At 37.4% G+C, this 144,179-nt stretch overlaps 1 protein-coding gene across 2 annotated transcripts; it reads left to right on the forward strand.

Moving 5' to 3' along the window:
• The first annotated feature begins 42,328 nt into the window (after positions 1 to 42,328).
• Positions 42,329 to 106,902, forward strand: zfat (zinc finger and AT hook domain containing). 2 transcript variants are annotated; one of them, XM_066715850.1, is made up of 16 exons: positions 42,329 to 42,462; positions 52,868 to 53,035; positions 54,319 to 54,576; positions 55,077 to 55,256; positions 55,731 to 55,884; positions 56,774 to 58,257; positions 60,407 to 60,639; positions 73,390 to 73,477; positions 77,870 to 78,019; positions 78,979 to 79,152; positions 82,387 to 82,475; positions 89,857 to 89,995; positions 102,500 to 102,618; positions 103,321 to 103,444; positions 103,986 to 104,113; positions 105,476 to 106,902. In XM_066715850.1, the coding sequence occupies exons 1-16, from the start codon at positions 42,393 to 42,395 to the stop codon at positions 105,695 to 105,697; spliced, it is 3,780 nt and encodes a 1,259-aa protein (XP_066571947.1). In that variant the 5' UTR covers positions 42,329 to 42,392; the 3' UTR covers positions 105,698 to 106,902. The 2 variants fall into 2 exon arrangements, with proteins under 2 accessions (XP_066571947.1, XP_066571948.1); XM_066715851.1 differs by lacking the exon at positions 42,329 to 42,462 and adding an exon at positions 51,633 to 51,802.
• The last annotated feature ends 37,277 nt before the right edge of the window (positions 106,903 to 144,179 follow it).

The following is a 144,179-nucleotide window of genomic DNA, read 5'->3' on the forward strand; positions in this document are numbered from 1 at the left end:
AAAATAGCTGTGGCGGAAATAGGATTGTGTGGCGGAAATAGGATTCTGTGGAGGCAAAGTCATATTCCAAGACGCTCGCCTAGTTTCCCATTTCTGCCATTTTGACACGTCACTCTCTGTGTTTGTGGACAATCTCTGCTATGTTTAGGGTCACCATGGCTCCAGATTATGCGCACACCCGAGCGCTACAGTACAGACACACACTGCACTTATCTGACATCCTTGTCGTGGCGACCTGCGTCACAGCCTCCACATTTCCACATCTCACAGAAACACAGTGATCCATCCAGAGAAAATGTCAACACACGGTCGTGGACATTTACAGGTCATTTCTGTGAAGTGCAGATGTCCGCAGTCATGCACTGCTCCGCACTGCTCCACCAATGGGATCAGTGGATTTCTGCAGATCTGTGCAAAACTGCGGAAATCTGCGCAACAATACCACGACCACAAACTGCTGCTGCTGTCCGTGTTCGTGTGTCGGACAAGCACACAAAGCGGAGAGAAAAGAGGATGAGTGTGAAGACATGGCCGTGAGAGCTGCACTGTGAGAGCTGCAGCTGAGCGACACACAGGCTCTATCCATCCCACAGTGTGAGCAGCGCATCATAGGGTCGATATTTAGCGCAGACCTGGTCAATTACAGATACTAATTGGTATTTGAAAATATTATTTTCCGTGTATTAGAGTATTTTAAATAACCTGCGCCAAAACAACCATTGGTATTTGAAGTATTTTAATAAATACGTATGGAAAAACTAATAATAATAATAATAATAATAATAATAATAATAATAATAATAAACACTTATTTAAGATTATTATTAAGCTAATAGCCCATTACCAGGATACAGCTCTGCAATTAATTACATCAGTAACTAGGGCTACCATATGGCTCCAGATAATTGTATAGGGACGCTTTGAGACAGAACAGGATTTCCAAATTCCACCTAAACTGCAAAGTATATTTACCTATAACTTGCATTAGCTAAACCTTTGCTTAGATTAATCCTGTGGTGGAATTGCTACAGAACACAGGGATGTTGCTTTGATCGTATTTACATACTGGCTAATTAAATATTAACAAAATAGAAAGTAAATAGCAACCGGTTGCATTTAATTCTTAGTATAATACAATGAATTGCTGTTGATGGTAATAGCACAATTATTCCTTTTAATTAAATGGTTAATTTACACATTAATGTAGTTCAATTTAGTCCCAATCCTGTTCGGTCTCACATCCTCTGATTTTTGGAGCCATGGTGACCCTAAACATAGCAGAGATTGTCCACAAACACAGAGAGTGACATGTCAAAATGGCAGAAATGGGAAACTAGGCGAGCGTCTTGGAATATGACTTTGCCTCCACAGAATCCTATTTCCGCAACAGAATCCTATTTCCACCACACAATCCTAAAACGTCCTGTTAACGAGTTTGTTTAGCTTTTGCACTTCTCGGCTTCCGTATTAATCAAATGGTATATTAATATTACATGGGCTACACCATCTTGAGCTTCCTTGTTCTACATTTAACCACCATTGTAATGAGAAAAAGAGAGAACTCCCCTCCCCTCCAACTATACATCTATTTTAACTATAATGTAGATCACATACAAATGTCCAAAAATAAATCTGTGGCTACCCTGTGAAAGGGCGCTATACGAAATACATTAATTGATTCATTGATACAAACAAATGGTCTCTTTAATAAGAACTTAACAGTAAAGGGACACTTTAATAGTCAATCAACAACATTGTCATCTACCATTTCACAATCTCATCTACTGTCAATTTTCTGTATTTGCAAGAGGCCTAAAATCAGCAAAACTTAAAAAGCAACGACTAAATAATACAATCCTCTCTTACACCCCCTTATTAGTAAGTCTTCCCCAAATAAATTCATATTTCCTAACTGGTGTAATTACAATAAATAAAATCCTCAAGTTCAAAATTTCAATGGCATGCAGAGTTCGCTGTCTGTATTGCTCACTCTCTTGCTCTATCTCACTATATCCAGCTCTCCTTACATGTATATATACACTCACCTAAAGGATTATTAGGAACACCATACTAATACTGTGTTTGACCCCCTTTCGCCTTCAGAACTGCCTTAATTCTACGTGGCATTGATTCAACAAGGTGCTGAAAGCATTCTTTAGAAATGTTGGCCCATATTGATAGGATAGCATCTTGCAGTTGATGGAGATCTGTGGGATGCACATCCAGGGCACGAAGCTCCCGTTCCACCACATCCCAAAGATGCTCTATTGGGTTGAGATCTGGTGACTGTGGGGGCCAGTTTAGTACAGTGAACTCATTGTCATGTTCAAGAAACCAATTTGAAATGATTCAACCTTTGTGACATGGTGCATTATCCTGCTGGAAGTAGCCATCAGAGGATGGGTACATGGTGGTCATAAAGGGATGGACATGGTCAGAAACAATGCTCAGGTAGGCCGTGGCATTTAAACGATGCCCAATTGGCACTAAGGGGCCTAAAGTGTGCCAAGAAAACATCCCCCACACCATTACACCACCACCAGCAGCCTGCACAGTGGTAACAAGGCATGATGGATCCATGTTCTCATTCTGTTTACGCCAAATTCTGACTCTACCATCTGAATGTCTCAACAGAAATCGAGACTCATCAGACCAGGCAACATTTTTCCAGTTTTCAACTGTCCAATTTTGGTGAGCTTGTGCAAATTGTAGCCTCTTTTTCCTATTTGTAGTGGAGATGAGTGGTACCCGGAGGGGTCTTCTGCTGTTGTAGCCCATCCGCCTCAAGGTTGTACGTGTTGTGGCTTCACAAATGCTTTGCTGCATACCTCGGTTGTAACGAGTGGTTATTTCAGTCAAAGTTGCTCTTCTATCAGCTTGAATCAGTCGGCCCATTCTCCTCTGACCTCTAGCATCAACAAGGCATTTTCGCCCACAGGACTGCCGCATACTGGATGTTTTTCCCTTTTCACACCATTCTTTGTAAACCCTAGAAATGGTTGTGCGTGAAAATCCCAGTAACTGAGCAGATTGTGAAATACTCAGACCGGCCCGTCTGGCACCAACAACCATGCCACGCTCAAAATTGCTTAAATCACCTTTCTTTCCCATTCAGACATTCAGTTTGGAGTTCAGGAGATTGTCTTGACCAGGACCACACCCCTAAATGCATTGAAGCAACTGCCATGTGATTGGTTGGTTAGATAATTGCATTAATGAGAAATTGAACAGGTGTTCCTAATAATCCTTTAGGTGAGTGTATATATATATATATATATATATATACAATATTATTTTGTTTTCTTTTGATTTCACAAAAAGTTTACATACAAATGTAAGTGTTATGTGTAATAATAATTGTCAAATAAATTTTTGTACATTCTTTAAGTAAATTGAAGAGGAACAAAATATTCAAACTTTACATGTTGTATTTGCTCCCTGTAGAACATATTTCAAGGCCAGCTTAATTGTAATCTATTTACATTTAACTGAGTCTTAATGTTAATCATAAATCATAAAATAATCAGTGAAAGAAACTGAGAGACTGTTGTAACATTTTTTTTTTTACTTTTATTTTATCTAACTGTGTTAGGATAACTCGTGACACAAACCAGTTCTTCCAATATTAAACAATATGCTTTCTACTGCAGACATATTGAGCACCTGTGAAATCTGAAATTAAACATACTTGGTGACTAGAGTACACTTCCATATCCAGCCTTATCCCTTGTGTATATTTGCTTAGCATACAGCTCTGGAAAAAATTAAGAGACCACTTAATATTGATTTCTGAACTTGGAGTGGTCTCTTAATTTTTCCCAGAGCTGTATTTCCCTCCAACACTTTGAGTAACTTTGTAACACAACTGTGTCACATGAATCTGTATTCATTGATACAAACATGAAATGCTGTTTATTTTAGAAAGTATTGGAAGCTAAATGTATTTTTACAGAATAACGTGATAAAGGTTTCTAGCTGAGAATTAGTGTTCCAATATGCCCACAACCCTAAGGGTTAAATACATTATTTTAATCAAACCATAGAAGATGGTGGCCAGAGTAGGTTCCACAAACCCTATGATTAAACCATACTGAAGTATTTCCTGAATTCAATAAACGTCATAGTGACATCCTACTTTCATTGATGCTGATAGGTACAAAATTAAGCAAATTTGTTTAATTACAAGCTATAGAATAAGTTCAAAATGTGCACTAAAAAAACGATAAAAAAAGAAACAAGGTAGAAGAACATGCAAGAACGTGTGTAACTATCAGTGTGTTTTATGTACTCTACCGTAATTGTATTTGAATCATTATTTATCCAGAATATTTTTCTCAGGATTGACAAAATATCCATATGAAAGAACAACATTGATTTTAAAAAGCTATTTTCATTACATGAGATGGACTTCCAACAATGGTGGGTCATTGTAAAGATTTCAAAAGCTGTTTAAAACGTATGAGGCTGGACAGTAGGCTATACTGAATCATTAATCATCTCCTGCCTCATTGTGCTGGACTATGAGCAAATTTCTGTGGAAGGTGTCATGAAACATTAGAAGGGAGTGGAATCAATACAAGCACTTTATCAATGTTAATTTCTGAGATTAATGGCAAAAAGAAACAATATAATGACTGGTTGCAAAATAATGATGTTCACAAGTTTAATAATTAGTATATTAATAATACTTTATCTTTTAACTGTTATCTAGACTATAAAGTACCCACACTTTATTACCATTGCATAGTTAATGCAATTATGGGAGCATTGTTGGAATCTAGCCTTGTAGGCCTTTTGATGTTACCAAAATGTTACACATTTTATTTATCATCCTAATATTTAAAAAAATCTCTGACTCCACAAATGTTTAAATGCTCTCTACATGCTGTTTGGTAAATATACAGTGCATACTTTTACAGCAAGATAAATAAAATGTGCAAAAGCTCTCCAATGCTGATTCAACAGAAGACAAAACACAGACACATCTCCTTTCTCAATCATCAGTTTATCTTCCTGTAGGAATTCATATTTCATTACAGTAGTTTCAATCAATAAACAATTAAATAGATTGGGGTAAACTGAATTTGTCAATATCTTAAATTGTTCCAACAAACCATGAAATATATTGGAGAAACGGCCCACAATTACAATAATGTATTCAATACCTCTCATAAAGCAAATAGCCCTCCGATACATTCTTCCTAAAATATGAAATGTAATTTTTTCATTTTTACTTTCTTTACTGATAATATTATATAAACCATTGCTGTGAAATGAAGTGGTTAACCACCTATTAAATACAATATATTTCTGTTGGTGTGGTGGAGGCAATGGTACGGAGGTTTATTTATTTTCCGCATTTAAGAAATCAACCAGTGAATCACATTCTGGGGACTTTGTTTTCATGATGTATTCTGTCAATAGTTTTGTCTTTGTCATTCATGAGTTCTGGTCTGCCTTGAGTTTGAAAAATAGGACTTGTAATATGGGTGCAAGCTGCATAAATTACTCTACAGGAACACTTCCACTTCGATCCCTGCAGCCACATCAGACTGTCTCTTTGAGAGCTTTCCCTCGACTCATTGGCTTAATTATTGTCCTGGGTACTGCTCTACTTTCCCATTCACAGCAGTCTAATTTAAACATTCCCAATTTACACATTCTGTTCTCACATGACCCTGTTAGACCTAAGACCCTTCCTGCAAGACTTGACTTGTGCAATTTATCATTCTTCCACTGTAAATATGTCACGTTGATGTTCAGGGTTTTATTCATACAGCATGTCCCCTTCTCTCTTTAAAGTTTTGTAATGAGCTGTTGGAAATATAAATATATATATTCTATATAAACCAAAATAATTAACTTCATTATCGATCGATTTCAGGAAACTTGGCTGTCAATAAGAATCATCAAATATCGAAAAATTCATTTACTCAAGTAGAGACACTACAGGTAAGTTCAATTCCTGTAAACTTTCACTGCTGAAAACTGAAAGCATTATCAAATGTGTAATGGAAATAATAACTTAAAAGGGGTTGTTGTATAAGCTAACTGGTGGAATATTTATCTATCATGAGATTATTATTTACTCATTTGGCAGACACCTTTATCCAAGACAACTCACATCCCAGTCTAAGCAATCAAAATAATGGAAATTGCACACAACGCTATTAGAGGGTATTTAACATGCTGTATAAGCAATAAAATAAGAAAACACAAATCATTTCTACTATTCTTTTAAATACCAGGGAGCAGTTTTCTGTACCAGATATTATCTTTATTTGATATAATAAATGCATTGCCTGATATTTCAGTGTCACATCTAGCCTGATAGAACCAGTTACCGCAGATATTAATAGTGGAAATATGTCCTTCAGAAAATAATAAAAAGATAAATGTGCTATTATAGCAGGTGAAGGCACTATAATTGGTTAGATTGAAAATAACAGTTTTATTAAGTAACCATTGATTAGCATGTGTCTTTTGTTGAGTTTAAGTAAGATATATGAGCTGTGCTATGGCATACGCACCTGTGGGGATGTAATTGACTGTGGTCCTGCTAAAAAGCCAAGGGAAAGTGGGAATATCGCTGTCTCTTTTAAAGAAAATAGAGATCATTTCCATTCCTGAACAGATGGGCCTGTTCCTGTTATAGTTTAAATCTAATGGAACTATATGAGGTAGAAATGATGAATGATTTTATATTAATGTCTTTGCAAGGGAATTCTCAGTTGTGTTTGTAAATGTATATTTGTGTAACTAATACATGTAAAATGTGAAACTAATGCACCTTTGAATGCAGGCACTGCTTTTGTTTTTTTCCTCACGAAACTTCCAATCCAGTTTTATATATTTTATTTTCGAAAGATTATGATTTCAAAATTACCTGCTAAAGATAATTATAATATAACTCACATCTTGATGAGTTTCTTTTTGTGCAATCTCATTGTTTTAAGGAATACAATCAGGGATTATTATGTGACAGATATTGTTGTGGCATAACCATTGAGGGAGAAAAGAGAATTATTAGCACAGGAATGAAAAAAAAACAAAAAACGTCAGTGAATGGACACATTCTCTGAGTTGTGCAGCTGTTGTGGAACAAGGTGAAGTGTATAGGGCATTCATGCTCCATCCATCCTCCATCAATAATATACTCCATAATAGACTTTAGCACTGGAACCAGCTGACAGGAAGAACCAATGATCAACCCAGACCTGGAAAACATATAATGATAAAGTGATAGATTCAGAAGGAAACTCTGAGATATCACTTCTGCATAGCAATAGTTATGGCTGCTAACACTGCAGGGTGTCATGTTAGAAACCGGATTGTAGTCTTCAGAAAACAGAATTGGCAGTATCACATGGAAGAGTCCCTAAAATACAAAGTCAGGAATCAGTGTCACTGGCCTGCAAGACATGGCATGCTGCAAGGGTTACTCAATACTTTGTGCTTCAATCTAGAATCAACATCATGCTTTTTATTATTGGATCTTAACCTAATTTAACTTCTTATGTTGGCGTGAGTTGAATATCAGTGTCAACCACCACCAAATAACATTGTTTATGTAGCAGCCACTATTCAGATTGAAAAGAGGAAAATTTATTTGGTCTGTGTCTTTACCAGGCTGTGCCAAGCCAGTTCCCAGCTTGTGTTTGAACTAATGGTGACCAGATCAAGGCCTGGGCCGAAGCAAAACTTTGACCGAATCATCAATGACAACACAAGTACAATCCCAACACAGAACAATTGTAATCATCAACTATACTGTAATCATCAACCTGTCATCAAGTAAAGGATATAATTTTGAATTTGGTCTAGGGTCAGCTATGGATTACAAACATAGGGGATCCGACAGCCCCGGGGGTAACTGGGGGGGCCAAAGAGACTTATAGTGGGGCCATAAAATGTGTACTACAATTCTAAAATAAATAAATAAATAAATAAATACATTCATAAAGCAAATTACATTAAAATGTCTCTTTTGATTACACTCATAGACCCTTCAATGTTTTCATAGGTTCAATGCAATGTATAGTGATATTGGACCTATTAGCTAACCCACAAAATTACGGTGCAGAAAAGCATTTTTTTTTGTCATAGTACGTGGGGTCTGGCACTCCCAGGATGCTGGGATCAAATCCTGGCTTTGTCACCGCAGATCAGCACCATATCATTACAGCATATACCTTATAATGTATACATTATATTTTAATGTTTGAATGACCATGTAAATATCCTTGGATAAAGGATTCAGCTACATTTAATAATGATCACAATAATAATGTGATGCATAGCCACATGTCTAGAAATCGAATAATTCTGAGGTCTAGGATGTTGTGATAGATCGGGACATCTGGAACAGTTGCCTATTAGATATTTATAATATAAATGCACGCATGAACTGTATGCAATTGCAGCTGCATGAAAACATTTACAATATTTTGTACAGAAACCTACTAATACAAATCAAAGTAGACCACAGCTATGTGGGTGAGTGTAGGCTTGAACCTTTTCTTGTTTCAATTGTGTTATTTGTAAAATAAAATATTTTGTTTCTCTAGCAAAAAAGCCCCATGTCTTACAAATGTTAAAATGCTTACAGATCATGCTTTCTATTTAAAATTGTATTGTTGAATTTGTCCTGACCAATTAGTATTGTCAAAAATATAACCTGGTTTCACCAGTGGTGAACTTGTCCTCAGTCAAAACTTTATCCTGTCTATTGTTTATGCAGAAATTTCTGCCCAAATATAATAGCATATAACCACTGATGGCATTTTTACATTTAATGAGGGTAGCTGTGGGAGGATAGTGTAGATAGCTAAGCAGAAAATCCTAGAGAATCACAATGTGTTTGTCTCTTTATATTATTACATTGACTTCTCAGCCTTTTCCACCTTTTCCATTGATAGAAAAGACAGCTGCGTGCCTCTGTGCCTCACAGAATGAAAACTGGAGAAAGAGTAAAGAAAAATTATGTGTCACATTTGTATTTGAAGTCAACATCCTGAGCAGGTGATCAACACACAATTTTTAATCAACAGGCTTATTACTGATTTAAATTTGATACCTCACAGACACTATTATCAGTCTTCTATGTTCCCTATAGAAAGAGAGAGAGAGAAGAGAGAGAATGTGACAGCAGACATGGAGGCTTTTCAGCTTTCTGAATCATTTTAATTGAACTACCATGAATATAAGAAAGCCACTCCTTTGGGAAATTTAACAGGGCAGAAGATATACATGCAGTGCAAAAATAATGTGATTAGGAAAGATGTTCTGTGCAGCTTGTAACTTCCTGAGCAAGATTGAAATCACAATCAAAAAGATGGGGGTCTGAATCCCTCAGCAAGAAGTGAATGAAACAGATTAAATACTATTGAAACATATTGTTCCTATTGGAATACAGTATTGTGTCTGTGGAAGTAGACTCAACTTCATCATCAAATACATAATAATGTATCTATCAATATGTATTACTTCCCTTTAGTTTGACACTCCAACTCATGTCTCCATGATGTATTGTGGCTTGTCCATATGAATGTAGCCTTGTGCGCCCCCTGCACTGTAAGTACAGTTTATCTTTTATTTTCCTTTCGTTGGGTGTAACAGATTCAGATCAGTGCAGGGGATAAAGTCTGTGCAACATTTTGACAAACAACGGGGGAAATTAAACCAAAACGATAGGTAGCAAGTGCAACCCCAGTTATCAGAAAAAATGTATACTACCCAAAGGTGGTGGGCCATTGTCTTTGCCATGGGAACTCTGCGAACACAATTGTCTAATATTAAAGCTGCCTCTATAGGCTGTCGTGAACATCAGGCAGACCCTCCCCTCCCTGCCGGCTTTTCTACTGACATTCCTGACATCCACGCATGACCTTGCAGCCTTTGAGTTGTATTCTCTTTTTCAGATAACTGGGGTTGCATTCAAAACCTATCCTTATGTTTCAGGTCAAGAATACTACCCAAAGGGGATGGGGTACACTATACCAAAGCCTTTGCCAGGGAGGCAGGCAGGAGACACATAAGGAAGCCAGCCATGAGTCCAAAGCCTGGTAAGGGCAGGCCTTAAAATACAGGTAGATAATTACAAAAAATCCTGAATTCTAATTGCCGTTTTTAAAATCCGGGCGATAAAACACAAATAAAATCCCTAACCTAACTACAACCAAAAACAAGAAAAGAAAATTATTATTTAGCCTAACATCTTAAGCCTAAACTTTCCTAAATCTATATTAAATACCCCTATAAACTATTAAGAAATGAGAGGCCGCTGAATTATTCTTACCCATCATGGTGTTGAATCGGCCAGACCTGAAACAACATTTGTGAGAGGTACACCTGTATCACTGAATAATTTGTTCATTTGCTCATACAGTGTTTCTGCTGTGTCTCCCTCCTGAGCAAAATTTCCACTTTGAGCCGAACAAACTCTAGGCGAAACACCAGAATCATGTGTGGATGGATTTCAGATTATCATCAAAGAAGCACCGACAATACAGAGCATTTTCGTACTTCCCACATCTGTCGATTCATCAATGAGAATATGGAATTTCTTGCATTTAAATATTTCTGAAAGTTCTCCAAAATATCAGTTGCTGATGTGTTTTGTAATTGCGGTTGTTTGTGCAGCCAAGACTGATCTTTTGAGCTAAATTTGAGTTCTTGAAAATGTCTATCAGTACATCTGTCAAATGATCAGCAGTTTGCTTGGCTGTGTTATGTTCTGCTAGAAATCCAACAAGTCCTTGCTCAGATCATCATTTCACTTGTTGCACTATGTAATAGATTTCAAGTCAAGCATTTATATTTCTCCTGGTGTTTGGTGTTGGGCAGGATTTTTCAACATAATGTGTTCCATTTTACAGCAGCGCCACTTTGCTTTTCCTACACTGTCACTAACAAAAGAGCATCAGCCTCCCATTCTTTCTGATAGGCCTTCAGGGGATGTGTAGTTTTAATGGTAGTTTCTTCTTCTCAGAAGGATGTTCCACTGATTTTGTGGGGGTAATTAAGATTTACTAATGGGGTCAATTGTTCATTCCAAATATACACAAAAAGCTTCTGGACATTTAAATAATAGTATTAATCAGCATAATAAGAATAGTAATTCAGTAATACAAAATAGCCATTTCAACTACGGTCCATTAAACTCATACAATTTGCAAAGAATACAATATGTGTATGTGTCTGTACACACACACATTCAATATATATATATATATATATATATATATATATATATATATATATATATATATATATACAGTGAGGGAAAAAAGTATTTGATTTTGTACGTTTGCCCACTGATAGAGAAATGATCAGTCTATAATTTTAATGGTAGGTGTATTTTAACAGTGAGAGACAGAATAACAACAACAAAATCCAGAAAAATGCATTTCAAAAAAGTTATACATTGATTTGCATGTTAATGAGGGAAATAAGTATTTGATCCCCTATCAATCTGCAAGACTTCTGGCTCCCAGGTGTCTTTTATACAGGTAACGAGCTGAGATTAGGAGCACTCTCTTAAAGGGAGTGCTCCTAATCTCAGCTCGTTACCTATATAAAAGACACCTGTCCACAGGAGCAATCAATCAATCAGATTCCAAACTCTCCACCATGACCAAGACCAAAGAGCTGTCCAAGGATGTCAGGGACAAAATTGTAGACCTACACAAGGCTGGAATGGGCTACAAGACCATCGCCAAGCAGCTTGGTGAGAAGGTGACAACAGTTGGTGCGATTATTCGCAAATGGAAGAAACACAAAATAACTGTCAGTCTCCCTCGGTCTGGGGCTCCATGCAAGATCTCACCTCGTGGAGTTTCAATGATCATGAGAACGGTGAGGAATCAGCCCAGAACTACACGGGAGGATCTTGTTAATGATCTCAAGGCAGCTGGGACCATAGTCACCAAGAAAACAATTGGTAACACACTACGCCGTGAAGGACTGAAATCCTGCATCGCGCGCAAGGTCCCCCTGCTCAAGAAAGCACATGTACAGGCCCGTCTGAAGTTTGCCAACATCTGAATGATTCAGAGGAGAACTGGGTGAAAGTGTTGTGGTCAGATGAGACCAAAATCGAGCTCTTTGGCATCAACTCAATTCGCCGTGTTTGGAGGAGGAGGAATGACCCCAAGAACACCAGCCCCACCATCAAACATGGAGGTGGAAACATTATGCTTTGGGGGTGTTTTTCTGCTAAGGGGACAGGACAACTGCACCACATCAAAGGGACGATGGACGGGGCCATGTACCGTCAAATCTCGGGTGAGAACCTCCTTCCCTCAGCCAGGGCATTGAAAATGTGTCATGGATGGGTATTCCAGCATGACAATGACCCAAAACACACAGCCAAGGCAACAAAGGAGTGACTCAAGAAGAAGCACATTAAGGTCCTGGAGTGGCCTAGCCAGTCTCCAGACCTTAATCCCATAGAAAATCTGTGGAGGGAGCTGAAGGTTCGAGTTGCCAAACGTCAGCCTCGAAACTTTAATGACTTGGAGAGGATCTGCAAAGAGGAGTGGGACAAAATCCCTCCTGAGATGTGTGCAAACCTCGTGGCCAACTACAAGAAACATCTGACCTCTGTGATTGCCAACAAGGGTTTTGCCACCAAGTACTAAGTCGAAGGGGTCAAATACTTATTTCCCTCATTAACATGCAAATCAATTTATAACTTGTTTGAAATGCGTTTTTCTGGATTTTTTTGTTGTTATTCTGTCTCTCACTGTTAAAATACACCTACCATTAAAATTATAGACTGATCAGTTCTTTGTCAGTGGGCAAACGTACAAAATCAGCAGGGGATCAAATACTTTTTTCCCTCACTGTATATATATAAAAATATATACAACGATCAGCCATAACATTATGACCACCTGCCTAATATTGTGTAGGTCCCAAAACAGCCCTGACCCGTCAAGGCATGGACTCAAAGGTGTGCTGTGGTATCCGGCACCAAGACATTAGCAGCAGATCCTTGAAGTCCTGTAAGTTGCGAGGTGGGGCCTCCATGGATTGGACTTGTTTGTCCAGCACATCCCACAGATGCTTGATTGGATTGAGATCTGGTGAATTTGAAGGCCAAGTCAACACCTTGAACTCGTGATTCATCAGACCAGGCCACCTTCTTCCATTGCTCCATGGTCCAGTTCTGATGCTCATGTGCCCATTGTAGGCACTTGCGGCAGTGGACAGGGGTCAGCATGGGTGCCCTGACTGGTCTGCGGCTACGCAGCCCCATACGCAACAAACTGCGATGCACTGTGTGTCCTGACACCTTTCTATCAGAACCAGCATTCACTTTTTCAGCAATTTGAGCTACAGTAGCTTGTCTGTTGGATCGGACCACACGGGCCAGCCTTCGCTCCACACATGCATCAATGAGCCTTGGCCGCCCATGACCCTGTTGCTGGTTCACCGCTTTTCCTTCCTTGGACCACTTTTGATAGGTACTGACCACTGCAGACCGGGAACACCCCACAAGAGCTGCAGTTTTGGAGATGCTCTGACCCAGTCATCTAGCCATCACAATTTGGCCCTTGTCAAAGTCGCTCAGATTCTTACGCTTGCCCATTTTTCCTGCTTCTAACACATCAACTTTGAGGAGAAAATGTTCACTTGCTGCCTAATATATCCCACCCACTGACAGGTGCCATGATAACGAGATTATCAGTGTCATTCACTTCACCTATCAGTGGTCATAATGTTATGGCTGATCAGTGTATATACACACATTCTATATATATATATATATATATATATATATATACACACACACATATACACATAGAGTATTATTTGCAAATTGTATGAGTATATATATATATATATATATATATATAAACATAAAACATGCAAACCCATAAGGACTTGGTTAAGTGGACTCATTTGTACACATCAGCAGTGTTAATAGAGCGAAAATAAAACTTCCCAAGAGAAATGCATTATGCTGAAACAGAAAAAACTACACTTCCAGTTGTGCCTTTGGACTGACCATAGCCAAGCTCAAATTAAAATTCACTTTTGCAGTATAAACTCCATGGAACTTTAAAGCTTGATCATTTATACACACAGGATATTTCATAGTATTATTTTCTCAGCACATATTTCATCAGCATTCCTCAGATTTTTGACATTCTTATTTGTTTTCTTTACATATCCAGGCCTTTCACATTTTGAAAAGTTGAAAGGAAAGGAAATGTATTGAAAGAGGAAGAGAATTTGACATTTGCAGGAGATATACCTAAGTTCTAATTTTACATGTTTTCACTTACAAAAGATGTAATTACCAAAGCCCTGGTGCCTCACTTATTAAAATCTGACAACAAATACTGTATTGTCCAAGTAGGGATCAGTCTCTCTTGACATTATACAGCCGCATATTCAATAATCCTCTGCCCTTAGACATGCGGTACTAAATCTCTTGTAAAAGCCAGGGATCAATAACACAGAATAATGACCTGGTGTATTCAGCTGTCCCCATAGAAGAAATGTGATGGCTGCCTTGACAAAAGATAATGATGACCCTCATGATACAAAAAGCTGAAAAAACAGGACAGTGGTAACATTACAGACTGACTAAAACAACACTCTCCTTGTTCTTCTCCATATTGAGCCTACTGTGCAGAGTGTTAGGTTTGGAAGCAGCATAATATGACATCCAATTCTCACTTACAGGATGGGTAATCACAATTTGTGGGTTTTCTTTCCAAATTAATGTGCCAGCAGTCACACTGAGTCTCAGAGAGTGAATTCCAGCATTCTGACAGACAGAAGTATGTAAAGAAAGGAACAACAGTATTATTTCAAATTGCCCACGCTTTGCCATTCTCTGAAAAAGTTAACTTGGGACAAGTAATTGAAATTAATATTATGCAGCAGCCTATCAGTATTAAGGTTGATAAATGTTCTGTAATTGATACCAATTATCTTTCACTTGGAGCAAGGGTAATTTATTACATCCCTGCTCGCCAGTTAATGATTTTTAAAATCGTTGTTAAAACAACCTGCCCTGAAAGAAAATAAGTAAATTGTCTGAAACTGCTTGTTACATTACCGTTTATGGGTTGGTCCCAAAAGCATTTCTTTACAGTGTGCTCAAAACAAACACCCACCTGGAACTGTTACACTTGGCACACTTTATTTAAAGCAATTCTGATGAGGTGAACAGGAAGGCAATTTATGTGTAATTGATTGTATACATTTCCCAATTACATTCCTCACGGTTTTCCCTTTTCCCTTCTGTTATTTGGCTTTGAGGATTTATTATCGTCTCACTTGTGGAGTTGTTTTCTTGTGCTCGTTTTGGCATTAGTCCTTTTTCTTTCATAAATCCTGTTACGAGTGCCTACTAGTATAGACTGGAATTTATCCCTGTTATGCTTAAATTTAGGACATAAACTGGTACATTCTTATAAACAGATGCATCAAATAGTAGTCATTGCATATTGGATGTATGTAGATACTGATTGCTTGTGTTCTGGCAGCTGGAAATTAATATTAAGTAAGGAGGGGCTATAGATCATTGTAAGATATGCTGTATGATCATTGCTTTTTCTCATTTGTTTTCTTTTTGTACATGTAAAAACGTGTTTATATGTTTGGTATGCATGAACAATTTCTTCACTGTGAAATACAGAAATAAACAGGAGCTAGCTATGCTTTCCCCCTCTGGGATTACACATGCACATTTATTCTCATTTGTCCTGTGAATGGCTACAATAAGCGGGGGATGGTGCTGTTATTTTTTCCTCAATAGTCTGGGTCAGTCATATTTCTCCAGACAATGTAGTAAAACTGCAACGTGAACAAAAACGAATTACGTGAGTGTATTAAACCTACTCTGAAATAGCTGAATTTCAATATTATAACAATATAACAGCTGAAATAAGCAAGAGGTTGACTGTTGAGTCTACCTATGTGAAACGTCATTTTTGGTAGAAGTAGAAATAAGATGGGGACAGCAGCTTGTTGATGTCAAATGTATTTAGACTGATAGGCACCACATTCTATCTTTCCAGACATGGCCGTGCCTTTGGAGCAAATGATGCTAGTAGTAGCTTAGTAACTCATGGCAGTTACATTAAGCTTGCATGGTTCATGTGACACTGTTGGGGGTTTTACCCACAATGTCAAGGCTCTGTAGGCAGGGGGGGGTGTAACAAATAAAACAAACAAGAGACACAGCTAATTGTAATCCAAATCCATAGTGGAAGGTCATAGGCAAATGTCCAGTACTGTATTCTTTATCTTTTGTTCTTCTCCCCCATGCACTCACTCACGGCCTCAAACTAGCAATGCAACACAATTACTAGACACACTGTCTGAGGGGTTACAGAGCTTTTGTTTCATCTGAACTTGCTGTGAATGTTACCTGAAGCAACAAGTTGTTACAGATGGTTCTGACTGCACTCTAAACATCAATGGAATGTTATTTTTTCGCAGTGAACCCAAACACAAGACATTGTGTTGAAACCAGCGAGGGCAAGGTTGGCTATATATCTTGGCAGTATTCTCTATAGGGAAGGAAACATAAATCTAGATGAGAGCAACTAAGAACTCGAATAAATCAATTTTCTTTTTTGAAAAAACAAACAAACATGCAACTACAAATGTATACATAAGTTCATTGAGCCATAGATAGTAAAGCAGTGGCAATTATAACCCCCCTTGGTTGGAGCTTTAATAATAGCTCCCCCTGCTCTCATTGTGGGGAGACCACATCCCAACCAAGAACCTGCAAGTTGGACCATTTACCTCACCTGTGGGACATTTTTTTTAATTGTGGACAGAGAAAGGTTTACTTTTTCCTTGGGTTTATTTTTTACTTGTGGCTTTCCTTACTTTTGGGATGTTTATTAGTCTCTGCATTCTGTTAATTTGTGTTATTTGTTTCCCTAGAGAATGCATGCAAGACATTGAGACCAGCTCTAAAACTGGGACCTTAATTGGCATTTCCTTCAGGCAATGTTGAAGGCAAAGGAGCCCTTCCACACATCTTTATGATGTGGGTATAGCATTAATGGACAGGTTTCCTCCATCCAGGTGGTAACTACAAATGTGATATTCTATTCATAAAGTAGCTTGTCTATGTGGAATTGGTGAATTTTTTATTCTCTCTAGGAAAGTGTGCTTCTTTCAAATAACCCCACCCATGAAGCTTTAGGTTTTGTGTAATTATTCTTTGCCACACCCCTTGGCAGGTCAATATATGATAAGTTACAGTTATTTAAAATGTTTTCTGTTTATTAGGATGTGATTTTAATGCATCGTGAATTCCATGAGTACCCAACCTCATTGGAGACAAAAATAACAATTAGCTATATTAGTGTACTAGGAACACATCCTTAAAGGGAACAAAGTCTGCATCTCCCCCTGCTAGGATCATGAATAATAATTAAAAAGGACCAATTTATTAAAAGTAACACACTGAATTTCAAGGAACAGCAATAAAACACTATTATGTTGACTTTGCTTGACCTGCTGAGTTCTAATTTCTGGTGTTTATTTTGAGGTATGTCTTAACAGAGAGTGAATTATACAGTATTAAATAATATATTACCTAGTTTGTACAAAAACAAATTGAAAATAAGTAAACATGTTTTTTTTTTTTTTAATTGGGCAGTTTTAATTTATAAAGTTGATAAAAAAAAACAATAATTATATCATGTGACACATTTAGACATTTTGACTTTTGGAATGTTTGACAGCTTTAACAGGTGACATTGGTTATGTTAATAATAGAGTGTGAGATAGCAGGGGTGTGTCATGACAGCCATGCAATTATTTCAAATAAATAAAATATTTATCTAAAATGAGTATAGTAATTATATGAAAATAAGACGTTTTCACATAATTACTATAATTATGTTTAATTAAAGTAAATAAAAAGTAACCCTTACATTCTGTGCACTTGTGTATTATCTATAGGTGAAATATAAAGATGATTTAATAAGATAGAATGACCCCATACTTTACACAATTGAAACCTTAACCTGTTCAATGATTTATCTATTTGCATTGTGATTAATCTATTTGCGTTGTGATTTATGTGCTTAACTAACTGACACTGACATTCTGTAACCAGAGAAGGGCTTTATGTGGCTTGTCTCATATTTTGCACATAGGTGGGCAGAGAGAGGGAAATACTAGCAATTGCAGCACTTGGACAGTCCCAGTAATGTTGAGGAAAGACAAGACATTTAAAGCCCTTCTCTCCCATTCTGTTCCTCTAGAATAAAGTCACCTGATCAGCAAATTAACAAATTGTTACATTAACAAATATAAATTACAGGATAATAATTCATCCTGTAATAAATTGATATTTATATTAATGTAATGCAGTAATATGTTTCTATATGACCGTATTCAATAGTGTCTACTTTTCTTCAACAAAAAAAGTGTGTGAAATAAGGCAGTATACCAACATTTTAACAATTTACACAAAGCCTACAAGTTTCATGAAACTAACCCAGCAGCCATCGTTTTGCATAGAGCTGCAAATATTGAAACAAACTCACAATGAATTTCAATCAAATGAGAAATGGAAGAATTGTTATTAGACAGTCCTGTGAAAAGGTGTGTGATAACCATGAGCATTTGCAAACACCAATTTCTGTATGTAATCTTGGAGAACAAGTATTGGTATTTTAATGTCATGACAAACTGGATGAACCTCTGAATCACAGCATGTTCTCTGCAATTCTCATATTTGAAATCGTGTACTGAATTTCCTGCTTGTTTATAAGTTCATTCTAATTGTGTTTTCATTTCTATTTTCTTTTTTTTCCTTATTTTCTTTTTTCCATTTTAGTTGGATAGGATCTTGCTCTAAATGGATTGGTCAATGAATTTGGAACACAACTTTCTATTATACTCTGCAATAAAATGAATGTCTGGTTTCAATCTGGAGGTCACTTTGTGTAGAAAATGTTTCTAACTGACTGGTTTTGTAGTTACAGCATTGTATTAATACATAATTACACAGTTCTTATAACCTACTATGTAAATACACTGTAACTGTAAGACTTATTGTAAAGTGTTACCATTTTTTAATTTTAAATGATCATTTCCATCAATAGATGGAATGCCCAAGTCATATATAATTATTGATAAGGAGAGATTTCATCCATGAGTAATTTATACTTGCACCATAATGATTACTAGATTGTACTTTCTATGTAACATGTAACTTTTCTGCCACTTTTGCTGTACCCTATTGCAGAATGACAGTAAAGTACTTTGAGATGAAAGTCTATGAAAAGACATTCTATAAAATTGAAATTGATTGACCCTAAGCTTCAAAGTCAAACTTAAATGTTGGATAGATAGAATCAAATACAATTATTGACATCCACTTGAATCAATATTTTTGAATTGCCAGGAAGCCTCATTAATGCATTGTGATATGATTTTGTTCATGTTTCATACTGTATTATTTCATTTCTTCTTTTTTTTTTTTTTCAAATACCTGAGATGAGGTCAGAGTCCTCGAAGACATTTATGTCACATCCTTAATTGGTCTACTTTGAGATATAAGTCCAGGTCAAGGGTATTGAAGGTAGACAACTGAAAATAGATGCAGCTGCTGCTTTGTTCATTTCATGTTTAAGTATACAACACCAGCCTTTGTTAGTTCGATGCATTAGTGCTAGCAATATGACACTACCACCTTTTTTTATTTATCCACCTCGGTGAAATTTAAGGATGAGGGTGTTAAAACAAGCGCTTTATACACAATATAGCTAGTACAACTCTTGATCAAATTACACTGCGGTGTGCATTAGGGGTCCTTTGGGAGAGAAGCAGATCAGCTTCTCAGAGAACTCCATGGCAAATGATACCTCCATCACCAATACCACTTGGCCTTGCCGGGTAAAGGTGAATTGGCTAAAGGTGCTGAGTGAAGGCAAGTACGGTAATTATAATCCTAAATTTAATTAATTAATCTAGCTTCACAGTTCATAGCCTGGCATTGACATTGTATTTTAGTTTTCTTTGTTTTAAAGTCTTATCTGATTGTAAATGACACTACAATGGTATGTAAAATACTATATAAAGGTTAGTCATTCTAATACACACTTAGGGCTAGAACAAATCAAAACTTTGTCATACAATCGCTTTGGTAATCTCAAATCATGAAATTGTAACCCTATAATGTTTAGATTTTTATATAGTAGAAAGTGCCTTCTAACAATCAATTAAACCATGATAGGGTACAGATTTGTACTTTGGTCTAGCCCTTAGTTTGATTTAGTCACATCCATTAAATGGATAAACAGAAACTGATAAACTGCTAAGCCAAATTAATCGATTAAACAAAACCATTAAAGCAGCAACAACAAAATAACTAAACAGATTTGTATTATTATTTGTATTATTAATAATTTCTTAGTAGATGCCCTTACCCAGGTTGACAGTTTTCACAAGGAACGCCTTCAAAGCAGACATGGGTCCAAGTCATTGTCTTGCAAGTCAGTGTGAAGTCTCAAGTCGAACTCAAACTTCGAATCTCGATTCAAGTCTCTAGTGATGATGGAAATGACTTGAGTCAATTCCCAAGTTACAGGGCTTACATCAAGTCAAGTCAGGTCCTTAATTGAGGCTTCCAAGTCTTCAAGTCTTACTAATACATTTTAAATACTGTATATCATTTTTATTTAATTTATTTGTATATGTTTATTGCTTCAAATTTAGCATAATTATTTAAGTGATTTTATAGGACATAACCCTTTGGAACGCTTGTACAGTGAGGGAAAAAAGTATTTGATCCCCTGCTGATTTTGTACATTTCCCCACTGACAAAGAAATGATCAGTCTATAATTTTAATGGTAGGTGTATTTTAACAGTGAGAGACAGAATAACAACAAAAAAATCCAGAAAAATGCATTTCAAAAAGTTATAAATTGATTTGCATGTTAATGAGGGAAATAAGTATTTGACCCCTTCGACTTAGTACTTGGTGGCAAAACCCTTGTTGGCAATCAAAGAGGTGAGACGTTTCTTGTAGTTGGCCACCAGGTTTGCACACATCTCAGGAGGGATTTTGTCCAACTCCTCTTTGCAGATCCTCTCCAAGTCATTAAGGTTTCGAGGCTGACGTTTGGCAACTCGAACCTTCAGCTCCCTCCACAGATTTTCTATGGGATTAAGGTCTGGAGACAGGCTAGGCCACTCCAGGACCTTAATGTGCTTCTTCTTGAGCCACTCCTTTGTTGCCTTGGCTGTGTGTTTTGGGTCATTGTCATGCTGGAATACCCATCCACGACCCATTTTCAATGCCCTGGCTGAGGGAAGGAGGTTCTCACCCAAGATATGACGGTACATGGCCCTGTCCATCGTCCCTTTGATGCGGTGCAGTTGTCCTGTCCCCTTAGTAGAAAAACACCCCCAAAGCATAAGGTTTCCACCTCCATGTTTGATGTGGGGATGGTGTTCTTGGGGTCATAGGCAACATTCCTCCTCCTCCAAACATGGCGAGTTGAGTTGATGCCAAAGAGCTCGATTTTGGTCTCATCTGACCACAACACTTTCACCCAGTTCTCCTCTGAATCATTCAGATGTTCATTGGCAAACTTCAGACGGGCCTGTACATGTGCTTTCTTGCGCTGCAGGATTTCAGTCCTTCACGGCGTAGTGTGTTACCAATTGTTTTCTTGGTGACTATGCTCCCAGCTGCCTTGAGATCATAAACAAGATCCTCCCGTGTAGTTCTGGGCTGATTCCTCACCGTTCTCATGATCATTGAAACTCCACGAGGTGAGATCTTGCATGGAGCCCCAGACCGAGGGAGACTGACAGTTATTTTGTGTTTCTTCCATTTGTGAATAATCGCACCAACTGTTGTCACCTTCTCACCAAGCTGCTTGGCGATGGTCTTGTAGCCCATTCCAGCCTTGTGTAGGTCTACAATCTTGTCCCTGACATCCTTGGACAGCTCTTTGGTCTTGGCCATGGTGGAGAGTTTGGAATCTGATTGATTGATTGCTTCTGTGGACAGGTGTCTTTTATACAGGTAACGAGCTGAGATTAGGAGCACTCCCTTTACGAGAGTGCTCCTAATCTCAGCTCGTTACCTGTATAAAAGACACCTGGGAGCCACAAATCTTGCTGATTGATAGGGGATCAAATACTTATTTCCCTCATTAACATGCAAATCAATTTATAACTTTTTTGAAATGCGTTTTTCTGGATTTTTTTGCTGTTATTCTGTCTCTCACAGTTAAAATACACCTACCATTAAAATTATAGACTGATCATTTCTTTGTCAGTGGGCAAACGTACAAAATCAGCAGGGGATCAAATACTTTTTTCCCTCACTGTACATACCGTTTTTTTCGAATGCTCCCTGGGGCCAAATGGGTATTGACCTTTGCTTTATTTTGCTTAGTAAATCTGTGCAAAGGTATCTATGTGTCTCTCTCCTACTACAGCTCCTGAAACTGCGCTACTGTATCGATTTGCTCAAACAAAATACAGACAAGATAAACATTTGTTGATTACAATTTAATTACTAGAAAGATATATTGATACAATTTTGCCATGTTTTTATCCATGTGTCTCTCTGGGTTTTAAAGTGACTACTCAGAAGATCTGCAATATGTTCAACATCATGAGAACTGAGAAGCAGTTTTATTTTGTTTTGTTAGTATTCAATGAGCAGCTTATTGTTGAGTTTGGAGGGAGGAGCTTATTCTATCTCTATCTAGTAATGTAACTTAAATTTTTATTTTGTCTGTAATTTGTATACAGTGATCAATACAGAAGCTCAGTTTCAATTAGTTTTTTGAGGGATTCACGGAGCATCATAGCAAATATACAAGCAAATATGAGAGCATCACGAAGTGTAACTCAGCACTTGCAAAAAGCAACATATAAAATCTATCCTCGTTTAAATGGTAGCTTTCCTCAGTTACCTTTCCTTTCCTCATGCATTATAGCTGGAATGTGCCATTGTTGAAGGATGTTTTGCAATGATTAGTGTTTAAATTGGTACAAAATCAGATGACGGCAGATACTAATGCAAAAGTACCTATTAGATTCTACACTTATATATGCGTGTAGATACGCTGTACACTGAATTTCGGCAATATTAATAATATGCAGAGAAAAGTTATGCAACAACGTTTAGAACTCACACTGGCTTGTTTCTGTTTGTGAGATTTTAAATGAAGAATGAATTTTGAAGTTGTTGGTGCACCTGTGATTTTTGTTCCACGAGTTTCGCAGACAGCAACTGTTTTTCGATGTTACAGTCAAATCTTTAAAATTAAAGGCAATTACTTTTGGAACTGGTCCAGACATGATTAGCTTGCTAGTTGGGATGTTGTGTATAGCTAACTTAGCACACAGTAGATGGCACATGAGTTGTCTGACATCACAGAATGGTGCGATTTGTCCACCCTTCACGTTTGATGCTTGCCTAACAAATCACTGCACCACAACAAGTCACAGAAAGCAACTAGGCAGAAACTTGACTTGAGTCTCAAGTATTATAATATTTGCCAAGTCAAGTCTTAAGTCTTCACAATTGTGACTCTCAGCTTCAAAGCATTACAAAGTGCAGTAAATACTATCAGTACAAAATTCAATAATCATACATCCTAGCACAATGAGCCAAGTGCAAATGTAATGGAGTATGTGCTAAAGGGTGGGGTAGGCATAAGAGAAGTTACAGTTAAATGGCACTGTCTACATCTTTTCTATTAGGAAAAAATACTATAATCAGTTTGGGAAATAAACAAAATGTAACTGTAAAAACATAAATCTACCAAAAAGACTGTAAAAAGACTACTCAAAAACTAATCATACAATCATGACCATTTAAAATCAATAGGGTATAATAAAATACACATACAATAGAAAAAGCATTGGATATAGATAATCAGCAGAGAACCAAAGAGCACACAGAGAATTCACTCATGGTCAGAGCAGAGCAAGGATGGCCAATATGTGAATTCTTGACTGGCAACAGTAGCATAGAAACTTAATGAAGCCTGGAATCTGAAATGTCTATAAGATGTGACAGCCCTAGGCAAACTAAAACATCTGAGGAAGAAAACAGAAATGTGCTCTATACAACAATGGACCAGAAAAAATAAGAGGACTGAGTGAATGTTGATTTTCACATAATCACATAATTGGAAACAAAGTAGACCCACTATGTAAGGAAACTGCAAGATTTTTTTAGAAATATAAAATATGAATACTTTGTTCAAACCCCACAGAGTGCTATTACACAGGGCAGTCAGAATACATGCAAATAGCTGTCCTTATGTTTAGGTTATATATTACCCCCCTTAAGCACCACTTAACCCCTCTTGCAAAGCTCAGACTGAATAATCAAAATAATTACCTCAAGGCAGGATAATGTTAACAAAAGGTCTTGGTTCCTCAGAGGACTTTTATATTTCCTGAAACTTTATTCTGGAGGAGCAGACATACTTACCTTAGTGTCATAGCTTAACCTACTGAGGGTTCTTAGGTCAAAGCCCCCCGGTTCCTTCCTTCTGTAGTTTTTGCTTTTCCATGCCCTAAGTGAAAAGATGCAAAGCACAAAACAAAGCACACAAAAAAGCTAATCGCAACATATAGAAGCCTAGAGAAGCATTGTTACTTCCTGTCTAGATTGTTTTTACTTTTGCATTTTGATAACTGATCCTCTCCATTAGCCATAGCATGCGAGCTCAATAACTGTGATTGAGTTAGCTAACTTGTTTTCTGCCATGTCAGTGCTGTGACCACAAGATGCTAAAATAAAATACATAAAAATAAGCAACTTTGTTTAGTGATTGATATTTTACGAGACTGGCAGGATATTTTTTTAATGGATGGGCTGCTGTGCATTAAAAATGAATCAGTCACAACTGATGCTTCATATCAAATCAAGTCACCGACTATAGCAATCAAATAACCATGCTGACAACGTTTCTTTTTTATGCTGGTATATAGCAGTAATATACATCTCACTAGCAGGTGGGATGTAAAATTACCAAAACAAAATGCAATAAATTTGATATACGGTGCTCACAAAAGGGCTGGTGGAAAGAGGTTTCATAAGAGGACTTCTTACTTGTTTGATATGTCATCTGCAGGCAAATGTATGACAGTGTCCCTATGTTAGGTTTTCCTGTGATTTCTAAAATACAGGAATAAAAATCCCATGTCTGCTGTTCCTTTTGAGTTGGACAGTCTGCAACTTTTACTTTTATTTTTATTTTTATTTTTATTTTTATTTTTCACATGTAGGAACACTGAAGAAAGCTCCTCAGCTAAAGACAGTAAAATAATTTTGCTATGAACATTTATTTTCTCTGCTCTTGATCCTGCACTGACCTACTTAAAAGTTAGATGCATTTTATAAAAATATATAATTTAAATAAATAAATAGATACATAGATTTTTTGGGCAATATTCAATAATAATAATAATAATAATAATAATAATAATAATAATAGTAGTAGTAGTAGTAGTAGTAGTAGTAGTAGTAGTAGTTTATGTAAACATACAGACATATGGACTTTATTTTTCACCAGTACAATAGCTCCAGTTTTTAAATATATCAATTCAGGGATTATCTAACAATTGAAGCTGAGGAGATTTTTTTGACCTTACAACTTGTATTGTTTACAGGTACAATTATGCATGTAAAGTTCTGTTGTACTGGGGAATGGGTGAGGGTTATGCTGGTGGGAGTGATTAAACGTGATTTGTAGAAAATCGTTTGAGGTTACATTTGGCAGAAAGCAAGCAAGTCGTGAAATCTTTTAAGTTTTAACAAACATGGTACAGCTCAGCATGAGTAATGTTTATCTGGTGCTTCTGTCTCAAACAGAAGCAATGCAAAATAAGGAAAGGTCAGGGAACCAGACTACAGGACAGTCATTAGAAGAGCTTATATTGTATATGTCTGCCTCAATAAATATATTGGCATTGGTTACCATAAAGAAAAGGGAGAGCAGTACAAGACATTTTGTGGTGCACAAAGTATTTCATAATTCAGATGATAAACTGAAATTAATGCTACACATTTTGTGCAAGTGTGTAAAGAGCACATTTTGCTGTGGCTCCTTTCTCTTCCTGAAAGAGCAAGATTTCTGGAACTGCCACTATAGTCTTTGTTACCTGGGGGCAAATCTCAGTTTCTGATTTGATTCATAAGTGGATTGCAATATGATTTTCATTACATTCAATTTGATATTTCTCTTTTGGTGTAAGAAAGACAGACACAATTATAGATGGATAGATGGATAGAGATAGTATTTTCTATCTTAAATTTAGCAGTGTTTTAATATATGCATTATTACAAAAATAATGGTTTTAAAACATATTTGTCATTAATGTTAACTACAGGTGCTTCAGTGCACAGAATTGTTTTGTTTCAGAGGGCTGGGTCATATGGGTTCAGCTGATTTGAATTGCAAGACAACAGCACAACCAAGTGGGAGTGAAGAAGAATAAAAGATATATGGTTTTGTCAAATTACTTTTAAAATGACAGCTGGGTATCTTTGTTTTCCACAAAATCCATCAATAAATTATAATATGGAGAATAAAGCAATAGAAGATCAGCAATGAATATTTAAGAGGATGGCAAAAGTTAAATATATTTTGGCTATTAAAGCAGCAGATCATTAACCAAATCTAGCATGTTAGCACACAAAGGAAATTAACTGTAATAATGTGAAACAAATGGGTGATGTTGCAAAGTTGAAGAGTGTTTCCTAACCTTTAACTTCAATGAGGCTAGAAAATAGCTTCAGAAATGATGGTTGGGAGGAAATATTCAGGAGAAGCCAATTAAAGTTGCACCACATACTCTGACATCCAATGGGGAATAATTATGCATTTATGTCTGTGCAGAACTGATATGCTTTCTGCCACAATTCTCTCCAAGTGCAGGTTTACCTTAGATGGAACCATGGGCCCGATTAAATCTAAAATGGAGTTGGGAGCTGCGGCGTCAAGGGGAGCCCCTTGCTGCATATCCTTCTCATCAGTGGGGAAGCTGTAGCTCGGCTGTGCACTCTAGCTCTACTTCACCTCCATTTCGCCGGACCTCCTCATTGTTGCTGAGTCGCTGCTCTGCGGCACGGCCGTATGGGTCCTGTCTAAGTGCATGTCATCTAAGCGTGCTTTCACAGTCCCATTTGTCACTGCTTGTCTACACAAAACTATTACTTCACATGCTTCCTCACCCAAACATCTTGCCAGCTGCATTAGTTCCATCCTGTCGCTGCAGCCACTTATCTGTGCTATCTGTTCAAAGTCCTTGCTGAAGCTCCCCCAGCTTGGCTTACCCGCCTCCAGAGGCTTCTGGGCATTGCAGTAGCGGCCTGTAGTTGGAGCTCCTCACTTCAATTCCGCAGCTTCTGGAGCTCACTCACCGCCTCAGTATCTTCCTCTAGCTGGGGTTCGTCTCTGGCACCCTTTTCGAAATGTGTCTGGACCTGTTTTGTGTTCTCGCTGTGGGGAAAAGCTAATTGAGCGGATACCCAGAGCTCCCAGAAAAACTCTGTGTCGGATTGTCCAGCTTCTGGTTGAACTCGCAGTTTAAACACAGGGTTTTAATGGATACTCCTGGATAGGTGGGGAGGGGTTGTAGGAGAGGGTAAAGGGGTGAAGGTTGAGGGGTAAACAACTGTTGTCAAAATGTAATTGTGGAAGACATAAACAATAAAGTTGTCCTCCCGAAACTGCGGGGGATGGTGGCGGTGATTTATTTTTTTAAATAACTCAAGGTGGGTCCCCACTGTCCCTCTCTCCTCGCTGCGCATGGTAAATTAATTTCCCTTCCTTTTTGAGTGGACGGTGGCAGCGTGGATTCCATTATACTCTTCCATCACACTAGTGTAGCTATTTTGGGTTCGCCACTATAGCAGCAATAACAGGAGGGAATGCAGGGTTTAATGCAACAAACTTTATTGAACACTCCTAACTGCTACCCTAACGCACTGATCTCTCTGGCAGGAACCGGGGCACCCCTATTTATGTCCTCGTGCCTCGTGAAGCTCTCCCAATCATGGCCCACCCCCCAACACACAAACAGACACAAACACATGTCCCCCAGTCACAGATCGCTACAATATGGAACACCACCTATGCAAATCTATGCTGAATGGGCTTTCTTTACATTTTGGTATAACCAAAATTGTACATCATGGTGGTTACACCAAAATAAAATTGCTTTGTGTGAGAAAAGATCTGTGAGAAGGTAATTTGGTGGCACAAATCTTGTTAGATTTAATACCACAAAAGTTTAGCTGTGTGATATTCATTCACAGACATTTTTTATTTAATCATCCCCCAATATTATATATATACTACCGGTCAAAAGTTTTAGAACACCTCAGTTTTTCCAGTTTTTATTGAAATTTACACAGTTTAATGTCTCAATGTACTCTGAAATTAAAGCATAGAACAAAAAAGCAATTGGAGAGAAAAAATAAATAAATTATGGAATCATCAGCTTTCTAACAATGTGAAGCATTCCCTGATGTGAAAAGTTTTACTTTTATATCTCGCCCCCCCCCCAATTCTGAAAATGGGGGGTTGCAGGGATGCTTGGTCTGAGTATGAATACAAAATGTCAGAAAATACCTCGAACCAGACAGTCTACTGATCAAACAAGACCTTCCACGTTTTGGTAGAAGCAATACGTACCCATACAGAGCTCAAAATGTCAAGATGGAAAATACAGTGTACTAATGCACAATGATTTTACATAATTGGATCTGAACATCTCTGTGTTTGATAGAACATCAATAATATAATATATACTTGATTAATCATTAGGTTGTTCTGAACAAAACAAACCTATTCGCAAACAAATCCGATTGAAAATGAGTGATCTGTGACCGTCTGAATTAGACACCCCCCCACCCGTTTACCCCCGGGCTCTGAATGACGGCGGGCATGCGGAAACTGTAAATCGGATGTGTTTGAGAACAGTGTAACTTCCATGCACAGGAGCTGCGCGTAACACTGCCAAATAAAGCTTAAGAGGGTGTAGTAACACAGTAACTCTGAAATGTACATTACATTACAGTTTTTGGAAACCTAATTTTTTTTTAATCTCTACTGCTTCCCTTTGTACCATTTCAGCTTATTCACTAGACTTGAACTGCTTACATTTCAATTAAAACTATAAAAATGGGGGTGTTCTAAAACTTTTGACAGAGCCCCTAAAATTGGGGGGACCACATATACAAATAGTTGTATCTCCCACATTGCTCACCCAATTTGGATGTATGTTCACCCTCAAATTAAAGATGAAAGTGTACACTTAAAACACATCTTGATTGTGTCACTGTCCAAATATTTATGGACCTAACTGTATATATACACTACTGTGCAAAAGGTTTAGGCAGGTGTGAAAAAATGCTGTTAAGTCAGAATGCTTTCAAAAATAGACATGTTAATAGATTATATTAATCAATTAACTAAATGCAAAGTGATTGAACAGAAAATCCATATTTGGTGTGACCACCCTTTACCTTCAACACAGCATCAATTCTTCTAGGTACACTTGCACAAAGTCAGGGATTTTGTAGGCATATAGTCAGGTGTATGATTATATCAAACAGGTGCTAATGATCATCAATTCAATATGTAGGTTGAAACACAATCATTAACTGAAACAGAAACAGCTGTGTAGGAGAAATAAAACTGGGTGAGGAACAGCCAAACTCAGCTGACGCTGCTGAAGACAGTTTACTGTCAAAAGTCATACACCATGGCAAGACTGAGCACAGCAACAAGACACAAGGTAGTTATACTGCATCAGCAAGGTCTCTCCCAGGCAGACATTTCAAGGTAGACAGGGGTTTCCAGATGTGCTGTCCAAGCTCTTTTGAAGAAGCACAAAGAAACGGGCAACGTTGAGGACTGTAGACACAGTGGTCAGTACTGCAGCAGATGAAAGACACATCATGCTTACTTCCCTTCACAATCGGAAGATGTCCAGCAGCACCTCTGACATGGCAACAAGGCCAAACGACTCAACTATGCATGAAAACACAGGAACTGGATTGCACAAAAATGGCAGCAGGTGCTCTGGACTGATGAGTCAAAATTTGAAATATTTGGCTGTAGCAGTTTGTTCGCCGGAGTTGGGGGTTTGATCAGAATGAATGGTCTCCTCAGTGCTGAGAAGTACAGGCAGATACTTATCCATCATGCAATACCATCAGGGAGGCATCTGATTGGCCCTACATTTATTCTGCAGCATGACAACAACCCCAAACATACAGTGAAAGTCATTAAGAACTATCTTCAGCGTAAAGAAGAACAAGGAGTCCTGGAAGTGATGGTGTGGCCCCCACAGAGCCCTGATCTCAACATCATCGAGTCTGTCTGGGATTACATGAAGAGAGAGAAGCAACTGAGGCTGCCTAAATCTGCAGAAGAACTGTGGTTATTTCTCCAAGATGTTTGGGCCAACCTACCTGCCGAGTTCCTTCAAAAACTGTGTGCAAGTGTACCTAGAAGAACTGATGCTGTTTTGAAGGCAAAGGATGGTCACACCAAATATGGATTTGATATAGATTTTTCTTCTGTTCACTCACTTTGCATTTAGTTAATTGATAAATATAATCTATGAACATGTATATTTTTGAAAGCGTTCTTACTTTAGAGCATTTTTTCACACCTGCCTAAAACTTTTGCACAGTACTGTATATTTGTTTTAGCAGATATATTAACAGATTCATATGAGGAAATGTATCTCACATGCATTCATCAACCACTTCTGTCCCCATTTCCAAGAAACCACAGATTAATCCCTTATTGAAATCCTAATATGCATAACCAACTGTGAAGACCTGGTCATGACACCTGGCCACAAAATGCAATACAACTCTGATGAAAGCTGCTAAAGGTCACAGGGGTCAGAGCTTCAGCACAATGTATGAGAAGGTATTTGCATGTAAAAATGAACCCATCAACCATTCACTCTTATACTTATCACTGCCAAACACTGAGAAGTATGATGGACTTCAATGGGGCACCACTGTATCCCATGTAACATCTCAAAAAAGGATACATGCCAAATTTCCAATATGGTTCTGTCAGGTTGTGTCACTATGTGGGAGAATCATTTCAGCCTTGGTTTAATTCTTCATCTTGCAATGTATGGACTTTGACTGTCAAGATACATTTCTAAATTGAAAGTCAAGTCATGTCTGCATATAGACAATATTACCTAGCTCCTCTGTTTGCTGTCATGGTGGCGGATTCCTTTCCAAGATGGCATGCATGCAGCATTGTTGGATATCTTTCTAAAAAGATTTTAACATCTGAACTTGCCTAGTGTCATCCCTGAGCCAGTTCCCCACAGAACTGGGCCATCCATGGCACATGTCTCCAGCTTCCAAACTAACCCACAAAATCTATAGTTTGGGTCTACTAGACTAGAGGAATGGCTCCATTCACTTTTACCTAAGAAATCCCTGTTTTGTTTAGTTTAGTTTTTAAGAACAAGATAATTAAGAACACAAATATGATGCAACCATTTGTATATATTGTGGTGGCGAAGCAGAAAGGGGGCAAACATACTTTTAAATTAACAAAGTCAATAATAAAAAGAATGGAGTGATTTTCACACACATCAAAATTTGCTTTTAATTGTCTAAAAGTAATTATAAAAGTTTAATTGTGGAACTATGGCAAGAGTAGGCATGAAATGAAAAATACAATTATTTTGTCTTACTTAATCAATAAAGTGAAATATATTTGGAGATAGAAAAAAGTGGAGCAAAATTTGTCCTGGAGAAAGGAAAATTAAACTTTGAAATTGTCTTTGAAAAACATAAAAAAACTGCCAAAATCAAACGAATGATGGGTAATATTCTATCCACAGTTATACAAGCGGTTTGAGTGAGTGCTAACAGAAACTTGAGGGGATGGGGGAATGAGACTACCCGACTGAAGGCCTGGGTAACTGGGGTGATGGGAGAAAGGCTGCTACTTTGAAGGCCTGCAGACCGCTTTGACTGACAGCCCTCTCCTCTGAAACTGAGAACAAAAATAAAGATGCATTAACTTATTCCCAGAGCTATTCTGGTTTATAACTTGACATAATCCCATGTTATTCTGCAATATATGCATTATACCCACTGGCACAGTTCATTGCCATATGTTGAGATTTCAGAACAAAGGCTTAAACCCTTTACATTCCCTGCAGGCTGGAGGCAAGATGCAGAATTGTGCAACGAAAGGCACTTTCCAGGCAACCATAGCTTGGGGGGAAAAACGGTTGCTGCTGATTGTTTCATTTTGGAGACTCAGATTCATCCTTAATGTAATAAAATGGGAATATAAGCAAACATCGCCTTAATATCTGGGTTATATTTGAGAATTATTTACATACTGTGAAGGTATAATAGTAGAATATGTTTCACATGCCTGATAGACAGGCAAATTCATGATTCTGAATTAGATTTATCCTATAGTACCCTCTAGTGCTGAAACTAAAGACTGCAGAAAGAAAGAAATCTGAGGATGCCAACTGTTTGCCCATCTAGAATAATCCCTTCTACCTAATCGGAATCTCATGTTAAGGAATTAATGGGATCTGATTCACAAAATTAGAGGTTATGGATTAAGCCAACCCAAAACTCTCAATAAACTAGCTTGCCATAGTTGTTGGGGTTGAAGACAACTCTGTGTTTTTTCAACCACAAATCTGTTAATTGTTTAGCTATTAAATTACAAGATAGTATTATTAGCCTCCTCTTGTTTATAGCCTTTGTCATATTTGTTTGAAAAAAAAAAAATAATTATATATATATATATATACACTCACCTAAAGGATTATTAGGAACACCATACTAATACTGTGTTTGACCCCCTTTCGCCTTCAGAACTGCCTTAATTCTACGTGGCATTGATTCAACAAGGTGCTGAAAGCATTCTTTAGAAATGTTGGCCCATATTGATAGGATAGCATCTTGCAGTTGATGGAGATTTGTGGGATGCACATCCAGGGCACGAAGCTCCCGTTCCACCACATCCCAAAGATGCTCTATTGGGTTGAGATCTGGTGACTGTGGGGGCCAGTTTAGTACAGTGAACTCATTGTCATGTTCAAGAAACCAATTTGAAATGATTCGACCTTTGTGACATGGTGCATTATCCTGCTGGAAGTAGCCATCAGAGGATGGGTACATGGTGGTCATAAAGGGATGGACATGGTCAGAAACAATGCTCAGGTAGGCCGTGGCATTTAAACGATGCCCAATTGGCACTAAGGGGCCTAAAGTGTGCCAAGAAAACATCCCCCACACCATTACACCACCACCACCAGCCTGCACAGTGGTAACAAGGCATGATGGATTCATGTTCTCATTCTGTTTACGCCAAATTCTGACTCTACCATCTGAATGTCTCAACAGAAATCGAGACTCATCAGACCAGGCAACATTTTTCCAGTCTTCAACTGTCCAATTTTGGTGAGCTTGTGCAAATTGTAGCCTCTTTTTCCTATTTGTAGTGGAGATGAGTGGTACCCGGTGGGGTCTTCTGCTGTTGTAGCCCATTCGCCTCAAGGTTGTACGTGTTCACAAATGCTTTGCTGCATACCTCGGTTGTAACGAGTGGTTATTTCAGTCAAAGTTGCTCTTCCATCAGCTTGAATCAGTCGGCCCATTCTCCTCTGACCTCTAGCATCAACAAGGCATTTTCGCCCACAGGACTGCCGCATACTGGATGTTTTTCCCTTTTCACACCATTCCTTGTAAACCCTAGAAATGGTTGTGCGTGAAAATCCCAGTAACTGAGCAGATTGTGAAATACTCAGACCGGCCCGTCTGGCACCAACAACCATGCCACGCTCAAAATTGCTTAAATCACCTTTCTTTCCCATTCAGACATTCAGTTTGGAGTTCAGGAGATTGTCTTGACCAGGACCACACCCCTAAATGCATTGAAGCAACTGCCATGTGATTGGTTGGTTAGATAATTGCATTAATGAGAAATTGAACAGGTGTTCCTAATAATCCTTTAGGTGAGTGTATATATATATATATATATATATATATATTGCATTTCTATGTTTAAATAGAATACATGTTTTGTTTCTTTCGCCCTTTTATTGAGCTACTACAATTACAATATAATATAACAGTACTAGAGACATGGGGCCAGATTAAATCAAAACTTTGACCCACTTGCTGATAGAAAACTACAAACCTGTACATCATAGCGGTTACATTTATGATTAGATGAAAGTGGCATCCTAAAAATGCCGCAACTGAGTACAGTTCTGTAGTTTTCTATTAGCAGGTGGGTCAAAGTTTTGATTTAATCCGGCCCATGTTCTGTTATAGGGGGCAAGGAATGTTTATAACCCTTATATTCTACTCATAGCTCCAAAGATAGATAGATATCACATCTAAAGTTATTATAGATTTAGCATCAAGTTAAAAAGGACAATTGTAGTGCTGGAAGGGGTACAGTATTGCTATGACCTTCGCAGTAAACTAAAATAGGTATTATTTAGTAAAACCCCATTCACACTGAAACAATTGTCTGCAATTTGGCGGCATTTTGTTGCAGGTGTTCTGACAAACTGAGCTTCCCTGCAATTTTCCGGTATTCAAAGCCAGCGTGAATGGGGTGCAACAGGAAAAAAGCAGGCAAACGTTGTCTGCAATTTTCCGGCATTTCAGTGTGAATGGGGCTTTAGATAAACTACAACCTATACAATATTTTTAAACTGTAATATCTCTATAAATGTTTTTCAAAGGACACTGTAAATAACAGTTTTATCTGCACTTAGGGATACTCACACTTTAAATATTGGGGTTCAAAAGAGATTTAAGTGTTAAAGGAATATTTGGTTCTACTTTATAATAATGGGCACCAATTCTTAATGAATTGATATTCAAATACCACAGGGAAAACACAGGAATACCATTTGCACTGCTATGCTTTTAAACACATGTATAACAAGGTTAGGGTCTGGGTTAGAGACAGGGTTTACTGAGAAGCTTTGGGGTTAGAGGTTATTCCTGTGACCAACATCAGAACTCAGTGGAAGTGCAGGAAGTGCACATGTGTTTCCTGTGGGATTCATACATTCATTGTTAATTTCTTGTCCCTGTTGGAGTCTGTTGGCTTCACACAGCATGTGTCAGGATCAACACATCGTCACAATCACACACTAGATCTAGTTATTACCCGTGGGTTAGAGATTCACAACCTAATAATATCACGCCAAAACCAGATGATTTCTGACCACTGCCTTATTACATTTGAGCTGCTTGGCGTAGCAACAGACACACAGGAGAGGAACATAGAAACTCGTTGCCTAAATCCTACTGCTATTCATACATTTACTACTCTGTTGCCTAATGCTAACTTTATCACAACAGGATCTGTAGATTAATTACTAAATCATTTCAAAAAAAAAGAATTTGATCCCCTGCTGATTTTGTACATTTGCCCACTGACAAAGAAATCATCAGTCTATAATATTAATGGTAGGTGTATTTTAACAGTGAGAGACAGAATACCAACAAAAAAATCCAGAAAAATGCATTTCAAAAAAGTTATAAATTGATTTGCATGTTAATGAGGGAAATAAGTATTTGACCCCTTCGACTTAGTACTTGGTGGCAAAACCCTTGTTGGCAATCACAGAGGTCAGACGTTTCTTGTAGTTGGCCACCAGGTTTGCACACATCTCAGGAGGGATTTTGTCCCACTGCTCTTTACAGATCCTCTCCAAGTCATTAAGGTTTCGAGGCTGACGTTTGGCAAATTGAACCTTCAGCTCCCTCCACAGATTGTCTATGGGATTAAGGTCTGGAGACTGGCTAGGCCACTCCAGGACCTTAATGTGCTTCTTCTTGAGCCACTCCTTTGTTGCCTTGGCTGTGTGTTTTTGGTCATTGTCATGCTGGAATACCCATCCACGACCCATTTTCAATGCCCTGGCTGAGAGAAGGAGGTTCTCACCCGAGATTTGACGGTACATGGCCCCGTCCATCGTCCCTTTGATGCGGTGCAGTTGTCCTGTCCCCTTAGCAGAAAAACACCCCCAAAGCATAATGTTTCCACCTCCATGTTTGACGGTGGGGATGGTGTTCTTGGGATCATTCCTCCTCCTACAAACGGCAAGTTGAGTTGATGCCAAAGAGCTCGATTTTAGTCTCATCTGACCACAACACTTTGACCCAGTTCTCCTCTGAATCATTCAGATGTTCATTGGCAAACTTCAGATGGGCCTGTACATGTGCTTTCTTGAGCAGGGGGACCTTGCGGGCGCTGCAGGATTTCAGTCCTTCACAGCGTAGCGTGTTACCAATTGTTTTCTTGGGGACTATGGTCCCAGCTGCCTTGAGATCATTAACAAGATCCTCCCGTGTAGTTCTGGGCTGATTCCTCACCGTTCTCATGATCATTGAAACTCCACGAGGTGAGATCTTTCATGGAGCCCCAGACCGAGGGAGACTGACAGTTATTTTGTGTTTCTTCCATTTGCGAATAATCGCACCAACTGTTGTCACCTTCTCACCAAGCTGCTTGGCGATGGTCTTGTAGCACATTCCATCCTTGTGAAGGTCTACAATCTTGTCCCTGACATCCTTGGACAGCTTTTTGGTCTTGACCATGGTGGAGAGTTTGGAATCTGATTGATTGATTGCTTCTGTGGACAGGTGTCTTTTATACAGGTAACGAGCTGAGATTAGGAGCACTCCCTTTAAGAGAGTGCTCCTAATCTCAGCTCGTTACCTGTATAAAAGACACCTGGGAGCCAGAAATCTTGCTGATTGATAGGGGATCAAATACTTATTTCCCTCATTAACATGCAAATCAATGTATAACTTTTTTGAAATACGTTTTTCTGGATTTTTTTGTTGTTTTTCTGTCTCTCACTGTTAAAATACACCTACCATTAAAATTATAGACTGATCATTTCTTTGTCAGTGGGCAAACATACAAAATCAACAGGGGATCAAATACTTTTTTCCCTCACTGTAGATATGAGTGTAAATGGAGAGCAACACAATTAAAGGTCTTCCACATGGCCTGGAATGACAGTATAATAAGATACAAGCAGGCCCTGTCCTCTGCCTGGTCTGCCTATTACTCTAATTTAATAGAGACGCATAAGAATAACCCGCAATAACCCACAATAACACAATAGCGACACTTACTAAGCACCAGGTAAAGCCTTTCCGAGGTTATCCCCCTGTATCACCTGCAATGACTTTATGGATCATTTCAATAGCAAAGTCAACAGCATTAGAAAACAGATAGAACTGGAGACGTACCCAAATACTATAGCCAATGCATGTAATCCTTCACAGTCCTGGCCTACCTAGGACTCGTTTAAGGCAGTAAATCACCAGGAATTGGTCTCCTTAATGAATAAAACGCAAACTACAACCTGCGCACTAGACCCACTAAACTACTAAAACAATCTCTGCTACTAATTATTCACCTAATACACAATATTATTAACACCCCTTTATCCTCAGGATCTGTTCCCGAATTATTAAAAATAGCTGTAATTAAACCACTTCTGAAGAAATAATCCGCTTAAACACTACCAACCTATTTCAAACCTTCCCTTCCTTCCTAAGGTTCTAGAGAAAGTTGTTGCAAACCAATTGCAAGCTTTTTTAACTGATAATCATCATTATGAAAAATGTAAATCAGGCTTCCACTCCAGCCACGGTACTGAAACGGCCCTGTAAAAAATATTAAATTACGTGTTTCAGTCCTCCAACTCAGGGCAAGTCACTGTCATTATTTTATTAGACTTAATTGCAGCTTTTGACACACTTGACCACTAAACATTGATACAACACTTAGAAAGCCTGTCTCACAATGTTCTGTCATATCTGTCAAACAGACTCCAATATGTACAGATTAATGAGAACCACTTAAACTTAACTGAGGTTATGTACGGAGTACCACAGGGCTCAGTCCTCGGACCTATAATTTTTTCATTGTACATGCTCCCCCTAGGTGATATCACTCGACGACATAATATTAACTTTCACAGTAACAATACCATAGACTTAGAAAAACTAATCTGCTGCTTGTCCGAGATTATGACAAGTACATTTCTTCTGCTTAATTCTGACAAAACAGAAGTCCTAATTTTAGGGGACAAAAATCATATACTGACAAAACTGAGTTTATGATAACTTTAGTTTCTCCCCTAAGGAGATGGCAGGAAACCTGGGTGTCATCTGTGATGTTAATTTATCCTTTGAATCACACGTTCAAAATGTGTCGATCTTCCTTCCTCCTGTTTAGAAACATTGCTAGACTAAGACAATTCCTCTCATTACAGGACACTGAGAAATTGATACACGCATTTGTTACATCTAGATTTGATTACTGTAATGCCATTCTGTCACGCAGCACAGACAGAGCTATTTCTGCACTTCAGTTAGTCTAAAATGCTGCTGCAAGAATCCTAACTAAAACCAAAAAACATGACCACATCACTCCAGTATCAGCTTCTCTTCACTGACTCCCAGTGCGCTACAGGATAGACTTTAAAGTTCTCTTACTAGCATTTAGGGGTCCCTAAAATACACAAGAATACCACAGGTGGTCGAGCATTTAGTTATCGGGCACCAAAACTGTGTGAACAATCTTCCAGCCAGTGTAAGAGATGCCCCCTCTGTCTTAGCCTTTAAATCCCGGCTGAAGACTCATCTGTTCAGTCTCTGTTTTTCTAGCCCATAGTGCCACCGGTGTGCCATGGACATGCAATGCACAATTGTTTTGGAGATGTCCTGCACTGCAGGACCAGTATTTGAGCACAATTGTCTTTTTGTCTTCCAGCAACAGCCCCCTTTGAGGGTCCGATGAGTCACTTCGTCCCCCACCATGGAAGTCCAACGAGGCACAGCGCACCTCAGAGGCCCCCCACCACAGAGGGCTAACGGGGCACCCACACCCCAAGGTCTGACGAGCCACTGCCACCCAAGGGCTGTTGATGATCCAACCCCCCCACCCGAGGGAAGACAACAGCCAGAAGCACCGACTAGAACTTTCTCATCTCCTTGCTGCTGTGACAACTATATTGCCTGGAGGGGAGGCAACCATTTGGCTTAGCCTTAAGCCGTTGAGCCCCAGAGATTCATTTTCTCCTACATGCCATCCATAGGAGTTTTTAGTTTTTCTCTTCTCCGTGCCTAAATGGTTTATTTAAATGTTAATTTTCTTTTTTTTAGATCTCTTAAACTGTTAAAGGTCTATTTTTATTTTACTATTTTTTATGTATTATTTTATTCTGCTGTACATCTGTTGTATGTTTACCACTCTGTAAAGTGCTCTGTGGCTACCTTTCAAAGGGCGCTATACAAATAAAAATGGATTGATTAATTGATTCATAAAGAATTGGTGCCCGTTGTTGTAAAGTGTTACTGTATATTTGTATATGTCTATTTGCATTTTCAAAGAATACTTGTTATGTTGGCTATCATATGTCTTCCATTCTGTTTCCACAGATTGTGACCCCATAAGCCCCAAGACACTATTAAGAATCATAAAGATAGCTGGAGCAGTCCCATCAGTTGCTTCTAATAGTCGATGTGAGTAGTTTGTGTGCAGTCTTTTTCGGCAGGCAGCTCACCCCATATTAACCCTGATTCCTTAGCGTGTACAGCAAAATTGATGTTTTTTATTTGCTTTCAGGGAGAGTGATGTCAAAGGGACTCCTCAAACAGACTACTAAAAGCAACTGAGAAGTTGAGTTCCTGCAATCAAAACAAACAATCTCAATACTTAGCAGGAAGTAGTGCTCAGTAGAACTCTAATAGGAGAACTATAATGTATTGGGACCCAAGTGAGTGGTTTCCCTACACACATTTGGAGTCATGGTCAAGTTGTACAGCCTAGTTTGATGCTCTGCTGTCACACTAACAACTCAGCAGATGATAAATGAAACATCCTATGATCATAATCTGTAAGACCGATGGTATATTATGAAATGTGCACCACTCAACCAGAAGTATTATGAAAATATTTATAAAATAATTCAGCCTACATAAACTTCAAGTCTAATTTATTACCCATACAATAGATGACGATAAGCATCCTATGCAGTATGCATTTACAGGACACAAGCATTTTCAAGTAACAAACAAACAAAAAAAGTGTAACCATCTTGATAAGGTACCATTCAATCATGCTGCTGTCAATAATAAAAAACAAGGTAACAAAAATAATAAGGCAAAAATGCAATTATTTGTATTTGTCTGCTGTAGCTACACATTGCAAATTAATTACATGACTAAACATGACTTGTTGGTAAGTTTTGTGAAAGCAGGCCAGACTGGGGTTGTAGAAGATAAGACGGCGCTCTGTGAAGAGATGCCAGCTTGCATTCTGCCAAAGAGGTGGTTTATCATGGCTCCGGTAAAAAAATACTCAAACGTATGGCCAGGAGTACCAACAGACAATGAGAGTGATGTATGAGTGTGTGTGTGTGTTGTGTGTGTGTGTGTGTGTGTGTATGGGTCATGTTGTAGAAAAGGTTATGTGAGATTGTTTAGGGGCCTGTCTGGGAGATGCTCACACAACACTCATACATATGCATGCATAACAAAATAAAAGCATCAATACAATAAAATAAATACTAGGTTTTTTTAACTTTATTGAAATGTAAAAAAAAAAAAAAACAGATCACAATAGAAAGTTAGGTTGTATCATTTTAAGAGATACTGCTACCGTAGTAACTATTTTTGAATAATTACAGCATTGCACAGTCAGCTAGTGAGCAAATCACAAAACTAGATGTTGGTATGCAGAGCTGTTGGAAAATTTCATGTGGGAGTGCAGCACAGCAATAATTCACTAAAGGGGCACAACAACATCTAACTGTCTACACAAGGTGGAAAGTACACATGCATGGTCTCTGAAGTCATTTAATTAAATTAAATAATGGAAGGCCATGGAAACTATTGTATATAGGGACAGTACTGGCATAAAACAGTGAATATATCTTTGTTGTGAACATAGTCTGAAACAGATTTCCCCTTTTAGTTAAGAAGAACTAATTTAAGCCATAAGCCTGTTACAGGGGCTTTGATTCATTGGTAGCCACTGGTATTTGATTTTTCTCCCCATCATGATTTAGTTTTTCTGGCACCATCATATTAGACTTTAAGAGTTTATATCTTAAAGATGGTATTTTAGATAGCTATACAGTATATTTCAGTGTCATGGAAATAAAGGTGAAATCCAATAGCAGGCTCGTAAATAAAATGGCAATAGTAACCTGCATAGGCAAACATACTCTGGATGGGCATCAGAAACTAGAGGTGAAGAAACTAAATAAACAGCCACATACTTTCATTCAGAGAACACTACAATCAGCACAAATCTGAACCAGAAACCTTCCAGATCCTCTATGTCCTAAAGGAGAAGATAACTCCAATCTTGAATGGTTTCCTATGAAAAAGAGTGGGATTTTAAAAGTGTGCATTACTTCATTTTAAATGAAAGCTACTTCATAACACATCGGAAACTTGATTCCTATCACACAGCTCTCCAACACCAACAGACCCATGTATCATTGAGATGTGAGAGACAACACCAAGTTGCACTGTTATGTGCTGTGAAAAAGGCTTTTTGGGGCTGGGAGATGAATCCAACGTTTAAATGGGGTCCCGCCAAGTATAAAGTGGGGACGCCCTGTGTTACAGAAATGAATATGCTGACGTATACAGTTGTAGTGGAAGGTAGTCACACCTTTCTGATGAAACAATGTTATTCAGTGATTCAAATTGTTTCATAAATACTGTTCATTAAACTCTGCTTATTGAACAACTAAATATGTTCAGGACACTGATTCATTGTAGAATCCACATGTTCAATTGTAACATTGAACAATTTGATCATTGTAAAGGGATGCAAGTAATAACATGCACAAAAAATAAAGAAAAATGTAAGGCTGTCATATAATAATAAATAGATAATCCAATTTCCCTTTCTTAGAAACAACGGAAGACGTATATATTTTGAAAACAACGGCAGATGTCAATGTTAACTCGCTCCGGCCGGGACGCAGAAGTCAGGAGAAGTCGACAAGTCCGCCTCCGTACTCTCTATTGGCTCTCAGTCTCTCTGCGGGGGAAGGGCCGGCTTTCTTCTTGGTGGCCAATGATTGGATACAGCGTCGGTCGCTCAGCCGAGAGGGCGGGACGCTGGTGCGCTCGCTGCTCTCCCATTGGTCTATATCCCCGACGTATCAGTCTGGTGGGCGGAGTTGCGTTTCCATGGCAATGACGTCAATATCAGTGTCGGGTAACTAAAGGTCAAACTAAAGACAAGAGAGACGGAAGGAAACCGAAACAGAATGGCGGAGCCTGGGAGTCTCAACTGGGCTGGAAAAGCCGGAGAAAATGACTGAAATGAGGGGTAGACTTGAAGTCTTTCAACCGAATGAGCTGGGATTAGGAGATGGAGGTCGCGGTAAGGATTCAGGGGAGTCTTGCAGGAGAGTTAAGTCCTTGTCAGGTTTAGTTGCAACCGGAGCAAAGCTGTAGTAGCCTGGGGGACTTTGACTTTGCCTACTTTTTTTTTTACACTTATTATTTAAACGATTGCATCTCATTTTCAGCACGTACTCCGTTAACATGTTGACAACCGCATTGCAAGTGTTTGGAAAGTGTTCATCTTGTTCTTGATCCTACTTCTGCACACCAGAGGGACGGTGTGTGTATATATATATATATATAAAAAAATATATACATTTATTTCTTTGCACACCACTAGCTGCACTAGGTAAAAGTTACTCAGTGCAAAGTTTGAAATGGTGAAAATCAACCCCGAGTGAGTGTTTTCCCAGGATGTCGTATGGCGATCTCCCGTCGCACAGGGGTTTAGTGCACCGAGCGACATTGGGTTTTGCTGGCACATGATGACCTGGTTCAGATCTCGTATTCGTAGGAGAGAATAATTAACCTATTTAAGTCCCGTCCGTCCCCCGTCCCCCCGGTGATTTTTTTTTTATTCGGGATGAATTGCATTGCTCAATTCAATGCAGTTTCCGCTTTTTGTTGTTTGTGTGGCATTTTTAACCTAAGTCTGATCTTGGCTGATTCTTGACCTTTGAACGGATAATGATCCTTCGCTAAATAAATAAGCCGTGGGCCGTGCGGTTGCTTTGCTCGGTTGGGTTCCTCTTGTTCGCCTGCTTGCACCGCCGGAGACCGTGCTGATGCTGTTGGACATTGAAATAAAGAAAGCAAATTGAACTAAACTAGTAGTGGTAGAGGGCCTGGTGAATATCCCCTATCTTCATACTTGGGAACAGCATTATAAGGTATTATTACTCCAAGTTCGAGCAATGTCACTCCCACTTCAATGTCGGTTTTGTTTCAATCTAATGAATCCGCATCACGTGTGTCCGTTAGTTGTTGTTTTTTTTTTCCATTCAACACAATGATGATGAATAAATTCGCGCAAACAATCGTTTATCAATTGAGATCTAATCGATAGCAACCAACACCGTTAACTTTCTGTTGCTTGACTGTTCTAGATCTTAGTTTGAACATTATTATTATAATAATAATAATTATTATTATTATTGAGGATTCTAGAATGATACGTATTGTTCTTTTCATGTTTTTTAATTCAGTTCTTTTGTTTCCTACGTATTGCTAGATGGTCTTAGTTCTTACTAGCTAGAGCTTAATGCATTATTGAACTTGGTTTTAGAGGATATTATGTCAGTAGGCTGCATTTGTCAGGCCATACCTAATTTGAATGTAAAGTCTGAATGTCTGCTGTACTGAGCTATCTATAGTTGTCAAAATCTATCTATCTTTCTCCAGGCTACTCAAACACTGTCAGACTAGTTGTTGATACTATTCATTCTCGGCAGCATCTGTCTTTGTCTCTGTATTATGTCAATGTCATCCAGTAGAAATGGCACTGATGTCTCAATAGCTAGGACTGTCCACTCGGGGTCAAAGGGGTAGTCGTTTAGCGGTTTCTTGGGGGGACATTTTTTACCATGCTGTTCCCTGCCATTGTATGTGGGGACCTAAGGCTGTCGGAGGGTCTGGGCATTTGGACAAGAGCTGGAATTAATACTCCATCTGCTCTGTGGGTGTTACAGATCTTGCTTGTTGGAGAACAACGGTGGTCGTGGCCCTTGTGACCTGGCTGAAGCCTTCTCAAAAAGTGTCGACGGCCTCTTGAAACAGGGCAGGCAGGGATTGCTTACTATTGTGCTGTTTACCCATCTCTGTCCACATAGCTGTATTTATTAAGCAGAGGGTATGCTAATTATTGAACCTGTTATCCCCCAGCTGGTTAATGTTTATGTCTTGCACTGGGACTGCTTTTTTGTGAGCCTGTTAAGTAGAGAGCAAAAGTTGACTGCTAGTTTAGCATTTTAACTTCACTTCTGACCTTACAAACTTCATGAACCAGAATTGTGCATTGAACTGTACACTTCTTGCATTTAAAACGGCAATAAAACATTATATAATGTACACACCCACAGAGACCTAGGGTGATGCTGACTGGCTGCATGAATGCTGATTATTGGAATATGTGGAGCATTGTGAGCATGTTTTGACGCATCCTCAGTCTTAAAAAAATGAGCATGGGTAGCCCGTGCAGTACAAGGTCTCTACATATCCTATTAGATTTGATTTAAATGTTGACTTTTGAGAAAGTGTATTTTGTAGCAGATGCTGTAGAACAAAATGGTTCATAATGAATGGCTTATTGAAAGTTTCAGTAAATGAGTTTCCCAGCTAAATTGTCTTCATCATAGTTGCAGTATGTTCCAACTTTTCCCTAGCAGCTATGAGTTGAAAATAACAACCCAAGCCAGCGAACAATTTTCTCTCTCAGTAATGACAAAGCTGGTCCTGTGATCTTGCATTGCAGCCAGTGCATAGGGCCAGCCGTCTGAAATGGGACTGCAGTATTTATTTTTAACAAATGTATTCAGAACTTTTAATATCAGCCATCTTGGTATGTTACTAAATATAATCCCACACAGAATATTAACACAGTTTTGGATTGGTGCTGTATTTAAAGATGTTCTTTCCGAGCAATATTTTGTATTTACAATTAATAATCATTAGTTTTTCATGTGAGTTTTAGAAGACGATGTTATTTTACATGTTAAGACTTTACAACTGCTGCATCGATGACTTTATTGGTTTGTTGGTGAGTTATTCTGATGTATGGTGTTAATTGGATTTTGTATTTGCCTTACTTATATCATTTTTCATTACACAGCAAGGCGCTGAAGAAGAGTTATACAGTAGGCAGCACACAACCCGTGTTTTTCAGAACAATACAGATTAATGCTGTTCGAATATGGACATTAATTGTATTTTCATACTCCTAGAAACCTTTTGTAAGGGGTCCTCTTCTTATTGCATTGAGTGTTTGCTGAGTTTGTAAATGACAAACCACAAATAATGACACTAATTAATGCTGAGAGAGAAAAGAAAAGGAAAAAAAGTCCCAGCAAAGAATTGCCTTTGACTGAGAGGTATAATGGAGAGTAGAGTAACAGACTGCACTTACAGGTCTGGCTGAACTTTGTGTTTGTATAAAATCAGTTTCATTCAATTTTCGGAACTAGTTTAGACTTACCTGTAACCATATACTGTCTGAGTGCCTCAGTGTCCTCCAGAACAATCCAAGCCTGCAGAGTGCCCATGGAAACTGAAAGAAGTTGTCTCATTAACCCTAGCCTTACCCTTGTATGTCTCTTGGGTCGTGTACAGATATCACTCCTACATGGCATAGTTCAAGTTAAATGCTACGGCATTCATTTTGCAAAATAATATGTACACTACACATTGAAACTACTCTTTAAGTATAGAATTGGACAGAATAGAGAATCTCTGTAGGATTTTAATCGAACATGTTACTCTTGTGTCTAGACTTAAACTATTTATTTTGGGTTCAACATCTCACATAATGATCAATTCTTTATTATGGCAGCTGTTTATATATCCTGGAGAGAATTTAAAACTAACTTGCTTAACTACATTTATTTAGATCCATTTAAAAACTGACCACAATATAGTCAATATGATATTATAGTTTTAGACTATTACATGTAATAATTATGTGAAGGCACTGATTTCTGTTCAACTGGTATTTGGAAAATGAACTTGTAATTACTTGGGTTGATAATGAAAATGCTCCAATTATTGCAAAAAGTGATTTAGTTTGTAACAAACTGACAAACCTTTTGTCAGGGTGAAATGATCTGACAGAGTAAAATTTAAAATAAATGACTTGATGCATTTTAACAACATGAGTACGGAATAAGTAAATGTGCAATGCATGCCTGAAAGGACAGACATCCAGAGATTTTACCTCCAAAACTCATGGTTGAAAATCTTGGGCTGTGTTCCAGATCCCTACCCTTTTGAAATGGAAGCAAGTGTCTTCGCAGGAGTATGAGCATCATATTTAATTGTAGCTCTATATGTTTTGGCAAAGCAAACATCACAATTTAATGTATAACTTTTAAAGTCATAAATACACTTTCACTTTACATTGGATTTATGGTTTTATTAGTCTGGTATTTAACACATTTCTGTTGCTGTGTTACTGGAATAGATGCATCGCTAATCTCACAGGTTCTGCTGTTGCCATCATAAATTCCTGGTACACGTCAGGAAAGTAGTTCCTCCTTCAGGTATTTGTTCAGGTCCTTTTGATTAATTTGAATGATACATTTTGACATTTTTAGAATTAATCATGAACTGCAATTTAGTCTTATGAATTGTAAAAAATCTGTGACTGAGTTTACATTGATATTTGGTTACAAATACTTTTATATTATCGAATAAAATGCATAACCTAAATTTCTGGTGAATATTCTTCTTTATGTTTTTCAAAAATATAGAGGCTTATGTGTGATGTTTTCTGACCTACATTTTAAAATGTTCCTTCTGTAGCTAAGCATGTCTTCCTTAGATCACTTACTGTTTGTACCCAAAAGGTTTGATTTGAAGATGTTTTATATTTCTTCTATTCAAAATTCAGTCTCACCTCTTGAAGAATGGACTGTTGTCCCAAGGTACAACTGAATACAATCCAATATCCCTTGGTTAAATCAAATTTGAACCTAAATCTACATATTTCCCAGCTGATATGAGAAACATCTTCCATAAGCCATGCGCTTTAGAACATGCTGTACTGTTTGATTAATACAAATTATTTAAATGTTCTATCATTTTCAGAAGGACTTGAAAGTAGAAGGAAAAGCTCATGGTGATATTTTGTTGTACATGATGCTGGTTTTCATGAAGTTGTGGTAGAGGTTCTGATTTAAAGACCAGTTGTACATATGATACTCTGAAGTACTTGGGAACATATCAGTGTTGCCCTTGTCAGCTTAAGACCTGTGATTTATTACTGCGTGTTCACCTACACCTTCCCTTTAGAAGAGTTTGTCTAGTGGCCAGAAATTTGGGTATTTTCTCAAAGATCTGTGCTGTATTTAAACTGCAAAGAATTGGCGGAGACACTGAAGACATTCTGCATCAGATGGTTGGCAGCTTCTCTTGAGGATAGATCAAAGTTAAGTTACATTCCAAGTAGTTTTTCAGTCATAAATTAGGCCGTGCTCTTCTTTTTATAATTACTTATTCTTATTCTTTTTTCCCCTCCTAAACATTCAGAATTTGATGGTACCTGAATATATTCTATATGGTTTCATTACATTTCATTGCACAACATGTATGAAAGATCTTTTCACAGATATTTTATTGTTTAATGGAATATTGACTTTAGTCAGATAGGATCTTTATTCATCATGTAGTTTTCCAAATTTCCAAACCACTTAATTAATATACTATAGTAGTAAACATTTTGATTTAAGTGAACCAATTCCAATATTAATAGCTTCCACTAGGGGGCAATGGTGGATTGGATTAATTTATTTACATGTAAATAGAATTCTGAATAATAAAAATGGGTTTTATTTATGCAAACATTTTCCTTTCATATTAGTTTGATACTTGAATCACTCAAAGCAACTGTATGGTATAATTACAGATTAATTATTGAAGCATGCTGAAACTTGTTTGGTATGTAGATAAAGCTTTGAACAAACTACACAATTTAATGTATGAATATTGTGCTACTATTAAACTCTCAAATAAATATGTAATTCAAAAGATTACCAAGGTTTCTGTAACTAATCAATGCTTACTCCTCAAATGCAGAAAATCTGTTAAAGCTTGAAGTGATTGTACAATTTAAGTTACCTTAGAATGAATTTCCAATTTCCAAAAAATAAATAAATAAATTATACTATTTTAAAATGATAATCAAAGCTGTGGGATATAATGTCTGTACCACAACTTATTCTTGTCGAGTAAGTAGATTCTGCACTTAAAACAGAAGTGAAAGTCATTGTTGCTGTATCTGTTTGTATCATGGGAAGAAAAAAAAAAAATTTCATATTAAGTGAGATGTAGAAATGGTTTTGTTTTTAAAAAAAAAAACAAAAAAAAAACGTTTTGCTGCTTAGATGATCGCTGATTCAGATAATGGGGCACTTCATTTTTCATATCTTAAATCCTCACTGACCTCCAGAATTGTAAATTTGGTAGTCTGGTGCTGTAAACATCCCCGACTGGAAGCTGTAAATTAACATTTGAGCTTTCAGTCAGATGTTTGCTGCCACCGACTGCCTTCAGCTCCTTGGATACAGATTAGCACCATCAAGTCATTGACCTAAAAACTGTTGTTTCAGTGATTGTCTAACATGAATTTTTTCCACAGGTATCCAGTTTTTACATACATTTGATCTCTTTATTGATAGTTCTGCATATTTGAGTTGCTTTGCTTAGCTATAAGCTTGTACATATCCATGTTTTAACTGTCAAGCAAGAAATAGATTTCATGACTCATTATGCACACTATAGTATTGGTTAAATGCTATTTGAGAGACTACATTAGCCTTTTCATTTCAGTCTGGGAAAGCATTTGACATTTTCCATGTGTATGTCATGGAGATTGTGAGAGAATGTGTGAGAGTTCATAAATGAGGAAAATGGTTACTGACAAATTATTCAGGCCTTTTTTTTTTTTTTTTTTTCCTGTCGTGTTAAAATCCCCAAATTGGAAGAGCAGCTGCAAAGACCCGTTTATGACTTCATTTTCATAAATAATGCAATATTAACCATCAAGTATTATCCATTCAATTACTAATATTGCCTTATATTTGCAGGCCAATTTATTTTTCATCTCTGTACATGCCTGTTTCATTTATACTGGCCATTAACTGCACAAATGAACTCAGTTGTTTGGCATTATTGTCTAAATAAGTGTAAAATGTAATTTTGTAGTGTTAAATGTTTCTAGGCCATTTTTATTCAATATTAATTGATTTGCTCAGTTTATATAATCAAATTTAGTTTTTCCTCTTTGTATTATAAAGTAATTTCTCGTATAGATGTCTCAAAAGCCAATGGACAGGAAGTGTGTATCTGGATTCATACTTGTTTTATTTATACACACACACAGTAAAACTTAAATTCATTGTCTGCATGAAAAGAAGGGGTAAGAGAGGCTGTGTTTTTTTCAGTCTGTGCTGTACACTAACTTAACACATTACTAGTTGTCATTATCTTTAAATGAAACAAGTTAATGTGGAATTGTATGTTGTTTTTTCCCTTGCAGGTTTCATATTACAAGGTTTCTTAAGTGGTTGTGTTCCCAGACCCTGGATTCTCTCTGGAAATATTTCTTCCTTGAGCTACAGAGATATCCAAGCTTCAGTTAGTGTAAACATCCTACACTCAGCTATAACTCAAATGTAAAGGCTGGGAGAAGGGTGTTTACTTTGACTGGTTTGGAAGAACATGCATCTGATATCAAAGGAATGCCATTTGGTAGTGATGAAAGATTGATGAAGTTGCCATCTGGAAGTAACATTCTTTAAATGTATTATTCAGTGTATCTTTACATATAATCCCTATACATGTTCTAGCCATGTTATTTTCTTTTTTTTAATCAAATTATTACATGATTTACAGCTGTGATCTCTTCTTTACTACTTGAAGATCTTTTGGGGAGAATTTGTTGATTGCAAATTATGAAATGGATGTATTGGTTTGTCATGTACTGTTAGCTGTACATTAAAATGTGACTTTTTGCAATATAAAATAAAAAGCTGAAAAATAACTAAAGATGACTCTTTGTTCCTGTATAACGCACAATGACTTTAAATAAGAGACTTCACAGAAAACGCACACGTGCGCAAAGGTGTCAGACAAAACAAAATGAAATGCATATATTGTTTTAACAAAAGTACTTAATGGGACAAGTTGTCATATTACCATTAAAGTGCAAAGTTCCAAAGATCAAATGCTATGTATAGTTTGTTTTTATTAAAATTTCCCTATAACCAATGGCATATTGTGATGCTCATGACTACATTGGAGTGTTGGAGTTTTACAATGAGGGCCACATACATTACCGGCAAGATGATGCCATGTCACAGGGCTGAGGATAAAATGCAGTGGTTCAAGGAGCATTGCCATGTAAACGTGATCTTAGTCCCGGCTGCAGAAGGCCAACTTCTCTGGCTGCACTGTGGGAGGAATGGCACACTATTCTTCCTGCCATCTATCAAATGCATGTTCCTGACCAAAGCCTAGATGACATACGTTCTGAACAGAGGCCTTTTGGTATTTCTGTGTGTGTATGCAAGTCCCCAAATAAATTCAGTCTCAACTGAATAGAATACATGTACATGAGCATGAAAATAAATATATAGTATTACTTATGATGTATGCTATGTAAGCACATATTATGATTGCTAATTGATCAGTGCATTAACATTTTTTGAAGGTCAGTTTCACAACCTGGTGGTTATAATTATATGTTAATAAAAGTTAATCAAGAGGTATCTAGCAATCTACATGTACGTTTTGTTGCAATTATGCCAAATAGCGGTGTGCAACTACCTCCATAGAGAACTCATGGAAGAATGGCACCATCTGTCATCAATATGTAATGGTATGTATAGTTTCTGAGCTCTGAGCATAGTTTCTGGATTCATATGGAATTGGTAGTAAAGATGAATGCACTTAAAAGTCAGAAAATGTTACCTGTAGCAACTCACCATTATAAAAAAGGTTTCTATTTTTTTCTATCCTGTTTCTTCAAAATGTAGACAATAAAATGTAGCTTTTTTTTTGCTGACTGTAGTGCATTAAATTATTTATTTTACAGTTATTAACAAAGCAATTAAAATATTGCAAATGCAGTGCAAATCAACACCAGTAGCATTTGTGCAGTTAAATATTTAAGCCAGATATCCCAACAGTTTATATTTTACTGTAAATCATCAATACATCAGTGCTATACTAAATGGTTACTAGTAGCCTGCTTTTAAATGTATATGTATTTAGTTAAATAGGCCTTGCTAATTACAGTATTGATGGATAGAAAGATTGATTGATGTATCTAGTAACATTTTAGTTTTCACTTGTGGAATCTAGCAATTTAAATGAAAAGTTGCATTAAAATTACGTTGTGTAATTTACACATCCACCCCATAGAGGGCGCAGTAACACAATACAAATCTTTATTTTCAATCTCCCATCAGCCACTACTCTGGCTCAAGGAGACTCCATTCGCCATGTCTGATATCGCAGATTCGCCAGAAACCTTCATCAAAACCTTTAAAAATAATCATAATATAAGCTAAAACAATATCAAATATGAACAGAAATTAACAAAGACAATAATTACCAAGAGTCGGTTTTCCTTTTTATTTAGAGAACCATGGATCTTCCAAATGCAGGTAGGTGTTCAATTTAAATTGAATATGTTTTCGCCGTTGCAGATAGCTGTTGTAGCGAAGGTAAAAGTAGCAGGCAGAAAGAAGAGTGCGTCCAGGGGAGATTTTGTCTATGTTGCTATATATATACTTTGAAAAACATTAAAGCGTACTTTGTTTCCACATTTTTAATTTCTCCTTTCGGTTTTGTTTGTGTTTGATTATTTTAGCAGATATTATTAAGCAGTACTCTTTGCAAATTCTTGAACAGTTGTATTGATTGTAGCGAAAGTGATCCCATAACAGCATGTTTGGCAGATTTGATTGTGACTGACGGCGGTTAAGTTTACTTTCGCGACGTATTTTGACGTTGTGAATTTCTAAACACCACGATACATAATAACAAATCCACCTTGATTGCATTTCGTAATCTTATTTCTTTCCTTATTCTTGGTTTCTTAGATTTTACTTTAAACTCTCCAGTAAAAATGAATAGTTGGATACCGCTAGTGTATGTTGTTGGGGGTATTTGTAACACTTATAACACTTGTAGCACAAACCTACTCCACAACATAGTCTAGGTTTTGTGTCTTATAATACAAAAACAACGTATCCTAACATGACCACAGCACGTTTAAAAGCTCAGGACCTAGGGGGAATATTAAAGTGGGTTAAATACAATGTAATAGGTCCCATTTGGTAATACCAGTTGTAGAATGTCCTTATGTAGCAGCCAAATGGGTTTTAGTCAGTGAATAGTCAATATGGACCTAGTACATACCCACCCTTTCACTGAAGACAGTTATAAGATCATCGCAGGATATGTTTAATCTGCAATAATCATATTTCATATCTAAGAGGCTGTTCTCTAAAGATGTACAAAAGAACGTCTATATATGTGTTCCAGGAGGACAATTAGAATATGAAATGTTGTCTATTGAGAAGCAGATCATATGTTGTGAATCCACTTGTAATCCATTGCTCTTATTATTTGCTCAGTTCAAAAGGTGCAGATTTGCCTATGCAGGGAGGAATATAACTGAACTGATAGTGCCTCAGGATTGAGATGGGTTTATTTTTGTTTCACAGGTGGAGTTTCTATCTTCATGTGCAAAGTCTGCAACTTGTTCTCTCCTAGTCAGACAAAACTCCTCACGCATGTCTCGGAGAAACATGCGATTGAGGGTCTCAGTCCAGATGAAATAATTGTCCCACTTAGACCTTTGTCAACGACCACCCAACCAGAGAAGAGTGGAGGTGAGTGGGGGATATTGACTGCTGGGATTTACAGTGCAGTAATATACAGTTGTCTCCATCTGCATTCATACCCTTGATGGAGTTTTAATACGATATTATGTTGCAATTAATTGCCTTCAGTATAATTCACCAAATAAAAATAACAGACTTGTCTATCAATATGTTGCATCTCTAACATGTATGTAAATAATAATTACATTTATACACAGCCATATATCAGCCATAACATTATGACCACTGACAGGTGAAGTGAATAACACTGATAATCTCGTTATCATGGCACCTGTCAGTGGGTGGGATATATTAGGCAGCAAGTGAACATTTTGTCCCCAAAGTTGATGTGTTAGAAGCAGGAAAAATGGGCAAGCGTAAGGATCTGAGCGACTTTGACAAGGGCCAAATTGTGATGGCTAGACGACTGGGTCAGAGCATCTCCAAAACTGCAGCTCTTGTGGGGTGTTCCCGGTCTGCAGTGGTCAGTACCTATCAAAAGTGGTCCAAGGAAGGAAAAGCGGTGAACCGGCGACAGGGTCATGGGCGGCCAAGGCTCACTGATGCACGTGGGGAGCGAAGGCTGGCCCGTGTGGTCCGATCCAACAGACGAGCTACTGTAGCTCAAATTGCTTAAAAAGTGAATGCTGGTTCTGATAGAAAGGTGTCAGAACACACAGTGTATCGCGGTTTGTTGCTTATGGTGCTGCGTAGCCGCAGACCAGTCAGGGTGACAATGCTGACCCCTGTCCACTGCCGAAAGCACCTACAATGGGCACGTGAGCATCAGAACTGGACCACGGAGCAATGGAAGAAGGTGGCCTGGTCTGATGAATCACGAGTTGAAGTTGTTGACTTGGCCTCCAAGTTCCCCGGATCTCAATCCAATTGAGCATCTGTGGGATGAGCTGGACAAACAGTCCAATCCATGGAGGCCCCACCTCGCAACTTACAGGACCTTAAGGATCTGCTGCTGACGTCTTGGTGCCAGATACCACAGCACACCTTCAGAGGTCTAGTGGAGTCCATGCCTCGACGGGTCAGGGCTGTTTTGGCGGCAAAAGGGGAACTACACAATATTAGGCAGGTGGTCATAATGTTATGGCTGATCGGTGTATATAAATACAGACTGTTCAAATGTAGCCAAGGTATTCAGGGTATTTAGCTAAATGTGGCCCACCCAACTATTATAACAGGTAAATAGTAATGCAAAGTCTCCTCTGCTGAACCTCTTGCCTGGTGTGTGGCAGTGTTGTTGCCGATTTGACAAATAACAGAAATCATTGTTCCAGCAGGATGCACCGTTAAGAGAAAACGGGGCCGGCCCAAAGGGTCTACCAAGAAGTTCTATGCTGAGGGGGAGCTCTTGGAGACGAGCACGAAGCAGAGACAAGAAGCTCAGCCTGAGACGGTGGAGGAGGTGGAGTCTGAAGACAGCAGCACCTTGGAGTGCAAGAAGTGCAATCGCAAGTTCTGCAACAAGCGGCAAATTAAGAAGCACATCTGCATAATAGGACTAAAGGAAGAGGGTGACGAGGAAGACGACAATGGTATTATTACACCCTGTGTAACCGCAACTTGAGGGTCTGATTATATGGTTTCTAAGATCTGTTACGCCTACAAAGTACCATTAACGAACACATTTGGGTCACGTTCATGAGTAAATTACTTTGTGTTTTTAAAGGAGAGAAATATTTACCCTCCAAATACTTTTTTGAGTGCAAGAGTCAAAAATGTTTATTTCAATTTCATAGATAAATATTTGTCATGGTCTTGAAATGTAAGCCTGAAGGCTGTTTATATGGAAACTTAGATTTATGTATATATTCAAGCTATCATATCTAAGTTTACACAATAATCATTTTAAAGCATTACAAAAGAGCAATAATATAATCAGTTAGAAGAAGATACAAATCCTTTCGCCTTGGCTCACCAGAAACAGGATAACCTTTGGTTAAAAAAGAAATGTCAGAGATACAGCTTGGTGTAAGACTTAGTTCTGCATCATTATACCTTTCCTACTGCAAATTTAATTGTATGCATTTTCTAGATAATGACCCTGATGCTAAGCTGGCATTAGAGGACAGAGACGAGGACAGAGAGAAGACACCAAAGAGGACCAGGGCCACGCGGACTGAGAGAGCCTCTTCTCTGAAGGACTCTGAACAAACGGGTGGCACCAAAAAGCCCATCATTAGTGTTGTTCTCACAGCGCATGAAGCTATTCCAGGTGAGGGCTATTCACACAGCTGGGATAGATGTTCTATTATTGTTGTTAGAGTGAGTGATACCCATTCATGTTTTTCAGGAAAAGGGAAAGACCATAGCCTCAATTCAATTCAAAATATAATGTATTCTCATTAGAGAGACTTATTTCTTGAAGGGAATCAAATACCATGTTCCTTATACTTGTTCTGGGACAACTATTGTGGTTTAAAGTAAATCCTTGTAATCCAATTTAGATCTAGTTATGCCCCTGCGTTGACCTTATTACAAATATAAATCGTAGGCTAATAATGTAAATTATTCTGAAACTGACCGAACTGACAGCTGCATTTAGGAAGTTGCCTTATTGACTCTCTCAGTATGACCAGCAGATGTCACTCTTATACTATTCTGAATGTGTCATAATTGTCATACAGGAGTGTGTAAATGGTTGCATTAATGACATTTAAAGCTTGACTGTTGAACAATTTACTTCTAGGCGCTACAAAGATTGTTCCAATTGAGGCCTCACCGGTGGAAACTGCCCCTGTACCAGAGACGGAGTCGAGTGGCCAGGGAACAGGTTTAAAAAGAGGCTACCAGGAATATGCCATTCAACAGGCATCCTATGAGCTGCCATTGAAGTCAAACAGGTAAAGAAATCTTGTTTCCACACAAAACTTATAAAACATTTGAAAGCAAGATATGTTTGTGAATTTCACTTCCACATCCAAGCTGCTTCTTAAACCGTTACAACAGCCTGAAACCCACTTCTAGCCCAAACCAGACTTCAAGCCTGGCCCATTTACATCTACACCCAAGTGAGTGAGGTCAGTAGAAATACTACTGGAACTTTAATGAAAGTTGGAGTTTACTGTGGACCCTAATCCTAGCCCAGAACAAAATATAACCCTATCCCTAGCCTGGTTCAAAATGTAACCCTACTGTTATCATTGAACTTCCCTTCTCATGCACAATTTTTCTAAATGACTCAGAATGATACCACCTGAAGCAAACTTTATTCTGATTTGTGTACTGCATTGCAGGGCAGAAAGGGAGTGACTTTTTACTGTATCCCTTGGCATTACCTGACCCTAATTAATTCTTACCAGTGCAAAATTTTGAATTTCTGGTGTTTGATGCAAACACATGTAAGAAAACATTTGAATGTAGAATAGCACATCTCTGTACATCAGAATACATTTCTTAATGAATGTATGTTTTGTTTTAAAATGTATATTGTAATGTGTTGGTGGAATGAGTATGTATTATATTTATCAATTCACTGGGATCTTTTTTAAACATTAGAATATTGTGCTTTTTATAAGGTGAAACAATGTTTTCACTAAATATATCCTGTAAATAATAAATGCAGCCAATGGGGGTCACTGTTGTACTTTTTTTAATAGATATTTTCTTAATTTTAAATTCTGAAGTGGTCTAATGCAAGTGAGTTTTGATCAGTTATGATGCAAGTTTTCTAAGCAGCCTCGTTCCATCTAAAATTCAGTTCTGCATAGGTTTTCTATTATCTCTCCGCAGGCTGGGACAAACACAGCTGAAGATCTTCACTTGCGAGTATTGCAACAAGGTGTTCAAGTTCAAACACTCCTTGCAGGCACACTTGCGCATTCACACCAATGAAAAGCCTTTCAAATGTCCGCACTGCGACTACGCCAGTGCCATTAAAGCCAACCTGAGCGTCCACCTGCGCAAGCACACGGGTGAGAAGTTCAGCTGCGAATACTGCTCCTTCAACTGTCTCAGCAAGGGCCACCTCAAGGTGCATGTTGAGCGGGTGCACAAGAAGATCAAGCAGCACTGCCGCTTCTGCAAGAAGAAGTACTCCGACGTCAAGAACCTGCTGAAACATGTCCGCGAGAGCCACGACATGGCCGACAAGAAGGTCAAAGACTCCTACGATGAGCTCTGCCTTCAGACCCGAGAAGGTAAACGGCAGCTTCTCTACGACTGCCACATTTGTGACCGCAAGTTTAAGAACGAGCTGGACCGGGACCGTCACATGATGGTCCACGGCACTGAGAGGCCTTTTGGCTGCGAGCTCTGTGACCACGGCTCTACTAAGTACCAGGCGCTGGAGGTCCACATCCGCAAGCACCCCTTCATCTACATCTGCGCCATCTGCCTCCTCAAATTTGTCAGCTCAGTCCGGCTGAAGTCACACATCAAGGAAACTCACGGTGATCAGGAAGAATTGGTGGTTTTCGGGGACTCCATCAACCAGAGCTTTTGTTTGCTGGAACCTGGCAGTGACGTCCAGCGAGACACACTGAAGCAGGAAGAGCTGCAGATCACTGAGGAACTTTCTTTGCTCAACACACAGGATGGGCTTGTCACAGAATTAGGACCAGCCGAAGCAGCTGCTCCACCTGAAACACGTGAAGGCTTAGGAGTCGAAGGACACATATTGGTGCAAGATACTGGTTTTGCAGAAACGATGGAAAGTCTTGTTCAAGAGGTCTGTACCACGCAAAGCAGTGACCTACAAGAAAGCAGAGTAATGAGTTCTGGTAAGGATCCTGAGCAACCTAATGTGACAGAGAAGACCCCTGAGGGATTCCAACATGGGGCAATTCATGAGCTTGTCAATGAAAAGCCGTTTGAAGAAGAAAGCATTCAGCAACTGACTGAAGATTCTGCTGCTGTGGAAAACACGAGTGTACATCTAACAGTGCCTCTGGAAAAAAGTACAATGTCAAGCCAAGAAGACCTAACTTGTAGTCAGCAGGCCACTGAGCCCAGTGTTGTGATGCATGAAGAGTCTCCATCAGAGAAAGTAGAGGCAAGCCAAGGAAATCTAGAAATAGCTCCAAACATGGAAACTGCAGGACAAACAGACCTTTCCCCTAATGGAGACCCGGGAGAGAAAAATGCATCCTCAGACCTTCAAGAGGAGAGGACGGCTTTCAAGCAGATTGTTGACGGTATGCAGAAGAGACAACTGAACATGGAAGTCTTTGAGAAGATTAGAAAAGTTTATGGGGATCTGGAGTGTGAATACTGTGGTAAGAATGTCAATTTATTACATTTGTTCTTTCTCAATGTAAAATAAATAGCTCATGTAGACTAGAGTGTTTGGTGGTGTTATGTGGAATTTTATACATCACTGCTCTGTGAATGAGAGGGTTTTTTTTCTGTGAAATGCACACTTGCTTTAAGTTTAAAATAATGACACTGTCATAGTTTAAGCAATATTGTATACTTTAGAAAATGATGCTTCTCTTGACTTCTCGAGTGGGAAGGGTTTTGCTTTTACTTCTCTGCTGTTCTGTCTCCTACAAGTGACTTGCTGACTCTCTACTCTCAGAAGCAAGAGACAATCTAAATGCTAATACGTTACTACTACATCCTGGATTATACAGCACAAACTGAAATGAGCATTTATATAAATGATGCTGTTACTGTTATAATGAAGTAAAGAGCTTGTAGGAAAAGTATTCATGCAAATGAAAGGGGAAAGAATGCTAGGTTGGAGCCTACCTCCTTTGTAGAATTTATCCTCTAGATAAGACTTAATATGACTGGTCCTCTTTTTGATCTTGCATGGACATTGTCACTGTATAGCATAATCATATTTCTTTATTAAACATAATGAAAATATATTTTTATTTTGGAATGATGCCGGATTTTGTTTTATATATTTACATTTCTCAGTCTGTGATGATTCTTTTTGCATTTATATTCCATATATTTCATAGGGTTAACATAGGGTACAGAGGGTACATCATAGGCCTATATGATGATAAAAAGTCCTACGTAGAAGATACAAATCCTAAATATGACATTGGTGGTGTGTTTTTCAGGCTTGCCACGTATTTTGTATGGATTCAAAGTTGGATAACAAATATAGGCCATTCCATTAATTTCACTTTTGTCTTAATTCATTTTTTAATTCATTCAATCATCTTTTGTGATTGCTTCATATCATTTTCACAACAGTATATTCTCCTAAATTGATGATGATGATGATGATGATGAATATAATAATTATTTTTAAGTGTAACTGTCCTATTTTTGACTGGCATCTTCTGTAGGAAACTATTTCATAAAATATTAGAGAGTGAGATGACAGGGTAGATGTAAGTTCACCCCTAAGCAGTCTTTTGAGTCAGTCCCCTTTTGCCCTGTAGGCAAGAAAGTTACCAGCAGAATAAGAAGTACCCTGGAGGTTCGGTTGCTACTGCTGCTTGTCTTACTTTACATATCCATTGTCATTTCTCACGGCCTCCATTTCTCTTGTCAGTTGAAGGACTGTGAAGTGAAAATCAGTATCGTTTTTAGTTAATCTTATTTTATTTGTTGTATTTCATTATTTAGCTCTGAGATCTGAAAAGCTTATGATAAAATAATATAATACCAGAGTAAAGTAAATGAGACAAGTACCATGACCAAGCGATTCCATAACATGCTGATGTAAATGCAAGTTTACCCTCCTTTTAACATGGATGAAGTCAAACACATTTCATTAAAGTGTTTACTAATGCCGCCTTTATATCTTCCACTGGCATTAAGGTCACCAGCTCCATCCTATTCCATTTTCATTTTTAGTCTCATCCTGTATCCATTATTAAAGTAGAAATAAATCTGATTGGGAATGCTTAGCTGTAAGAGAGGTCAAAGGATGATTGTGATATATAATATTGCTGGCAAATGAAACACATTTTTTTTGTATGTCTCCAGCAGTTAAGAGTGTTTATAAATATGTATTTTTTTAAAACCCACAGAGCTTCTCAAATGAGAAATTTCTGACTGTGCACCAAATTTGTTTTGCTCTACATTTTCCCAGGCGAAAGGCCAAAGCCAGCCCTCTTAGCCTATGTTACCAGCTTGGCCAGTCTTTTTTTTTTCCCCACATAGCATTTGTCAAAGATACAAGAGAGGACATGTTCCACAATAACCATATAGACCTAAGTCTGTTGTAGAATTTTCCTTTTTATTATGAGGCATGATTGAGGCTGGGAATGTTTTTTTTTTTTTTTTTTTTTAGATATTATTTCTGTTAGTGTGTGAGTTTGGGAAATCGATGTCTTTTTATGTTTTGTATGGATTAATTTGGAAGAAGTTCAGCGTAGCATTGCAATTGAACAAAGCCAGAGTGGAATGTCTCAGCTGGTCTTAAAACTTGTTTTGTTCTATTTCTCTTTGACCTTGCAGGGAAACTCTTCTGGTATCAGGTGCACTATAACATGCACATTCGCACACACACCCGGGAGCATCTCCACTACTGCTCCCAGTGTAACTACTCCTCCATCACGAAGAACTGCCTTAAAAGACACGTGATCCAGAAGCACAGCAATATCCTGCTCAAGTGTCCTACGGAGGGATGCGAATACAGCACACCAGACAAGTACAAGCTACAGGCGCACCTAAAGATACACACTGACATGGTGAGTTACTCTGCTGGTTTAATTTTTACACAGTGCATGGTTTTGTACCTGAACTTGACTGCCCCCCTAAATGCATTTAATTCCTCAGGCTGTGGCATTATAAATTTAGGTCAACCAATGTATTTAAATACTTATTATGTAAACGGTAGAAAGTGATGGGACACATTGGTTTCCATTTTTTGACAAGATTATTCCATTTAGTCTCGGCAAACTGAACTGACAAACCTTACATATAATTACATCACAAAGCATGCTAATTACCAACAATTATTCTGTTTCTAAATTTAAACACACACATTTAACTCCCTACATGTTATTTGTACATGTAGAAACTTTAAACAACAGAAATTCCTGGACTGGTAAATGGAATAATAGCAGGTATGTTAAGTAATGCTATCATTGTAATCATTGGATTTACTGAGGATTGTAATTTCAAAACTTAAAGTCCTGTTTATGTAAAGGTTATTTTAAGTCTATGGCAATACAAATCAAAAGTACTCTTCATGATGCAAGAAAAAAAAAAGTGTCCATATGAAAACATTCTTGTCTTTTACTGATTGAGAAAATCTTCAGAACCAAAAAGTCTATAATAATCATTTATGCAGTGAAACATTTATTTTCTTGTCATGTATTGAGTGTAAACACCACAAAGAAAAGCTATATATTTGTATTCAGCTCTCTCTGTATATATAATATATAAAGATATTTTCTAAATATAAAATACATTTTTAAACAACACTTTCATGCCTTATGTGCTCAAACAGTTCTCATATATATAAGCAACGCCACATAGGTTTAATGTTGTTTTCACAGGTGTACACACTCCTCTTTACTTTCTACTGATGGGTTTCTCCACACCATCAAAAAATAATAATGCTTTTGCTTTTGGAAATTACTTTGCTAAACTAAATATTCTGGATGCTAGAGAGAATTTTGTTTGTTTGTTTGTTTTGTTTTTGCCAAAAGATTGAAGGACGACTTTCTAAGCATTGAATCCCCTTCACTCACTTCCATTCTAGTCGTCTTGCATGTCCTGGCACTCTCTATTGTTTGTATTATTCTGTAATAAATTCTATTTTTTTCACTCTGTTGTCTGTATTAGTAAGGCTTAATTTAACACAATGCTTTCCATATTATATAAATAAACCTTTTAATAATTTGAACTGAAAAAAAAATCCTATAGGTGTATTGCATTTGGGGTTTTCATTTATAAAAAAATTAAGGTTTGGTTATGGAATTAAGGAATGGTTTTTATTTATGTATTTATTTAATTATTTAATTATGTGGTTTATTATTTGGGTACTAAGTTGGGGATTTCTTACACTGACTTTCAGTATAATTATATTTTTTCTAAATATGAAATCATACTGTCTGGTGAAAATGATGGTTTGTTGGTGACAGAAATACATAATTAGTCTTCAGATGTTTCCAAGAATTTGGATGTGTCCCAATGCAGCTGTGGTCATGTGAATCTAAGTTAGTTACCTTTTCAATGTAAGCCTTTATAGACATTTTAAGGACAAGATCATGCCGAAATGCAGAAAAGAAATATGTGAAGGTTATTATATGATATATTTTTCCTTAAGCAATTCAAGTATTTTAAACAGAAAATGGTTTGGTATTAGTAAACTTTCCAGACTGAATTACATTAGTTTATAAATGTATCATCTAATTTCCTGGTTATTTTATACATTTAAAGTAATTGTTATTTTTTAGGTTGGGCATTTTGTTAGAGTTAATAGTTTAACACCTAAATTATATAAAATGTAAAATACAATGGTTAATATAACAGATTAGGCTATACTAAACTCACACCAAAGGAGACCTGGAGAGTGTCAATGACTCTTCAATGACTTTGAAAGAAATGAACAAACATATATGAACTACAGTATAACTTAGTTAAGCCTGCCTTTAAAAACTATTTAATGTCACTGTAATATTAATGTCATCATATCTGTAATGTATTTATTATGTGTTGCACGCTTTTACAATGTATAAATATAGCCGTTTGTGGATTCCCATTCCCATACTGCTGTCCAAGAAAACCTTCACACACACAGACTGTAAAAGTGGTTCCCTAGAATATGGTTTCTTTTGAAACTAAGACTGAAGTATTATTTAAAAAGAATGATAACTTGTGGATGTCTATTTCTGTATCTTGTGTAGGAAAAAAAACTTTATAATTGTTCCCTTTTTATTTTTCTCAAGGCTTGGTATGTGCACACATTCCGTGATAGATCCCACTGGGAGCAATTCTACAGTATCATATTGCTGGGATGTTGTGTCTGCACAGCATACAAGAGTATGTGTCAATATGCAATATTAGAAGGAAAGCAGGGTCACACTAGCCTATACATTTAAAAACATGTTTATCCCATTTCACATGTGCATGCCATATGTATATGTATATTTACTCTTTAGAAAAGTAATATATGTATACAGAATACAGTGTTCCAGATTATAACTGACAAGTAAAAAATTAATGATACTTGTACAAAACCTACTAATTTTCAGTTTAAACTCTTTGCAAAATCAAAATAGAGTAATTGGGAAGAATTTTAATGCAAGTTCAACTGCTTCTAAAGGTGACATTATAAAATACCTTTTTTGGAAGCACAATGGTTTGCACAGCCTTTCACATACAATTTTATATGAATAAGTCAATATATTAATCATGTAACAATCTTCTACATAGCTGGGCAGTTCCCAGACTCGATTGTAATCTATTTATCCTTTTGCTGACACCCTTATGCTGTCAAGACTGATCCCTTCAAACAGCACAATCTGCCCATGTCTCTGATCACTCTCTGTTGAAATGCAAATGTTTTTGCCAAAGCACTATCGCAGTCAGAATTAAATGAATGGACAGGAAAAACAATTATGATTGCGTAGTCCAACATCACTGGAAGCAAATGCATCAAACCATTGTTCTGGCTTTCATCTAACAGATCCGCATTATTTATTTTATTGGCCTAGGCTGATTGAAATGTTGTTGTTTTTTTGCACTATGCCATTTGTGTAAGGCATCTCCTTTAAATATGAATAATATTGTGGTTAGACAGATAATACTGTTAGCATTCTGGAAATGTTAGGCTCCATTCTTGTGTTTTATGTAATGTGTTTCCTTCAGTATAATCACTTGTAAAGATGGGAAGGCGGCAGGGGGAGGTCTTCTTTTATGGTGGTGTTCACATTATTATTATTATTTTAATGTCACACTGAGTAGAAAGGGATTTGCATGGACAAAATCAGTTTCTTTGTTTTCGTGTAGTGTGGAATTCAAAAGTCATCATCTTAACCAGTTAAAGTGTGCAACGTGATTTTCTTTTCCTTCAAAGAACAGCAATTTGACGTTTTACAGCACCCACAGAGTTTTGGATAAGTCATCCACTATTTCAAACTTCCTGTCATATTTATTCTGCATTTGAGAATTGAGCATAATCTAGTAAAAACTGCCTACATCTAAGATGAACAGGAGCTAAGTGGTTCATGTTTGGTGAGCCTTTTTCTCTTCTAAAATACAATCCACCACTTGTGGATGGTGTTGGAGGCTATTACACTGCCAGAGAAGCATTTCTCCTGAAGACACAGTACAGTTTTAAAATGCTGTGTACTTTATGGGTTTTAATTTTGAATTAGCACTATTTTAAAAGGTGCTCAATGTAAAAATATAGTCTGCTTCCTTGATAAATATCAGAGCAGTTTAGGAAGGCTTTAACCAACTTTATAAATTCTTTTATTCACTCAGTATTTACTGTTGCAGCTCAATATAGTTAGTACAGTGAACAAAATGACACTATAAACTGGTGGTTTATAATGGAGGGGATTCCCAAAGACTGAAGTTGTGGCTCATTAGTTTGTCACTGTAGGAGAGCCAAAAGCTAATTACTGTTATGAGAGAAATAAATACACTTGTTATTTTTAAACAAAACACATTGTCGAGTATGCACCCTATACAGACATGAAGGTCTGAGGTTTGGGCTTTTTCCAAGATTGGAAATAAAAAGCGTTTGAAACAAATTACGGGGCTAGGCCACCAACCTCACTGGAGGAAAAACAATAAATTTGATCATAAATTTAAAACATTTACTTCAAAACAAGGAACACGTATCTAACATAGTTGTTAGTATTGTGCTCATGAAAATGTATTTTATTATTATTTCATAAAATACAATTAGGATACTAATAAGCAAGTGTCTAAATGTGGCTATTTGGTCTGAAAATTATACTAGGTGTCCTCATGCCTGCATCTCAGCAATCACTGAGGAGGCAAACTTGGATTTAATTATTGTTTTAGCAGATTTATTACATTTAAAATTGTATTTAACCATTGGTGCCGTATTTAGTTTTTTTTTGTGTGCTTCTTATTTATGCATGCACTGTTGACTGAAGTAGTCTCTTTTTGCCATTACTATTCATGTATGTGCCATTGACTACAGTGCTTTATCTCATATGACTGACATGTGTCCAAGTCTGGTGACAGTCCTGACAGTTTCTGTTAGCACTGAAAGAAAGGTGTGATCGTAGTAATAAATGATTTTGGAATCTCCTTCCATACTATAACTGAAGGTTACCTTCATTCCTTAGAATAACTGAAACCTGCCTCCTTTCTCTGTTTTTCAGGGAGACAGTAAAGATGTCTCTCTTACAGCCTGAAGCAGTACTGCCCGTTTTTTAAATTGACCCCCATATTTGATTTAAGTTCCTTAATTCACAGGCATAAGTCACACAATTAATAATGCAGTAAGCTGTAATGTCAGATAAAACAATGAAATGTGTGGAGTACAGTATTCTATTCTATGTAAAGGCTTGTGGATAATTTAACCCGACTAACCATCATGCACTAGAGGAAATAAAGAATTTGTACGAGACATTTTCAAAAAGAAAAATAAATGTGTTAGTTTATTTATTACCTGTTGTTGAGAGTGTCTCAGAGTTAAATCACAGCCATTTTTAATACTTCTACCTTATGCATTCCATGCATCTGATCAAACACTAAAACATCAAATAAAGCTAAACATGCCCAAGGGAATTTGTTTTCCTGTGCACAAACAATGTAATGATGTCCTCTGAGTTATGTCTACCTTATGAAGGTACTCAGTAATATTTCTCACATATTTCCTTGCCTCTATATATTACCACCTACAAATATTACTATTTGATTCAAATTGAATACTTGTATGTATTAGTTTCCAAGTCTGATTTTCATCTCCATAGTAACATATCTGATTGTACATAAAGAAACAATTGTTTTCCATTTTGCTACATCCAATCAATTAGGTCAAACTGGATATTCTGCGCCCACAGTGAAAGTGTTGCATAATGTAACGGTGTGCCGCCAAACCAGTATATGACAGTGTTTAATAGGAGTTTGATTTGCTGATTTTATAACTTGGACATGAGTGGACAAATAAATGCATATCTAAATAATACTATAAGTAAGTAACTAAATATCAAAAAGCCTGCTGAATTAACAACCTCGTATAGGTTCCAGTATTAGATTTGATGTATTTTCACTGATGGTCAATGATACCAAACCAATTGATGTAATGTTATAATAAATATCTCTCAAAAAATGTATATTTAGGAGTTTAGGACTTTATAAGGTTAAAGTTTCATGTTTTAGATTTAGATGCCAGTTCCCGGGTCTAGAACATGCGCCTCTTACTTCACGTCTGTCAGAGTCCTGACGTGCAGCAGCCTGTGCAGGAGGATAAAACGGAAAATAATAAGTGTAACAGAGCACTGACCCCCAGTTGCTTTACACGATTGCAGACTCTTGTCATCTGGACTGAACATCACCAAAGGCACAGTGCAGGTGAATTACAAAGATATGCAAATGTCACGTTGGCTGTCTTAGAAGATGACTTTTATCTTGGTTGCAAGGTGTGAGACTCCAGCTTCCTCTGCTCAATGTGGGCCCCGTCTCTCATATTTTTATGACCATCCTGCCATGTATGGCAATGATTTATATTAATGTGATTGGGTCTGTAATGTGCTGAAAGCAATTATTTTAATCTCCTATATATATTATTAAAAGTAGTAGTAATAGTAGTAGTAGTAGTATACAGAAACTGAAAGATTATTTTCTATAGGAGAGCATTTTTAATCACTGGGCTCCAGAAACGTTAATGTCTCTCAGTAAACATAATGAACATGAATCCAGTTTGTCAAGGCACTTCTCTAATTAATTTGAAACCCCAGCCCGACTGCTCTGTTACAGTACACAGGGGTGTAGTAAATCTCCCATCCTTCAGGTTGAATAGAACCACTGAGCTCCAAGTATATTTCTTCAGAATGTTAAACTAATCACGAAAATTCACATCTGTGCAACTTTTCACCTGAAATGATAAAATAATATAAATGGCCATGTCAAGCTATTTTTTTTGTCAATTAGACATCTTAAAATAATAAATCATCCGTGAACAATAGGAATCCTCATCATACGCTGAATATAAATCTGAAATGTGCAGGAAGAAGTTGCGTAGGCATACAAAATAAAAACGAACCAAAAAAATAATAATTGCCTCCTTCAAAATAATGAATTCTCTACATGATTGCTTTGAATATGCCATGTGAATGAATAAGATCCTGAATCAAATCAGAACCAGAACACCACCGCAATGAAAATAACACCTCTAATAATGAAAAGCTCTCAGAGGCCTGCAGGCAGCCATGCCTTTGTCAATGCACTAGGGAGGCTAAAAATATCCATATCACAGAAGTACAGCATTAATTGTGTGTATATTGTAGTTTGTATTACTTTATTACCGTAAAGATTAAACCTGGGACTTGCAGCCACTGATACATAATAAATATGTTACAGTCTGATGTGTAAGGAAACTGACCAGACATCAAAGGAATTTCCTAAGTTTGGAATTATCACAGGTCTCTTGCCTTAAGTGTCAAGTTCTTAAAATAGATTAATTTTTTCTCATTTATAAAGCCAGTGTTTTCTATACTCTGCTCTTCTACACATGTGTATTTTTTTTGTTTTGTTAATTCTACTGAAATTAGTCAGAACAAAATCCATTGTACACCAGACGTAATTGGAGTGTGTGAATTAAATGAGTGAGTGTGTGAGTAGCTTTATAAGATTTTTTGATATTAACCTGTTGATATTCAATCTTCTGTTGTGAAATGGAATTGTATTCAATAATACATTGAATTATCCTCTTTTTTTATTATACAAACCAGTGAAAGTGTGAAGCTTAAATATTTTTGGCGTATAGTTTTGAAAATGTGCATTTGTTCGTATTTTGACTGATAACTTTGGATTATTTACAAGGAGCTCAATTTTTTTTCACATAGAATATGGAAAACATACACAGAGATCAAATAAATGAACAACTTATATGGTGGAGCATATTTAACTCAAGTACACAGATTAATCATTTCTTGTCTAGCAGTAATGAGCTGCAACAGAGAGAATATGACAACACAGGTGTGATTTTTGTTTCATGGAGGATAATGATCTCTAGGACATTTGTGCTGGACTATTAATCCAACGAGCCATCTCCTGGTAATTTTAATAATTCCATTTCCTCAGATGAGAATTTATATTATATCAAAATGGCATAAACTTAAACTACTTGATATTCCTCTCCTTATTTCAACTAGAATGTAGAGTGTTTATTCTTGTATGTATATTTTACAACATTTAAATAATATATTGGGTAATGATCTAGTAACAAGAGCAAAAGCTTCTGTTTTTTCAATCTTTTTCTACTGTGTATTTTGATAGAAAAATTGCTGTGCTAAGCCTCAACATTTAGCTACACCTAAATGCTGAATTAAGCATTTTTCAACAGGATGATTCACCAAAACCCTGATATTTACTGGAAATGAGAGGCTAACAGACCACTGCAGACTTTTGGAATGAGAGATCAACCACAAAGTGTTTCCAGCATAAGGGAAAAATACAAGATCAAGGGCATCGAAGAAACCATACACCATTTCTAATAAGCTATAATTTAAGACTTTCTGACAGCATAGGGGGGAAATTAATTTTCCTTTTGTTTGGGTATACAACATTTTCCATTCCAGGGCTGCCTGGATTTATGGTCTATGCCTATGTGTTTGATTTACTGTTCTGTAATAAAATTAAGTTTTCAACCATCAGCTTGAGGAGAGAAGCCCTATGGTTTCTGCTGATGTTGTATTTTAAGGAGGGGTAAATGGGAATAGACGTTAGAACAAAATGGCTAGAATTCATTTCATGTTTATTTATTTAATATGATGACTTTATGTATGTGCTTTATAATGATCAGATTCCACCATGAGCTATGATTCTCTTTTATTAATTTATTGTTACACTGTAAATATTTTTTTGTGTGTGCAATGAAAGTCACATTGAAATATATCAAGAGAATAATATAATATTGTTCATGCGTTGTAAAAACGCTTAAGGATCATGAGGTAGATGTTCTAATTTTATTGACTAAATCACCAGTGTAAAATAGCTATTTTAGTGTTTCAGCATAGTTGTCTCATCTGCCGTGGTTTTACTTGCATTGTGCACACTTTAGTAGTACTTAAAAACTATAATAATTTATAAAATACGTATACAAATAAATTCTAGTCTGTGACTGATATTGACGAGTTGCTCTTTTTACCTGTCAGAAGGAAATACCTGTTTTGTTTTACTTTAACTTGAAGTTTGTGGTATAAAAAACCTGTGATTTTTTTTTAAAAACTGTTTTCACAGTCTCAGCACCAACATATTAGATATTAGACCAACACCCTTCCTGGAACAGATAAGGGAACCCTTCCCTACTTCCCTTAGTATAAATTAAATATTGTTAAAATTAACAGTAAATGGCTTGTTATTTTATGTTAGTAAAAAACTATATAATTGTATTTTTGCTTAAAATGCTTCAGTTCCAAATAAATCCACAAGTGCCTTGGTTTTACTTGTTAGAATAATTCGTAATGAGATCAAAAACTGCCCTTTTATATAGCTCTGTGTTCTTAATGACTAATTTAATGTATACATATAATTTAGTTTGGACGGATGCGCTAGTGCGCATTGCAAAGTCTCCTGGAACTGCTTACACTAGATCCTGATCAAATGGCAGTGTAGCCGCGACACCACTGATCCGGATCAAATGTACCGATGCATTTGATCCGGATCAGAAATTGCAGTGTAAAAGCACCTATTAGTAATATGGATATAATCAAGGGAATCTGGATACTGTCTGGTCTTTGGGATCAATATTAAACCAGAGGTAGGATCAGGAGACAGAGTGAGGAGTACAGAGGAATCACAGACAATCATTTTATTGATAACTAATCATGTTGGTACCTGACTGAAAAATTACCAAACAGTGTTACAGTTCTGAGGATGGCTAGACAGATATGAATTGCATATGACTTCACTAAGCTAATATAAAGCCCAGAAGCCTCATAAATCTCATACCTCTGACTCCCTTACCCATCTGTGATCTTTTTGGTCTTCACTGAAAAGTCAAGATCATTACAGAGTGAGTCAATTTGGAACTGGAGAACGATTAATGATTTCCCAATGGTTACACTGCATATTAACACAATCAGCCATTCAATAAATGTCAAAAGTATCAATATCCTGTTGTCTGAAAATCCAGTATGTATAACCTTATGGAAAATGTTATGCAGTAATAGGGGATAAAGTAATCTGATGAGAAAATGTCTCCCAAAATTATTTAAAAGGGTTTCTTATTCAGGTAGGCATGCATGAAAATGATTTTAGTAATATGTTTACAAGATATAGTGACTGCATCAGGGAGCATAAATTGAAGAAGAAGAAGAAGAAGTAGCTTTTTGGTGTCCCGCTAATGCAACACACTGTAATTGTAAGACTACAATTTCCCTGTCGCTAATGTGGTTTTGATTCTCCCCGTTGTTTTGAATTGTAGTTACTTTTCTAGGAATGCAGTGGGAGCAATACATTTTCTATCACATACTTTCTTTAATGTTTTTAAATGAGTTCTGTCTGCACCTTGAGCCCATTGCCATTACCTTCTTACATTTTGCAGGCTAAACATACCTTCCTGAAACATATTTTTTTTAGAAATTAATCAATTAGGATGTTGCCTGACCACTGTAAAAAGCTGTAGTATTTGTTTAAAAGCATGGTTTGCCATTTCCTCTGCTTCCAGTAGATTGCTATAACTGCAATTTTAAAGCACTCAAATAGATAGATTTTGGATTGTTTTTTTTTTTTTTTTATTTACTTGGTTAAGCATAGGTACTGTTTTTTTCCTATTCTTATTTTAATATTTAAAATATATTTTGAAATGTTGAATGATTTTTTTGTATATGTAAATTTCTCTGTCAGTTTTAACACTAAACATTTTAACTGATGATTCAATCAAAACATTACTGTGTTCTTACTGAAAGTAATAGTTTTCCTATTGATTTTTAAAATAATGTTTTCATAATTCCACATAACATAATCTTATTTTAAGGTCAAACCCCAGAATGCTAAATATTTGTGAAATGCAAATAAACATGTATGATATGTCATTTGTTTTAAGGTTCTATACCCAATTTCATCCAGCTTTTGTTTTTTGTTTTATGTGTGGAGTTTGATAATTTAGTATTTGTAAATGTATGTATAAATCAATGGTTTACTCTTATTATTCTGCCTTTAGTGAGAATGCAATGCTCTGATTTTTGCCCTTCATTGTTGCCTTACCTGTGTATCATCAAACGTAAACTTCAATGGCAATATGAGACTGGACCATCTTTGCTTTGTAGCAGACTCTTCTGAATAACAGCACAATCACGAACACCTTTGGGTTGGCTATTTTCAAGTCAATATTGTATTCAAACGTTTTGTGGTCAAAATTGAAACTCTGCCCAAACTGCCGCTTCCATTGCAAGCCTACATATTAACTTTAATTTAATAAATTAACTCAATTCACAGTGCAAACTCAATTTAGGGACCACAGGGACCTTGCTTTTATCTTTGAATTTCAAAGGAAAAACTAAAAAAACTTTTAAAACAGTATACCTGATTTGTTTCTGTGGAATATACACTCTAATAGATCAATGTTAAAATGTTGACATGAGAGACCTTCATTTAATTGTTTAGGTAGTTACATTTGTGTACATGTTTCAGAGCTACAAAGTATAGCCTATACATTGGATTGACACAGAATCTCCTGTAACTTGTATGTCTGACTTTCAAGCTTATTAAAACAAACTTCCATTTTAGTCAAGTCAGCTGAAAAATCCAAAACACTTTCCTTGTTTTTTTTCTGAGTGGTCACAGAGTGTATGAGAAGTAAAAAGTTATGTATGGATTTTCAGATGTCCTCCTTTGTGTGCCATCATACCTGCTGTTGAGTTTCCCTTTGTTCATCTCTTCATGATACTTCAGCAGTTACAGGCTATGCTGAGTTGCAATAACAATATTTGTGAGATATTTGTTACTCAAAATACCATAAACATACTATGGCTTAGTTATTTTATGCCTTATGCACAGCAATAAGCTGTGATTTGAGTTGAATTCAGTATGAGCAAAATAAATCTTATACATTCCTATATGTACGTTCCTGAAATAATTACTTTGCTCTGATTCTTTGCAGTGGAAAAAAGCAATATAGATGCATGCATAGGTGCACAAAACAGAGTTTACATTCAGGTTTCTTGAATATTTATTTTCTGAAAAGCTTTGGAGTGGGTATACTGATCTGAATTTCCACTTTCTAATATTTCCCCAGTCTTAAAATCTAATTCCTGGAGTCATAGCTATAGAGTGTATATCATTTTTGCTTTATGATCGTGTGAAAAAATTAGTTGCCTCTTTTTGTAGTCTGGAAAGTGAGTCATCCAGGATTATTTGTCATTAAAAGGTTAAAAACAAGATTTATCCAATATCAATACCGAATATAATGACTTGAGCGGTAAAAAATGCTCAAATTAGTCAAGCCCTACTGTAATGGACCTTTTACAACCAAGGATTTGACACACAGTGATGACTTCTGCTCAGTTAAGTGCTTTGCACAGCATGGTGTATTGGCACATTATTCAAAGGCAGCGTTTTCTGACTTCAAAACAGTACAACCTTGGGTCATTTAATCTTTCAGTAATTGACCCACAGCGTTTCCCTTTCATAAAAATGTATCCATGTCATGAAAGATGCATTTTTGCACTTGAGCGTAATGAAATAGTCTTTGCAGGGTTTTTCACTTATGTGAGTTGTTGCCTATAAATCTTGTAGCACAGCAGGGAATGACATACTATTTTTTATATATTGACATGCAGACTTGGGCATCTGTATCTCTGCACCCATGCTGAACCATGAAAACACACACACAAGAAAACGGATCTGTACAAATGGTACTAATTGGTTAGAGTCTTATTTGGTTCACTGTTTGAACTGCAGACAAATGACATTTTCATGAACTTTTGACATCACTATACTAAATACAAAATGTAAAGGTGGCAATTTTCACAGATTTCCAATATATGTTTTGTCAATAATCCTGCATTCATAACCAGTTCACCTTTCAATTGGTTAAACTGGAAAAACTGGAGACTATTTAAAATAATGACTTTCTAGAAGCAGAGCCAGACTGATTTCAAATTATTCTGTTTTCAGCATTGTGGTGCAATTATTTAAATGTTCCAACTAATTTCTTGTGAATACTGTGCATTCTCATCCATGGAACTCACAGCTGCTTCCTCGCCTAGCAGAAACTTCATGGTACAGTTTCATTCCACACAACGTTAACTTTACATATCAATCTCTTCATTTCTTTTCAGGATAAAAGAATCTACGTCTGCCCTGTGTGTGAGAAGTCCTTCCCAGAGGACCGACTTATTAAATCTCACATCAAAACCTACCATCCAGGTAAGAAAAACCACCCCAAGAATATAAAGCAGCTCACACTCCTTTGGGATTGTTCATTTGTATTGTATACATTGATGACACTTGGGGATGAGAAAATAAAAAGTCCTAAACACTATGCATGATAGCTGTTACAAAAAAAGGTTTATTACACACTCCCAAGTGATGTTTTTTTTATTTTGAAAAACAATTTGCTGCTTAGTTGAACCTCTAAGTACTTTACAATGTTTAATCTTCCATTAATGCATTGTGTGGGCTCTAAATTCAAGAAAGTGCAATCAAGTAATCAGCAAGTTTGTTCAAAGTTGAGAATTTCCAAGAAGTGTGCAATTGTGAAAGAAAGTACATATTGGTAAGCAAAGTTCACGGAATACATTAAGGCAAATGCTTACTGAGGTAAATCAGCTCTGATCAGAAAGACACTTAAGTGAGAGTAAATTTGAGAAGAGCAAGCCAATGAGAGCTGAATCAGATGTGTTTTTCAGTTTAGAACCGAACAAGTAATGGTTAGGGATAGTAACTGTCTGAGTATTCCATATCTAGGGTATGCTGAAGCATCACAAATGAATAATTCTCTCGGGGACTGGCAACCCACAAATAGAGAATGTCACCAGGTTCACAGGAGCAAAGGCTATCAACAGATCACAGAGGTAATCAAGACCAAAGTTGCAGAGGGCTTGTCAGGTTAGGAGAAGAATCTTAACAGGGAATTCAAAACCCACCTGCTAGTTGGTGCTGCTTGGCAACAAGCAGGATTCTGGCTGCTGTGCTTTGTAGAGAACCGCAGCCTATTCAGGGAGTACAATGGGAGCTGAATAAGCGTAAGAGTATCAGTAGCCCAGGCAGGAACATAAAGGTATGTCAGAGAATCTCAGTGTCTGCAAAGGAGAGATAGGGATGCACATTTGCAGGGAAACATTGCTGCTGGAAGAGGGGATTTTATGATAGATTAGATGTTTGTGTGCGTCAAAAGTGAGGTCATTGCCCACTGTCACTCTGCTTGTCAAGGAGAGAACAATCTAACGGTGTCCAATGTGTGGAAAGTAATGGAGCAGTTTTTGGAAGTTGTGGTTTAGAAGTTGGAACCCACCAGAAAGTGTTCAGTCACTGTGGAGAAAGTTCCTGGACTTCCATGCTTCCGTATCTTCTAGGACAATGTTTCTCAACCTTTTTGCCTTTTTGCACAGTTGACCGCTTCAGGGACCAGTTTTTACATGTTTTTATGTATACATATAACATTTTATTATAAGGGATAAATATTAAAAGTTTGCCACACTGCCACATCTGCTTTGTAGATATGTAGAGGATTTAAAAACTCAACATAGACAGAATGTCTAATAATGCAAATCTATACCTATACACACACACACAAAGAAATATGTACAAACTGCTGTCCCCCAAAATAAAAATACTTGTATTTATACATAGATTTTTTTTTTTCAAATACATATATACATAACAAAACAAAAAATGATGCACTCACTGGACTCTTAATGAGATTTCTGTGCCTGTTCGTGAACACACATTTTTCAACCTGAGGATGAATTTTAGACAAGGTCACCTGTGGTGTCTTTGCAAAGCCCAGCTGGTTTCAGTACTTTGGTTTTGTTGCAGTCATTGCTGAAAATCCCCAATGGGAGTACGGTTTTCACTGCCAGTGCACTGAGTTGTGGAGATTCTATACTGACTTTGATACGAAAGCCAGGTAGAGTAAGTTTTTGAAATTGTAATTTCAGACCCTCATCCGTTGACAATTCCAGCACCTTGTCTTCCAGCAATGGCAACAATGTGTGTACGTCTGTGTCTGAAGATGAGAATGGGTCTTGGAGCAATTGCTTTCCTTTCCGTGGATCAGTGTCAGAAAGAAAATAGTCTGCGAAGTTTTGCAGAGTTAAATTTAGATGGTATGAAATTATTTCTTTCAGGAATGTAAGGTTAAAGTCTTTGCTATCATTACTTGTCATAAATGCAAAAGCCGGGAACATGTCAAAACAATCGCGTTTACCTCATTCTTTCCAAACTTTGAGCTTCTTTTCTAAAGCAGTTATCTAAAATAGTGCACAAACTTCCTTGCATAGAAAGATTGAGGTAATTGAAGTGATCAAATATGTCTGCAAGCTAAGCAAGCTTTTCTAGCCACTGCAAATCCTGAAAGTGTTCAGCCTATGGAGATCTCTTCTTTGACAGAAAGGCTTCAAGTTCATGTCCCAATTCATACACCCAGTTCAATACTTTGCCACATGAAACCCTCTCACTTCAGCATGTAAAAGTAAGTGATGGTGCTCACAGACCCTATTTCTTCACATAAAGCAGCTAAGATGCGAGAATTCAAAGCACTGAATTCCCAATTTAATGACTATATATAGGACTTCATTAGGTTAGCTTAATTGTTTGGAAGTTAATACCTCTCTATGAATGAAGCAGTGTGTTATGGATAAAGAAGGCAGGTTGAAGGCTTCCATTTTTGTTATAGACATTGTGGGTTTAGTTAGTAGTTGACCAGAGATAAATATATTTAGTCAAGACAGTATATATAGGGCATGGTGTGTGGAATACCTACAGGATACATGGTATTCACACTGCTGGAAAAAGACATGATGCAGAAACCAGGAAATATGGAAATTAAGACAAAGGAGGAATTAATTTGTGATTTTAAATCAATAAATAAGTAAAACGAGAAAACGCAAGTAAGAGGAATTTACTAGTGAGCAAATAATGAGCAATGAGTAAGAAGATAAATGACGCCATCAAAGTACAGAAAACAAACAAACAAATAAACATTAATCATGGTAAATGCAGAATATTGGATGTGTATAGAAGAATAGACCCCTGTAAAATCCTGAGTTCACAATAATAAATCTAAATTTGAACAAGCCTTAATGGGAATCCTTTTGCCAGCTTAGAGGAGTTTGTTATTCATAACCCTAAAAGCTCCTTGTCGATGTTCTGAATATTAATATCTACAGCATCTTAGCTAACAACCCTGAAATATAATCGCTAAAATGTTTCATGGAGGAGTGTGATGCTTTTGCAGAACAATTTGGGGAGTTTAATCCATTGCAAGTTTTCTGCTGCAAGCTTAATATAAAACTTTAATTATTTGTATTCAGTTGGTGCAAACTTAAAACATGCCTACATGTATTGTGAAAGGAACACTTGAAATGTAAGGAATATAAGTATGGAGTATCTTTAGTATCAATCGAGTACCTTAAAAGGAAATATTTGTGTAGAGTGTAGACCGCTGTACTATGTTTGTTCTGAATTCTATATCTACTACAACTTGGAAGTGCCTTACAGCTATATTTGCATGATTTTAATATTTGAAGTACCATATGGTTCACTGAAAAGTATGAATAAAGCAATGCTACACTACTAATATTAGGTCAAGTAAAAGTTATTTATTATTATTACAGGACAGAACCTGTTGTGACTTTTTGCTGTGCTCTGTTGAGATTAAATGAGTATTCTGAACAAATATAGCATCCATTATAAAGAAAGATGTCCCCAAGACATAATCAAAAATAAATAATACAAAGAAGAGTTTACTTATCCAGTGTATTTTTCCTGACAACTGAAAATTGATCATTAATTGGCATTTTATTGTGCATTGGAAATTAGTATAGAAAGATATAAACAAAGTGTAAACCTTGATTAGAAGCATGTCAGCCATGTTCCTAATCTGTGAAATTCAAGAGAAAACAAATCATAGATCATACAACATCAGTCAATTTTATTTCCATCTTTTATTTATTCTGGCATTTACAACTATTTTGACTCCACTGGTGTGCATATACACCAAGTTTTAAAAACAGCTTTAAAGGAATAAGAGGCTTAGCTTCCTGAGGTTAAAATAATTTGATTACTAAAGACGTGCTCTGATTGTGAACGTCTTAATCCTGAATATTGCTCACCTTCATGCTACAAGTTTGGGGTAAAAAATAAAAACAATTTGGGGTTTTTAACTCTTGGGCAGATATATGTAATTGTTGGTGTGTACATGACTGACACGGTGTCAAAAGTGGCATTTTTTCCCTGAAATCTGGGTTCTGGTCCAAAGAAGATGACAATCTGAAGTTACGTACCATTCAAAATGTATATTTATTTTCTAGCGTTCATATTGCAGAAAATCCCAAATAACAGGTATTTCTGAATGCAAGTGATAAGCTGAGCTTGGTTCCACACATGCAAGTAGCACACATTGATACAAATCCATACAGGATGTCTGTATGAGCTGTGAAAATGTGATGGTATAGCAGCATTACAACATGCCACCCTCCGTAGTGTTCTGTGTAATAAGCACAGAGTGAAGTCAGTTTAAACAGATACTGTCTTGATATATCAAAAATGTATCCCCATAGCCATTGATAGAAATGATTCTTCTCTTCTCTTTCACAGATGTGTCAATGAACACAATCTCAGAAATCCTGGGAAGGAGAGTGCAGCTGAAGGGTTTAATAGGGAAACGGGCCTCCAAGTGTCCTTACTGCGAGTGCTACTTCATGAGGAACGGTTCAGACTTGCAGCAGCACATATGGGCCCATGAAGGTAGGCACCATTCTGTTCAGAGTCTCTCATATGTGCATTTTCCATCGGCTTGTAAGGTCCTGCTGTCCGGGGAAGATGCAAAGGACACCACTGCAACCCGGCCCAAGTTTGACACTTTGCACTGTTAAATATAATATAATATAGACATGTTTCTGTCTAATTCAAATATAGGGATTCTTAAGGTTAGTGCTGTGTGGTGGGGGCAGTAAATGACTATGCCCTTGTAAGTGCATGTGTAATTAAAAATCAGACTACTCTGCAACATATTCGAGTCATATAAGGGTTAACGCCAGTAGACTCTAACTTTCTAATCTGCATATTAATTGACTTGTATTTTGCGTATATTAAAGTTGTTAATTCATATGTAATGTGCACAAAAATGCGTCTGTACTCGAAATGTGTTGAGTAAGCAGTGCAGTAATGCTCAGCTGCAGCAGTTTCAGAAATGTTTCCTTGACAGGACATTGAACTGGGCTTAATCAGCTCATTATTTATTCAACTATATGCTGTACTGTTGTTTTCTAAAAGATGTTATTTATTGGACTAAAATGACCTTGCTGTAAGTTCACTCAAACAGTCGCTGAAAGGGTAGAATTATATATCGAAGTTACGTAACTTCTGTATGAGAGTAAACATGGACAAGAAAAAACTTATTCAATCTAGACAGAGGGTTATTCTGCAAGAAACCAGAATGCTTACTGTCTGTTATTTTAGCACAGCTCTATCTCAGTTTTAAGTACAGGAGAATTTTTTAAGAACAAATCAGAGGAGGTCTGAAGTTATTAAAAGTAATATTATGCTTCCTAAATTCAGCAGGGAATCAATTTACTTTATTCCTGATTTAACCCAGGTAGTATGAAAAATGATTTGATAAACAGAGTAAAGTGTTGTTAGGTGTAGCATTATTATGAATGTTATAGGTAACTTAACTCTTTATTTACTTTCTTTTCTTCCTTTAGGAGTAAAACCATTCAAGTGCTCCCTGTGTGATTATGCCACTCGCAGCAAGAGCAATCTCAAGGCTCATATGAACCGACACAACACTGAGAAAACGCACCTGTGTGACATGTGTGGGAAGAAGTTCAAATCAAAGTGCACTTTAAAGAGTCACAAGTTAATGCATACAGCAGATGGTGAGTCTACTGTGTAGTAAGGGTGGATACTATTTTGGGAACCACCAAAAAAAAAAAATGCAGTTAGACCTATTCAATTCATCCGCATGAGGGTGTATAATTGCAAACTTGTCTCGTCAAATCCAAAAACACAGCTCCACATTCAGCTGGTTGTGAAAGATTTTGTCAGATATACTGTTAAACATTCAAGAAAGTTTGTGAAAATGTGTTCTGCTAAGCAGAGAAAAAGCATACTTATTTAATGAATGCAAAATAAGTAATAGATTGTAGTTTTTTTCCTACAATAATTCCTATAATAATTGGAATAATCGTATTGTGTATTCTTGATTATTATGTCCTTATATGGCTCTGTGTAATTAGTGCTAATTTTGCTGGAAAGGTAATCTGTTTATTTCAGATTCATTTCTGTTTTGAGATGCAACAATTTAACAGTTTTAAGTATAATGCTTCATTAAGAAGGATTTTTTTATTTTAGTATAATTTCAAATGACCAATTACATTTTGTTTCCTTCAGACTGCAATATGGAATTGCAAAGTGTTCATGAGCTTGGCAGATCGCTAATGCCTTTCTATCAGTATGGAACAGACAGACATTATGCAGGTGTCCCCAGACATGTGCACACCTGGGACGTGCACTCCTATTCACCCTTGAAGCCAATAGTGCAAACAGAATAAGTAACATGGTTTAATGAGGACATAATGCTGCTCTCACAGTTAGCCACAGGGATCACTATTTAGCAGTTAAGTAATTTGAGGAAACCCTGACTCACATTTAACTCACCTTATCTTGGTGGTGCCTAGCAAATTTTGCACCACCTCTAGGGAGTTCCTGCTCACATTTGCTCACAAGTCCAGAGTCAAACAGCCATTTGTTAACTATGGGGCCCAAATGAGTGGAGCTCTGTAGTTCTCGAGCTTCTTGGGAGCCCAACAGATCAATATTTATATTGTTTTTGAACTTATTGCCCTTTCAAACATTTTGAAGCCCAGGAGATGTTTACTTGTGTGTTCAATTCCAGTCATATTAAGACATTGGACATACATTGGATTGTACAGATACCCAAAAGGGACTTATGTTCTTTAACAGCTAATTTGTTAAATTAGATGTTACATTGCTCAGATAAACTGTAAGTGCCCATAAATCTTTAATCTTCGTGGTTAACATTTTATAACCATTAAGTGTTAAAATTTCATAAGCGGGAATAATGTTATAGGAAGGCAGGTGTTAAAGACAAACATGTATCCATCATTTTTTTTACATGATATTTGCAACTTAATTTTATTGTTAACTGTTAATTTTATAATAACTGTTATTATTTATTCATATGGTATTAACATCCATTAAAGATAAATAATAATAAGAAAGTAGGGGGGAGAAGAGGTTAAAATACACAAATTATGTTGAAGAGAAATGCACTTATTCTTAAAATAAAAGGCTGTAGTTCTGGAGGCACTCTTTCACACAGAGAATAATAAATGTGTGGAATAATCTACCAAGTGAGGTCAGAAAGGACAAAACAATGCAATCATTCACCCAGCAATTCAGCACTGTCCTGGGGAGAAATAGTATACCAAAAAGCAAAAGGACCAGAATTAAGTCTTGAATGAGTGTGTCGAAGTAGACAGGCCACGTATCTTGGGGGGAAGGTAAATTCTAATTGGGCAGAAAATAGTCACCACAGGGAATTGGTCTGCTTCACGATCCAATAGATCCCTCAGCAGTAGAGACGGACACTGCTGGCATTAAAAGTGCTCTATGTACTAAGTTATTTATATTAGTACATATGCACTTCTCCCCACCACTGGGACAGCAAATTGAAATTGATCAAAAAGAGCAGATGAAAGAGAACTGGGGGGGGGGGCTCTTCAACCAAAAGAGAATGTATTCTGTCATTCTTAAATACTTGCAATGCCATCCAATCTAAGAAAACTCCCCTTGATAAATGAGAAGAACACAACTTACTCTGATTTTCAGACCATTTACTGCCGCTGTACTGTCTGCAGGGGAGATTTTGCTGAATGTTACTCCGTCTTCAGTCTAGTGTAACATTCTTAAATGTAATGAATATTGAAATAGTGTGTTGGGCTTCAGTGCAGTTTTTGTTTGACTCACTTTTGATACATGTTCTTATTCACGTAGAGGGAAGGGGAAATTGTTCTTTTTTGTTTTATATTGGCAAGACATTCATGGTAGTTTTAACTGAGTGATCATTACTTCTTATCATTCCTTCACATTTGCTCACTTGTATTATTGTTTAAGATTAAAAGTAGTTCCCTTTATCACCAAGAATCACATAAGGCAGCTAATGTCTTACTAGAGGACAGGTACACTCTGCCTTCTAATCCCAATGGGAAATTAGACCGAAAGATTATCTCCTAACAGTCAATTATCCTCCCCTAGGAATGAATTCTACAGCTATTACACAGAGAGGGGAAAAGAAATCCTGTTTATAAACTTGGCACTATGCCTTCGCACTGCTGACTGGGGGCTTGGCGTCTGAAATCCATTAGCAAGTGCATGAGAGATGGTTGATCTCCTACTGACCCCCACTCTCTTCATGGATGAGCCCAATTATCATAAAAATAATGGGATCAAGACTGACACAATGGTGATATTTCTGGGCTGCTGCGTGGGAATATTAACATTGCTGATACATGGTCCATCACAACGCCTTTATTAGGACATTTTGAAAACTGCAGGTGTGCGACCTGCAATTGACTAAAGCAATTATCTAAATGATTGCAAGCATCACTCCACATCTATTAACCTCCAAATGAATGATGTTCATTTCCCGAAAAGTTCCATGTGACATGTTAGTTTTTGTTATGGTATTATTGTTCTATTCAAATGAGAGAGAGAATACTTTAAGGGTAGAGTAGTTCAAAAGGTAGTAATATTATTTTGTGTGTGTTTGTGTACAGTATAAATACACACACAAACATATATATCAGTCACAATGACAAAATAAATGCTAATATGCTAAGGAAGCATAAAACAGTATGCATGGCAAGCAAAGTATTGAAGGTTAAAAAGTAAAACCAATATGGTGCTGTTAGTTTTAAACATAGTCATACCTAAAAGCCTTTAGTTTAAGTTTTACTATAGTGTTGGGTTTCATGAGGGAATTGCTTACATAGCACTTGGTTCTCTTATTGCCAGCAGTGTCAATATTATATTATTTTCCAATAAAAGCATGGATGTTTTTGTGACCCACTCTATTTCTTTTTCCTCAGGCAGGCAGTTTAAGTGTACTGTGTGCGAGTACACGGCAGCACAGAAACCCCAGCTTCTACGGCACATGGAACAACATGCCTCATTTAAGGTAATGAGAGGAGCTCTTACTTTAGGTCATAGTGAAGGCGTGGAGACAGGTCAGAGGTGCTGAAAGGGAACCTGAAGGTTCCTTTTCATGTACGTATAGTTATCTGGCTTTTTGACTGGCTGTCTAATCAATCTATGCAACATATTACTGCAAATGTATCTTTTGTCTATATTTGGCATGGAATTCAAATCCCTTAGTTTGTACATTGCTCGATTTTCACTCAAGCTTTTTTGCTGGAAAATGAAAAATATGAATTTGTCAGACTGCTTGGTGGAGTTACAAGTTCTGACTGACAGCTTTGGAGGAATCCAGGGCATTTCAGAATTGCAGAAATTTTCAGTTGTCAGTCAAGAGGAGTGATTAACTAATGTGGTTTTTGGCATCTGTGAGATGGTATGTGATTATTTGGTTGAGAGAGTGGAGATGACTGAAACAAAATTTGATTCAACTGAAAGAAACTGGCAGTTTTTTACTTTTTTGTATTGTTTGATGTTTTTTTGCTGTTGTTCAGAGTACAATTTTCTTTGCCATAATATATATATATATATATATATATATATATATATATATATATATATATATATATATATATGTATATGTGTTTGTGTGTGTGTGTGTGTATATATATATATATATATATATATATATATGTATTTTTTTTTAAACGCTTTATTACATCATGTCTAATACTTAATATGGACTTGGTAGCTGACTTCCCCCTTTTTAATACTGTTTTAATACTGTCGATCCAAGCTAAAACAGAGATTGCTGCCCTAATCTCTCACACAACAAGTACACTACTGGTCAAAAGTTTTAGAACACCTACATTTTTCCAGTTTTTATTAAAATGTATGCAGTTTAATGTCTCAAAGTACTCTGAAATTAAAGCATAGAACAAATAAACAATTTGAGATCAAAAAGAAATCATGGAATTGTTTTAACAAAATGTAACCCCTTAAGCTGACAAACCCCTCTGGGTTTTCCCTTTGGGGCACCAAATCCATGTGCTTCTCTTTAATCCCGTGTGTACTCTTTACTGCTGTGTTGTTTGCCAGGTGTTTGTTATCCCAGCTTTCTCACGATGTGAAGCATTCTTTGACAAGGAAAATTAGTTTTTTTATACCCCCCGCCGCATATACTGTATTAATTGTTAGGCTTGTTAAGTTCAGAACAACCTATTTGCAAAGAAATGTGCTGAACTCCCCCCCCCCCCCCCCCCCTTCCTTCAGAAAGTTTCTGCAAGTAATACATCCAACTGTAAGTCAGTAATGGAAAACAGGCAATTTCTTTGTTATCAGCATAAAATCCAGAAAAGATTATAAGCACTTGTTTTCATTTATAAAATGTTAATGGAATAAGATTAGTTTTTGCATAATTATGTAGGGGGGAAAAATGGTGGATCTGTTTGATAGCTAGCCAAGGACAAGCTATATGAATCAAATTAATAGACTTGCAGCATAATCAGGAAGATTTTATGATAATCATGCATCTCATACTTTATAATTAGAGTACATTTATATATCCGCGTGTGTGTGTATGTATGTATGTATGTATGTGTATGTATGTATGTGTGTATATATGCATATATACAGTGAGGGGAAAAAAAGTATTTGATCCCCTGCTGATTTTGTACGTTTGCCCACTGACAAAGAAATGATCAGTCTATAATTTTAATGGTAGGTGTATTTTAACATCAAGAAAAATGCATTTCAAAAAAGTTATAAATTGATTTGCATGTTAATGAGGGAAATAAGTATTTGACCCCTTCGACTTAGTAGTTGGTAGCAAAACCCTTGTTGGCAATCACAGAGGTCAGACATTTCTTGTAGTTGGCCACCAGGTTTGCACACATCTCAGGAGGGATTTTGTCCCACTCCTCTTTGCAGATCCTCTCCAAGTCATTAAGGTTTCGAGGCTGACGTTTGGCAACTCGAACCTTCAGCTCCCTCCACTGAGGGAAGGAGGTTCTCACCCAAGATTTGACGGTACATGGCCCCGTCCATCGTCCCTTTGATGCGGTGCAGTTGTCCTGTCCCCTTAGCAGAAAAACACCCCCAAAGCATAATGTTTCCACCTCCATGTTTGACGGTGGGGATGGTGTTCTTGGGGTCATTCCTGCTCCTCCAAACACGGCGAGTTGAGTTGATGCCAAAGAGCTTGATTTTGGTCTCATCTGACCACAACACTTGTCTCATCTGACCCAGTTCTCCTCTGAATCATTCAGATGTTCATTGGCAAACTTCAGATGGGCCTGTACATGTGCTTTCTTGAGCAGGGGGACCTTGCGCTGCAGGATTTCAGTCCTTCACGGTGTAGTGTGTTACCAATTGTTCTCTTGGTGACTATGGTCCCAGCTGCCTTGAGATCATTAACAAGATCCTCCCGTGTAGTTCTGGGCTGATTCCTCACCGTTCTCGTGATCATTGAAACTCCACAAGATCCATGAGATCTTGCATGGAGCCCCAGACCGAGGGAGACTGACAGTTATTTTGCGTTTCTTCCATTTGCGAATAATCGCACCAACTTTTGTCACCTTCTCACCAAGCTGCTTGGCGATGGTCTTGTAGCCCATTCCAGCCTTGTGTAGGTCTACAATCTTGTCCCTGACATCCTTGGACAGCTCTTTGGTCTTGGCCATGGTGGAGAGTTTGGAATCTGATTGATTGATTGCTTCTGTGGACAGGTGTCTTTTATACAGGTAATGAGCTGAGATTAGGAGCACTCCCTTAAAGAGAGTGCCCCTAATCTCAGCTCATTACCTGTATAAAAGACACCTGGGAGCCAGAAATCTTGCTGATTGATAGGGGATCAAATACTTATTTCCCTCATTAACATGCAAATCAATGTATAACTTTTTTGAAATGCGTTTTTCTGGATTTTTTTTGTTGTTATTCTGTCTCTCACTGTTAAAATACACCTACCATTAAAATTATAGACTGATCATTTCTTTGTCAGTGGGCAAACGTACAAAATCAGCAGGGGATCAAATACTTTTTTCCCTCACTGTATATATGCATGCATTCAGGTTATAATTTGTAAAATTTACAATTATTCTTATTGAATTTGCTTGATAGTCATCATAAATGAGAAAAATGTATAAATTCATAAAGAATAATCTCTTGTGAATTCCTTTTGACTGAATTCCAACTTCGCTCTTGAGGACAATCTTTAATAGACTGAAAAATGGTAGTTTGCGAATGCAACCCCAGTTATCTGAAAAAGGAAGGGTTTCTGTGCACTTCCATAGGAACCTGATTGAAACGTCACTCTATCAAAGCTGCCATTGGCCCCTGCGCTCGTCACTCAGAACAGGTCCCTTCCACTTCCTGTTCTATAAAACGTCAGCACAGGTTTGTCCTCTTTTGTTGGCAGCTAGGACTCCTGCGCGACCATGCAACCCTTGGGTAGTACTTCTTTTTCAGATAACCAGGGTTGCATTCACAACCTATTGTTATCTTTCAAGTCGGAAGCACTGCCCAAGGTGGAGTTGTTACAGTATAACAAAACTGTCGCAAGGGAGGAGGCAGTGAGCTGATAAGGGAGCCTGCTTCGAGGTGTACCGCTAAGGGGTCTTGGCAACACAAGTCCAGACAGTAATCCCAGGGGCCCCATAGGGCCACAACTGAGCCGCCCAGGAGCGAGGACTGTAGTCACGCTCTTACCGGGAACTGTCTAGAATCAGCATATTTTACGACCTTCACAAACAATTGCAAAGCCGGCTGCTCTACTAGAGCAGCAAGGAGCAAGGCCGTAATCTACTTGCACAATATCTGGCAATCTAGCAACTTGTGTGGCCTCCGTGCATTATCATGGCAGTGGTCCCCTGATCCAATAGGAGCGGGGCCACAGACCCACTGAAAAACACAACATAATACATAGCCGGCTAGTCAACAGAGTAGCCAAGCTGAACAATAATATACAATATATACATACCGTGACTGCAAGACCTTCATGCTGTCGGTGCGCAGCACGGGAGCATCCTACTCAACTGAATAGTAAAGATTGGAAGAGCTCCACTGTGCTGACAACTTAGATTTCATACAAAACGAACTATATACACCACAGGGCGCAGGAACGAACTCATGAGCCGCCCATGGAACACAGGAGCAGTTGACGCCTGTGGTTAGACCGGCTAATGCAGGGCTGTGCTGACCAATGAACTATGTACACAGCTGAACACGAGATCCTGCTCATGTGCTTACCACTGAGAGCAGCAGCAGTGGACTGTGACACACAGCCAGCGCGGGCCACAGACCTGCTGACCAAGGAACTATATACACAGCGAGGCAGTGAAACTCGAGCGCCATCAGCTGGGAACAGCGGCAGTGAGCTCTATTCTATACCTTTTCAGAACGGAGCCACAGTCCTGCTGTTTAACAATTAAGAGACCACTGCAATTTTTTCTTAAATCAGCATCTCTACATGGCAGCCATTCCATTCCAGTGTCTGTTGAATTCCAACACAGGCACACCTCATTCTACTGAATGAGGTACTGATTAGGTGATCACCTGAACCAAATCTTATTTAATGAGGAAAAGTATATCACTATCCTCTTGCAATAGGACCAGCTGCATGGCAAAAACAGTGCTAGTAGAACCTCAAAAGTAATTTGAATCAAAAAATAACTATTGACCAGGCCAAAGAGTTTAAAAGGAAAGTTTTGATTGAGGAAAAGAAGGGTTCAATTCTGGCTTTACTGGCAGAGGGATACAGTGAGCGTCAGGTTGCTTCCATCCTTAAAATTTCAAAGACGGCGGTTCATAAGAACAAGGTCAAGCAGCAGACATTGGGGAAAACAAAGCTACAGACTGGCAGAGCGCGAAAACAACTCTCCACTGACCGGGATGATGGCCAGCCCAATCTCCGAACCTGAACCCCATTGAAAACCTCTGGAATGTGATCAAGAGGAAGATGGATGGTCACAAGCCATCAAACAAAGCCGAGCTGCTTGAATTTTTGCGCCAGGAGTAGCATAAAGTCACCCAACATCAATGTGAAAGACTGGTGAAGAGCATGCCAAGACGCATGAAAGCTGTCATTGAAAATCAGGGTTATTCCACCAAATACTGATTTCTGAACTCTTCCTAGTATTGTATTGTGTTGTTTTAAAAATTAATATTAACTTATTTTTTTGCATTATTCGAGGTCTGACAACACTGCATCTTTTGAGTTATTTTGACCAGTTGTCATTTTCTGCAAATAAATGCTCTAAATGACTATTTTTATTTTGAATTTGGGAGAAATGTTGTCAGTAGTTTATAGAATAAAACAAAAATGTTAATTTTACCCAAACACTTGCCTGTAAATAGTAAAACCAGAGAAACTGATAATTTTGCAGTGGTCACGGCACAGACTCATGCACCACTGCAACACAATGCATAATGAACGAACTATATACAGGGTGGCCTTGTAAGGCAACATACCTGGAGGCCATATGACAGACCCTGGACACATCAACAGGCTTTCAGCAAATCCAGGAGCAGCTCGCTTCGTTGCATGACTGGAATGCATAGTCCGCTGGAAGGGAAGACACAGTTCAATAGCACAATCAGGATGCGCTTAACGGGCAAACTTGGAGAGGAAATCAGGAGCCAGAGCCTCTAGGCTATTGGGGCTCGACTGCAGCCAACACCAGGTTCCCAATGCAAGGGACCAGTCCCATCACATCCAACCTGTAGAACCGGGCAAATGAAAGCGGCGAGGCCCAAGCTGCAGCTGCACAAATGTCTGCCAAGGGGGTGCCTTGAAAAAGTGTCCATGATGTGGCAACGCCTAGAGTCGAGTGGGCCACCAGGTGTTCAGGTGTTCCTCCTCCATAGCAGCATGTACCGCTGGCAACTCAAGCAGAGGGGGCGCAGCTGCCGACGCAGCACCAGGTACAGGCGGAGACGCAAGCGATGGATGCGTGGCTGTCTCCGGCACTACAACCCTGGAGGAGGAGGCGGAGGGGCTCAGGGATAGGCAGAGGTCCACCGCCCCCGAGACCCCCCTGTCACTCACCGGATTGGGAGACCTTCGGGCGCGATGGCGATTTGCGGTGGCGCCCGTTGGGATGGCGGACCTCCCGGCACACAGTTGGGGGCACACAACAGCTGAAACGCCTTCATGACAATTGGAGCGCCTAGCGGGCTCGCTGCCCGGTAATGTTTCTGTATACGGGGGCACTGCAACAACAACCAAAAGCAACCTTGCTGTTGAGAGAGAGCGAGGTCTCCGACATACGCAGCCGTGGGCTGTAGTGCGGGCGCAAGCCGGCAGAGGAGCCCCTCACGTGGGCGAGATCTCTTATGACACGTGGGCCTCGCCTCACGTGGGCGAGATCTCTTATGCTCAGCCCAGACAGCCGGGCCTCGGATTTTAACTGCCGCTGCTAGCGCTCCTGCTGTGGAGGAAAAAGCCCTGTGGACAAAAAACCAACACAGCAAGCAGTCGGAATATATAAGGCACTATATAAACATGACTATTATTTTTTAAAGTGTTCTATTGGAAGCGAAACTGAAACCGAAAGTGCAACCGGAGCCGCAGTGGACAGGCGGAACAGAATCGGATTAGCTATCAAAAAATATCTAACACAAATACAGATAGAGACACAGACAGTAAACAGTGGTGAACAACACAGCCATGAAGCCAACAAACCAAATAATAATTGTTAAATAACAACGAATGGTCTAATGCACAGACAAGACACAGAGAGCTCACGTTCTTGGGTCCAGGCGAAATGGCAAAAGAGGACGAACCTGCGCTGACGTTTTATAGAACAGGAAGGCAGAAGGAAAGGCTCTGAGTGACGAGCGCAGGGGCAGCTTTGATAGAGTGACGTTTCGATTGTGTTCCTATGGAAGTGCGCAAAAACCCCTCCCCCTTGGGCAGTGCTTGAAAGATAACCTTGGACACTATTTTATATCCTTGTCCATAACCTTTATTAAAAATATGTATTTGACTAAATTCAGACCTTTGGTTTGAGCTGTACACCTGCCTGAGAGACAGCCATTCTTGTGTGAAGATAAATTAAGTCCAGTGGTTCCCAAACCGGTCCTGGGGGACCCCCTACCCTGCTGGTTTTTGTTCCAACCGAGCTCTCAATTACTTAATTGAACCCTTAATTGAACTAATAATTTCCTAAATCAGAGACTTTTAATTATTTTAAACAGTAGGGGTTTTAAGTTAAGTATAGAATTATATTAAAAATTGTATTGAAGAAACAACTATTTTCTTATACAATTTAAAAAGTAAAATTTAAGCAGATTGTTACTTCAACTAAGGTTCAATTAAGTAATTTGAGAGCTCGGTTGGAACAAAAACCAGCAGGGTATGGGAACCACTGATTAAGTCTGTTTATTTTACAAAAACGTAATAAACCAAATTCTTGTCTCTATATTAGCCTTTCCGATGTGCACACTGCCACTATTCGTGCAACATGTCTGGGTCCCTGAAAAGGCACTACAACAAGAAGCATCCCAATGAACAATACACAAATACAGGCTTGGGTACTCCAGCTGCAGATATGGTAATTCAACAAGGTAGGCCATTGAGTATATATATTTATCCTCATGAATTCCCAATCAGATCTTAAAATGTAAAAATGCATTTACTTTGTCAGTTTGACTAAACATGAGAAGTTTCACAGAGATCATGTTCAGACAGTGTGCCAAAATTGCTGATGATTATGTAATTTTTTGTGTCACTTATTTTGTTCAGTTCATGCTATAAACTAATGAAAAATGTAATTGGCTGTTTAGTCAGGTTTTATGCTGCCATGTTGATTAAATGAAAGATTCATAAGAACCCTTCTAATTAAGCAGTAATCCCTTACAAATAAATCCATTCATAGCTAATGACCATGTTTATCCAATAATGGCACAGGCCTTAAGGGCAGTAATCCTCAATGTTATATAATCCAATTTGATACCATGCCACAGGAGGTCTTGCCCTGTACGTATTTTATACACCTGTGCAGGACAGTGTTTTTGTCAGCAGCCTTAACAATCCCGTTTCACTCTCAGACTGTTACCATTTACAGTTCATAAAATGAAAGCTGAATTACACCTATTTATGAAGGCCCGGTACCTTGAGACTTAAAGAAATGTCTTAATTAAATCTTATTTTCAGTACTTGATCTTCCATTTTGTACACTTACTTAATATGAAATTTCATAAAAATTCAACCTCTTATTTAAAAGTGAGCAGCTTGTGAAGTGTTTGACGTTTTATAATGTCCCATTCATTTCGATTTCATAGTTCTTTTTTTTGCTTTATTATGAATCACTTATGGTCAAATCAACCCATTCTGTAAATAGACTACCTGTACATTTGTAATAGAAAAGTGTTATTTGAGAAGTACCTTAACAAAAATTACATTGAAACCTATTATACCACGCACACACGATTAATTTATTAAGAATATATTTAATTCTCTACTGCCTTCAATGTGAGTAATATTCAGGATTCTGATCTGTGGGTCGGAACTGTAGGCTTTTACCTCACCAGCATAAACCTTTCACTAGCCTTCTAGCGCAGTACAAATGGGTTTACAATGTTGTTATGTATAGCTAATTTCAAGGTGCCTCATGCATGTATGATACAAACATTATGACAATAAGTATTTCTGGGTCTGTAGCCTCTATGAACTTGGAAATCATTTGGGAGCAAAGCAATCATGTTTCACGTTTGAAAATTATGTTTGGATTTATGCTTTCATAGATAATCAAATACATATTTCTCTTAGTAGATCATGCTGTGGAGATATGTTTGCTATTTTATTTCTTATGCTAATGTATTGGAGAAACACAAGCTGTCCAACGCTGATACATTTTAAATCCACCTAATATGGACAGGAAAGACAAGAAAGCTTAAAAATCAACATTTCAGTAATTCAGTAAGACCTTTAGAATTAACCAATGAGCAGGCAGTATAACTAATATTATCTTCAATGTCAAATTTGGAATTCAACTAATTGAAATTCATACTGTATTTAATTACTCATGGTAGATAATATGAGCCTCTTACACTGAGTTCTTGTGTCTTATGGTTGAAAACCTCAGTTAATATGAAACACCTTTGATAAAATGGATCACTTTACATTGGCTCTCTGTACACATGTCCCATTTCCTTTTAATGTTTACTCTGAATCAGGAATGGTAGGGAGCTTTATTTCTGTGTGAAAGATATTGTATAAAGAAATCGTTAAAGATCGGCTTGTGTAAGTTTCTTTGATTATTTTTTTTTCACCCTTTCTTGTGGCTTGTCTTCAGCAGGAAACCTTGACCTTGTCTGAATGTACAATTAAATAGCCTGATTTCAACGTCACCAATTTCAGCGTTGTAGGCAGCCATATTACATTAACAGCTATGCTTAGTGTTGAAAAAAGTGCAGAATAAGATGACATTTTTTTTTTCTTCCCTTTTATTGATATTCTTAATTTCATTAAGGCACTTTAGAATAGATGCAATTGAATGTTGCACAGTTCCAGGGGGATTTGTCTTTGTCTTTAACTAGGTCGTATGGAATCCAGACACGAGGAAAACCTTATTGGTTATCTATTTTCATTTAGAAGGATGCCAGTGTCTTCAAGATCAAACTACCTATGTCTATGTAAGATTCTTTTTTTTCAGGAAATAAAGTATTTTTGGTGGGTCAATATTAGAAAGGCCCACTGCCGTTCTTGAAAGGGAAAATCGGTTAACCCATCCATCTTAGCCGAGGATGAATCGTACAGCAGGATCAAATTAAGGCTATGCTACTTGCTGCCCAGGCCCAGCAGCTTCTGCTGTCACAGCAACAGATAGAACAGTGGGATGGTCTGGGGAAGGGTCATCTAAGAGGATAACAAGCTTTTCATGTCATGACAGTCCCTCATTGGTCAGCTAACACTGAGTATAATGAGCAGACTGTCCTGAAGCCCCACTGCTTGTCACGCTGGATTGAATCTTGATAATACATCTCAGAGGATGCACAAGTGTGCAGTCCTCAATTATCTAACTATTTCCAGTTTAAGTTTGATTTGATTTGGTTTGAATTGATTTTTAGATGTACTGTATGGAGCATGAAAGGGAAAAATGGTAGCCTACATTTAAATACATAAATAAAACATAATGTGAACAAGATAATTTATCAGTAGAAGTAGTGCATTTTTGCAGCCGAATGTGGCAGACAGACTACCCTCTGTTAATCTTTCTTGGTACGCAGCCACTCAGGGAAAGTAACTGAGTCTGTCTGTCATCTGTTTTTATTGGTGCTGTTCAATACAACATTTTCAGATTTAAAAAAATACAAGAAAAAAATTTAAAGTTGGCGACTCATCTCCTGTTTTCACCACAATTTAGAGCTGAGCTAGAATGAAAACCAGAAGACAGTGTGTGTCTCCAGGGCCAGTACTGACAATGCCTCAGCCAGAGAATTTGCTGGTTTGGCATGTGGTTCCATAAACATACCACACTAATGAAGGGCTTTGTGTTCGCAGTGTAGTGTAAGATGGTTCTATTTGTCTCGTCATGTGTGTGCTGAGTTACATGTAATCAATTTTATACCTTGTCAATACCCTTAAAGACTTTCAATTCTTCAATTAAGCTTCCCTGAAGTCGTATTTGTTTCCAGCAAAAGGTTTTTGGTTGTTTTAGTCTGTCCTCTTATAACATACATTTAAGTTCTGGGATTTTTGTGGTCTCACTTTTCTTTAATTTGATTTCTGGCTTACTGGGACCTTATACAATGAACCAAGGCAGCAGTGTTAAATAAGAGTAACAGTTTACCTGTGGCTCAGAAGATCATATGCTTTTAATTTATTTTTAGTGCTGACTTAGTCATTTTTTGAATTTCTTTCTTTCCTGCAGGGCAAACACACAGTTGCATAATTCAAACGCAGTACCTTTTATTTTTTTTAAATAATAAAATAGCATTCCTTTAAAACATGTTTTTCATTTTCGCCTTGAAGCACTCAGGGCTCTATTTTCATCAATAATGGGGCTGTATTTTGTTCATTTCTCTTAGGACTCCAGGCATTGTCAACGGCATGGTCTATTTTCTGTGTTGTGTTCGCCACAGTGCTGGGTTTACAATGGAAAGAGTTAACATTTCCTAGTCATGTTTCATTTTAATTGTTTACAATCATGTAATGAAACTATTCATTTATATATTTTTTTTAATTCTTAGATACTAAATGTCTATAATTTGGTTACAGCTGTATTTTTGAGGCTGATGAGGTCTAACAACATAATGCATACATTTACAATGTATCGATTTATTTTTGCTGTTAACTATTAGTGCATGCAGATTAGGCTAACTGGTAGCAGACAGCATTATTACACGTAATAAACAGTGCAATATATATTAGTGCAACTTTTATTACATACTATTAATGAGCAATAGCAAATAACTGCTAATTAAAACATATCAAAAGGTTAACATTAATGTATTGATAATCTTTTTAATAAATAATTGATAAATGCCAACATCTTTCCCTTACGATAACGCAGATCTAAATTCCATCTCATTCAAACCAAAGTGCATTTGCCTTATTAAAGGCTGGTGACTTTGCATTGATTGAGTATTACTTTTTGACTCCTACTGAAAGTCAGACAACACAAGAAATAGATCATACCAGTGCCAGCGGCAAGGATTGTTCAATATCACATTCATAAATGCAATGGGTCGCCATTATGCTTAATCACAGAGTTAGAGTTAGTCACTTAAAAAAAAAAATGGAAATAAGACTCTAAATCATAAGACCAGAAATCATAGGGGGAAAAAATGTGTACTCCTGTAATGTTTCTTTGCTCTCCTGGCAGTGGTGTGAGATGGTGTGTGAAGTTATTAATATAAATATATCACATTTTTGGTGCAATATCTGCATTTTGTTAAAATTGTAAATCGCTGTGAATACCAGACAATTATGTTTATTTGAGGAATAATAGCTCTGAAGAAGAAAGGTTCATTCATTGTATAGTAACACAAGTAATAACAACACAACCGGATCGATTATCATCTACATTATTCAAAATTAACATTTATCTATTCAGTGACAACTTTTTTATTTTTATTTTATGTCCGATTTAATTTCACACATTATAACTGCAGATCACAATTTCATTCTTAATTTTAAGATGTGAACAGGCTCCGGGCGTTTGTTTCTCTTAATTTCGGAAAGATTAAAAATGTTGAGAGCTGAGACCCTCTTAAAATGTTCAGCTGATTGCCTGGCTTTGATAGATGGTACACTTTTGTGTATATCGTGTCTTTTTATTGTACCGTTTTGCTTGATTTATATGTGCTTGAATTTTTTTAACCCATCTATTTGTTCTGCAAATAGAACCACATCAAACCTTCATTTATACTGATATCACTTTTTAACAAAAGCTGCATAATAAATGGTATATACACTGTCTAAAGCAATGTCTCAGTCAGTGTATTTCATTTTTGTTTAAGCAGAATTTTAATGTACAGTGCCTTGCAAAACTATTCATCCCCCTTGCATTTTTCCTATTTTGTTGCAATACAACCATACATTTATTTTTATTTGGATTTGGATTATTTGGATGTAATGGACATACACAAAATAGTCCAAATTGGTGAAGTGAAATGAAAAAAATAACTTGTTTTAAAAAATTATAAAAATTAAAAAATGGAAAAGTGGTGCATGCATATGTATTCACCCCCTTTCTATGAAGCCACTAAATAAGATCTGGTGCAATCAATTACTTTCAGAAGTGACATCATTAGTTAAATAAAGTCCACCTGTGTGCAATCTAAGTGTCACATGATCTGTCACATGATCTCAGTATATATACACCTGTTCTGAAAGACGCCAGAGTCTGCAACACCACTGAGCAAGGGGCACCACCAAGCAAGCGGCACCATGAAGACCAAGGAGCTCTCCAAACAGGTCAGGGACAAAGTTGTGGAGAAGTAATCAGGGTTGGGTTATTAAAAAAATATCCAAAACTTTGAACAGCCCACGGCGCACCATTAAATCCATTATTAAAAAATGGAAAGAATATGGCACCACAACAAACCTGCCAAGAGAGGGCCGCCCACCAAAACTGGTCAAATGAGACTAAAATTGAGCTTTTTGGCCATCAAGGGAAACACTATGTCTGGCACAAACCCAACACCTCTTAACACCCCGAGAACACCATCCAGGGGATGTTTTTCATCGGCATGGACTGGGAAACTGGTCAGAAACCTGTTTCAGTCTTCCAGAGATTTGAGACTGCGACGGATGTTCACCTTCCAGCAGGACAATGACCCTAAGCAAACTGCTAAAGCAGCACTCGAGTGGTTTAAGGGGAAACATTTAAATGTCTTATAATGGCCTAATCAAAGCCCAGACCTCAATCCAATTGAGAATCTGTGGTATGACTTAAAGATTGCTGTACACCAGCGGAACTCATCCAACTTGAAGGAGCTGCAGAAGTTCTGCCTTGAAGAATGGGCAAAAATCCCAGTGATAGATGTGCCAAGCTTATAGAGATGTACCCCAGGAGATTTGCAGCTGTAATTGCCTGCAAAAGGTGGCTCTACAAAGTATTGACTTTGGTGGGGGTGAATAGTAATGCACACTCAAGTTTTCTGTTTGTCTTATTTTTTTTTTTGTTTCACAATAAAAAATATTTTGCATCTTCAAAGTGGTAGGCATGCTGTGTAAATCAAATTATACAAACCCCCCAATAATCAATTTTAATTCTAGGTAACAAGGCAACAAAATTGGAAAAATGCCAAGGGGGGTGAATACTTTCGCAAGGCATTGTATATTTGATTTTTAAAGTTTTTAAAGTTCACCTCTTTGAATGAGTTCCATCTCAAAGCAAGAAATGTAATAAAAGAACACTATGCACAGTAAAAACAAGCATAAGTGCTGTTTTCATATGGATTGCATTAGACTTATCTGAAAGAATTATGCAGAATTGCTTGAATAATACTCCTAGAACTGGGCTTTGTTCATTTATGGTTTGCTGCGGTCAAAGTTTTGATTTGGTTTCAGCCTAAGTGTGCTCCTCCTGGAAGAATCATTTGAGATTTGTGTTTTGCAATTAATGGTGTTCAGGTCTAGTTACAGGGTTCCTTTCATTCTCAATTATATAATGCAATGTGGAGCTGCTGGATATTACAGAACTGGGCACCAGTCTTGTATCTAAAACTGGGAGTTTCATATTATACTAGACATCTTTGCTTGATGTTTTGAATGAGCACTGAAGCAAGATTTGTCTAACCATTTCTTTGTTTGAAGGTAATTGTGACCTACTTAATGTCTAGGTTGTTCTATAAAAATATGATTCTCTTTCTTCACACTTATTTGTTTTACACTGGGGACCATTTGTTAAAAACCTATTAATGAGATGTTTTTAATAATGGGATGGTGTGCTTTATGCGTGTTATTTTGTAAGGCAGATTTTTCTTTTGTTTTTTAAATAAGGCTCGATGTCTCACAGGCGGGCATAGAAGAAAAGGGTTGCTTTCTTCTATGAACAAAATAAAAAAAGTTATATTAAGCACGGTTTTATAACTAATAGATGGAAATGTACTGTAGAAACTCTTCATTATTGTTTGACTATAATTTTATTTCAGCTGCACAGAAAAAAGATTAGTTGGATTTACCTGAAAAAATTACTTTAACTTGTCAAAAGTAACTGAATTAAGTTGTCTCAATTCCAAAAAAACAATTTGTTGATTTAGGTCAAGCCAGATTGTTAATTTTAAACCCCCAACCTTCAGTTCATTAAAACAAATCAAATCAAATTTGTTAAAAAAAAAAAAAAAGAGAAATGAGTAAATTTAAAATCCAATCTAGTAAAATCTATTTACTGTCCAATAACTTGCCATACACATGACAAAAATGCCACTCTCAATGAAACATTGTTTTGGGAAAGACCCATAAAGAATGTGTCACCAACAGCAAACATGCCAATTAATACAGCAGCATAAACAGACTTGGAATGCCTTACTAAGTAATTTAGCAAGACAACATGCCAGGGGACATACGTGCACTGCCACTTCCTTTTCAAATAAATCAAGACAGTTCTCCCCTTTCTCTCCTTCTCAGTGTGAAGACTGTCACATCCCACCCTTTCCTTCCCCGCACAAAACAAAATGTGAACCGTTTGCAGGTAAACGTGCATACAAGACATGAATACAAGCCACATCCAAACTAGGCAAGCATCTCAGTTGAGGGAACACTCTCCACACAGATATTTGGGCCCTCTCCTTAACTTTGATAAGGCCTGCCTCAACCTCACCCATGTACATGATGAGGGACTTGAGTACGCACTCTCGCCGTATACTGATGTCTTTGGTCTACAGACAAAACAAGTTATAAAAGTCACATTAACAACTAGTGACAGTCAAAAGACACTTAAGAGACACACAAAAGGTTTATCTCAAGGCTCATCCTATTCAAATAATGGAACAGTTGCTTGCGTGGTTAACAGGCAGAATTATACCTCATCAAATGCACACAAGATGGTCCAGATTGCTCCTCCTGTGGATCAGATTAATTTGATGAGTTTCTCAGAGTGGGTGTCCAACTGCGCCATTAATCTGGACTCCCGGGGAACAGTCATCAGTCGCATGAACTCAGCATTAATCTGGGGAGAAAAAAAAAAAACTTTTGTAGAGTTGGTTGTTTGCAAACAAATACAATGTGTGCTCGCAAATGTGGCAGAAGTGAGTGAGATGAGCAGTCGTTCATCCAAGGGATGAATCTTAGACCAGTCAAAGGAGAAAAAAGCTAACCATTTTCTAGAGAATGCAAGCAAAATGTGATAATGGGTATGGAATGTGCTCTTATGGATAAGACCTTTCAATGCAGATGGCAATTGCTCCATGATATTGCCTCAGTTTGTGAAACTTGCTTCTGAACTTTTGTCATTTCCCCAATTCCTCTAATGCTATCACAGTCACTTCCGCCTTGTTTGTGTGTGCAGCTACTTGTGACAAATTCCAATTTACAGAAGTGTATACAATATATGGGGTCTTACATCCTTGATTGTAAAAGCTGATGAATGCAGTCTAGGGTCAAGGGAAAGGGAGCATAGGGGAAATCAAAATAACAATACGAGTACTAGTAACGCAAGGCAAGTAGTATGATAAAATGTTGTATAAGTGCTGTCTTACAGGAGAGTAAATGGCTAAATTACAAGTACTGTCTGAAAAGATGTGTCTTGAGTAAGTGCTGGAAGGAGGTCAGGGACTCTGCTGTTTTGACTTCAGTGGGAAGGTCATTCCACCACTTAGGGGCCAGGGATGAGAAGGAGCGGCTCTGGAGGAAGGGGAGTGGAGAGGAGGAAGAGTTAGTCTTCTGGCACCAGAAGACCACAGTGGCCTGAAGAGGATGTATGGAGAGACGAGTGTCTGAAGGTAGCTTGGTGCAGTGTGGTTGAGACAGCGGTAGGTGAGGGTCAATGTCTGAATGCATGCCGCTATTGGGAGCCAGTGGAGGGAGCGGAGCAGTGGAGTAGCGTGTGCGAATCGAGGCAGAGAGAATACCAGACGAGCCGCAGAGTTCTGGATGAGCTGGAGCGGCGGGTAGTAGTTGCAGGCAGGCCGGCCAAGAGGGAGTTGCAGTAATCCAGGCGGGAGAGGACCAGAGACTGGACGAGCGGCTGAGTCGAGTACTTGGTGAGGAAGGGTCGGATTCAGTGTATGTTGCAATCAAAACTTTATAGTAATCAGAACTTTCTTTCCCTTAATAAAGTAATCATACCTCGTTCACCTGGAAGAGTGCAGGCCATCTCTCCATGAAGGTCTCAATTTCATCCCTCCTCCTTGACAACTTCTTGTCTTCTGTAGGAAAAAGTCTTTGCCATTTTGTCTCTGAGAACTTTGCCATTGTTTTGTTTCTTCACTTCTTTCAGTTGTGACATCCTTTCCTTTTCAAGGCTCTCTGGAGTCTCCCTTGGGAGGGAGGGATAGTAGTATGCCTCTGCATGTTTTGGTTTCTTTACTTTCTTGGCAGGGAAGGCATCTTTTTCAGCTTTGGCTTTGAGCGAGTTAACTGCAAGTTCAAGACATCCATGATGTGCCTTGAGCTGGGTCTGGTAATTACCCATTTTGCACTTCCACCCATAGCACCCATTGTAAGAGTCAAGCTCTCTCAGACAGGGATGCGTCTTTATCAAGGCTTCCGCTACAACAAAGAACTCTGGCTCTGTTGGGTAGGCCATGTACTTGAATATTTCCTCAGCTGGCTTGCTCAGTATGTCCGACTTCATCTTCAGCTGATGCTCAGAGTAGTCTTGTCAGCCTTGTAAAGAGCATTTTCCTCCTCTAATTGGACTTCTGTATCGTAAGAGAAGCGTGGGATTGGGAAGTAATTTGGCCACAGTTCAGTTCTTGATGAAACAGACGCAGAGGATGAGACAGAGTATTTTTTTGTCATCTGTGTTAGTGGATGAAGACAAGGAGTCTTCATGGTCACAGGAAGGTGAGTGAAAGCTGGTCTCCATGGACAGGGAGTGTTTAGAGCAATGGGGAGTGGCAGGATAGGCCTGTAAGCCAGGCATGCAGGAGTCACTGGGCATCTGGATCACCTTAACTGCACTTAGATCACCAATGTCAGAGGTGGAGGTCAAATTCAAATATTCATTCCTCCTGAGGACAGAAAGTACAAATACAAATATCAGTGACCATATCCAATTAATAGTAACAACACATTGCATTTATATAGTACCTTTCAAAATGCTCAATGGGCATCTTACTGTCATTAACATTTCTCATTTTCAATCAAAATCATTGTTTTGCTAGCCTAGGTGCAAGTCATTGCTAGTGGTGCACTCTCCAGCTAGCTATAGCTAACGTTAGTCTAGGTACTACTCAGGATCTGACCCAGCTTCCAATGTGCAATTAATACACACATCAATACAACAGCTAGATAGCCAACTAGCTATCGTTATCTTCCCCATGACAAATGAGACACGTAGCTAGTTAGCTGGACTACTTAAGTAAATGGGATAGATGTTATTAGCAAGATAAGTGGATCATGGGTGCCTAACTTAGTTTAAAACTTCGTTTAAAAGCAGGGGGGCGATAAAATGTAAACATTTTTAAATCTGAAATCAGAATTCATCATTAGTGTACACTTGCAGATCTACGTAAGGTTTTACAATTCATGGTATTTCACAAAAATAAACTACCTCCCAGACGGCACATGCAGACCAGTTCTAAGACTGTCCAAAAACAAAGAATGGAAACATGATCACCCTGTTTGTGATAAAAGTATATTTATTTAGTATATCACAAAAATTAAGACTATCATTGCAATCATCCTGATATCTTCCTCAGTCAAGCCTTCTTCTGTGACAGTATCATGTGCTAGAACTGGCTCTGGTCTCCAGCCATCTTTTGGCCTGCGCTCACACACAAACAAAGTATTGAAATTATTAATAACTCTCCATCCTTTTACATATACACTGAAAAAGTAAACTAACATAGCTAAATAATGACTCCATCCATTTATAATGAGACGCACATCACTGCTATGCAAAAGTCAGACATTTTCCTACCTTGATGAAAGTAGAACTAAAACCGAGTTGAATGCCAATACACCATTATGAATAAACAGGTATTCAAAAGTATTACTTGCCTTATGCTCAAGTATAAGCAGTGTATAAACAAACAAAATATATTGCTGAATAATGAGCCACGCCAAATAATCAGTCCTTACTTTTACACAGAGCTGTAAACCAAAAATAACTAATATTACATAAAATAATGTTTACAGCTAATTACTAAATGGAGGCCTTCACTCTTTTTTAATTTTGCCTTTTTGTACAATATTTTGAGCCATACCAATTTATTAATGAAATACGTTTTTAACTTAGCTCATGCTCCAAGCTTACTACCTAGCAACAGGTAACCAATGATTGTTTGCACACATTACAAAAATGTTGAAATGTAATACAAATTCAAATATTTTTAGTTTAATGTATTAACTGAATAACACGCAAACATGAATGGATGATTACTGATTATCTTACCTCGCACATGAAAGCGAAAAGAGCAATGGCACATCGGATCTTTCCCGTCCCGTATTTTGACGTTGCGTGCGTCACTGACATCAGAGTGGTATGTAATGCGCATGTCCAAGAAATACTGAACTCAAAAAAGGATTCATTCAAATACAAAAATAAAAATTGTAAAGAAAATAGTTTTTTCCCATTGATTATAATTCAAAAGAATCGGTTGAACTAACCAAAGTATGATTCTAAGTAATACCCATTCATAAAAATAATTAAAATCAACAACAGCCCGGTTACAATTTTTTCAGTGTGCAGTGTACCTTTTCATCTTAGAAATATTGATTATGTTATCCAGAGAGTGGAGTATGGCAGAAATAAATGCATTTGTGTGGCTGTTTAAATATCTCAAATTAATGATTGTTAATGCAGCAATGTTTTATTTTGTTTTATTTGTTTACACAAAAAAAATACTTTGCTCAGGATATTTTTTCAGAAAGAGGAAGTTGGGAAGTATAGTGAAATATACTAATTTGCTTTTGTAGTCTTGCCAGGTTTTTGCAACTCCAGTTATTTTCTCTTATACACTTTCCAGCTTTCAACTTTGAGAAGTCTTTTCAGAAACTATTTCCATAATTACTGAGCTTGTGGCATGATATGATATGCTAAGCAGCACTCAATCAAGCAGAATAAATAAAAAAGGATTTGAGACGAGACAGGAACGAAATAGTAGGAGACTATGAATGATATAGCCTACTGTTGTTTATTTTTCTTAATTTTGTATTTGGTCCAGACACATTACATAGAATACTTTGTGAGTTCTGGAAATGCATTTTAAGTACATTGTAAATGTGGCTTAATTCTTCTTATTTTTTCCACTAAAATATATTATGTTATAAAGACATAATAATGTTACAAACTAGAGAAGGCCATCTGGCCACTCTTGCTCATTTAGGTGCTTCATGCTATTTGATTGAAGAGTCTTGTCCAGCTGTTGTTTTTACTCTGGGAGTCTGTCTGTAAGCTTCCTACATGTAACCAAATGTAAATCTCACTTATCATGATATGTTTTAACTTCCAGGGGGTGTCAAATGTCCTGTATGTAACTTTGTGTATGGCACTAAATGGGAGATGAACAGACACCTGAAGAACAAGCATGGACTTAAACTGGTGGAGACGGATGGAAATAACCAGTGGGAGGTATGGTCATTTAAGTGGGTTTTCTAAAATCACATCTGGTGGTCATATGTAAGTTGCAAGTCAGCAATAGAAGCTTCAGACATGTGATTTATGTTTAAAATCAGCTTATTTGATCAGTTCAAGCTTATTTATTTACTTATTACACTACAGTTCTATGTATATTCCTATTTAAACCTCCTCACTGGACATTACTGGTACAGTACTGGTACAGGTATTTCCTTTTAAGAAATGCAAATGCCTGCATACACAAGTGAATTTGTTTGGAAAACATTTACTGACAGCCTGAGAAAAGCAGCAGTGCCTGGCCAGATGAAGAAAATATTAAATATATGTGCATAGCCAAACCACTGCCACACAACTGATGTTGAGTCTTTTTTCGGCACCAGCTCCTCATCCGCCATACTGCTGGTTTGTGTTGATTTTTTTTTCGAATTCACCACGCATGAAAGACACATACAGACGCGTGGTATAATTTGGCCAATCAGCACAGCCATCTAGTAGTCATTGTTGTAGTTTTAACATTATTATGAGGATATAAAAGACCACAATCTCTACGATTCCCTTGAAAAGTAGATCATGGACGTCTTCAAGATCGATTACAATATAAAATCGTCAGATCGCCCACCCCTACCTACTAATGTATGGGTTATAAAGAGACTTAGCCGCAAAGAGATGGTGAATAAAAACATGTATTTTCAACAGGTTGTAGAATCTACTCTGGAGGAATCAGCCACCCAATACCTCCACATTACTGAGTCCGAGGACCTCCAGGGGACTGAGGCTGCAGTAGCCGCACTCCAGGACCTTCGCTATAACACGGAAAACGGTGAATTATGGGAAATTCTTACACAACATTTGAAGACATGCACATTGTGAACTGTCTGCTTCCTGCTCTTGAAACAATGATTTACAAAGCTATTTTGATCCCCTCTGTTTTTTGGAGGTATACCAGATTACATAGATATGGATGAGCCCAATGGAATTCAGGTTGTTGCTTTTGTGCTTTGATTGTCAATTGCCCAATTTTGAAAAACATGCTGGAGCCTGTGTGGATTTAGACAGCGTGGAGAAAATGTTACATGGGAGCAAAAAAAAGCTTTCGAAATCATCCTGTGAGTGCTTTCATTCTTGGCTCGGTGACATTGTGTTAAGTGTGAATTAATGAGACGCAACACTGCTATCATTGCACCCCTTGTTAGGAACAGCAAGTGTTTTAGAATCCAAGAACAATTTAGTTTGTTTTTGTGTCTCTTTCTTTCATTTGTGTCATTACTACTACTATCTTTTAATCATTCCATGCTTTTCAGCACATCATTCATATTCCTTTTGATGATATTTTTGACTAGGATGTGTCATTTTCCCAACAGGGGAAAGACTTGATGCCACAGCAGTCAATATTCTTCAGCAAATAATTGAACTGGGTTCGGAGAATCATGACACTGCAGTTGCTTCAGTAGTTGCTATGGCACCTGGAACCGTGACTGTTGTGGAACAGGTGAGATTATCTTTATTATAAACTACAAAACTTCCCTGATGAATGATAATGTAATTACCTCGTCTTACAGATTTTACAGATTTATTACTGCAGCTTGGAGTAGAGCAAGTCAGGGCCTTTTTTGTGTCATATTTTTATACTTGTATTGTGTGGGTGTAGATATAGGCTTTTTCTCATTCCTCTCGACAACAAATGACAATCACAATGGTTTATTTTAAAGGGAGAGCAGTATTACAATCTTTTTGAAAAGTGATGAACGTTATAGAAAATTGAACCATAAATAGACCCCACAATGGTGTGAAACTACATGGAGATACAAGCCTTCAGAGCTGAATGTCCAACAAGCTTTTAAACCAAGGTTTTTTCCAAGTATTTAGTTTACAGAAAAAGACAAAAAAAATTGAAAGGGGGAAAAAAATGATCTGTATTTATATTATTTATATATAAATATAGCAGGCCTAACAATCCTTATAAATGATCCCATATTGCAAAGAATAGCTTATATTGCCCTCTGATCTGATAGTTATCTTGATGCGCCTGTGCTTGTGAAGTCACAACATTTAACTGCTGCTGAAGCAAAAACAACTCAAATGGGTTATTTAACAGTAAATGTCAAAGTAATGTTTTCCTAAGCCTTTGCTGTAGGAAAACATTCAAACCGAGCTTTTAAACCTCAAATGGAATTGATTAGCCTCTTTGGAGCAATTAAAGGTAAAGCGGCACTCAGGGGAGTAGTCGAACTTCAAATGGAATATTTCATCTGGTATACTGTACAGGCATACTTTGAAATTCAGGAGTAAATGCACAGGGCAAGAGATTTAGAGCAGATCGCTGCTGTATTTGAAAGTTCAGAGAATGACTCGTGTCACCATACTTATAATCTTTAAATCACCCAAAACTCAACTTTAACGTCATGGTTGTTACTGGCGTTCAAATCGATACACAGATATACAGTTGCTTTAAATATATATGAGTTTTAAACAGACTATCATGACCAGCATCAGTGATCTTTAGATATTCTGTGTTGAGTAGATAACAAGCTCTCTCTCAGTCCAAATAATGCTTAATAGAAGTACGTTGAGTTACCTTAATTAACTCAATTGCTTTCATCGACATAGAATTTGAAAAGGATGAGAACTCGAACTGTAATACCAATAATGAGAAAAATAATTGTAGTGTATCACCTTCAATTTGCTGAGTTAGGCTGGTTCTTGTAATGACTATCCCAAACTGGGCAGGGCAGAACTTTGGGGTTTGACTAGAGAATGCTGCTGATGGTTAGTTGGTCACTTCAATGTGGTAATATGGATGTATGTTTACATTGTAAATTCCTGGTTACATCATTGTTGCTGTCTGTTGCAGGTCGCCGAAGAGGAACAACAAGGGAATAACGCAGTTATGATTCAAGAGGCATTACAGGCTTCTGTAGGCCTTGGGGAGGAGCATCACCTCGTTGTCTCCTCTGACGATGTGGAAGGGATTGAGACTGTCACGGTGTACACACAAGGGGAAGATGCCTCCCAGTTCATTGTGTACGTCCAGGAGGCTGTACAAGCAGAGGAGCAAACAGTGGAAACTGTCTGATATAGCAGATGGCAAGACTACCAAACGTGGGACTGTGTTATTTAGGCATACGTAGTTAATTGACTTGGCAAGAAATAATTCACGTGTTTTAAAAGTATAATTGTGAGGCAGATTTTCAGTGAGTTTAAAGACCAAAACCAAATATCTTGTTGTCAGCCTCCTGACTATGATGAATATGGCTCGGTATGATGCATATTTGAAGACATTTCCTATGAATATTTGGCCATCCAGTTATTAAAGACAAAGAGAGATTTTTGTGCATATTATCTTGGTCAACTGGATTTTGTTTGACCATTTATAACTAGTTAGGTCTATTCTCAGAAAGGATATTGAGTGTGACACATTTGGTGCAGATTGTGAATGTAAGGAAACTCCTGTTCGAGTAAATGTCAATACAAAACGTCAAGAAATGCATATTTTTTTCTTTTTAGAAACCAGGTATTTTTGTGTAGAATCATGTTTATATTTTATATTTTAAATGCAAAAAAATGCACAATAGTTTTTCTCTTTTTCTTTCTTGATATATTTTTTTTTCCAAAAGGTGAATGACTTGAATTTGTAAATTCTATTTTCTTCATCCTTTCAATGCAAACAGGTTTTACTTGCAACCTTTTTTATTTGTATTATTTATTAATTACCTTCTCTTTATACCAACACAAGCTGACAAATCTGGCAGATGTCAATATCAGATCTTGTATACATTGTGTTTTCTGACAAAAAAAGCATGCAGACCACTATAAAATATTTACACCTTATTGTCAACTCTTTATTTTCATATTTGGTGATATTGGCAAAGGCAAGATCTCAATGTGCTACAGAATATTATAGGTTTCGAGGCAGTATTGAAGGTAATACCACATCATTTGAAGTAATTGTATTTGACACAACATCATTATTATTTGTTGAGTAGATGTCTTTAAAAGTCATAAAGGAAATATATTATCCTTAAGAAAAATACTGGCACTTAAAACAAGAAATTTCAGTAAATCACAATAAATCATGATCATGTGAAAACTGATCTCTGGTTTACACAACGTATCCAGTGTGTAATATTGCATAAAGCCTTCCAATAAACCAAAGTTCCTCCATATTATCGCATACTGCATCCCAATAAACCAGTTGCTTCAATGGCTGCTATTTTGGGGATTGGTTTCCTTAATTCCCCTTCTGATTTCCTAAAATGAAATAAAAGTGAATTAAATAAACCCCTCATTTGTACCTTTTGGAGTCTTAGAGAGGAACAGAATCCTCGCATTATTAGGCTTGCATTATTCCAAGCAACCAAGCAGATCCCAGAAGCTTGTGGTCAAAGAGTCTATAGCTGGCTAGCTGGCCCAACGATTCAGTAGTAATGTCTTCAGCTGGTAATTTCCTCATTTGGCAGTTGGATATATTCAGATGTAAGCTCACAGATGTCCAGCCTGGGAAACTGGCTGTTATGGCTCCATTTTTGCGAGATCTCATCTTACTTGCTGTTTTTAATTTATTCTATTCAGGATGGGCATGCTTAAAACCTGGTTGTTAAATTGTAATTGTATTACAAACAAATTTATGAACTCCTCTGTAACAATAATAATAATAATACATATATACAAATATAAATATAAAAACTGCTGGGATGGTTCTTATTAGCATTGAAATCATCAATTAACCATTACAAGATGAAACCATTAAGAAATTGGAATGAAGAAGACATTCTTGTGGTGTCCATACAGAAGGTCTCTTTGGGATACAACATAATTTACAGCGACAGGCGAACAGTGATAAAAGTCACCAGGGCTCTTGTGTAGGGTTGAACAGAGAGGCTGGTCTATTGAAGTCTGTATTTCAGAGGCCATTTCTATCAGAGGGCGTCAGAGGCTCCTGCAGGACATGCAAGCAATGGAAGTGCCTGTCATGTGCATAAAAAAAGTAAACGTAATTGAAAAGTGTGAGCTAAATTTAGTCTGTAGGACAGTTTGTCTGAAAAAGTGAGGACACTTTTAATCTAATTTGGCAAGCGATATTTTAACTTGCTTCCAATGCTGACTGAGAGAGGCATCAATAAGGAAGGATCAACCTCAGGAAGATGTCTTAATTCGATGTTTACTAGCCTCGAAGACTACTTCATTCTGTTTCCATAATTTTAATAGAACTGCTGTTTTATTTATTGTTTCATATGTATACAGTAGCTTGGGATATGCGTCGGATATTGCACCAGAAGGAATGAGTCTGAATTCCTTTTTATTTTGTGATTGCAATTAATATATTATAAAATGACAATGTTAAAAGGAGACATTTGGGAGGCAGTTTTGCTCCAAAGATCTTACTTCAGTAATGGCTAAAAGCAGAGATTAGATTAAGATTTCCCGATGATAATGAATCTCAAGACCCCTATAAAGTTAGTTTGTTTATTGATCGGTATATTGATCCCAACTTGGCTGCCTGCTAATGTTTTCAAAAGCCATAGCCAAAGCAAAATTTTAAACTTTGTAATTAAAGGGTGCTGACTTTAATTGTTGAATGGCACAATTAACTGCCTGCTTGTGAAATTCATGAAGATTTACATCAGTGGGAGATCAATGTCTTTGTGAAAATTGCAAAATCGTCTGTACAGCTTTCGGATTCTGAAAGGTTATTTTTCTATTGGCCCTTATTAACAGAAAGATAACATTTATTTTCCCCATCTTATCTCCCTCCCACACACCACAGTGGGTGTCATCCTGTTTTGTAATGCAGTGACCTATTGTGAGAAATGTCAATGAATATGTAAAAAGGTGGTTTTTAAACTCTCATGTGCTGCCTTGATAGTCTTCATTATCAAAGGGATTTGGTTTCCAGCAATGACTGAAAAGTCTTTAATTGAGATGAAAACAGCCTCTCTCTGTTAAACCTAGACTTCTATGTATACAGCTCTGGGAAAAATTAGCATCTCTACATGTATATTTTTATTTTGAATTTTGGAGAAATGTTGTCAGTAGCTCTGGAAAAAATTAAGAGACTACTGCATAATTTTTTTTAATTATTATTATTTTTAAAGAATTACCCCAATAAGTGCAGCATCTTTTTTTTTTTTTTTTTTTGTAATGCCTTGAGGGGAAACTCCATTTTTAAATTGGAGTTTGTGCTGATTGTAGTAGAAAAACAAGAAAACACTTTTACTAATGATATATCCGACATTCATGTAGTTCACATTTTGATTGTGCCATCACAACAAGATACATATTCAGGGCCAATACCATAATGAATGTGTATAAATGAAACTAATTTTACTGGATAAGAGTGCTCTATATGAAGAGTAAGTATAATGCTCAGATAAATTCTTCAGTGTCAAGGTTGGGTTAGGTTAAGGTTAAGATTATATAGCAATATTAAGATAGGAAATGAGGTAGAGGGAAGGATTGGGGTTGATTTTGTTTTTAGGGTTAATCTTAGTGAGGGTTAAGTAATTTTGGGATAAGATTATATTTTAGTTCTTGGTTATTTGTGGATTACATATTTTCATTTTATTGTATTCTTTTCTGATAAATAGATTTGATTCATTTAAACAAATCATCAAAAAATTGCTTATTGCTTATTGAAAATGAAAAATATAGACCAATATATTCTCTGTTTGTCAAATAATATGCCTGCAGAGCCATGATTTATGTACCAAAACGTTTTTTTTTCTCCGAACAAAACAAAGCTTCTTGCCTGCCAACAATTTAATGAATTAAAAGGTGTTTAGAATTACAAGCCAGCTGTTTTCAAAATTGCTTTTCGTCAAGAATGCTTCAGCTGAGAAAACAGCAGAACAAAACAAGCAGAAGAAGAAAAAATGTCCCTGGCATTCGGCCAAATCAGTTTTAATAGAGCCTGATTTTACATTGTGATAAACGTCTGTTGAAGATGCGATGCATCATTGTCTCACACACCTTTAACAATGAAAACATGTGTTGCCATCAGCTGTATCTCACTTTGAGATTTTGATAAATGAGACCAAACAATGTAACAGGGACACCTTTCACCTGTAGAACAAGAAACAATTAAAAACTAAAAAACATTACATTCCAGTACAATCTTTGTGTAGTAATTATATTAGGTGCAAATCCTGTCTTAGCTCCCAGTCTCTTTACCTGTCTATTTTCATCAGTCAAAGTATGAAGATGCATCTCAGTTTGTGAAACATGTTTACTGCAGGATTGTGCTCTGATAATTCCAGTAGAGCACATCATAGAATTAAAAAAAATTAGCTTGTAATGAAATAGTTTACTTTCTATAATTCCAATTTATTTAAATTTGGACCAGTACCAGGTAAATGCTAATTTTGTATGACAATAGTGACAAGTACTGGGTGCAATGATTTAAATGTCCTTTCTACACATGCATGCTTAAAAAAAGAAAAATATACATACACACACACACACACACACACACACACACATATATATATATATATAGATATACAGCCCTGGAAAAAATTGAGACCACTCCAAGTTCAGAAATCAATGTTAAGTGGTCTCTTAATTGTTTCCAGAGCTGTATATGTAATCTGATGCTATGAGATAGGAATGCAATAAAGGATCCACATGACTTGCATTATTCTCTAACCGTGAGAGACTCATATCCTTTTCCTTTGTGACCAAAAAGTCTGGGTAATTTGCTTTCTAGCTCAGATGTTGAAATTGTTTTAAAACATTTGTGTTAATGATTTCTTTATGTATGTGTTAATTTTAGACTGTCCATTTTAAATCTCACTAAAATATCCAGGGTACCTTACAGTTGTTACAATATATCTTGTTATTTTTACATACAATTAGCTATTTGTACAGCTGGGTTTTTGCTGGAGCAATCTCAGTTAAGTACCTTGCCCAAGGTTACAACAGAACTGTTCCCCACCTGGGATCGAACCCTCGACCCACCACTCCACGGCTCTACCACTACTCCACACTGCTGCTATAGTAATGTCAAGCACTCATTTAAGTTTTGAGAAATATATAAAATATTTGGAAAATAGCAGAGCAGTTTGCAAGGAGACGCTTTTAAAGATGAGCCAAAGAAGGTTAACTTCTCAGGGAATACCGAGGTCTCACTGAAAAACATAAGAAAGGTAGCAAATGAGAGGAGGCCATTAAGCCACAGCAATGTGCCTGATTGTTATTGAGTTTGTAATGAAAGAATCTCATCTCTTGGTCTCTGAAAGGATGCTAACAAACAGGACTTTTAATCTTTTATGTGGACCTGTTTAGCTATAGGTTTACTATATTTGTACAAGATTATTACATTTTCTACTGTAAACACTGTAAACATCACTTACAATGTAACACATTTAATATGAACCTCTATGTTTGTCTTTTTGACTGGGTGGGGAAAGGGGAAGGTGAACTATTCATTTGCCATTCCACAATTCCACAGTGAACGTCTATGAAGTGTTTTAATTGTCTCGTTTAAATTGGGTTCCTGCTCTCCTTGTTTTGCACTTGTGTTGCTTACTCATTCTCCCCATCAGGCGGACACGGACCCGCGGACGTAACGACCGAGCGGTGGCAAGTACTGGTTGTTTACTTTGTTTACTTTATTGAATTGTATTTTTACTGCACCTATATTCATAAGGGCAGCTACTGTTCGTTAGTTACTGTCTTACTTACAAACTGTAACCAAAAACGGCTGCATTGCATATGCCATATACTATTGTGCGCTTAGCTTTGCCTTTTCTGCAATCAAAACAGGCAGTTATGTAGAGTTTAGCATTCCAGACATTCAAAGCACTTAGTTCGGCCGACGCTGTACTAGGGCGTGACTTACGGGATCTGGACAGAGCAGTGTAATCCAACACAATTCAGGTGTGCTCTCTGCTAATTAGTTATAGGTCAGCTATTTAACAGCCCCCCAGGTCCTCAGTGCCAGCAGTCAGTGTCAGCAGCCTCAGTGCCCCCCTTCCAAAGGGCCACGCTTACTAATGGCAGGGATTCTTGCTGTGGGACTCCAGCGAGGAGATGCTGCACAGCAACAGCAAGAAGCCATGTCGATCTCTCCGATTCCTCCCCCATCTTACCGGGCGGGGAGGAGGAACAGGGCTCCTGCTCTCCCTTTCTCTCCTCTTCTTTGTCCCACCCTTTCTCTACTCTTGACTAACAGCTTTGAATTCCATGTAGTGGAACTCATCTCTCCCTCTCACCTCTTCCTTCTAGTTCTCTACCGTCCTCCCGGTCCACTCACCTCCTTCCTGGATGAACTCAACTTTCTTCTCTCCTCCCTCCCCTCGCTGTCCTCACCTACGATCCTCCTGGGAGACTTCAACATCCATCCTGGTAGCCGGCCTACAACTACTACCCGGCCGCTCCAGCTCATCCAGAACTCTGCGGCTCGTCTGGTATTCTCTCTGCCCCGATTCACACACGCTACTCCACTGCTCCGCTCCCTCCACTGGCTCCCGATAGCGGCACACATTCAGTTCAAGACACTGACCCTCACCTACCGCTGTCTCAACCACACTGCACCAAGCTACCTTCAGACACTCGTCTCTCCATACATCCTCTTCAGGCCACTGTGATCTTCTAGTGCCAGAAGACTAACTCTTCCTCCTCTCCACTACCCTTCCTCTAGAGCCACTCCTTCTCATCCCTGGCCCCTAAGTGGTGGAACGACCTTCCCACTGAAGTCAAAACAGCCCCTGACCTCCTTCCAGCACTTACTCAAGACACATCTTTTCAGACAGTACTTGTAATTTAGCCATTTACTCTCCTGTAAGATACTACTTGCCTTGCGTTACTAGTACTCGTATTGTTATTTTGATTTCCCCTATGCTCCCTTTCCCTTGAACCTTGACTGTGACCTAACATCTTGTCTGCACTCAGCTTTTACAATCTTTATATATTGTACACACTTCTGTAAATTTGAATTTGTAATGTTTTTATCGCCCTGGATATAGGCGCCTGCTAAGAAATAAATAATAATAATAATAATAATAATAATAATAATAATAATAATAATAATAATAATAATAATATGAAGTTCAATGAAGATGGATAGTGTTAGTTTAATCAATGGAATATATATTTATTTCATTGTTTTAATGTTTTGAATTTTAAAAATCGAGAGGTTTGCTGACATTACAAATAATAGAGAGAAACAATTCAACACTATTATTTCTGGAATTAATAAAACATCTATTTAGTTTTGTTTTAATATCTCTAGACTCACAAATTCTTACTAATAGGGTCACTGACCAGAAGCGAAAACAGCATCTCCTGCTGTTAAAGAATCACATTGCAGCATTTTTCCGTGAAGCTGATCTCCATGTTTGTATTCCACTGGGAGGGAGAGAAAAAAAAAATCTAAAGCTCCGCTAACAGAGAGAAATTAAATATTTACACTACCTACACAGATGTTTGGCAATGGAACTGTGCTTTGTATATGTGAAGGTTTGTTTATTAATGTATTATTTTATGTATTTATTATTTATCATTACACAATACAATATAATGATTAAGTACATGTATAATTTTTACAGTGTTGGTATCCGGCCCTGGCCTGCACTGTGTTTAATATGAGATTAAGATTAATATGTTACCTGAACCGATTACAAATGTGTCAATATTAATGTGATCAATACTTATATATTTGTGTCAATAATCAGGGATTTTAGGCAATAGTGTTAACATTGCATAGGTAAGCACACACTGCAAATAATGAGGTTACATTAATTGCATTTCTAATACCGGAAAATGTTAGAAAAGAATAATCAAGTAAATTACTTGGTGAAAAAGACCCTGCATCATAATGTTTCATCATTATGTTTTAAATCATTGTAAGCCCTTCTTGTTTTCTCTCTTGTAGAAGCTTGATTTGAATTTGTTTTCAAGAAGTCATGACCAAAAGGTCACTGTTATTTCCTTTAAAACAAAATAAAATTTTCTGCAAAACCCTTGTATACTGATGTCTGTACATTCTCAGACCATTTTAGTAGTTATGCATACTTCAGTGCTTTGAACTACTTTCACTCTAGTACAGTGATTTAACCAGAAACAATGAGTGCTTGAGGATTTACAAGATGACTCATGATTTTGTGTTCATATTTGACTGGTCAGTAATCTCTGCCACCTACAAATGGATATTGCTTGTCTCGAAGGAGCTGAGAGTTATCTTGCAGGCAACGAGTGTTACAAGTTCAGGGCTCACAACCATTAGTCTATCTGTAACAAAATCAGTCCATTTTCCACAGACTACAAGTCTTCCTCTGAAACAGATGACTTTGCCACAGAATTGATCCTTCAGTACAAAGATCTATTGAAGGATCACATTATTTAATTTCCTTTCCCTGGCCTTAAAGACTGGATTGAAATATCTTTCTTAATCATGGAACAGAATAGATTACTGTGTTCTCCTTCACCCTTCAGTATTTCCAATAAAACAAGGGCCAAAAAGGAAATATCACACTCAACATTTGTAAAGGTGGTTTGAAGATCCTGTAGTAGGGGGATTATGATTAACCAAGATTTAGGATTGTTGCTTTCCGAACAGAGAACAGACTATCTTATTAAATACACAAGGATTATTATCCAATTATGTTACAATGCATTGAAGGTGCAATAATGTATCAGCTAGTGCAGTTACTAATAGTTTTATAGTCTACCATAGTCACTTCCTCTTAACAAATATGCAAATATTTAATTGTGGAGGCAACAAGTCCTCTAATTTGTTGGAGTCTCAAAGCAATAACGTTCCCATAAATCCTTGAACGTGTTGTGTAATTTCCACGAATTGTTGTAACTTGTAAACACAACTGCGGCTGATAATCCATCTCGTTACTTTGCCGAAAAGGTCATAATAATTAATTAGAAATGCACAGATCCCCCATTGCTCCGGCATGCACCGAGATTTTAATTATTTAAATGGTATGGAACTGTTGTTTTTCAAACACCGCTTTAATAACAATGTGATCTTTTTAAACCCTTCAATCAGGTAAATGAGAGAATCCACGTGAGGATGGCCTGACAATCCTCACTGATGCTTTCCGCTCGTTTGCTAAAAAGTCTCGTAATGCATCATTTTTTTGTTTTGATTGTTTTTTGTTTTTCTGTTCTGTTCTTTCCAGATGGTGTGCTATTGCAGATTCCCTCAGAGGTTAATGGTAGTATGCAACATTGCTTTTAAAATCCAAATAATGCCATTCTTTATGTGCTATAAAATGTATATTTGTGAGTTCTTAATAAAGCCATTGAAACTAAACAATGATCAGGGTTAATTTAGAATTACAATAGCAATGTTTTATTGACGGCATCTCCATGGACTAGTCAGCAGAACCATTGTTTGTATAATTACAAAACATAAATGCCAGTATCATTTGCACAGCAGAACAGCTCCACTTTAAGGAAATATGGCTATCCCTGCTCATTTGTCTGCATCTTCGTGAAAGCGTGCTGCTGCTGGAGCACTAATGTTCTCGTTGCAGGGATATTGGTTTTCTCAGTGTGATACTAGTTTAATGGAAAGTGTGATATTGTTTCAAGTGCATTATGGCAAACCCAAGCTGGAATTAAATCAAAACTTTGACTCTCACACTAATCACAAATTACACACCCATTCTTGGTGGTAGCTTTTTACTGTCAGAGAACGTCATGCACAGGGTTTTGAATTTTCAGTTAGCAGGTGAATTTATTCAGTCTTGCCCCTATACTCCCAAGCAAATGTCATTGGGAATTCATATATTAATTTTTACCTGGAACTGGTTGGTTGCCTACTTGTCTGTGTATTACAAGTATGTACTGTGTCAAAGCCACTTTTCCAGCATGACAACATTCTGCTGATAAAGTGTCCTGAATGTATCACACATTTGAGGAAAATTGCATGTTTAAAAACTTTAAAGCTGTTTGTACTCATTTTATACACGGTCTGATTTTAAGCTGCTTGTGATTCTCCTTTGTGATTTCAGTGCAGAGGTCGCCTCGCCTGAAAAATCCAGATATCTGAAACGCATCTCAGATCTGACTCAATCATACCAGTCCCACGGGGTTTTTCAGAGAGGAGTGTTTGATGAAATACAACCTCTGCCATCAATTGATCAAGTCGAAATTGTATTATTTATTTTTATGACAAGATTTCAGATTACAGAATTTACCATAAAACACCTTCCCTGAAACAAAACAGCTGTTAAACACTGCATATATGTCTAAATTGATCTTATATTGATCTGTCTGTATTACAGAGGGCATTCATTCACTTTCTATGAAAAAGCACTAAATTAAAAAAAGACTTGTAGACAACACACATCACATGGAGAATAGCAATGGAGATTTCTGCCGAGCGTCTAGATCCATTTAATCAAAATAATATCCATCACTGTCACCACAATTGGAACTTTCTTCAAGAAAAAACAATATTTGTTTTGTTGAAAAGATACTATCAGCGCTTTGCTGAGCATCACATTTCATTTCAGATGGCAAAATGTATTAATTTACTCCTGACAGCAGTTTCTATTCTGTTTTTCCCCAGTAGGCTGAGTTGAGTACAAACAAGTTCAAAGTTGATATACAATGAGAAGCAGGGATTCTTATTGTTTAATATTTTAATATATTTATCTTCCATTTTAAATATGATATTCTTTTGTTCAGTCTGTGTGTTTCTAATGCACTTTCCTTGTCTCCCTTGGAGGATTTTAACTTATGTTTTTGTTTTTAAACTCAGATATTTCAGGCCATTCGGAATATTTTATAATGTTTTATATGTTTCATAATTGTTAGTGTCTATGGTAGGGTAGGTTAGGGTAGACCTTTTTAAGGCTAAGCCAAATCAGGACATTCTTCTTTGAAAAAAGTAATATTGAACTCAGCAGTATTCTAGGCCATTGAAAAATAAAAATATTCCACTTTTTGTAGACCGATCTTAAAACGCACGCCTGATGCAGCTCATTCAAACCCTACACTCTGCTCAGTGAATTTAATTAAGTCAATGGTAATAAAAGACTGCAAGAGGGGCAAAGACCTTTAGAACTTCACACAATTATTCCTTGTTAGTTGGGCAAAGTGTATGGTGCTGTGAGCTCTCCACAGGCTCTAGAGTTACTACAAGATCATTTAAATGCTTTACCTCCCTCAAGGATACCTGACCTTCCTCCAGGTCTCCGGAACAATAGCAGCTTTTGTTGAAACACCTGAACATCCTCCACCTGCTTTTTCATTGGGAAGAAGAGCATTTCTCTTTGTGGGGATAAATCGTTCTCTGTGGAAATCTGATAGGTGAAAGTGTGATTCTCATATTTTCAGTAGCGTATATCTGGAGCCCATGGGTTGCGGTGATGTTTTGTTTTCACAAAGAAACCACAGGTAATAACATCAGGACTTGCATTTAAAACGCTTTAGTGGGCTCACAGAGATAAAGTCAGCATGGCTGTTAAAGTGTGGAGGTGGACATGGGAGATCCCTAAAGAAAAAACAAAATGTCTCACTTACTACACTTAAAAAAAAACCAAAAAAACATTGCAGTGGTATACAGTCAGACCTCTGATCTAAACCACCATCACAGGCACAATTCCCAAGCAAGTCACAGTCCTACTAAGGTAAAAGGCCATTCGCTGAAACAGAGGGCTTCGACCAAGCCTAGGAATGTGACATCATCATAACAGACTCATGTACACAGGGGGCGCTGTTAGACATTTGAGACCAGCTGACCTTGAATGATGTACAGTAGCCACCACAGCCTAAAAATGCAGTTGGCTTGTGCTCTCCAGACACATACAAATCCAGGTTTACAGGACAGCACCCCTTCCTTGACAAAATTAACATAAGAAGAACATAAGAAAGTGTCCTATCGAGAGGAGGCCATTTGACCCATCGTGCTGGTTTGGTGTCCATTAATAAGTGATTCAAGGATCCTGTCCAGTGTATTTTTGAATGTTCATATGAAACCTTCAAACGAACAAAAAGAAGGAACTAAAGAAAAAGAAAGAAAGAACAAAGCTGATTATTGATGTTTTCATCATGAAGCTATCAGCATGGTGTTGGCATTTTTCCAGGTCTCAAATGCAGCCAGATGAACTCTATTACTCCTGGCTTTAGCTATTTCCAATTGAACAATTTATCTAAACTTATTTAGCCAGGGCACCAGCTGAGGTTGTTCTTGGGATACATTTGTTTCCCCGAACTGAGCAACTGCACTGAAATTGAGCCTATCAGTGGGTCCCCTTCTTAGACCGCTCTTGGCAAATGTATTCTCTGGGATCTTGGATAGCAATCATGTGATGATTCATTGTTGTCTCAGTTATCATGGCTCTCAGGGTCAAAGATATCCACAAAAGTATTGGACAAAAACATATCATGGATGGAAACATTGCATTAGAAAAATTGCAATGGATGGCTGAAACTGAAATTCCCTGCCAAATTGCTGCGCTGTGTAAATGGATGTTGATTGTTGTGTACAGAGAGAAGTGTTCTTAATCTGAGTTTTCCACAAGTACAAATACGCCACAAAATATCTAAAAAAACAGGAAGAAAAGGTCTAGAATGAGTTGCCTTTATTTGGAGTTGAAGAACTGTGTTGTGAACTTAAATCTGCATCAGACTATCAAAACAATATAATCCAAAAATAGTTATGTAACCTTAATGATGATTTTATTTTACTGTATACCCCCATGGTAAACAAAACATTGTGTATTATGAAATATACCCCAAGTATTTTCTTGAATGATCAATAGTTTCATTGCAGACATTAAGCAAAACTAGAATATTGTATATTGATTCTTAATTTTGAGGAAACAAAGTAGGATATCCTTGTGTTTGTCTTGCAAAACTGAAAAAATCTAGGTGAATCTAAATGAATAGTTGAGAAATAATGTATTCCCACCCACTCATTTAAATGCCAGCAACTCTGATGTACTGCTTGAGGGTTCAGAAAGAACAAATTCAAGCTTCTCCTTCTAAACAAGACATTTCCTTAGCTACTGCAAGGCATTTCCTGTTTTTAATGGTATGTCTTGCTTTTTGGAAGAATTTCAAGTGTTGAAAATGATATGTATTATCCACATACAGAATAGCCGAGGAACAATTGTAGCTGATCTACACAAGCACCACTGAAAGTTTGATGTAATTATCCCTATCAAGAAAAGATGCAACTTTAAATTGTTGCTACTTATATTTTATAGGTACTTGTATTGTATAATAATGCTACTGGTGTTTAATAGGATTTATTAATATCAGCTTTAAAGTCTTGGCTTTATACACAAAATGTCCCTTAATGAGAACAGTTCAAGTTGGTTATTCAAGTGCACTTCAAAATAGTCAAGGTTTATATGCTGACATTTGTAACCCTCTTCTGCACTGGAAAACAGACAAACAATATTCTTAAGAGGGCTTGTGTAACTTTAATCTGGCACACAACAATGAATTTTAATGAAGTTTAATAATCCACATATTCTACCTTCCACTGGCAAATAAGTGCGATGCATTTTAGTGAAATAAACTGTAGATGAAATATACTGTTGGCTTTATTTACGCTCAATTGCTTGCAACCCAAGTTATTATCCTGTAAATAAGTGCTAAGAAAGCCCCAATTAAGGGATAATTGCATTGCTGTAGTGTGTAACAAGATAATAATGGAACTCCCAATTCAATAACAAGACGGGAAGACAAGCCAAATAAGACACAACACTTGGAGATAAACATCTCACTTCTATGTCAAAATGAAACTCTGGAATCAAAACCTAACAATCCTTTTTCAAAATGGCATTTTTGCAACAAAAAGATACACACATGCACCATTTGAATTACTCTTTCAAAGCAGCAACAACACACTGATGTACTTTATACAAAACACTGCTGTCTTTAGTACTTTGTATACCTTTTTAATTTTCTCATACAGGCTTCTGTGAAAGATTGTTCCAGTACAGTACATCTACTCAATGAACACAAAAATAGAAAGGCTTCAGAAAAATATATATACAGCTTATTTTTTTGCCATTGCAGGTTTTTACAACAACAAAAACACACAAAGAAAAGTAGAATTACAGTACAGTAATCAATACAATGTTACTGTAAACTCATGGAAACAAAAATAATTACAGTGCAATGGTAAACAAAAAATAGTATTGTAAGGGATGGGGTGGATGGTTTATGGATCCCGCTTTCTGTTATGGTCTGGCCACATCACCTCATCCACATCACAAGCAATGTCATCCCTGGCTAGGCAGCGAGGAAAATATCACCTTGTGTGCCGTATCCAACCCTGGAGTGACCACACCTCAATGTCTCCACATGCCTCTTCCATTGCTTGCAGAAGAGGCCGGCGGGCATGTGGTTGGCGGTCATACACTTTCCGACGCCAAGCCGAAAATAATTCCTCAATCGGATTGAGAAATGGGGAGTAAGGGGGCAAGTATACAACTGTGAAGTTATTGTGGTTGGTGAATCAGTCCCTGATCAGAGCAGCCCTAACTAACATTATCCCAGATAACAACAAACCTGGGCTGCTCTGGTCCGTCCTATACAACTGCATTATGTAGTGCATCCAGAAATGTGATTATGTGGTCAGTATTGTAGGGACCTAGGGTGGCATGGTGATGGAGAACTCCTTGCAGACTAATGGCAGCACACAAGGTGATATTTCCCCCGCGCTGCCCAGGGACATTCACAATGACTTTGTCCTATAACATTTCGGCCCCGACGCCTGGTTTTAGCTAGATTGAATCCAGCTTCATCAATGAAAATGAACTTATGAGGCTGTGCAGCTGCATCAAAATCCAGGACTCTCTGTAACAGAAAATGCATGCATATGGTGTAACTCAAAACACAGGACTACAATGTCTACATTTTCACACAAGGAGGGGGGTGGGTTGGGTCAGACACATTCTATCAAAACTACAAGCTACAGGCAAGGCAGGTGCCCCCACAGACAAACCCCCTGCCTAGGGCACCTGCCTAGGTCACATACTGCTTTGTCTGAATGAATTTATGCAGTGCCAGTAGGACACAATCTACTGCCATTACTGTATTACAGTATAGTACAGTGACACTTACTTGCACATAGTCATAGTGAAGGTCTTTGACTCTAACGCTGTTCCTCTCAAATGGAACCCTGTACAGCTACTTCAACGTAAGTTGGTGTTGACACAAGATGCGGCAGAGTGTCGACATACTGACATGGTTGATATTATGTAGTGTTGTGTGATCTGCGATGATTTGCTCTCGTAGTTGATGTAGGCGGATGGTGTTGTTTGCCAACACTAGATTGACAATGGCCAGTTCCTGTTCATGGGTGAACAGACGTTGCCTTCCACCCTCAGGAGTTCGTCTGGCAGTTCTGTAGAAAATGCAAGAATATGATGTCATTGGTTAGGTTCTTTTTTACATACTGTACACAGAAACATCAAAACTGTATTACATGTACTTCACAGCACTATACCTATTTTTTTTTGTTCACTGAGGAGCATAGACCTAATATTGTAGGACTACATTGTATTGTACTGTGATGCAGAATGATGTGCAACAGTTACATAGGTACAGTCTAGTGTAGAAAGTTGAAGACATACCTGTTCTCCAGTCTAAATGTCCATATTATGGATGCTACCGTGTAGCGACTCAGGTTGGGCTGGACTCTCTGCCCAGCCTCCCTCATCGTCACGCCAGGATTTATGACATGGTCCACCAAAGTGGCCCTAATGTCGTCGGAAATATGTCTCCGTCTATTGCCTGGACCCCTTCTTTGTTCTTTTTGTCCTCATCCTCGTCCTCTTCCTCCTCTCTCTCTCTCTCTCTCTCTCTCTCTCTCTCTCTCTCTCTTTTCCTCTTCCTCTTTTTGTACTTTTGGTGCCATTGTTTAAGGCATGGTTACAAAAGTTAAGGTTTTGATGCTTTTGTCTAAGCATTCACTTTCAGTGTGTAAGCAATCGCAAAAAACTGTAATAATACACTGTGATTTAGATGTATTGTATTTTATTCCTAACACAAATTATTCTATGGACCTTTTTATGTATGATATATTTGTGTCAAGAAGGAGATTCTTGTCATTGTTTCATTTGAAAAAATGTTGGGCGGCCACACTTGTGAATTCTGTTCCTGCAGGACACACTCCTCTGGGCCTCATTTAATTTTCAAAGTTGGAAGGAGATCATTACATCAAAAGATGTGAGAATGAAAGAATGATAAATTCAATGACAATATAAGGAAATTAACATTAAAAGTCGGAATTGGAATACCTTTAAGGCATGATACATTAATTAAGGTTCAAATGGAACTGCAAACAGAATTGCCTTCATTACCAGTAACTTACCTTCTTATTAGATAAAAGGATAATTAACAAGGATTTTTAATGTCATACTGAACATAACAATTATGGAAAAGTTTGTTTTTAATTAGATGAATATCCCTAGTTATAAAAGGTTATGCACTAAGTGGCAGGTTAGTCATATCTCTACATCATCGAAATTCAGTCTATTCAGTTTGCCTCGTTATGAAGCAGTAGAAATTGTGTTGACTTCACATTCCTCTGTGATTTATAGATGCTATTTGAGGGAGACTCAAAACGTCTAATTAAACTAGTGAAGTACAGCACAGACGTAGTATCCTGAAATTCGCACAAAAGGAAATAAGTGTATCCCGTCTGATCATTTTGAAGATTTCCGGTATTCTGGTATTCTGCAAGTCTGATGAATCATGCATAACCCTTATTGTATCATCCCAGAATTTTGGCAGCTGTTTAACCTTGTTGACATGGATGCCATTTGGGGTGCTGCCAGAGCATTTGATGAGTGAGGTAGGAGCATTTTTGTATATGGGCCAGAGGTGGGGTGAAGGCAGCTGTTGCTGTTAAAGTAATCAACACTGTTACACTCTTCTTGAATGTAGGAATGGCAAATTCATTCTCCAAAACTCAGATCATGGACTTGTGCAGGCAACGAAGTCTTCATTTAATAAAAATCGAGCTTGCTCTTTGTTTCAGTTTTTCAGTTGATTAAACAGTTGTTAGAAATACCCCCCCAATCCCTAGACAAATGAGCTCAGATAAAAATCTATTAACGAGTCCTGTTGGATCTCATAATCATAATGCATATAATAATTTGTTCTTGGCACTTGGAGTGTTAACACAGTCTTAATTAGCAGTGAGCTTGCATATCCCTTTGCCAATGCAATAATTGAAGAATCACAGACCTCAGGGAATTTAATACTAAATCTGAACCTTGCATATTGGATTAATAAAACTGAATATTGCAAATGAATATATATATATATATATATATATATATATATATATATATATATATATATATATATATATATATATATATATATATATATATATTCATTTAATTAAGTTATTTCTCCTGCAAAAAAAGGAAATCATTAAAGATGTTTCTTCTGATTATCTTCAACATGTTAGAGAAGGCAAGTGTTACAATTTCTTTTGGATAGGAATAACACATTACAGAAAGCATAACCTTCAAGCGATTAAACATGTTTGTCCACATTAAACAAAAATCTGCTTTCAGGACAAAAAATAACTTTAAAAAGTGACACAAGTACCACCCTTCAAAACACTGAATAATGCCTATTGTTTTGCAAATTAAACTCATATTTATTTGTCCTCTTTAATTTACTTTCTTGGCTTGTGGGTTTGCATGTGGCTCTGTCATTCGGAGGCTGATGGTTGGTCCCATTGAATCATCAGATACCATTACCTTTCAATCCAATCAGTTTAAATCTAATATAGCAGAATTCAGGTGAAGTGCATAAGGTATTCATTTGTTATTCATACATTAATTAATTAAAAATGGATGCACATTATTGTAAAGCATGACCCTATATTTTAGTTTCATGATTATTACCCAAAAGCTTGAGTTAACATCATAGCAATGTAATGATTAATTTAATTAATAATAACTATTTTAGCATAGCAGGCAAAGGTTCATATATGTGATTGACGATCAAATCTATGTGGCAAAAACACAAATGACTGCTAGGACTCTAAGGTCTAATCTGCACTTTATTTAACCTTGAGGTGGGAGAAGAAGTCATTAGCAAGATTACAAAATGTGTCATTCCTGGTTTTCTCATCAATCCAAAAGTATAGAGTTTCTGCATAAATCCCAAAGCACACCAAATGAAAAAAAGGTCTATTTACCATCAATGCTGTCTCCCTCATTGAATATTCATTAGACACTAATTAAAATGCTGGAAGGGGCATTAAAGCTGTATTATGCCTTCAAACAGAAAAGTACCTTTTTGTTTTTTCATAAAAATATCAGCTAATGAAATGTAATTAAGAAACTGATAACTAGACTATTTTAAAAAATGCTTACAAATATTTTGTATAGATGTCAATATAGTGTAAAAAAACCTCTCCCTCTGAGAATTATACTCTGTAGAAGTATACAGGTAATTAGCAGTGGTTTTCCTTTTTTCACAGTTTGACATTTTTGAGTTCATCTCTTTTAAACTTACTTCACAAAGTGGAGACACTACTTACATGTAATAAATTAAAGTTACAAAAGTGAAACCACAACAAGATAGAACCGCTACAGCAAATGAGAGCATCTTGTCCCATAAATATCATCCAGGCCTATATGATTTACATAAATTACATATGTGAAGTGGTTTATGTAAATGCTATGGGAAGACAATTATTAATCTATAACTTATAGCATTTATACTGCAAATACATATTGTTATGGTAAAGGGGAGTACCAGAATTGGAAGCAGATTTCACTAGCTAGTGTAGAGCAGACAGATCAATGGTGTTGTTGCTATGTTGTTGATAGCAATTACATGCAAAATCATAATGCATATTGTACCAATTTCTACTCTGTGCTACTGGATTCCATGGCTCGCATAGAAACAAGAAATAATCAGAAGAATAATCAGCTTAAAGCAACAGGTTTATTTGGCAGGAGAAAGTGCAGCCTCACCAGACACAGCAACAATCTCTCTCTCTCTCTCTCTCTCTCTCTCGTCTGAATCTGCCAATGGGAACTGGGGCACCCCTATTTATACCCTCGCACCTGTGATCCCCTCTCTCTAATCACTGCTCTACACCCTTTCCCACATGGGGCCAACCTTTGACCCTGGAACCCACAATTCCCCCCCATACATCAGGGCTGCGTTGTTGCGCTAGGACCAGGTCATCAGGTCGAATGTTTAATTTACCATGAACACTGAATGCATATCATGGTCTAGTTTTTGTGTACAGTTAAGTGTGCAATGAAACATTGAAAATAAAAATGAGTCGCACTAATCTTCTCTTTCATTGGAAAGTTGAAAAGAATAATGAAGTCTTCACTGTCTTTACTGCAGTAACACTTCACGTTGTCTATGGAAATTATCATTACTATCGGGGAGTAAGACCAAGAAATGCTAACACTCGCTTAACTTGATAATAGTTGCTGTGGGGAAAATAAATCTGCTGAATCCATAGTTTTTTCTGTTATCTAGGATGTTATGAAAAGACATGACATTTTGCAGTTTTAAAAGTTGCTTATATTACAGAATCGATCTGGAAGAGTGATGCATACCTTATACACTATAACAACACATACAGACACATAAAACCGTGATTTAAGAAAAGGCTGGACTTATCCTTTAAGTTGCCTTGTTAACTAATTATTAGACAAGTTTGTTTTGTTTTTCAAATAGAACTGATTCTGTCATTTTACTGATGTTCAATTCTCCATCACAGACACAACAACAGGCCTCAACGGTTTACAGCCACATTTATCACCCAGTGTTGTATGATACTGTAGATAGTCCATTGCTTTATAAGCTTCGGACTTTACATCAGCTGCAGTAATGGCTGCAATAAAAGATGATTGGTGGTGGATGGACTTTGTATTTAACATTGGACAGCGGTATTGAATGATTCATGGTGGCTCAAATAAGCAACAGAAGGATTTTTAATCATAATTGCACACATGGCACATCTGTTTTAAGTCCAATTTGCACAACATCACAATGACAACACTAAGCACACACACACAATGAATTGGAACTAGACTCACCAATGTGAAAATGTATTTACTTGATAACAAATCCAACTCTGCCACCCAGTTTATCACCTGCATTTAATAAAAGAATAAGTTATTAAACCCTAGTACGAAGTAATTTCTTCTACTGAGAAAAGCAGTGTAACAGAAAGATGATTGATAACAAAACAGATTAAAAATAAACAAACCTTGACACAGAAAGATGGAAATTGAAAATGCACACATTACATTCAATGGATTTCATTTTGGCTATCTTAACAGTCTGAAACAGTATTTTTCTTTTTTTTTTATATAAAGGCTATGTTTCATACAATTGAGCATTAATTTATTTTCTTGAAAACATCAGTGGCCAAATAGCTAAATAATAGAAAATGAGTTTCAAAAGGCATGAAAAAGCATCCCTTTAAAATGAACATTAAATCTGTACCTAAACATAAATATACAAAATATGAATTTAATAAATAAGCCATATATAACAAGACAAAACTTTAAACGAAAGCTCATTTGGCCATTTTCCTTTTATTATTGATTTATGCATATGAATCTAATTCGAGCCACTACCTTCTTTAATGTATTTATCTGGGATTTTTGAGTCACACTAGGGAATTCTTGCATAAGACAAAGCTTGCAAATGTAGTTTTCTCATAATGGAGAAAAGTCAATTTTGTATTTCTGTTTCATTAACCAAAGCTTTTCAACTTCGGGCTGATGGGAAAATAACTTTCTTTACAGTGCTGACAGTATGTTTTCCAGAAAACTATGTGATATGTTATATAGCAGGCTTAATAGCAAGATCGATGACATATTAAATATTAATATCCAAAAGAATAACTGTCTTCCAAAAATATTGCAATTCATTTCTGTCTATATTTATAACTAATATGCAAATATTTAGGGTATTTCTTCTGTCCAAAAACAGTGTGTGTGTGTGGTGTGATAGACATTAAGATTTATTTTGGTGTAATGTCAGTATTGTAATATCTCCTTAATTAAAATAAAACTGCTGTCACATAATTTGTAATGCTGCTTATTGTACACTTATGTTTCTGACCTTATTAAATACGAACCTTTTTCATTATCCTTGACTTCTTAGTTCTTGTTGTCATTATTGACATTTAATGGGCTGAGTTTCTGTAGCAACAACTTTTTTTTTTAAACCAAGGCTTTGTAGTTTTATTGCTGGGATCTCCAGCTATACTTAAATTGCTGATTGATTGTCTCTTTTATTGTTTTTAGTACTTATATGACTGATTTCCAAGGATGGTATTTTACCACTTGAAGCCAAAAATGAAAAAAAGAACTGGCATGCATTTTGAGTTCAAGGTCAAAATTCTACACTGCCTTCCAGATTGGGACACAAACAACTGAGAACCACCACTTTTTGGGGTGTAGTCCTCTGCTTGTCTGCGATGCCTTCATTCACTCTAGTAAGAAATGTAAAAACCAGGTGAATTTTTCCCACAACGCTATCACTTCGTGCCAGGTGCCATCTGTGTCAGCACAGCTAGAACACATTAAGCAGATGATCTGTCTTTCACTAGCTAGTGTAGAGCAGACAGATCAATGGTGTTGTTGCTATGTTGTTGATAGCAATTACATGCAAAATCATAATGCATATTGTACCAATTTCTACTCTGTGCTACTGGATTCCATGGCTCGCATAGAAACAAGAAATAATCAGAAGAATAATCAGCTTAAAGCAACAGGTTTATTTGGCAGGAGAAAGTGCAGCCTCACCAGACACAGCAACAATCTCTCTCTCTCTCTCTCTCTCTCTCTCTCTCTCTCTCTCGTCTGAATCTGCCAATGGGAACTGGGGCACCCCTATTTATACCCTCGCACCTGTGATCCCCTCTCTCTAATCACTGCTCTACACCCTTTCCCACATGGGGCCAACCTTTGACCCTGGAACCCACAATTCCCCCCCATACATCAGGGCTGCGTTGTTGCGCTAGGACCAGGTCATCAGGTCGAATGTTTAATTTACCATGAACACTGAATGCATATCATGGTCTAGTTTTTGTGTACAGTTAAGTGTGCAATGAAACATTGAAAATAAAAATGAGTCGCACTAATCTTCTCTTTCATTGGAAAGTTGAAAAGAATAATGAAGTCTTCACTGTCTTTACTGCAGTAACACTTCACGTTGTCTATGGAAATTATCATTACTATCGGGGAGTAAGACCAAGAAATGCTAACACTCGCTTAACTTGATAATAGTTGCTGTGGGGAAAATAAATCTGCTGAATCCATAGTTTTTTCTGTTATCTAGGATGTTATGAAAAGACATGACATTTTGCAGTTTTAAAAGTTGCTTATATTACAGAATCGATCTGGAAGAGTGATGCATACCTTATACACTATAACAACACATACAGACACATAAAACCGTGATTTAAGAAAAGGCTGGACTTATCCTTTAAGTTGCCTTGCTAACTAATTATTAGACAAGTTTGTTTTGTTTTTCAAATAGAACTGATTCTGTCATTTTACTGATGTTCAATTCTCCATCACAGACACAACAACAGGCCTCAACGGTTTACAGCCACATTTATCACCCAGTGTTGTATGATACTTTAGATAGTCCATTGCTTTATAAGCTTCGGACTTTACATCAGCTGCAGTAATGGCTGCAATAAAAGATGATTGGTGGTGGATGGACTTTGTATTTAACATTGGACAGCGGTATTGAATGATTCATGGTGGCTGAAATAAGCAACAGAAGGATTTTTAATCATAATTGCACACATGGCACATCTGTTTTAAGTCCAATTTGCACAACATCACAATGACAACACTAAGCACACACACACAATGAATTGGAACTAGACTCACCAATGTGAAAATGTATTTACTTGATAACAAATCCAACTCTGCCACCCAGTTTATCACCTGCATTTAATAAAAGAATAAGTTATTAAACCCTAGTACGAAGTAATTTCTTCTACTGAGAAAAGCAGTGTAACAGAAAGATGATTGATAACAAAACGGATTAAAAATAAACAAACCTTGACACAGAAAGATGGAAATTGAAAATGCACACGTTACATTCAATGGATTTCATTTTGGCTATCTTAACAGTCTGAAACAGTATTTTTCTTTTTTTTTATATAAAGGCTATGTTTCATACAATTGAGCATTAATTTATTTTCTTGAAAACATCAGTGGCCAAATAGCTAAATAATAGAAAATGAGTTTCAAAAGGCATGAAAAAGCATCCCTTTAAAATGAACATTAAATCTGTACCTAAACATAAATATACAAAATATGAATTTAATAAATAAGCCATATATAACAAGACAAAACTTTAAACGAAAGCTCATTTGGCCATTTTCCTTTTATTATTGATTTATGCATATGAATCTAATTCGAGCCACTACCTTCTTTAATGTATTTATCTGGGATTTTTGAGTCACACTAGGGAATTCTTGTATAAGACAAAGCTTGCAAATGTAGTTTTCTCATAATGGAGAAAAGTCAATTTTGTATTTCTGTTTCATTAACCAAAGCTTTTCAACTTCGGGCTGATGGGAAAATAACTTTCTTTACAAACTAAACTTTTTTCTTCACCATGCGTATAGTTCTTAAAGCTGTGAGTGACTTTGTCTGTGTTCACATAATCAGTTCAATAAAAGCACACATCACCCACAGCTGATTTAAAAAAATAAGTATTTTTTATAGCTAGATAAGAAGTCTGTTGCCCTACTAAATGACATTCTATCAACAACTCATCCCCGTTGTCTGAAATTCAATTCCTCGTGCAAATCGTCAACTTTGACACCTATGTTGGCTTTCAATCTATTCAGGCAATTGAATTTCTGAATTTTCCCCCTCAGTATGTGGGCTTTCTTTGTATGAATGAAAGACACATTTGGAATTCAGAGAAAGTTTCCACTCTTAAGTATGACAACAGTATTTATACACTCACCTAAAGGATTATTAGGAACACCATACTAATACTGTGTTTGACCCCCTTTCGCCTTCAGAACTGCCTTAATTCTACGTGGCATTGATTCAACAAGGTGCTGAAAGCATTCTTTAGAAATGTTGGCCCATATTGATAGGATAGCATCTTGCAGTTGATGGAGATTTGTGGGATGCACATCCAGGGCACGAAGCTCCCGTTCCACCACATCCCAAAGATGCTCTATTGGGTTGAGATCTGGTGACTGTGGGGGCCAGTTTAGTACAGTGAACTCATTGTCATGTTCAAGAAACCAATTTGAAATGATTGGACCTTTGTGACATGGTGCATTATCCTGCTGGAAGTAGCCATCAGAGGATGGGTACATGGTGGTCATAAAGGGATGGACATGGTCAGAAACAATGCTCAGGTAGGCCGTGGCATTTAAACGATGCCCAATTGGCACTAAGGGGCCTAAAGTGTGCCAAGAAAACATCCCCCACACCATTACACCACCACCACCAGCCTGCACAGTGGTAACAAGGCATGATGGATCCATGTTCTCATTCTGTTTACGCCAAATTCTGACTCTACCATCTGAATGTCTCAACAGAAATCGAGACTCATCAGACCAGGCAACATTTTTCCAGTCTTCAACTGTCCAATTTTGGTGAGCTTGTGCAAATTGTAGCCTCTTTTTCCTATTTGTAGTGGAGATGAGTGGTACCCGGTGGGGTCTTCTGCTGTTGTAGCCCATCCGCCTCAAGGTTGTACGTGTTGTGGCTTCACAAATGCTTTGCTGCATACCTCGGTTGTAACGAGTGGTTATTTCAGTCAAAGTTGCTCTTCTATCAGCTTGAATCAGTCGGCCCATTCTCCTCTGACCTCTAGCATCAACAAGGCATTTTCGCCCACAGGACTGCCGCATACTGGATGTTTTTCCCTTTTCACACCATTCTTTGTAAACCCTAGAAATGGTTGTGCGTGAAAATCCCAGTAACTGAGCAGATTGTGAAATACTCAGACCAGCCCGTCTGGCACCAACAACCATGCCACGCTCAAAATTGCTTAAATCACCTTTCTTTCCCATTCAGACATTCAGTTTGGAGTTCAGGAGATTGTCTTGACCAGGACCACACCCCTAAATGCATTGAAGCAACTGCCATGTGATTGGTTGGTTAGATAACTGCATTAATGAGAAATTGAACAGGTGTTCCTAATAATCCTTTAGGTGAGTGTATATCAAAATGTCAAGAACTATAGTTTTTCTTAATTCTCATATGAATGATAAGAGGATGTAACCTGACATCTAATTTTCTGAATAAACAAACCCCTGTGCATTGTGAATCTCAATGTGCAAAAGATGTCTAACCATTTTGTTAGTCACAAGTTTTGTTGTTTGAGTTTTGCTGGCGTAGAAGCATTTGTAATAATATTGACATTAACCTATCGGATCCTTACGTTACCTACAACTACTATTTAATGCAGAAATGTACTCTTAAAGAGTTAAGGTACATGCATATATATATACATACACTTGAACTCTTTTAGTGCGCATTTCTACATTAAATAGTAATCCTAGATAACTTAAAGACTGACACACACATACACATATATTTTAAAGCAGACTAAAGAGTAAATTTAGCTTTTATATTCCTCGGCAGGACTCACACCAGCAGTCCTCTTTCTCAGATGTAGAGTAGATTCATTTTGCTGATGCTCAAGAGATATTTCCCCAGTAACATGCTTGTGGTCACTGCCATTATGTAAATGCTGTATCTAGCCAACAGGGGTCAGCCCCAATTTAGAGAAACTTGGCATTGAGGGCATAGAAATTGAGCACAACCAATATGATTAGGCAATATAATTGGTTACAACATGCACTGGCCACCACTTGGAAGGAATTCACTCTAGCTGGTGTTCTCCTGAGGCAAAAACATATTTCTTCTGCCAAAGAGCAAGATTCCCTAGCACATGGCCATAACCATATCCTAAAACACAAAATTACCTTGAAACCTCGATTTCGTCAGTGGATTAGTACAAATTGTATTCAAGCTACAGAGCACAAATGATAGAACGCATCCACAAATTATACCGTTCAATTTAAATTAATCAAGATACAGTGTTGTGCTCATAAAGCAGGTAGATATGATAAATTGTGAACACTAACAATCCTACATATATTCTAATGACTCAGTTTTATTTATGTCATTACATTATACCCATAATCAGTGCTGACAGTATGTTTTCCAGAAAACTATGTGATATGTTATATAGCAGGCTTAATAGCAAGATCGATGACATATTAAATATTAATATCCAAAAGAATAACTGTCTTCCAAAAATATTGCAATTCATTTCTGTCTATATTTATAACTAATATTCAAATATTTAGGGTATTTCTTCTGTCCAAAAACAGTGTGTGTGTGTGGTGTGATAGACATTAAGATTTATTTTGGTGTAATGTCAGTATTGTAATATCTCCTTAATTAAAATAAAACTGCTGTCACATAATTTGTAATGCTGCTTATTGTACACTTATGTTTCTGACCTTATTAAATACGAACCTTTTTCATTATCCTTGACTTCTTAGTTCTTGTTGTCATTATTGACATTTAATGGGCTGAGTTTCTGTAGCAACAACTTTTTTTTTTAAACCAAGGCTTTGTAGTTTTATTGCTGGGATCTCCAGCTATACTTAAATTGCTGATTGATTGTCTCTTTTATTGTTTTTAATACTTATATGAATGATTTCCAAGGATGGTATTTTACCACTTGAAGCCAAAAATGAAAAAAAGAACTGGCATGCATTTTGAGTTCAAGGTCAAAATTCTACACTGCCTTCCAGATTGGGACACAAACAACTGAGAACCACCACTTTTTGGGGTGTAGTCCTCTGCTTGTCTGCGATGCCTTCATTCACTCTAGTAAGAAGTGTAAAAACCAGGTGAATTTTTCCCACAACGCTATCACTTCGTGCCAGGTGCCATCTGTGTCAGCACAGCTAGAACACATTAAGCAGATGATCTGTCTTTGTAATTTCAAAAACTTACTACAGCTGTCCTTCAGCTAGCCTTTAGGTAGAAACTTAATATCGTACATCTTCCTCATTCAGGATGAAGGTCATATAAAGCTCAAACATAGTAAAAGAAGGAGTTTTTACAGAGAGTAGTGTTTAAAGTTACATAAAACTGGTTGAATTATGTCACTCAGCAAAACACTTGGCCCTGTGGCAGGTTCACATGGTATAAATGAAGTGGGTCTCTCGCCCAAAACATTCTGAACAATAATATATATATATATATTTTTTTTTAATTGAGATTCACACTCAAACACACTAGGAAACAACAGTATTATCTATGCTGATAAATTGCTGATGGTGTTTCATTCATGCTGGGGAACCCCCTTGGGGCGCCCCTGCTTTAATATCACTCAATGCAATCTACTGTAAAAAGCAGTAAGCACAAACTTTACACTCGGTGTCTCAAGGTGCAGTACTGACAGTAGACCCTGCGGTGCAGCGCACATGCGCACTCGCCATATCTCTCCAAAGATTGTGCGCACTGTGGCCACACTGGCAAAACATGTAATGAAAAAAACAGTGTTCAATGTTTACACATACATGTTAAATATATGATCGTGTTACACAGAAATATTTACACTTGCACCATTGTCTAAATTGCATTTCCATACATAAATACTCTTTACAGTACACCTTTGTAATATGTCCGACTGTGTGTGTGTGCGATCCGAGCACCGAGCCTGCTTCGTGTACTGTGTGTGTGTGGCAATGTAACATGTATAGTTACCACTTCCACTTCCTATAATGTGGTTGGGATAAAGACAAAACGTTGACCACCCCCTAGAAGATGATCTGTTCGATTATTTTTCTAAGATTATATTTGTTTCCAATCCTAAATATATCCACTACATTGTGGACGTTTGCCTTTAACGGATTATTTATTTATGTATATTTATTTAATCCAACCAATGTGCAGTGCACAAACCTCATACACTGGATGTGTACTGGCTTGCAAGTTACACAACCATACACCAATCAGCCATAACATTATGAGCACTGACAGGTGAAGTGAATAACACTGATAATCTCGATATCATGGCACCTGTCAGTGGGTGGGATATATTAGACAGCAAGTGAACATTTTGTCCGGAATATTGATGTGTTAAAAGCAGGAAAAATGGGCAAGCGTAAGGATCTGAGTGACTTTGACAAGGGCCAAATTGTGATGACTAGATGACTGGGTCAGAGCATCTCCAAAACTGCAGCTCTTGTGGGGTGTTCCCAGTCTGCAGTGGTCAGTACCTATCAAAAGTGGTCCAAGGAAGGAAAAGCGGTGAACCGGTGACAGGGTCATGGGCGGCCAAGGCTCATTGATGCACGTGGGGAGCGAAGGCTGGCCCATGTGGTCCGATCCAACAGACGAGCTACTGTAGCTCAAATTGCTGAAAAAGTGAATGCTGGTTCTGATAGAAAGGTGTCAGAACACACAGTGCATCACAGTTTGTTGCGTATGGGGCTGCGTAGCCGCAGACCAGTCAGGGTGCCCATGCTGACACCTGTCCACTCCTGAAAGCACCTACAATGGGCACGTGAGCATCGGAACTGGACCACGGAGCAATGGAAGAAGGTGGCCTGGTCTGATGAATCACGAGTTCAAGGTGTTGACTGGGCCTCCAAATTCCCCAGATCTCAATCCAATCGAGCATCTGTGGGATGTGCTGGACAAACAAGTCCGATCCATGGAGGCCCCACCTCGCAACTTACAGGACTTAAAGGATCTGCTGCTAACATCTTGGTGCCGGATACCACAGCACACCTTCAGAGGTCTAGTGGAGTCCATGCCTCGACGGGTCAGGGCTGTTTTGGGACCTACACAATATTAGGCAGGTGGTCATAATGTTATAGCTGATCAGTGTATATGCCTGTACATATTCCATAAATATCATCCGGACATCTCCATGCTTTACCTATTCGTATAAATATGAATAATTGCAATTATACTGTACGTTTACGCTACAGCCGCTTGGACAGCAGTGTCAGTCTCTTAAAAGCTGCTTCAGTCCATATAGAGAGAGATGCATCAGTTATTGAAAACCTGATATGTGCGAACTTCGATTACAAAATGCACACATAGATAATGCGTTACTGCATGTGCTTCTGGGGTAGATACACTGTAAGAAAGGACACGGATTTCTAGGCTGTATCTGGATGGGAGTGACAGTGAATGCTCATATATTTTAACAACAATATGTATGCTAACCTAATATGAACGGATACTGGCCGGCATTACCTTTGCCCTTCTGTTGGATATACCCGTCTGCAATAAGCTGTTTCTCACTGGTGGGTGCATTTCCTCATTTAAAATTGAAAGGAACACAGCCCACCTTTCTGTTACGTGTAAAACTTTTACGAAGAAATGTGTAAAAAACATAACCCAAACGAACACTGACACATTGCTGAACAAACTGTAATATAAAATGACATTCAATACAGCATATTTTCTCTCTGTGCATGAACAATAGGCAGCATTTCGTCTGTGTGGATGTTGGGCGCAACATGTGATTTGTTCCGCGCACTGCACACCTGCACTGCAGTTACTGTAGCAATAATCAGTTTCCTCCACTGAACCCGGAGCTGCGCAAAGCTGCGCAAAGCTGCGCAAACCTGCGCCGGACGGGCTTTCTCTCCACTGTGGCTCAACGCGAGAAGCTCCAGACAATCCGCAGTGTCTGAAACTAGAGCAGCTGAGCGCTTGTCAGCGGGTTTTCTCACAGACATTTTCCTGATTTAATACTGTGTTGTTGGGCGGGATTAACTACTACTTTAACCAGCCGCTAATAGCAAACTGCACAACTGTACATCATGGGATTTACTTAAAACATTAGAAGAGAGTAGCATCTAACTAAACATGAAAGCGCTGAGTGCAGTGTGTAGTGTTGTAGTAGCGGCTGCGAAAGCTGTGTTTTATTCTCCCGCGTTGTGCCAGAAAGGAGCTGCGAGAAGGTGGTTGTGCGGCGCAAATGGGGTCAGATTTAATACCGCGATAGTTTAGCAGCGCGATTTCCGTTTGCAGACATGCGCAATGCTTCTGCCAGGACTCGCAGCGCCAACATTTTTGACTTAATCCTGCCCTTTGTCAGTGCAGTTTTGGGAAACATTGTAGTAAAAATGAATGACACGTAAAAAAGCCTGCAGATTAAAAAAGTATTTATTATGTATGCAAAGTATACTGAAGATCAATAATTGATATGACTATAAACATAAAATCTGTCTTACCATTTTTATGTTTTTCCTAATACAGAACAGACATCACGGATATTCAGACAATTGGGAAATGTTTTCTGCATGATTATTAATAGAAGCTAGTAGGATTAATTATTGTCTGAGTTTATCAGTCAGCAGCACAAACCAAGTAGCTGTCTTTTCAATAGATGCATAAATCAAACTAATTGATGAAGAGCAAATCATGTTTCTGCATTGGTTTTCTAATCTCAAAATCCAATTATTACACTGTAGATATATTCACACTGCATTGCTCTATTTGTGATAAGTTGTCTATGTATTACATTTTATTCAAATGAGAAAAAAACTGGAAGTAAATTCACAACATTCAATTAATTGCTCATTTCAAAATTAAAATACAAAATAAATGGACACATTCATTATGTATTTAATTATCGTTGTGCTTCAGCATTAGTTTTTTTCTTAATCTATCTGTACCTTTTGATTAAATTTTAAATTAATTTAGTTTAATGAAATGTTAAATAACTGCAGCATTTTATAAATTGAATCATTTATTCAAATATTTAGTAATGTGTGGTGTCCTAATGAGTTGTTTTGAATTATAAATATTTAACTGACTGCCTGATAATGCACAACATAATAATTAATTTATATTATTTCCCTTCAAAACACAGTACACAGGTGATTAAATGCTTCGAAATACAAGTGTCATTTCCTCGATTGATTTTATTCTGCTTGATGTTTTTATTCTGCATGTCTCTAACACCTGGCACCAACTCTTAAATTTGATGACAGGAAAAAAAAAATCCTTTATATGTATTCTGTAGGAAGATTTTCCTTACTATTTTACTTCACCAAAACTGTCAGCCTTTTTGTCTTCCTGAATCCTTCTGAACTCTGATTGAACTTGAGTGTTTTTAAGTGCCCTGTAAAATGTGTTGTATTGGCTGACAAACAAATTTACCCCCTAATGTTTACTTTAAAGGACATTTGATCATATAAGCACTGTGACCACTATTTTAGTCGTTATCTTTCAATCAGAGAACACTACCCAAAGGGAGAGGGGCTAAACCAGTTTTACAACTAGCCTATCAGTTAAAATCACAGTGCAATCCTTAGCCTCTCAATTACCTATGGGCTCAGTCCAGTAGGTGTCAGGTAAATCATTATGCCAAAACTAAAAGGGTAATTTAAACATACAAATGTTATCCTCAGATAAACTCTTCATCCAGAAACATTTAGATAACTGACGTGGAGTTAAGGCCTCTTAAGGCGACTGTATTACACACAAAATGGAGCTAAGCTCAGTAATTTGGAAAAGTCAGTTAGAGGCCTGGGAATTGGATGATTGTACAGACTCACTGTAGGCATGCGTGCCATCCACCAGGTCACACTAGGGGGTTTTCAGAAAACCTGCAATTGTGCTGCAAACATAAATGTTGTGACAGATTTTAAGCGTCTGGCAGTGACAAGAGTGACACCGAATGTCGGTGGCTTGTGGTTAAGAGGTGTCTTAATAACAAGAGAAGGACAGTGTGGTGTCTCCAGGGCCCCAGACACCAAGATGCCAGCATGAAGCCACACCAGCTGCTGCCAGTCACTCGCTGTCAACTGAGAGTGTGGCTGGGAGCCGTCTTTGATTGTCAACAGCCTGGCGCATGAATTATTAATGAATGAAGCCTCTACTCCCACACTCCTACCATTTGTCAATGCAAACCTGCTCCTCAAACATAAAGATAAGACTGTCAGCGTCAACCGCTTGCAAACTGCTTTTGTGAAGGCTTCCATTTAATATTTAAATAGTTATTAGATTCCAGTAGAATGCTTTTAAAACGGCATATTTCTTTTTAATACCTAATTCTCCGAAGGGGTTCAAAATATCAAATGTATCCTTCTCTTGCACTTTGTAATTGTTTACTCCACCACAAAAGCACACTGTATCACTTCCAATTATACTTTGACACAAATGGATACAAAAGCTTGTCTTTTTATCTGTCAGAGCATTGCTTTGATGGGATCTTAGTGAGAAACTTGCAGTTTTTTTTTTTTTTTGTATGTTAGCCAATTTTTCTTTCTGAGAGATTTTTTGCTTTGCTACAGAGTTCAGTTGAAAGTTTCAGAATAAATGTGATAGGAGGCAATACAGAGTCGGTTAGCTCTTTGATACGTAATATTACCAGAAAGGGTTTGATGGTGTCAGTCTTCCATATGAATTATTTTCTGCAAAATCACCATTTTACAGGTTGGATCTGCTTGGATTGAATTTGCATGATGACAAATCTAGAGTTGTTTTTACCTAGTGATATCTTTCAGGAATCAAAAGCATTGAGTTGACATAATATGAATATTATTCTGATTACTATTATGAACACTACCACTATGAAGACAATTTATATATGTTTTATATATAAAAAAAGTTTATGAGGGATTCTGTATTATTATGTGTGTAGATTTTGTGAACCAGGTGGGATGTTAATAATTATAGCGAAGTTTACAAATCTATACCAATACTGACCAATAAACAACTAGGATACATTAAAGCTAGTGATCATCTAACAGAGCTCAGCTGTAATCTGAAAAATAAAATGTACAAAACATTTACATTTACACAGGTAAGATTAAATCATTCCTTTTCAAGTTCACTATAGGGAGTTGTTACTAAGGGGCTGCACTGACCACTCCTTCCAAATCCAAGCCGCCTCCTCCACAGCTCAACAAGAAATCCAAGACCACATGATCAAATCAATCAGCTAGTGCAACTTGGAAGCTTGCCAAACATACACTAGATCAGATAACAGGGATGTCAAACAAGCACACCATAAATTAAGTGCATGAATTCTGTGTTTTTGTGGTACAGGAGTCCATTCAGCTCTTTTTGGGGGATTGATGGCCTGAACGTGGCTGCCAGACCGTCCTTCTCTCAGTCAAATGAGTAAAACCAAACCTCATTACAATTAATTACTCACAGAAGTTCACAATCAGGATTGTAAACAACCGAATTCAGTCTAACACATAATGGATCAAATGGTTGTATTCACATATATCATAACAGTGCAAAAAAATCCCATCGTAGTTTTCTTGTACATGCAGGCTACATTAGGCAACATGAATTTATGACAAGGATACATTAATTTTAATTTGCACAGAATGCAGGTTGCGAAGAATTATAGTACCAGCTAATAATACGATGTCCAGATATTGAAAATCTCCTTCCTAGAAGTACAGGACTGTTTCAACAAATGCTTAGAAAAAGACCTGTAATACACTCACCTAAAGGATTATTAGGAACACCTGTTCAATTTCTCATTAATGCAATTATCTAACCAACCAATCACATGGCAGTTGCTTCAATGCATTTAGGGGTGTGGTCCTGGTCAAGACAATCTCCTGAACTCCAAACTGAATGTCTGAATGGGAAAGAAAGGCGATTTAAGCAATTTTGAGCGTGGCATGGTTGTTGGTGCCAGACGGGCCGGTCTGAGTATTTCACAATCTGCTCAGTTACTGGGATTTTCACGCACAACCATTTCTAGGGTTTACAAAGAATGGTGTGAAAAGGGAAAAACATCCAGTATGCGGCTGTCCTGTGGGCGAAAATGCCTTGTTGATGCTAGAGGTCAGAGGAGAATGGGGCGACTGATTCAAGCTGATAGAAGAGCAACTTTGACTGAAATAACCACTCGTTACAACCGAGGTATGCAGCAAAGCATTTGTGAAGCCACAACACGTACAGCCTTGAGGCGGATGGGCTACAACAGCAGAAGACCCCACCGGGTACCACTCATCTCCACTACAAATAGGAAAAAGAGGCTACAGTTGAAGACTGGAAAAATGTTGCCTGGTCTGATGAGTCTTGATTTCTGTTGAGACATTCACATGGTAGAGTCAGAATTTGGCGTAAACAGAATGAGAACATGGATCCATCATGCCTTGTTACCACTGTGCAGGCTGGTGGTGGTGGTGTAATGGTGTGGGGGATGTTTTCTTGGCACACTTTAGGCCCCTTAGTGCCAATTGGGCATCGTTTAAATGCCACGGCCTACCTGAGCATTGTTTCTGACCATGTCCATCCCTTTATGACCACCATGTACCCATCCTCTGATGGCTACTTCCAGCAGGATAATGCACCATGTCACAAAGGTCGAATCATTTCAAATTGGTTTCTTGAACATGACAATGAGTTCACTGTACTAAACTGGCCCCCACAGTCACCAGATCTCAACCCAATAGAGCATCTTTGGGATGTGGTGGAACGGGAGCTTCGTGCCCTGGATGTGCATCCCACAAATCTCCATCAACTGCAAGATGCTATCCTATCAATATGGGCCAACATTTCTAAAGAATGCTTTCAGCACCTTGTTGAATCAATGCCACGTAGAATTAAGGCAGTTCTGAAGGCGAAAGGGGGTCAAACACAGTATTAGTATGGTGTTCCTAATAATCCTTTAGGTGAGTGTATATATGCAATTGGAAAAATCGTGTATAGCAGCATGAACATAAAGGAAAGCAAATGAATGTCAAATGTGAGGCGATAGTAAGTAAGAGTGGCTGATAGGCTCTTGCTTAAAACAAAATTTTGAGGGATATGTTTTCTTGACCAGTTCAAAACAGTGGTGTATGAAATTGTAAAAATAACTTAAAATCTTCAGCTTATAAACCAAAGAAAGGTTTACAAATCGGATTAATTAGTAGGTCAATTAAGTGTTCATGCTGGGACCACTGCTATCAAAGTAAAATAAAGGTCCTTTGTGACTAAAACCATAGCTTGTTCATGTTGTCATACATTTAAATGTGAATTGCAGAAGCTAATCAGAACAATAATAGTACATCTGGAGTGAGAGTGTATTTCTTCTGTACATTTATTTTTCAAATATACAAACTTTTCTAACCATAACCTTTGTTTTCAACCCTTTCAGTTATTTTTATCTCATTTGTTGACAGCATCCCACCTCGTTTGTTTGATATGTTGTAAGATAAATGTGCTGCATGTGTGGCATAATAAAGAGGTAATTCAAAGGAGATCAAATACTGTCAGATGCAAGGCTTGTCTGCTCGATTTTACAATGAAGATATGATTCATGTTTTGTTTTCATTTTAGTTTAGGAATAAGTTAGACACCATAATTGTACTGATTTAGCTTTTACAATTCACATATAACTCTATGACAACATGACAAAAGCAGTGGTTTTACACACAAAGGACAGTGACTTTGAAAGCAGTCATTCAAAACCCTGGTCCTGGTTACCCCTGGTGTCTGGTGGCTATTTTGTGTCCAACTGGGCTCAAATATTGAATTCACGTCATGTAGGAAGGATTCGAGCTCCCGACTTGAAAACAACTTTATTGTCTGCTTTCAGGTTGTAAATACTACTCATAAACTCAGACTTTGGAGAAGTACCCCAGTTTCACTTCAAGAATTCCTGACATCTCGAACATGGAAATCTTATCAAACCATGGGACACATGGCAACAGATTCAGGTGTAAAGTGTGAGTAAAAGCATATTTTTCATTAAATAAAACAGAAATAATTTATTAGAACATAGTATGTCGTAACTGTGAAAAATCTGATGATAATTATTACAACACAAAACAAAGTCTGCGGAAAACCTCCATCTTTGTGTCTGAACGGGTTCGGCCGAGGTCAATTGCGAGAACACTGTCAAGTTGTTGCTACGACCAAGTAAGTGGTTTCTACCATAATTCCCACATGACGTGAATGCAGGGTAAGTTACATCAGACACAAAGGGTTCCCCCGGACCAGGATTGAGAACCACTGTTCTAAGGAGGTCTTTTGAATCCTGAGACCTGTCTTGTGGTAGTCACTACATGTTGTTTGAAGTGAACCCACCTACAGTACTAAATCCAATCCATAATTGCAAAGGGTGGTCATACCAAATATGGATTTGTTGTAGATTTTTCTTCTGTTCACTCACTTTGCATTAGTTAATTGATAAATATAATCTATTAGCATTTTTTCACACCTGTCTAAAACACAGTACTGTACATACCAGTGAAGCAGTGCTGGGAAGCCTAGTCAGAACAAGTAAGAGTGCAGTGGGGGTCTTATGTGACAATTCCCTGTCTTTTCCAGCCTTGTCAGCTCTTAATTTCACTTAAAACTTTTTTATTTTTTTATTTAAAATATACACACTACTGGTCAAAAGTTTTAGAAAACCCCAATTTTTCCAGTTTTTATTTAAATTTAAGCAGTTCAAGTCCAGTGAATAACCTGAAATGGTACAAAGGTAAGTGGCAAAAAAAAAAAATGTTCATATCAGAGAATGCTTCACATTGTGAGAAAGCTAAGAGTCTCAGCTTTCATGGGATACCAAACACTTGGCAAATAACACAACAGTGAAGAGCACATATGGGATTAAAGAGAAGCACACGGAGGGGTTTGCCAGTTTAAGGGATTACATTTTGTTAAACAAATCAATTCCATGATTCATTTTTTATCTCAAATTGTTTATTTGTTCTATGCTCTAATTTCAGAGTACATTAAGACATTAAACTGCACACATTTCAATACAAACTGGAGAAATGGAGGTGTTCTAAAACTTTTGATCGGTAGTGTTGGTTTCTACAAAAAAAAAAAAAATCTAAATACACTTCTCTTACATTGTAAAAAAATAGACTGTTCAGTCCAAGTCTTGTACACTGGAAATATATTGCATGTCAGGGACTGAAATAAGCAGAATCCAAGAACAATGAGCATTTTTCATTGTACTTACAGCACAAAGTGAATCATTTTCTAATAGCACTGATCTTTTTTTTTTATTCAGAAGACACATTTAATAAATTTCGGGGTACTAATTATCAAATTGGACTATGACTTCTGCATGGATTTTAGGATATCTGTCCTCCCACACCATTCTGCTCTGGCATTCTGAAAACAAGGCTGAGCCAAAACTGTATTCTTAATTATATGGTTTGGGATTAAACGGAGTCTGCTACTCAGTACTGTATTGAAGTCATTAATTTGCATGAAAATATCACAATTTCCACCTATGTTATGAAATGCGCATTGAAATTCAGATTGTCTGGAAATTCATCATTATTTTTGGCACCCATTTTACACTAAAAGTACCATTCAAAATCCATGTCTTAATGGCCTAAATTCACACATAATGAAAGATATTTTAATTGTAGATTAGCACAGCTGTGAAGGGATTGGTGACATCTGGTCACAAACTTGCATAAATACTCTCTATGTTTGGCAGTGAATCAGGAGGGTCAGTGAAATTCTTGCAATAATACAATTGGTTCATTTGAATGTAGCAGCCGTTGATTGCATATGTAGCCCAAGCTCTGTTTGACAATAATATCAATGTTCTCTGGGTAATATTGCATATATATATATATATATATATATATATATATATATATATATATTAATCAAATATGATTCACAGAATATCATGGATGTTTGATTTAAATTTACAAACAATTTAACAGACAAAGTACATTCACATTTTTCGTGTCAATCTCTTTACTTTTAAACATTCTGGAGCTCAATATTTAGTTGTTTAAAAATACATCAGTATTTCTCATTATGACACCTTTCATGAGCTCACCCTACGTAATCCACGTAATTTGATTGAAGACAGATATTTACTATGAAGTCTAAAGGCAGAATTGGACTTTCCTGGCCAGGTGGAAGATTGACAATAGGATTGGAAAATCATTGTGCACCAACAGTCATGAAAAGAGAGACAATAAAGAAAACTGCAGATTAGTGATGGCATTGTAAAATGTATAACTTTATTCTGTGGGGAATGGGGGGTTGTGGGGATTATTTACTATATTATTACTATTGGTGTTTTATGGTTGTTACCTGCTGGTAGGGGTGTGTGTGTGAGGGTTAGCACTGCAAACTAAATGGGGGGTGTTATAGAATGGAGGGGTGTGGCTTGTTAAATTACCTGGGCTAAATTATTGCACCTGTTAAGGGAGGGGCCTAAGGTATATAACCAGAGGGAGAAGAACAATGGGGGGGTTCTTTGTTTTGGGCTGGTGTTGGTTTCAATGCAGAGGCGCATAACAAGGGGGATAGAGCAAGTAAGGGAACTCTGAACACAGGTCACAACACCTGAAATTGTTTCACCCTCAGCCTGCTATCTTGGGAATTGCATGGAGTGATTTGTTGGAATTTTTGTTTTTGTGTGCTTTTTTTTTAATAAATGCAATTTCATGGAGAACCCATACCGAGCCTATCTGAATAAATGTGTCCTTGGGCTTCCATATGTATCCAGTGTATCTGACCATCCTTGACAGGGAAATCAGTACAAACTTTAGTCTTGACTGAGAGTGAGAACACTCCGGTCACAGTACCTATTTTTTAAGATGTATTTTTTAATGCAAATATAATATTCAAATTTCTAGCCATTGAAAT

This window comes from Amia ocellicauda, chromosome 10 (genome assembly GCF_036373705.1).
Source record: "Amia ocellicauda isolate fAmiCal2 chromosome 10, fAmiCal2.hap1, whole genome shotgun sequence".
Taxonomy (NCBI): Eukaryota; Metazoa; Chordata; class Actinopteri; order Amiiformes; family Amiidae; genus Amia; species Amia ocellicauda.

Bases quoted from the DNA above. Each gene is read 5' to 3' on its own strand.
- zfat (XM_066715850.1), top strand. From the start codon at position 42,393: ATGACTGAAATGAGGGGTAGACTTGAAGTCTTTCAACCGAATGAGCTG. The intron at 73,478-77,869 runs GTAAGAAAAACC...TCTCTTTCACAG, and splicing joins CATCAAAACCTACCATCCAG to ATGTGTCAATGAACACAATC. The intron at 104,114-105,475 runs GTGAGATTATCT...TGTCTGTTGCAG, and splicing joins CCGTGACTGTTGTGGAACAG to GTCGCCGAAGAGGAACAACA.